Source organism: Melanaphis sacchari, unplaced genomic scaffold, assembly GCF_002803265.2.
Source record: "Melanaphis sacchari strain LSU unplaced genomic scaffold, SCAv2.0 Contig8_pilon_pilon, whole genome shotgun sequence".
NCBI lineage: Eukaryota > Metazoa > Arthropoda > Insecta > Hemiptera > Aphididae > Melanaphis > Melanaphis sacchari.
This window is the reverse complement of record NW_020271635.1, coordinates 1,560,117-1,665,850: the sequence shown is the minus strand read 5'-3', so window position 1 is coordinate 1,665,850 and position 105,734 is coordinate 1,560,117. Positions and strand designations below refer to the sequence as shown.

The 105,734-nt window shown below is 24.4% G+C and overlaps 8 protein-coding genes across 16 annotated transcripts; 4 read left to right on the top strand and 4 right to left on the bottom strand.

Moving 5' to 3' along the window:
• The first annotated feature begins 4,422 nt into the window (after positions 1-4,422).
• LOC112602663 lies at positions 4,423-10,611 on the top strand. The gene is made up of 8 exons (XM_025350861.1): positions 4,423-4,620; positions 5,606-5,795; positions 6,659-6,839; positions 7,740-7,861; positions 7,972-8,048; positions 8,567-8,805; positions 10,178-10,264; positions 10,353-10,611. The coding sequence occupies exons 1-8, from the start codon at positions 4,595-4,597 to the stop codon at positions 10,583-10,585; spliced, it is 1,155 nt and encodes a 384-aa protein (XP_025206646.1). The 5' UTR covers positions 4,423-4,594; the 3' UTR covers positions 10,586-10,611.
• A 28-nt stretch (positions 10,612-10,639) lies between these two features.
• On the bottom strand, positions 10,640-15,926 carry LOC112602662 (26S proteasome non-ATPase regulatory subunit 2). Its single transcript, XM_025350860.1, has 16 exons — positions 15,756-15,926; positions 15,586-15,642; positions 15,026-15,318; positions 14,696-14,902; positions 14,447-14,605; positions 13,821-13,965; positions 13,514-13,733; positions 13,325-13,431; positions 13,118-13,244; positions 12,799-13,053; positions 12,555-12,724; positions 12,263-12,484; positions 12,011-12,195; positions 11,317-11,522; positions 11,113-11,231; positions 10,640-10,876 (listed from the first exon to the last, which is right to left on the bottom strand). The coding sequence occupies exons 1-16, from the start codon at positions 15,786-15,788 to the stop codon at positions 10,697-10,699; spliced, it is 2,685 nt and encodes an 894-aa protein (XP_025206645.1). The 5' UTR covers positions 15,789-15,926; the 3' UTR covers positions 10,640-10,696.
• Positions 15,927-17,854: 1,928 nt separating this feature from the next.
• On the top strand, positions 17,855-29,777 carry LOC112602557. Of its 4 annotated transcripts, none has more exons than XM_025350694.1 (9): positions 17,855-17,949; positions 24,105-24,428; positions 25,804-26,381; positions 26,584-26,800; positions 26,868-26,980; positions 27,330-27,610; positions 28,065-29,061; positions 29,121-29,326; positions 29,390-29,768. In XM_025350694.1, the coding sequence occupies exons 2-9, from the start codon at positions 24,179-24,181 to the stop codon at positions 29,559-29,561; spliced, it is 2,814 nt and encodes a 937-aa protein (XP_025206479.1). In that variant the 5' UTR covers positions 17,855-17,949; positions 24,105-24,178; the 3' UTR covers positions 29,562-29,768. The 4 variants fall into 4 exon arrangements, with proteins under 4 accessions (XP_025206479.1, XP_025206478.1, XP_025206477.1 ...); XM_025350693.1 differs by lacking the exon at positions 17,855-17,949 and adding an exon at positions 22,311-22,598 and having other exon boundaries at positions 29,136-29,326; positions 29,390-29,777; XM_025350692.1 differs by lacking the exon at positions 17,855-17,949 and adding an exon at positions 22,586-22,598 and having other exon boundaries at positions 29,390-29,770.
• Positions 29,778-30,252: 475 nt separating this feature from the next.
• LOC112602556 (epsilon-sarcoglycan) lies at positions 30,253-33,728 on the bottom strand. 2 transcript variants are annotated; one of them, XM_025350691.1, is made up of 7 exons: positions 33,391-33,728; positions 33,127-33,284; positions 32,646-32,791; positions 31,996-32,074; positions 31,706-31,907; positions 31,433-31,607; positions 30,253-30,489 (listed from the first exon to the last, which is right to left on the bottom strand). In XM_025350691.1, the coding sequence occupies exons 2-7, from the start codon at positions 33,278-33,280 to the stop codon at positions 30,253-30,255; spliced, it is 993 nt and encodes a 330-aa protein (XP_025206476.1). In that variant the 5' UTR covers positions 33,281-33,284; positions 33,391-33,728. The 2 variants fall into 2 exon arrangements, with proteins under 2 accessions (XP_025206476.1, XP_025206473.1); XM_025350688.1 differs by having other exon boundaries at positions 33,127-33,728.
• A 239-nt stretch (positions 33,729-33,967) lies between these two features.
• Positions 33,968-60,320, top strand: LOC112602554 (type I inositol 1,4,5-trisphosphate 5-phosphatase). 4 transcript variants are annotated; one of them, XM_025350686.1, is made up of 16 exons: positions 33,978-34,345; positions 43,928-43,969; positions 44,112-44,212; positions 45,296-45,383; positions 46,029-46,092; positions 46,178-46,281; positions 46,354-46,470; positions 46,683-46,738; positions 47,600-47,684; positions 47,764-47,847; positions 47,972-48,049; positions 48,570-48,758; positions 50,325-50,399; positions 52,909-52,945; positions 56,138-56,244; positions 57,638-58,324. In XM_025350686.1, exons 1-15 carry the CDS (start codon positions 34,280-34,282, stop codon positions 56,230-56,232), a joined length of 1,281 nt encoding a protein of 426 aa, XP_025206471.1. In that variant the 5' UTR covers positions 33,978-34,279; the 3' UTR covers positions 56,233-56,244; positions 57,638-58,324. The 4 variants fall into 4 exon arrangements, with proteins under 4 accessions (XP_025206469.1, XP_025206471.1, XP_025206470.1 ...); XM_025350685.1 differs by lacking the exon at positions 57,638-58,324 and adding an exon at positions 60,192-60,320 and having other exon boundaries at positions 33,979-34,345; XM_025350684.1 differs by lacking the exons at positions 56,138-56,244; positions 57,638-58,324 and having other exon boundaries at positions 33,968-34,345; positions 52,909-53,845.
• A 5,917-nt stretch (positions 60,321-66,237) lies between these two features.
• LOC112602488 (N-acetyl-D-glucosamine kinase) lies at positions 66,238-71,311 on the bottom strand. Its single transcript, XM_025350580.1, has 8 exons — positions 70,366-71,311; positions 70,184-70,268; positions 68,508-68,606; positions 68,297-68,438; positions 68,076-68,186; positions 67,828-67,957; positions 67,201-67,378; positions 66,238-66,560 (listed from the first exon to the last, which is right to left on the bottom strand). The coding sequence occupies exons 1-8, from the start codon at positions 70,395-70,397 to the stop codon at positions 66,282-66,284; spliced, it is 1,056 nt and encodes a 351-aa protein (XP_025206365.1). The 5' UTR covers positions 70,398-71,311; the 3' UTR covers positions 66,238-66,281.
• Positions 71,312-80,396: 9,085 nt separating this feature from the next.
• LOC112602715 (ras-related protein Rab-28-like) lies at positions 80,397-81,903 on the bottom strand. Its single transcript, XM_025350949.1, has 5 exons — positions 81,807-81,903; positions 81,528-81,704; positions 81,214-81,337; positions 80,709-80,815; positions 80,397-80,625 (listed from the first exon to the last, which is right to left on the bottom strand). Exons 1-5 carry the CDS (start codon positions 81,885-81,887, stop codon positions 80,443-80,445), a joined length of 672 nt encoding a protein of 223 aa, XP_025206734.1. The 5' UTR covers positions 81,888-81,903; the 3' UTR covers positions 80,397-80,442.
• Positions 81,904-87,868: 5,965 nt separating this feature from the next.
• Positions 87,869-100,890, top strand: LOC112602499 (probable serine/threonine-protein kinase MARK-A). 2 transcript variants are annotated; one of them, XM_025350590.1, is made up of 17 exons: positions 87,869-88,191; positions 91,946-92,064; positions 92,150-92,228; positions 93,208-93,328; positions 93,660-93,811; positions 93,896-93,961; positions 94,131-94,261; positions 94,353-94,474; positions 94,553-94,888; positions 94,982-95,523; positions 95,715-95,809; positions 95,877-96,056; positions 96,315-96,602; positions 96,674-96,869; positions 96,932-97,038; positions 97,099-97,205; positions 99,859-100,890. In XM_025350590.1, exons 2-17 carry the CDS (start codon positions 91,958-91,960, stop codon positions 100,695-100,697), a joined length of 3,468 nt encoding a protein of 1,155 aa, XP_025206375.1. In that variant the 5' UTR covers positions 87,869-88,191; positions 91,946-91,957; the 3' UTR covers positions 100,698-100,890. The 2 variants fall into 2 exon arrangements, with proteins under 2 accessions (XP_025206375.1, XP_025206374.1); XM_025350589.1 differs by lacking the exon at positions 87,869-88,191 and adding an exon at positions 88,253-89,193.
• Positions 100,891-105,734: the final 4,844 nt, after the last annotated feature.

Here is a 105,734-nt window from a genome sequence, read left to right as displayed (position 1 = left end):
TTAGTATGACTTTTATGTAAAGCAAAAATCTTCACGGTCAGATATCTTCTTTAATTACATCTATTCATCATTGTATAAACTTTAATAAAGAAGAAAATAATTAGCCTTAATGCAACAATATATTATATCATATTGACGCTATTGTTGACCCTTTTTTTCTTACCGTCACGATACCAAACCATATTTCAGTTCTTATACCTATGTCACATTACTCACGTTAATATACTAATTACATTTAGGTTATTTGAAATTATTCTATATTCTTGTTTTTCTTTACTTTACATTATTATCTAATGATGAATTAATATTTTTATTAATATATGTGTTGTACCATAGGCACACCTTGAATCTATAATAAATATATTGTTTTTAGATGTTTTCTGTTCCTTAAATTAAGTGATTAACATAACGCGCAATTCATAATAATTACTAGTAAACATAAGAGATTAGCAATCAGTACTAATACATAGACAATAATTAATAAAATTATAGATCTTACCTGTCGATTTCAAAATTCTGTTATTAAATAATATATACTTAACGGTTATTTTAATGATTATGATACATTTCTTCAAACTAACAGGTTTTATATTCTTGAATTAACGTATGACATTCTCGTAAAAATATTATCAGATTTATGATGTAGCCGGATACTGGTTCAAAGCATACGTTGCTATATTATATTATGTGTTAATCTTGCCTTAAGGAGATAATTGATAATATTTGCACCGCGCGGATTTAGTTATTGAACATTATCAGTCCAAGGCCATGCAGAGGCACAGAATATTATAATATAGCTATATAGTTACTTTTATGTGATGGGAAAGCCAGAATTTTCATTAAAGACGATAGACCGACAAATACTTTTTTTTTAGAAAATCAACTTTAAAAAAAAAAATCAATATTTTTCCTCAAAACTTAACTGTCCTTTAATTCACTTAATTATTCATTACAACAACAAAATTATTTATGTAATATATTATAAAAATAATTGAATCCAAAATCTCAATAAATTTCTCGGTATCATATCGTGGGTGGCCACGATCGATCATTTATTGATCATCGATCTTCACGGCATCTTATGATATTGAAAGTAAAAATGAAATCGATGAATTAAAAAAGAAAAGCAACGAACAATATTTAAGTACTTACATACATCTTTTCTCGATTGCAAAATAAATAAAACGAAAATTATGTTTAAATAATATTGACTCAACTACCTATATTTTATATATAATTTAATAGTACCTATTATCTATTTTTTCAACATGTTTAATAGGTCTCTTGACTTGTCTATTATTGCCTTTCAAGTCATTATGTAAATGTGTATTCATATTTTTATGTGTTTTAGTATTTGGACACTTTTAACATACATAAACTTATCCAAAGAATGTACAATAGTCGTATCGGCTTCCAATAATTTTTGCTTTATGGAAACGGCAGTTACGCACGTAATGATTAATGTTCTTGTTAATTTTTCCCTAATGATTTTATTAAAACTTAAAAAGTTACAATTAAAACCAGATAGGAATATTGATGAATGGAAAAATTATAAGTGAAGACACTACTACAAATCTTATGGAAAAATTTAAAACCTCGAGTATAGAAGATTTATTCCTAGCAATAATATTCGAAAAGGATAATTTACAGGAAAATTCCATAGTACTTGCGATAGTTATTATTATAGTACCAATTTTGTTTATACTTAATAAACCATAATTAATCATATTTATGTTTATTTTAAGCCATTAAAAAGAATCAGGAGATCATCAATCATTAATAATTATATTCCGCATCAATATACGTCGTTACTGAATTCCATGTTCAATACAGTAAGTATTAAAATATATACATTAAGTATTAAAATCAGAAAAAAATTAATATATTACTATAGTATAATGGTATATAATATATATTGTATGTTTGTTATTTGTATGGTAATAAACAATAATGTATAGTGCCATATTATGTCAATGACTTGCTGTATTTATATTTTATAGATCTTTTCTGAATTTTCATTTTTTTTTTTTTTGTTTTTTGTTTATTGTCGTAATAAATTTAACAACATAAAAATAAAATAAAATATATTGTATCTATTTCGCACTTGTATCGAGATTTTTAGAAGAGATCATGATTATTATGTGTTTCATTAAAATAACTATAGGTTATAAATAATTTCACGTTGCAAATGAACATCGTATAACTTAGAAAAATAAATACGATCCATAGTTATTAATTTGAATATCTACAAAAATTATAAAAATTATTTTAACAAAAAGGTATTGAAGTATTAAATAATTAATACACTATTTTGTTTGTTGATTATAGCAACTTAGTGAATTCGAAAAACGAGAAAGCATATTAAAGGCACTAATACTTAAAAACATTTGGACTTTGACTGGAATTTATTCGTAAGCGTCATTTATCACATTTAAGATAAAATAATAAAATATTAGTATTAAATAAGTTAATACTTAATAATTATGTGTATAAAAATGCACTGTCACTGTCTTCACTGATGTCACAAAGATGTTACATCTTAGTATAAGTACCATATAAGTTTGTCTGCATAAGAAAAATAATCTTGAATTTGTTCTACACCCACAAGTATATATAAAATCATCTATTTAAAGTAAGACACACATTATTTTAAAAAATACTTACGGTTTTAAAAACATTTCTTTTACATTATTTGAAATTGTTACAAAACAGCATTTTTAGAAAAAAACTGTTTTTAAATGACAATATAAATTTTTGATTTCATATTCCTAGGCAAAATATTATTCAAAGTACTTAGATTTAACAAATTGCATTATAACAATAATATTTATAAGTATTTATTATTGAAATGAATAAAGTAATAGATAGCATTTTGTGGAATAAACCTGTACCAATTACCTACCTATTCAGTATTCTTATAAAAATATAAAATTATAATTATAACTACTCATCTAAAATCTGTTTCTTATAACTCAAACAGTTCAAACTTCTCAAAAAAAAATAAAAATATTTTCATTTTAAATAAGAAATTAAAAATAAATATGTAACATTTTAAAAACAATTTTTTTTTAACGACTTAAAATTATACAAAAAAATTATTTTCAAAAAAGTTAATGTAGTTTTGGAAATAATAAAGTGTCTTATGTTAAATTAATTATTATTATTATTTTTTTTTTTTATTATAAGACATTCCTAGCTATCTGTGGGCTATCTATATCTAAAATTAATTACCTGGTGCTTATATATGTTTATATAAATATATGTATGTATGTATTCACAGCAGCGAGCTTGACGTTATTGAGTCATTGAGTACCTGCAGTGGTTTTATGTTCATGTTATGTTGTAGTGTTGACTAAGTAACTCAGTTAAATTTAAATAGGTATACACAGTTCAAATTAAGTATTTTTAAAAGAATCCCATAAATGGCAAATCACATTAGTGTTAATATAGGTTGCATCTATTGCATTGCGGATTTTAGTAAATTGCTTTTGACTTTACTAAAGTATAAAATATTGAATATATATATATATATTAATATATTAATATATTAATTATTAGTCAATATTATTACCTACATCAAGATTTAAAACTATTGTATCCTGTAACCATTTTTCTTAGTTTACCTAATATCTTAATTTTATTTATGATGGCAATATGTTATATGTCACTATCTGTAGTTACTAGTTTGCCATTTTTCCAGTGAAAAGCGATCATTTTTAACTCAGAGTAGTTATGTCACTATTATAATGTGGCTTTTAAATGTTCGTTTAAAAATCTATAGAATTTTTATTTTCTTATATTATTATAATAATTATTCTTCAAAATATAATCTTTAATATTGCATAAAGTTTTTATCTATATAATGAGTGAATACACAGTTAAACTTTAAAACTATATAAATACAAATAAGCATTTCTAGAAAATCGCGTAAGATATAGGATTATATGCTGTTTTTTTTTTTTTACTCTCGGGTAAAATTTAGAAAAAGTGATATTAACCATTATGCCTTTTAAATTTTAATGCAACGTCTGCAATACAAAATAATAGTGTATAAAGTACGTATAGGTAATAATGTAATATTTATATTACACATCATATTACTATGTGATAGGTATATTACCTACTGTCGTATACTAAGGTGACCGTTAACATTATAATATATATATATATATATATATATATATATTGACTATTGAGACAAAGGAACTTAATATTAAAATATATACATAACATATGTTTTAGCGAGTAAGCTTAAATTACTAATATAGGTTGGACTCGATAAGCAAATTGTACTCAAGTAACAAAATATTTTATTATTTAACGCCGCGCGCCATCGCTGCCTGAGTGCGAGGTGATCCTGCTGCTGTCGTAAGATTCAGTAGTAGTGTGTATGTGTTACAGTCTTACTCGGAGAGGCGAATAGTTATTACATGGACCTTATTAAAACATTTACTGCGCTGTATAATAGTAATTTCTCTATAAGTTAACAGTATCGATAAAATTAATTGATGGATATGGGACATTAATTATTTGAAGTGTACGAGGGTAAGATGTTACAGGTTTTAGTGCGTGTTACTCATAACAGTCATAACGAATGATACGGCAATACGTTACCTACAGGTATTTGGCCAATAAAATTAAGTATAATATATATAATATTTATATAGCCTTCTTACATGCCACAGTAGTTGGAATACATCACGTTATTTATTAGCATTGAGTAATTTCGATCTTTCTACAATTTCAAATAACTTACACTTAGCTTTACACGAGTAATCTGATATATTATATATTATGTTTATATATAATATGTTGATATGTTGAATACGTAATCCGTTGTCTACGCACACAATTTGGGTGCGGCTATGTAGGTATATACATGCGCAACGATAGAATACGATGTATATAATAAATATTAGAGTTATAGGTAACGCGAGAGAATAATTTTGGTTCGTTTTAAAAATATTACTTCATATATTATAAATATTATGTAAGACATTCAAATTTTTAAACATAATTATTAACAATTTCTATTATATATGTTTGCAATAATCGTTATAATAACAATTAATGAAAATAATTCTTACTGATCATCTTCTCTTCACAATATTTTTAGACTTTTAGTTGTAATAAATGGTTCTATTGACTGCGGAACGTATATTAGAAAGCGTTTACATTTTTTTTAACCTATCAAAATTGACAAAATTGCATTGATTCGTAGAAGTATTGATCTGAACGATATAATAACTAAAAATAAATTATTATTTGAATAATTAATTAATCTTTTTTTTTTTTAATATTACTATTCCATTAAATATAATATATTCTATGTAAGCAATATAAGTGCGTCCACTTTTTCTTTTGTGTAAATAAACATATTAACGGCTTAAAATTTAAAAATTCTAAAAAACAACTACATTCGAAAGTTCTTATCGATAAAATAAGTTTTTTCATAGTGTATCAATTTGTATTTTTAGTTACCTATTAATAAGTATCTATTCTGCATTCTTTATTATATAAATTAACTATTATTGTTAATTGTTATTAATAAGATATAGGTTGAATAATAATAAATAAACGTCAGTGTTCTCGTGTATGTTTACAGCATATTATTCGCTGCATTTATATGTGTAATTCTGTTTCCTCTGCTCGCACACGGATCGTTTGCGGCGTATTCGAAACGCAAGGTACATATAATGATACAAAATGAAGATTCGGGTGACTACAATAATGAGACGATTGAATCTATGAGTGATATGTTCATCAATCATCACTTAGCAAATTATTTTCCTGTGGTCAGTAAAATATATTTTATAATTACCAATTACCAACACACACTCATTACACGTTCAATATTTTTTTATATTTTATAGGTAAGTACCACTACCAGTGTCCAATGTAGCAAGTAAAACGTGTAACTTGTATAACTTTTTGGCTCAAAACCCAGTTTATGTTCATTTTTTGTTTCTGTACTAACTTTAACAGTATGATGTACTATTTAACGATATTATTAATTACAATCCAACGTCACATAAACCCATTTAATAATATGTCATTCAAATTAACTTCAATTATCTAATAGAATTTTTCGAAAATTTAGAGGTATAACTTTATTTTTTAATATTCAAAACACAATAGAATTATTTTTATGTTTAATCATAGTTGTTAACTAGTAAATTATGGTATATGTAGTATTATTTTTGTATAAATTACACTTTTATGTGTAGATAAAATGTAGATAATATACGTTAAAGTGCAATTATTATTTGGCAATACAGCTGCAGTTACGTTAGTGTGGGTTAATTAATTGCATATACTATATACCTACTTATCATTAAACTTAATAATGATTCATTCATTATTTTAGTTTAAATTGTTTAAAAATAAAACAATTTTATAATTACTATTTTTTCTTTGCGTACAAATCTACAATATATACCCACATCGTAAATATAAATTCATCATTTTAAATATAAATTAAAAATGTAAATTTTAGCATTTGAAAACAACATTTAAAAGCCGTACTAAAATGATAGACTAAAATTTAATTGACATTTGACTTTGTCTAAATTTAAAATAATATTTCCTGTATAATAAATGTTGTTTCAATGACCACTAATTATTATTTATTAATTACATTATATTGATATGTATGTAGATATACTCATCAAAAAAAAATGATTACTCTACATACGAGGATGATGATTATGATGAATTCGAGTGTTTACTATACTTTGATAAAAATTATACAATGGCTCTGCGTCGACGAATCGGAAGGAAAATAAAAAACAACGTTGATTTTGAAAATAGTCAGATAATAATCACAATGAACATGACCGGTATAATACAATAAGTATATACTTATTAATTATTATGTACTAATGTACTTAATTAAAAAGTGCAGAAGTACTGACTTTAAATGTTTTGGGTCCCCAAGCATATATATCAAAGGTGGTGAACCTTTTTTGAGTCAAGTGTCAAATTTTTCAAATCAAGGTTTTGAAAATTTTTCACGTGCCCAAAATAAATTATATTTTCTAAGGATAAAAATGAAGTTACACAATAAATATAGTAATAAAAGACATTTTACAAAGGAATATTATAATTTTTAAACATAATTTGTTTCTTTGAATTTCTTATAACTAACATTTTATAAATACCATAATTTTTCATAATTTTAATTTTTCACGTGCCATTGAAATTTGACCAACGTGCCACCTCTAGCACGCGTACCGTAGGTTCGCCACCCCTGATATATATTGTCGTAAATTCACATATTTTTTTAATTTATACATTTTTATTTATTTTTTAAATTGTATTACCAATTTTAATGTACACTTAGTACCTAATAACATACTTACACTTTACATAGTATAAATGGTACAGCAACAGATTTGAGGGGGGTGATATGACGATCGCCCTCCCCCCCCTCTGGAGCTTTTTTTATATAGTTTATTAAAACACATTTGGTCTTTCCCTCACCCGGAAAATAAATTTCAATTACGTCATTATTAGTACCAATGAATCTATGAAACCAATTCGACCCCTCCTTAAATGAGCTTCAGATTCGCTACTGATATAGTATATATAACACACACACACACATATATATATAGTGTACCTTAATTTATAATTTACAATATACATATATACATACAATTTATATCTAATAATTTATTATACATAGTACATACAATTATACAAATTACAATAACAATAATCTTACGATTATTTTTCAGATGGACGAACAGCTGCTGTCGTAAAAGATAAACTAACAGAACTCTATAAACAATTTCTATCCGATTACTCGCACAACATGCTGATGGAATACGTTACAGACATTAATGATGATTCTATTAAAGTAACATTGCAGATTTGAGTTGTTCGTACACTTCAACACTTGTATACTTAATCATTACTGAGATACACATTTATGTAGATATTTCGTTTATATATCGATTATTTTTACAGTACAATACAGTGACGTACAACAATGATTACAAATATCCTATTTACGGACGATTTGTAAATTCGGGACTGATTGTTATGTAAGTACATTATTAAAAATTTGTACATAATACATTAACACCAATCTATACAACTAAACTTCTTTACATACAAGACGTTCACAGGGGGTGCCTGGTGTGATCGATAGCTTGACCATATTTTGCCATTTTGAAATTGGGGTCTAAAAGTTGAACTCTTGAGTTAAGAGACTGTATTTTATCTCTGAATAAAAGAAAATCAATTATTATTCCGTGTTATTGCATAATTTAATGAAAGTAAAGAATTTTACATTAGCGGGTAAAACTTATAATTTATAATAGAAGAACTATCAAAATCCCAAACTGTTTGCAACTATCAAGTTAATTATTTACAGAAAAATTTTGAAATGTAAGTTTATGTACAGTATAAATAGTATAATATGATGTACAACAATAAATTACCTACCTACCTACAGTGCTTGAAATTTTGTCGTACCCCCGTACACGGCGTACATCTAAAAACAAATCATGCTACCCTTTCATCTAATGATAATATCATATACTTGTACGCATTTTATTAGTTTGGCGTTCTTTTTCCACGGAGCAATCGCCGTTTGGTTACAGCAGGTCGCAGGCAAAGACTGTTATTACGATGGTTGGACATCATATCTAGCTCGTCTCATCGTCCAGATACCGATTGCCGTTGTCTGGAACGCATTTACAGTCATACATATGATCCTCCTATATGATATAATCTGCCCTAATTATTTCTACATCTTCTTGGGTTTGTTGTTCATCAGTATCAGTGGAATACACTTAGGTAATTAAATTAAAACTTAACGCTTAGAAGTTAAGAGGTTGTCACTCGTCATATAGAACAATTGTTATTTGTTTAGAAATTCGATTTAGGCAATCTCGTCAAAATACTTACCGTGAAAAAATTCACTGTTTAACAGGCCTTGTTTTTTTAAATAATTGTAATTCGCAAACAAATCCAATTCGTAAGATAAATTATAATTAAATATTATAATATTTTTATAACTAACTAAAACAAACTTTATTTATTTGGAAAAACAAAAAAAAAGTTAATGAAAAACAGGATTTTTTTCTATAAACGATGATAAAAATTATTCAATGTGTAAAATTCTTAAAAATTTTTTATAAGGTCACACAAAAGTTGTTCTTATATGTGTAAAATGATATAAAAAATTCATAGGCACAATTTTTTGTTTGCATTTTAAGTTAAAATTTTAACAAAATGTGCTAACTATTTACAGTTAAAAATTTAAAACTTTTCTTTTGTATTTAAGTTTTAATAATTTAATACAAAATCCTTCATAAGTAAATCATACTGTAACCATTAAATCTATAAAATATATAAAGACAATTATTTTTTAAAGACATTTAAAGTTTAAATTTGGACGAAATTACTTATTTGAATGATAAATAGCGATGTTAATTATTATGTAATAATTTGAAAAAAATATTCGTAAAAACTTAAAACTTTTACATGTATTATATTATTGAAATTTTACTATATGCAATAACAATTTAGATTTATTTTAAAATAACATCTATTTATATTATGAATCTATAAAGTTGTTTTACAGAATTTACAAAAATTTTTTTTTGTTTTACTATAAAAGACATTTACAATTTGTGTATATTTAATAATACAATGAGTAAACAGGATTAAATACGTACTATACCTATTACCTACTACCTATACGTAGCAAGTATGAGGGAAGGCAATGTAGTCATGTTTATCTACACTACTTCTAATTTATGAATGTGAAGGGGGACTTACAGATAGTTAAAATTAATTTTCGAGCTATATAAATTTTTATGATATGGTATAAAAGTAAATTATTTAATGATCAAATTCTATATTATCTAAGAACAAATTACATCAATCTACTGTAATACTAAAAATAAATCGTTATAATAGCAAAATAAAAAAATATATATATATATATATTTATTACAAAATATACATAATTAATGCTGAGAGATTGATCGTCATGCATAAAATTGTTCTTCATATTATTAGTTGTAATATGTTTTTAAACACATTTTATTACTAGTCACCTATTCTATTATCGCTTATTCACGTTATATACACATTTAACTTAATTCTCATGAATGTGTATTTTTAATTTTTATATTGTCCATAAAAATAATATTTTTTACAGGATACATATTATGTTCAGTTATGAAAAATCATTTCTGTGTCACAATAATATTATACTTAAAATTCACAATATGTGTCTACGTCTCAGGTAGAATCCATAAGTATATTATTATAATCAATAACAGATTTAAAATAATTTTATTAATTTTAATATTGTAATTTTTTTTTTTTTTTAGGTCTTTGGTGGCCCACATGTAAGTTATTTGATTGGAAATATGAGATAATTGGGTATTTCCCTATTTCAGCAAGTATTTGTTTTATCAGAAATTTAATTGAAAAACAGAATTTTGTCATAAAATCTTTAGTTATTATAATTTTTTGGTCTGTAATACTTGTGGTTATAACAATAGTTGATATAGCAACTACCAACAATGAAAAAAGGTACAATAAATTTAAAAACCTATTATAAATATTAATATTTATGATTTATTATTTACAAATAATATTAATTTTTATTGACACACATAAGTAATTTGTGTAAAAAAAAAAAAGACAAATATATAAAAATGTAAAAATAAAATTACTCATTTTCTTGTTTTTTACGTAATATAACAAATCCTTCCATAACAGGTGTAAGACATTTGTATTCATCAGTAGCGAGTTCTGCCCTTTCACCTACTGCTAATAGAACTGGTGTTGTGTGGGTATGTACTCCAGCTATTGTTTTAGGGGTACCAGCTTTTCCAATGACATCAACAGCCTACAAAGTACAATGATTTGTCAATTTCCATTATTCTGAGTTAACCATTATATTATATCTTTTCCACAAAGCATATATTGAAAGTCAAAAGATAAAAATATGCACAGTAGGATTTTAATCTATAACTATATATTTGAGAAAATATATTATCATTTTTACTACAATATATTTCTACCTGGGTGAAATGCAAGTGTTTAACAGTAGAGGATAAATCAAGACAGAAATCAAAAACTTACTTGACCAACTCGAACTGATACAGGGAGTGGTTCAAGGTCTTCATCCAAAGTCACCAGCCATCTTGGGTACATAGCGACTACCAGAGTGTACAGTAAGTAATGAGACTTACCTAAGATAACTAAAAGACAAAAGATATTAATATATATTATTATTAATTTTGTTAACTTTAAAATTATTAATAAATGAAAAATGTAAGTACTTACTGTTACGAGTGTCCAAGAAACTAAATAATGTGATGAGAAGACCTGATACAGCTACAGGATTCATTACCTGCCTGTCAGTATGGAACGGGGATAATGATAGTGTACCTTTACCCATGTGTGTTAAGCCTTGAGCAATACGCACCATAAATAAATGACCCGTGTTTTTAGCATGGTATTGAGCTAACTGACGCAACATAGTAGCTAACCTGAAAATTTTCAAACATATCAATAAAAAAAAAACTCAACAGTTTCACATTTTTTATGAAAAAATATTAAAAAAATGTAAAATCAACAAATAAAAATATTTATACTTTAAATCATTAACATAAAACTAGCTGTATAATGTGAGCAAATATAATTAATACTGTTTTTTTTCATTAATTATAAAATGCAAGCAAACAAAGAGTTAAAAAGTACAGAACTCAATGGCTAGGTATTATAAATTAAAAATTATGAATAACAATTTAACTCGTTTGTTCATCAATATGAATGAGTTGTTTATTACAAAATAAATAAAACAATAATCCTGACTAAATTATATTATTTGATATTTTGTAGATTTGCTACTTTCTTCATATAATTTATTGTTCTTAATAGCCAAAAAATATGAACACAGAGAGCAGTTAATAATAGACATTCAAAATCAAAGCTTTAAAAATAAAAATCAGACTATTAGACTTTTTTTTTTAATTACCTAGCATTATTAGTACCAGCTCCAACCAAACCCATTGAAAATATAGCATTATGTGCTACTTCTTCATCTAGGTCATGAGAGTATTTGTTTAACACATCAATAATATTCATTTGAGGGTTTGATATAGATAACAACGCAATTGCTAATGGAACGGCTCTTCTTACAGGTGGTTCACCATACCTACCCTAAAAACAACCAAGCAATATTAAAATATAGTTCTACAATCTCTATTTGTATATTTTTATGTCTTACTAGTTGTCCGAAAATTCGAGTACACATTTCTGATCCAGTATCTTCTCCCATAGCTACAACAGCTACAGCTAAAGCAGCAACAGCTTGCATAGTCGAAAGGTCCTTACTAGCAGTCTCTTTGTTTTTTTCTTTCTCCTTTTCTTTTTCTGCAGAAGTAGTAGTTTCTTTTTTATCACCATCCTTATCTTTTTTCTCATTTTGTTTTTTGGAAACTTCTTCTTTCTAAAAAAAAAAAATTACATCATTTAATTTTTCAGATTTATAAAAGTAAAAATTATTAAATAACAATTACCGGGGCAGGAGTATAATGTTCACTACATATATGCAATAACTCTTGAATAGTTAGTACATCACCAGAACCAGCACATGCACACATTTTAACTGTCATTTTAGCCATGGACTTAAATGGATCAGCTAATACATTTAAATCACCATCAAGTGCATCAGCTTTGTCTTTAAGGCCTTAAAGTAGTAAAAATATTCTTATTAGGTGAAGGTAATTTTTGTCTAAATGAAATTGATTTAATAAATCATACCAAGATAACATAATCCAAGGGCTAGGGGTAAAAATCTAGAATAATGGCCATCTTGTAGTTCAGTTGAAGGTAAATCCACCAGAGTTTGTAAGATAGTGGATATAACATCTTGGTTAGCAGCACCTACACTAATCATTCCACAAGAAAGAGCAGCCAAAGCAACAACTTCTGGTGTAGATTTATTGTTAGACATTACAGGCAACAATAAAGTTATGACGTCTTGTCGTCTTGTACCAGCATAGGCGAGTCCCAAACCTAAAAAATGTAAATGACTCACACTTTCATATATTTTATTATATTTATAAAATTAATAAGTTACCTAAAACAGCTCCAATTCTAAGTAAAACACTCTCATGTAAAACATAATCAGATAAAAGCGAATAAGCTGGATCGCATTCATTGCGTACTCCAACATTTACAATTCCCAAAGCAAGAAGAGCACCAGCCTAAACATCATAAATAAATGATTACATTAGAAACATTTATAACTTAAATTTACAACAAGATATAAAAATACAATATTTACTTTAATATATTCTTCAGATGTATAAAGATATTTATCAATTGGAGTTAACCCACCATGGACATCCCACAAATGAATAAGTCCAAGAGAAGCAGCAGCACTCAACATTCCTGAAAAAGTACACATATTGAATGAATAAAATAAATTCATATTAAATTTTTATAATTAAACTGTATATTTAGAAATATTTACCATGTTGTTTATTTTTATACATCCATTTGTTACCATCTTCCACAGACACCAATTTGTCTCGTGAAAATCCAGCATTGACAAAAGCATTAACAAAAGTTGATGCAAGATTATGTCGTGCTGAATCTACAGGCACATCTAAATTGTATGATGGGCGTAAAACCAAACCTTCCAACCAAGTTTTATATACATCATCTGGTGTCTTTGGTTCCAATATATCCAACTGAAATATTTGTATAAACAAAATAAATAAAAACATTGAAGACAATAATTATAAAATAAAAATGTTATCATAACTTGAAAGACTTACTTCTCTTGCCAAGCTATTAAAATGTTCATTGATGTGAGAATTAGACATAATATTAGTAAGATCTGCTTTATCTTTAGGTTCATCATTTAACTCCAAACCAACATACTGTCGTCCCAGCATATATGCCAATTGTTTCCTTACGACTCTATTCAGCATAAAAGTTAAAACATCATCAGTATATACTAAATTATAGAAAATAGATGTAAACGGTTATTATTAAAGCTAATAAAATTCCTAGTAGACTAGAAAAAAACAGTATTCATTTTCAACATGAATTGTACAGCAACATTTGATAATTTAGATATGCATAAAGATAAAACAAGTATAAATTTAATATTAAAATAATGCTAAATAGACCAATTTAAGTGGTTCATGATTACTAATTTCTAGATACCATCTTTCTGAATGCAGCAAAAACTCAGTGCCTACTAATTAAGTTAAATACATAAACTATTCATAACAATAACCAAAAGTGAAAATGAATATAATTGTTAAGTTATAATTATTATATTTAGACATTGTATCACAAAATACATTAAGTTTAATCTAATATTTTGTGGTTTATGATAACCCCCTTAGCACTAAATAATTATTTAAGAATGGATAAATTGATATAAAAAACTTACGGATCCTGGCAAGCAACAAATATTTTTGACATTGTATCTGTATCATTAACAGACATAGCTAAACATAATGCTCTTGGGTATTCTTCAAAATTCATGTAATGTTTCATTACTTCATTATAAATATTAGTTCGTTCAGGTTCCACAGCATAAATTGAACAACTGAAAAATTAACACAATATACAATTTTATTAGGTAAATATATTTATTTAGGTATCATATTTTATTTGATAATACAATTGAAAAACTTACTTAATTAAATAAAGGCAAACTTTTAGGTAATTTGATTTATCAACTTGTAAAAGATCCAATCTATCAATTTCCATCAATAAATCACAAGCTTGTATTTCAGCATTGTGTTTCATATCAAAAGCCACAATACTTTTAATCAATGAAAGCAATTTATTTCGATTTTCTTGATCGCTATTCCATTCTTCAGCTATCTCAGCCTCCAATTGTCTAATTAACATTTAAAAAAAATCACAATCTTAAGGCCTTAATAAATAAAATGAACTTGATAATTCAATATATAATACTAAAATATTCATATTACACTAATCATTATATTATTTAACCACTTACCTGACATATTCATGACCCCAGTCACCAACATCTACATCTCCAGCTCTCAAACAAAAACGTAAAGTATCTCTTAGGTTTCTATCTTGTCCCATAGCTAATATAGATACAACTGAACAGAGTAAAGCTTTTGTTTTCTCATCAGTTTCAATGGTATCACATCTTTCCTTCAAACGTGCATAATAGCTACGCAAGAATTTCAGTGGTAACGGTACACTGGTCATTGATGTCGTCGATGTACGAATTAATTTACGTAAAGTTTCTAATGCAAGCCCATAAAGAGATGCATCCTTTTCCTAAAAAATAAAAACAATTGAAAATTCAATGAAAAAATACTCTATGTATAAAATAAAAGTATAAAAATTAATAATTATTACACTTAATGAATTAAAGCTCATAACATAACTTTAAAATCCATTTTAAACCACAACTAATGTTTTAATACTTAATATATTAGTTATTACTATGATTATTATACATAACTACTTTTTACCTATTATATTGCCAGGATAAACTAAATAAAATCACTAATACTTATTAATAATAAAGTAAATTAAACTCACTAATATTCTGTCAACCAACATATGAAGTTCTTCTTCTAGTCTTTTGTCCTCTTCGGACTGAAAACAAATTAATAAAATATAATATTTGTCATCTTAATAATAAAACTTAAAATTAAAAATATATAGTTTTTATTGAAATAAAAAAGATATTTTCGATGAAAAAGTCTTACCATTTCTTCGGTTTTCTTTTCAGCCTTCTTCATGATTTGAAATAATTAAATCCAGGTGCAACGAAAAAATGAATCTAATAATGATTAACTTAAATAGTTAGATGACAAACAATAATATCGACGATTTTGCTAAAAAACCGTATTCAGAGGTGGATGACAAGCGAAAAGTAATAACATTAAAACACCTATCATCCCTACCAAGGATTGTTTGTTTGAAAATGTTAGGTTAACGTATACCGTGGTATTGTTGATGATACAATAATATTAAATCTTAGATATTAGTGTTTATATTTATCACTAGATAGCAGTATACAATTTAAAATTAATTTTTTTTATACAAAAGTTTAACATTGAATACAACATTATATTAATAAGTATATTATCAAACATTTTTTCAATTATAAATTAAATATACATAATGTTTACTGTTTAGTCTTTCATTCTAATGTTAAGTCAAAATTTTATTAAAAACAATTAACGGATAAAATATTTAAAAGTTTCGAGCCTAAAATCATATAATTTATAACGATTTTTGATACAATTTATGGGTAATAGTGTGACAATTAATAGCTGTGTTTTAATATGTATTTTATAAGTTTTCAGTTTTGTGACACATTACATGATACCAACACTCCTCAAAATTACAAAGCAAACGATAGTAATTGACTCCAGAACATTTTAGGTGGCTAAACAAAGGACAAAAATAATTTTCATTTTCTGAAAATCGTGTATGAATTTTACTTTATTGTAATCAGATTGAAAACTTGAAATCCGTGTGAAAAAATTATGTTTGATATCATGCATTTAATACGTAATTAATATAATCTACTCACGTCATATTATACACCCATAGGTACAATTTTAAGGAGGAACAAAATAAAAAAAACAATTTCTAATGTAAAATAATAAAGTTTTAATGTTATTTTCACATATAAATATAAATATGCTATCATGCGAAGTATAAGTATTAATAAAATAATAATTTTAATTTGTATTTTTATTTGTTATACATATATATAGTTAGTTTATGTTTATAGAACATTTTAAAAGTGATTTCCAAATACAATCCGTCTTTGTAGTTAGATAATATCATGGTACCTAATGTTTATTAAATTACTAGTTCATATAACATTTTTCCAGGAGTGCAAGCGTCCTGTTTTGCCTCCTTAAACAGCGCCCTTGACTCACGTATTTACTCTACCTAAATCTCTCACTTATAAGTTTTAAGTCATAGACTATAGTATATCCGTGAAACCCGGCCCTAGAGGGTTAAATTTTGTAAGAAATGGAAAACAAATCATATAAATATTTTATGCGTTATGTAACTGCATAAATTAATATTATATAATATTTAATATACATATTTAAAAACCATAGAAGTAAATCCATGAATTTGAGTAATAAATACTACATTCTTTTTTTGGGGGTTGGGGCGGCATATTTAAAAGAGCCTAGGGCGGCACCTGTTCTACATCCGACATTGCGTATAATAAGTAATAGATATGTTCCTACAATTACATCTTAAATAATATGTATTATGTAAAGCTTTTTCCATACTAGTTTTAAGATTTAAGTTGATATAATTATTAATGGATGGGTAATATATTAAAATTTGGTACGTATACAAAATAAATGAAATTTTATTTATTCTGTGGTTTGTATGATAAAAACACAGCGACACATTGTACATAATATTATATACTTACTGCAAAAATAAAATATTTAAGAAATTTATATTATACAATTCATGTTAAAATTATATAATATTAAAAATGTTAAGGTAATATGGATCATTACCTTTTGTACGATGTTATCAGCAGAAGGAGGCAAATACAATTCGCAAACACAATTCAAGCGTAATTTCTTAATTACGGTATCTAAATATTTGATAGGAAATTGAGAAATTATATTCAACTATAATATAATATTATTATGTACGTCATATATATGTATATAACATATGGAGAACATATATTGCACAGCATATTTTTAATTGGGAAGTTGTGCATCGTTTAAACACCAGGTACTGTTAAAATGTCATTATACAAAAGTTTCGATAACTTCTCTAAATATAAAATATACATAATGCCAGCTTATAATTTCACTATCGCGATTTAACCTTGTGTGTTTCATTTGTTGATAATATACGATGAAGTGAAGTGGTTAATAAAATCACCTGCTCGGATGATATAATGTAAGTACCTATCTAACAATTTTCAAATCAATTTTTTATTTAGTAATATATTATAGGTAAATTTAAAACCTTTTCCCGTATAAAATAAAATATATTAGGTATAATTCACAATTATATACAAAATCCTTTCAGTAACTTAATAAGTGACTTTGGATATTTACTAATTATTCGTATTCTCCTAATATTTTATCTGTACTCGGCATTGTAACTATAATGCTTATATAAATAAATAAAATAATTTTATTATCATATTAAAATTATAGATCCTTGAAGATAAATTAGATTCTAATGATTCTATAGCTTAGCAATAAATTACAAACATATTTAAATTATTTACTTTGAATAAAGTTAAATTTTATTTCGTATTTGAAAAAAAATTGATTTTCACAAAATATGTCTAATGAGTAACTCAATCAATAAGATAGTTAAAAAAAAAAAAACAGATTCTAAGTTTTATCTATACATTATATTTAATTTTTAATGAATTAAAAATTACTTATTAAGTCTTTATTTAGATAAAACTCTCGAGTATATGAATTGATTTTTATATTTACTATTATGAAACTATTTTATTGTTATAGTCATACATTAATCATATTTTGAAAAAAATGTAGGTAGTCATAACCACTATATAGTTTATTATTTTACAAATTACAATTAAATATTTAATATCGGGTTTTAAGCTTTACAATTATTTATTATTTTGATTATTAAATTATAAAATAACTACTTCAAGATTTTTAATAATCAAAGTTACTTAAATAGTTTTATAGTTTGTAATAAAAAACAAAATATCAAATAATCATAAGTATTTATTTATTTTATATTTAGGCTAAGTATTTATGTAATTTAAAATATTTTATACTTTATGGTACCATTAATATTTAATTGTATAATATTCTAACAAAATGTTTAGGTACAATCAATTATTATTCTTATAGTTATAAATGTTACGTATACAATTATATCTTTAATTGCATTACATAACAAATTATTGATTTCTTACATTACACTGAAAACACAAATTAAGAAGAAGAATTTTATATTTTAATTTAAAATTATTTTATTAGTATATGGAACAGTTTTTAAGAATCGTAATATTTACCAACTCCCAATATTTTGTTAAAAATAGTGTTAAATACCTAATATACATTCGGACATTCCCTGTTTATCAATCCTGTCATCGCGTTATCTTAAGTATCATATACCTAGTTAATATCATCAGACATGTTTAATAAAAATAAAACATCGGATTGTGTCAATTAAATATGTTGAGAAAATTAAATTAAAAGTTTCAGTATATAAAACGAAAATAAATAAATACCTTTACAGTTTAGATAAGTACTTATTACCTCTGACATAATAAATCATTAACCCGTATAGACACAATCATGATTTTATAAAAATATGAAGTCAATAAAATAATTAGTTAGATTTTTCCTTTATTGACCATAATATTAAATGTTAACTACTGAAATATTATTAATAAGAAAAATAATATGTTATTTTAGTGATCTCAAATAAATATCTTCACTCATAATTTATATTTTTCTCTGTGGAATATATCCTAGTAGGTCTCCAAATATTATAAAAAAGTTCCAACTAATATCATATAATTGAGACATTAGGACATTACTTTTTTTGTTTACTAACAAATTTCATACGTAATTAAATTATGATTTAAATTAGTTAAGAATAATATGGATATTTTCTTACCATTATTATTTTTAATAATTTTCTAATTCGATGATGATAAAATTGTGTGTAGGTTAGCTAATTTTTAAAATTTTCAAAATATTCTTTTAGATTTAAGCAAAGCAATTAATGTATTGGTTTTAGAACGAATTGTTTTTTTTTTTAAATTTAATTTTTATGTGATGTCTTTAAGAACAGTATATTTTTAATTTTAAGTGATTTCTGGTAGCAAATTAGTTGGGTAAAATTCCCTGTACTTTACTAAATGATTAAAAATAAATTAGAGAAAAACGGTAAAATTGATTTTTTTTGTTTTGTACTCAAAATAAATATGTTTAGAAACTTGAAATTTTCACTAAATTTTTTAATTGCCTTTTTCTAGACATGATATAGTTTTCAAAATATTTTGGTATTTTTGGAGTTGTTTATAGACACTTAAAATTTTTAACTGATTTTAGATTTTTTTTGATTTTTGCTTTCCTAATTAAAAAAAAAAAAAAAAAAAAATTAAATGTAATATAATGTTCATAATAAGCTATTCTTATAGTGATTATATTTATCAAAATAAAATCTTGAAGTTAAAATGTTGACGAATATTTTCAAAATCAATAATATCTTGAATATTTTATATTTGTGAATTATTTTGTATGATTTATAACAATTTTAATGTTAATATTGAAGGTACGATAATTTAACACGAGATTTCTTACAAGTTTTTCTAACTGGAATAAAAAAAAAAATATTTAAATTACCTTAATGTAATGTTTTAAGTTACTATTTTGACGAAATTTTATATTGAAACGTAAATTTTTAACTTCTTCGTACAAGATATCTATTTTTATAATTCTGTAAACGTTAATCGTTGAAACTTGAAATATTTAACATAATTTTTTTCATATCATGAATTCATGACATTTTCAAAAATCTAGTCCTATGTTAGTTTTTAAGTCATTTATATGCGTTTTAATGCATTTTTATTTTTATGACACATGGTAAAAATACCTGGTGTATTGACATAATTAAATTAATAAATAAAAACAAAATATTTTAATAATATTTTGAAATTTTCATTTATTTTTTTATGTGTATTGATATTATTTTTTATTCTTACGCTTGTAAATTTAATAAAAGGTTTGAAAGTTCTTTCTAAATTTTCTTTACAAGTTACAGTAATTAAAAAATATCGAAATGACAATTTTACAATTTTGTTTTTTAGAGATTTAAAGCTTAGATATTGGCTATATTAGTTAAAATTTCAAAAATAATTTTTTGTTATTAAAATTCACACAATTTTAATAGTACTTGACTGCTTGAAAATGTAATATTAAGTTTCTAATGAGTAATAATGAATTTTAATTATATTTAATTTTAAATGTATTAAATACATATTATGCACAATATTTTTCGCAGGCGTTTGATGAAATTAGATTTTAAAATATAAATTACAACTTTTTTGTCAATCATTTTAGGTATAATTAGTTTAATATTTTGTTTTATTTAAAATAAATATTTTTCGTAGCAGTAATTTGAAACTTTTTGCACATAATCCCATTTCATATATTATTTATTTTTTTTATACATTTTATCATTTTGTTGTAATGATTTAGTATAATGTTTAAATTTAACTATTAAAACCACGATCCCATTTACACCGCTCCATTGAATGTCGGTACTAATTTATATAATCTATTTTCTGTTAAATAACAATTTTGTAATCATGTAAAATATAATTTGATGATTATATATTCAAATTTTTCAATACACCGTAAAGTGTTTTTTAATAGTAATAAAAAAAATATTTTTTAGCAATAAAATATATGAAAAAAAGTGTATTTTAAAAGATATGGTATTCAATGTTATGAAGTTTTTCATGTACAATAACTTATCATTTAGTTAAATACATGCATTACAGTCAATTACTTAATGAAGATGTACACAGTACACTCAAAAACTATTATAAAGTAGAGTGAGTTTCCAGATTTTCTTAAAGATTTTTTTTGTGAAATTGTTGCCAAGTACAAAAAAAAAAATATATATATATAATACCAATAATTAATCCATAATATGTTCATTGATATATCGGGCCACAATATACACCTCTACATTTTACAGGTATTATATAATTCTCTATAAAACATTTGTAAAAACATAATAATATTGTTATTCAATAACCGTGTCTTATAAAGCCCAGTGGCTATTGTGTTTATTATTAAAGTATATTGGATGTATAAAAAATAAACGTGGATATTATTGATATTACATGAGGAATATAATAGAGATTTTTGACGAATAATAATAATTATTTGATTTGTATTTTACGTTACAAATGTGTAAGTACTAAGTAATAATAATGACGATAGGTAAAAATAATAATTATTTATTAGGAAAAACGCAACAATTAGCTCGTTAACCATGATTATGGACGTCGCGTGTACGCGATAACGCGATAAAATATTAAATTATTAAATAATAACGTACAAGATGGGTTAAAACTTAAAAGCCCTACATAACGCATCACTGTGATAAACTTATAACACGGTGCTAAAAATAGAAAATCGTAAGTCGGGAATCCCAGGACGAGTGCGGTGGGACCGCGTCGCGTGTTCTCATTGGCTCGGGACGGCCGCCGCCGCCGGCACGTCGGACCACCGTCGGTCGGGCGCGGGACACAGCTTTTAGTCCAAACACTCCGGAGTCCGAAGTTTGCTGAAAATCCGTCTCTCAGAGATTATCGACCTTGTGCCACGGAGGTACACCACACGCTATACAGTTCGCCAGTCGTCAACGACACGGCATTCAACGATACCCGTCGGAGAAGGGCGAGATTTCTTTTCGTTCGGTATCTTTCCTCTCCTAACCGCGTCTTTCCGCCGCATGTAACGCAGCCGGGGCACCGTCAAACGGAGCACACATTTATCTGGTTACCTTTGGCCGGCACACCATGGGCAATTCCCGTAAGTATCCGTTTTAACATCTAACCACCACCCGCCCCACCATTCTTGCCACTCACGAAAAAGAGCGTGACCTGCCGTTTTATTAATTGTCGTCGTCGTCTAGCGTTAATAATAATAATACTTATTATTATAAAACGAAATTTGGTCCTAACGGAGACGGCTTTGCAAGCTCCGACGTCCGTCGTGCATGCATTACCCCGTAAGTAGTGTTCGAATGATTTTTAACATAATTATTTAGGAAATAATTTTTATCGGGCAACGCTGCTTGCCGATTTTGTAAATTGCGTAAAATTCGCATGTGACGCGTCTGCTGCAAATACATTTTGCAAGTATTACACGCTCCACGGTGTTATTTAGTTTATTGTATAATACTATATAGTATATTGTTATGGTTTTTACAATTTAATATTATCTTTATTATAATATGCTCTGCGGTTTTTAACATCGTTCTCACTGCTATGTACATCTATATAAATTTTAAGCTATAATACTCATCTTTTTCCAATCATTGTTTTCGGCGATTCATACTCGTGTTTCGTGTCGTATACACTTTATTGTCTTATTGAATTTTTTCGATTCTCGATATCGCCGATAGGGTTTTTTTATTTTATGTAGGTACTTATTAAAGTAATAACTATTCTAAGATTTTTGTTTTTCTATCTTTGTATCTCAATTATCGTACATTTTTGACCATCGTGTATATTAGGTGTACCTACCTATTGTTAATTGTTTTTTTTTCAATAGTTGATTATCTTACAGTATTATCCATATCGTATCTAATATATCTATTGACTAAATATGGGTTGTGGTATTTTATAAACATTAAATTTAGGTTAATATTTGAGAGAGGTACAATAGTTATTAATCATTTCTGTATTTTTTCTCATTTCAATATGATATAATTTTTATTTATGTAAAAAAAGCTTGTACAGTAAATAATATTTCATATGTAGTCACAAGCATATTATTTATAAAATACTTATACTTTGTCAAGAGAACACGCTGATTCTGCGCATTCTTATTAAAATTGGTTTCACTATGGTGTAAGGTAGAGAGGTGGTTCACACATAAACTGATTTTTGTTGGCCCGTGACATGTCTCTTGCTTGACATGGTAAGATAATTAACCTAATTGCAATTTTTTAAATTGTAATGCTTTTCACAATTAATCTTAAAAATTAAAATTTTGTAAAAAAAATCCATTGAGAAAACATATACAATGTTACTACTTACAAATATTATAATAGCTAAATTCTCTGTGTTAAGGATTATTACACTATTTAAATTGCTAAACACATACATTTCAGGTATATGGTATCCTTTAACCTCTTAAATATATTTATTTTTTTTTTTGTTTAAAATGATAAATGATGGTAATACAGTGGTATTTTCAAAACTTTTTATAAGATCGTTATTAAGTATGTAAAGTATTTAGTTAAATTTTAATCTCTTGTTTAATGAAATTATAGGTACAATGTTTTGAAATAATTTTGTTTAATTTTATTAGATCTACAACAATTTCCTAACGAAAGTTTAAAGTTAAGAAATCCACCTAGTCCAAAACTTGTAGTTTCTGGAAATATGAGTCAACAAAAAACTACAACTGGTTCTCCAAAGAGCCCTAAGTCTCCTGATGACAGTTCAAAATCTGATAATGCTTCATCAAGTATATCAAAATCTGGACGTTCTCCATCTTCAACTAAATCAAGCCCAGGAAGTATTAAATCACCTAGTCTTGCTGAACGACTTGCCCAATCAAATAAGGTCAAACTTAATCAATCATCAAAGAGCCCCGTATCTAAATCATCACCTACAAGTCCCACTGCTCTGGGTAAGTAATTAATTATTTTTAGGGTAGGGCACATTATACTAATCATCTTTTAAATTTTAATTTTAATTTGAAATATATGCTACAAGTTGGAACCCGATTGAGTATGATTGACCTTGTTCACAACACAATTAAAAACTGTTGCTATTAAACAATAGGAACCCAATAATCAACTCAATTGAGCATAAAAATAAGTGTGACGTTTGCCTCTTAGTACAGTAGAATATTAAATATAATACATTTGGTCATTAGTCATTAATATTTATAAATAAAAATCTTTTATTGGTTTTTATGTTTTTAGTCGCATATTACATATTAAAACAGAGTTTGACAGGTCAGTTAAGTATACCACTCATACCAAAAAAAAAAAAAAATCTAAATTTCTTTCCCCTAATACTTATTTTTAATTTTAAATAAGTATTTGAGAAGGTTTTCAACATTTTAAATTCGGAGTACTCTTGATGAGCTTTTATAGTGAAGTTAATTTTTTGATTTTTGGCAACACTAATTTTTTATAACTATTATTTGTTATAGATTGAATTTTCATATTGTTTTAGCCTAAGTTTCTTGTAACACTAATAACCAAGTGTCTTGTAAAATTGGGTGTTACACTTGTATATCTTCAATAAAATAATTTATAGATTCTGTATAGATACCTTAGATTTTAAGTTAGTTCATTAGCTCATATATTTGGGATAAATTAAGATCTGTCATTAATGTAATTATTAAAAATATAATTTGAAAATTCTGTGTAAGCAATTGCATGCATTGATAAGTTTGACAAATGCATTAGATGTTTCATAATTGGTAGAAAAATTAATCCAAAAAACATTTTTATCCAATTTCCTAGAACCTTATCTTTTTTTTACATGTTAATATCTTAGCACAAGTTCACTGATTAAACTATTTTATTAGTTAAATAAATATAACTTTAAATATAACTATAGTCCAGCTCAAAAAAAGTGGCGGCTGACCGTCACGATCCAAACGGACTATTTGTTATAGTGGTTATCAAACAATAATATAGCGTCAATAGTTCGTCCTGTGCCACTGCTGTTCCGAATCGCAAGAATAAAATGAGAACCACTGTTTACACTGTGGGTGAGGTTCAGGGTTAGCGGCGGTCAGCCGCCACTTTTTGTTGTGAGCCGGACTATAAGTAAAACTAAACCATACCAAATCTATATACACACATTCTAACTTCTTAATTAAGTTTTCTCTATCCAATATAATTTTTCACATATACTTAATCTGCTACCTAGTAAATAAAAAAAAATTAATATAGTGCATTATTTTTTTCTTAAAATTTTATTTGTTGTAATATTTGCCATTTTCACTTCTTTGGATTTTAAATTATATATTTGTATGTTTTTTTTAGCTTCTCCTAAAACTGAAGTAACCAAAGAATCTTATGACAATAAATCTGATGGATCAGAAAAAAGCAAAGTTTATAATGGTTCTGTTGATATTAAAATGGAAAATACTAAACTTTCCAATGAAAATCATTCAGCTATAGTAGAAAATGGAACAAGTGATTCAAATGAAGAGATTAAACAAGATGTTAGTGTAGAGTCAAATGAGATAGAAATAAAAGATACTGAATTGAATGAAGTAAAAGAGAATGAAACGGAGAAATGTAATTCAAATGAAACAGAAAAATGTAATTCAAATGGTCATGCATTAGATTTAGGCTTAGAAAACAAACCAGTTCGCATTGACGATAGTATCATATTGGAACAGACATCCAAGAAAGATATTCGTCAAAAAGTTTGGGAATTTATGGAAGAAAACTTGTTAGTTATATTTCCAAAACCATGCTTTAATCGTATACCAAATTTCAAAGGATGTAATAATGTATCACTATTGTTAGAGAAGTTGGATGAATTTAAAAAAGCAAAGACTGTTCAAGTTACTCCTGATAAAGCTCAAGAAACAGCTCGTTTTCTGACATTAAATGTAAGTTATTACTGTCTTTTCAGATTAATTTTCATGCATGGTCAAACATAGTATTAAAGATTAATTGACTTTAGCTAAAAATATTTATTTCAAATTTGTATATAATAAAAAAAATTAAACAAATAGATGAAATTGTGTAGCTTTTATATTACTAGTTTTTACCTACAGGTAAATAATACATCTTGATATATTTATATTTTAGTGGGGTAAAAGATTATTAGTTCCATTGCTTCGATTAAAGGAAGGACTCTTGCAAAATGTGTCTTTGCCGTTTGCTGAACCATCTGCAAAAATGCTAAGATCAGCTAGTACTCAAAAAGGACTTCGTAAATGGGGAAACAAATTAATAACTTTGGATCAAAATAATGACATTCATATAGATATGATTATTCTGGGATCTGTTGCTGTTGATAAAAAAGGTAATATTATAATTTATATATTTTGTTTTTAATCATCATTATTGAAAACTAAATTTTATCATATTAGGTCGCAGAATTGGTATTGGAAATGGATTTTGTGATTTAGAATTTGTCATCTTGAGTTCTATGAATATGGTGACTGATAATACTGTGGTAGTTACTATTGTACATGATGTACAGGTATGTAATACATTATTATAGGAATAATAATTAACATTAGGGCAAACATTAAGCAACATATAGCAATAGACGTTTCAATGAATTTTAAGTTGACAGCTATCATAACTATTATTATTTTTAATAATAGTGGTAAGGCATTATGCCTTAGGCTGCTATAAATTGTATATTTTATTATTATTTAGTCTAACTAGAATAGTTTTGTTAATACTATTATGTAGTATAACTTGATAAAGAAAAACATTTTTATCATAGTAGTAGTCTTAAATTTCCATTATTAATCTTAAGTTCTTTTTAAAAAAAATTGAACAATTTTTGACCAAAGTAAATCAAATTTTATTCTTTGTTTAAGGTATTTGACACTCTTCCAAATGACATTTTCAAACCTTATGATGTACCTGTAGACATAATTATTACATCAAATGAAATTATTAGAGTGGAGAATCGTCTAGATCGTCCTAAAGATGTGTTTTGGAATTACATTTCTAAACGAAGGCTATTAGAAATGCCACCATTGCAATTATTACGTACTAAACAAGAAAAAGATGCTGACATTGATTGTACTCTCAAAGAAGTGGATAGTGAACCTGAAGAAATTCCTCCTTCACCAAGAACCTATAAAAAATCCAAAGGGTAAAATTTTATTTTTAAAAAGGACCCATTTGAATCTTGGTCACAGGCATACTTCTTTCCTTGAGCAAGTGACTGTTACACCCAATATTCTGAAAGGAGCCTTCTTTTTTTCATCCTAATGAATATAGGGTCAGCTCTCTGTCATTTTAAATTGAAAATTTTGTTAATGATAAAGTTTTTCCTAAATTCTTCATAGGACTTTAGAGTTCTGTGAAATATCTGTTAGGAAACACATAATCTAAAGAGTGAGGTACCAGTATACCACCATCCCTTATGCAGAAGATAATGGGAGATTTGTGCACAATAATAATCTTCTATAGTACATGGTAGTTAAGAAAAAATGAAAACTTTTGCTGCTCTAAAATCAATCTTTTTACAGTTTTTATTATGCTAAAAATAAACTATTTGTGATGTATGATTAATTTATTTTCAACACTGATTTTTTTGTTAACAGATATCGCCAAAAGCGTTACTCCACTAGATCTGAAACTAATGACTCAGTGTTTAATGAAGTGTCAAAACATCGGTCTTCTTCTAAGTCTTCAACAGCACCCGTTTCTAAAAATACAAATACAAAAATCAAACATAAACGTGCTAAATCTACTTCCAGCCAAAAACAACGCAGTAGTTCAATTGACAAACGCAGTAATCAAAATGATAAAAAAGAACCTCGTTTATCTTCAAAAAAACCTAATAAACGTCGTACTAAATCAGAGTCAGCTAAAACTGTAACATCACCAGTAACATTAACCGAGTCTAAAAGTTTTAATAATATACAAGCTGATTCGCCATCTAATGATACTCCTAAAAATAAACGACGACTTCGTCCAAAGCAGTCACGCAAACGTATTCATTCAGACGACATTGATAAACAATCCATTAATCAATCTAATAGCAATAGTAAATATAACTCTCGTAGTAATTCTCGTGCTACTAGACGTGATTATATTGATCGTCAAGATGTTGGTCGCGAGATGTCTGTTGGACGTAGGTCTCAAAGAGATTATTTACATAGTCCAAAAAAATACTATCCACAAAATTATCGTCAAAACAGCTATTCTCAAGAACGATCATTTTATCATGGTAGCATAAGATCAAATAGCAGAACGCAATATCGTGACTCCAGTAGGTCAGCTGTAATGCAACAAAACAGGTATTCAAATGGTCCAACTATCCGTCCGACTAGATATTTCAATGGTTCTATGGTACGCCATAACAGCTTTAACGGACCTGATTCACGCCATAATAATGGAATCAATCATCATGGTATTCGTCATAACAGTTACTCTAATGACCCATTGTCTCGTCAAAATAGTTTCTATGATGGAGTAATTTCTCGCCGTAATAGCTTTTCTAAGGGTTCTGCAATTCGTCAAGATAATAATTACACCAGCTCTAGAATTTTCCGTCCACCACAATATCGTAATAGGATGGCATCACAAACTGATGAGGTAAAGCATCCATATATTTTATAATTGATTTTAATTAATTTTTTTATAAATGTTATCAGAGAGACTATGTACAGGAATCAAGACCTCATTTCAACAATAACAACAACAATAATAACCGCATTGGATACTTCAACTCAAACGAGAAACCAAATTACTCAAGATCTTCTAGTGGTGATGAGTTTGTTCTTAAAGTTGGAAATATAGCAAACAATGTTAGAGTGCGTGATTTAAAAGCTGCTTTAATGGAACGTGGAGTTAAACCACTGCATGTATAACAATTTGATTATATTATTTTAAAGGTATAAAATAAAATTATACCATTTTTTAGGCATATAACTTGGAGAGGTCCTAGAGGTTTTGCATATTTACGTTACAGTAATTCGTCTGATTTGGATAAAGATAACGTCATGGGATCATTACAAAATGTGCGTATTAAGCCAAATGGCGTTGAAACTGCTCAAACTCAGACACTTATTGTTACTGAATGCCAATTTTCTTAGGTACAATTTTGACTTTCCATTAATTAATTTACTTTTTTTAAAAAAAAAAAAAAAAACAACAAAACTATTTCATTCTTATTTTAAATCTTTAAACAACTGAAAATCTATTTTGTAAATGGTATAACGATAACTTTTAACTTCCATTTTCTCTTTATTTTATTCTTTTTATTTTGTGCTTTAATATTTATATATTTACTAGTTAAAATTGTATAGAAAGTTTTATCAAAGCGTTTTTGATGTTTACCTTTCCTTGAAAAATTTAAGCACTATTGTTCAAATTTAATATTTAGTTTGATTAATTAGTTTTTGAAATTATATTGACCTTAACTTCCATAAGTATGTTCATATATTTAGAGCAACTTGTTTGTTTTTATCGTAAACTTATTAGGGTAACTAAAAAAAAACCTTATTTAGTATTATTAAATTACATTAATCATTATTATGTGGGTTAAGTTCAATTAATTTGTAAAAACATTGAAAATTCAACTTTTAGCAATGTTTTATTTAATCTAATAATTAATATTAGTCTTTGTAAATTGGGCCATGTTTAAAATCCATTTACAATTGACATACTGAGAAAGTGTCAAATTTATAACAATTAAATGTGTTACAAATATTTAAAAGTTGATGTTTATTTAAAAATAAAACAATTCAAATAATTTTGATTTTATTTATTTTGTATTATATACTTTCAAAAAAAAATTACTTTTTTTTTATACAACCTAAATATTCCAATACTTAAAATTAACCCAACCACGAAGATAATAAAAATAAGTAATGTAATGTTAAATGTTGTATTATCCGTGTGTGTGGACTGACTGTATTGTAGAGTCACTAATTCCCAAACATTTTCTTCTGTATATTCTGTGCTAGATATTTTCTCTTGAACATTCATAGTATGATTTTGATTAAAGGCAGTCAACTCTACCTATATTGATAGAAAATTACACATGGGTTACTAAATGTAATTTATCTTGATTATTGGATAATAAATTTATTGTAAATAATTATTTTATAGTGTATTGATTAATTCACAATTAATTACATTAAATATATGGAAATGGAATAAGTAATGTTTGAACACTAGAGATGCTAAGTACTAATAAATTAATTTAAAATATTCTCTTTGAATATTACTATAATATAAAGGTGTTTCATAAAATGTGTAATTTTTGAACATGGAATAAATCAGCCAAAATCATATATAGATTCAAACTTTTTATTTTATTACTCATAAATACATTTTGATTTAATGTTTAAAAATTATATCCATCTCAATTGTTTCTACAGACTATCGTTTTTAGAACTCATTCATACTTGTGCACTACCACAATGTTTGGCTGTATACAAATTTTATGATTTTGATATAGAATTTTTTGTGTTTCGGCAATTAGTTTGTTCAAATTTCTATACTAACCTCAGAATTTTTGATGCAGTAGGAGCTTCACATGTCCAAAAGTCGTGCAAAGTTTACCAACAGTCACAGCTAGCACTCATCGTTTTTGTAATGGTTTATTTTTCAGTATGAGTATACACTGATGGTTACTGAATTGCTCCATGACAATTATAAGTTCAATTAAAAAACGAATTATCTTTCAATTGGAGTGATAATGGATGACAAAAATAATTAAAATGTGGTTAATAACCTTCAAACAATAAAAACTTTTGTTTTTCAAAAATTGCGCACTTAATGAAACACCCTTTATATTAAACATTCAGAATAGATTTTTTTTTTATTCAGATTTTTGCATATTTATTTACATGTACCAGATCTTATTAAGAACTGAGTATTGAATAATACACAATAAAAGTGTTAATTTTCTGTCTAATATCCTTAATCTTATAATTTATAATCATTTTATTTTACATACAAGTTTGAAACTGCACCAATCCAAATTAAAACCATTAGCTCGAAAATATCGTTCAACACTTGTTCTTTTAAAATCCTTTGGACATTTATTCATTTTTTGTAACGGACTAATTTCTTTTTCAAGATCATATAATGTTGTTGAAAAATTTGATGAGCTTCCTAAATTGACAACAACACTGGTGGACATATACATTATTAAAGTATCTTATATATATAAAAATTTAGAACATAATGAAATTATTTAAAATTATAAATTAGTGGTATATTTACCTACCCCTCTGTATCATTTGGGTCTAATGGTAGTCGTTGCCCTAAATCACTGGCAGATGCTAGAAATGTAACATACAAATTTTGTTTACTATCCAACCATAAATTTTGTCTAAATATATCTAGTAAGTATGGTATGCGTTCTTCATGAAACATATCTTCCACATTCAAATTGTTAATCTTAAATCTAACTTCATTTGTTGCATATTCTGCAAAAAATATATATATTTATGTTACATTAAAAATTTAATTATTGTTATGTGATTACTGATTACTTGCACAATTATTAATATTTACCAGATTTTTTAAAAATGTTTAATTGGACAACTTGTGTCTCAACCTGGTATGTTTTTTTGTTTACTCCAACAATATCCAACTAAAAAAAAAAAAATACCAATATAATATGAAGTAGATACCTATTGTTATTATAAAATCATATGAAGAGTTAATTTGAGAATAAGAAAACTGAAAGAAATTAATAATTGATAGAATTTATGAGTGATTATAAATATATGATGGGTATAGTTAGGGTAATTCTGCTTATACTATATTTTTAATTTAATTAGAGTAACTTATTTTACTCATTTAATTAGTATTATTTTACTCATTTAAACTATAAAATATGCTTATTAGGAACTATTATTTAATTTTTCGTTGGGTAATTATATTTTAGGTATAAATCAACATGTTAAAAAAAATAATTTTACATGGTTACATCAAATTATAAAAATTTAGTATTTGGCATTTAAAAATCAAAAGCTAATAGTAGTTTTTGTAACATACAATGGTGAAAAAAAATAATTGTAAAATGTTAAAATTGCAAGAGTTACTATTTTAGTACATTTTTCGAAATTTTACACATTCCCGGTTTCTCTACTAAAATAATCACCCTATATGTGTTCTAATTTACAATATATATGAATTTAAATATTTATTTTTATTTTTACTAGGATTTGTCGTTTCAACAAGTTTGCGGGCGGTGTTCCATATAAGTATCCATGTCTATTTTTACTGTTAAATTTGTAATGTATCCAATGTAGCAAGTCTGGGTAATTTTGTAAAGATGGTGTGAACACAAACTTAGTATCTGCACCTAAATTGTTTGAAAATTAAGTGTAAAACCGTCTGAAAGAGAAGACTGATACCTATTTCAAATTATCTGAATTAAGAAGACGTGATACCCGCATGTGTTCTCCGTCTTACTAGTGGATTTTAAAATACTTATTACTCGCTTCAAAATTAAAATATAGTAAAAACCCCATGAGGTCGTCTAAATAATATTTTACCTTTAAATTTTATAAGAGGTCAATTTACTCCAATTTTTAAACCAATAGAGCAAAACGTGATCTGCTGAGCGTAAAATTTATCATGTTACGATTTGTAAGACGGAAACATGCGGATATCACGTCCTCTTAAATACCCAAATACCGTTTGTCCAGTTAAAATGTTCCGGGCGTATTTCGTAGTAAAACATTTCTGTTTCGTTCACATCTTTAGTGATTGCCTTCGATTCAACGTGACTCAATGCAGGGATAATGCACATGCATGCGGCTTTAAGGAAAACCGCAGTGGTGAAATGCATTGTGCTTTACCAAGGATCGGCAATTTAAAAAAAATTGAATTAGAATAATAATAACGACGCCTGAATTTTACTCGGACTTTTAACGCCGGTGTGTACAATTAGTCACCTACCTCCGACGGCGCTTAGCGATCAGACGATTCGCGGATAACACGCTGTAGGTTGTCACACTTTTCGAATTTTTACGTTCATAGATTTACGGTGAAATGTAATGGCAATTTATTATCGTTGAAAATTTTACTTGAAGCGAAAACGAAAAACGATCGTTTAACGAGAGTGGAGGTAGAGGAACATTAACGAGTTTAGTCTACGGTTGTTTGATCAGCAGGTCCGAGTGTGTAGTGGGGACCGGTGGCATTCGTGAGTTTCCGCCAAATATTTGTTTTGCTAGTGGCCGTATTCCAAATCGTCGTTTTTTTACATTCGTTTTCGAGTTCCACAAATACGCACATCGTCCTGATATTATTGTTATTATAGGTACGCACGCGCTGGTAGCCTGCTGGCAGGCGCATCGTTGTGCGTTATTATAAACGATAATAATAATACGCGTGTGTCATGAGACACATTGACGTCAATGTGTGTGGGCGTGTCGTTTAAAAAGCACCTTATCAATAATAGTATTAAATAATACTTTATTATAATAATAATAAAACGACGACTGTGAATAATATATTAATAATAATAATAATAATGATTTAATTATTATTTATTATGGTATAGGTAGCTGCGACATCGGACTCATTATTTTCAAGTGTTTAAACGGCGTGCGCGAGCGTGTGTATTACGACTAAATAATCGCTATTACAATGGGTGCATATTATTATGGTAGTGATATTGTACGGCCCCGCGCGAGTATGTGCACCGGACGCAGAGTCGTTTTTCCGGTCAAACGCAGTCGCTCCGTCGTCGGAAACGGTCTTCCGGTACGCGAATGATCATCTAGCTGACGTGCCGTAAAAATACAAATCGTGGTTCTCACTTTCTCATCTATTCCAGTCCAATATGGCTTGCGACTCTTCCACTCGCGTTCTGTTGGTCACGGCGAACATTGGGTCGATATTTGAAAATGTGAGTTATACATACTATATAATATTATTAATATTATTGGCTGCCCAAAAGTATTACAATTAATATCTAATAATTCGCACTGCGGCCTCTCTCACAACATTTTTTAAAATATATTAATTAAGTGATATTTTGATCAGTATCATGAAACAGACATACTAAACTAACTGAATTGAATAATTTACACATCTATTGCTGTTTAGTATATATTTGTAATTTGTTACTTTGTTAGTAAGTTATTTTTTTGTAGGAATAAAGAATTAATAGTGTTCATTATCATTCTTTATTAATATCAAATACTTACTCGTGTATACCACTAACGGTTAAGTTATATGGTCCATAATTATTTTCTTACATTGATTTCGTTAAATAGTATTATAATTGTTAACTATATTTGTTTACATTAACATAATATAATGTAAGTATCTTATGATTATTTAATTTATTAAGTACTCACATTATTTGAGGCATAATTTGATACAGCAAGTGTATCAATAAACACAATTATGTTTTAATAAATAATAATTAAATATTAACTATAAACTAAAATATTTAAAAAAATTATTACATTTAATATCTATGATTTTAATGTTCAAAAAGTTGAAAATTATAATTTTAAATTGTTATCAAATTGAATTGTTATCAATTTTGATAAGAACCTGAATTAGATTTCTCTTGCTAAAATAGTGCTTATATATATAATATATATATGCATTGTGTTTTATACAATACAGAAGTAATATTGTTTCAATATTGTATATTTATATGTATACATTTCTATTCTGAATTAATTGATCATATTTTTTTATGGTTAGATTATAATTAATGATTTTTTGAAATATTTTTACTACTAATGCAAATAATATGTTATGTTTCATAATTATTCATATCGTTTAGACCAGTCATTTCAGAAACCTAATTTCATTAAAAGTAATGAGTGACAAACTGTCATACAATGTTTTTATAAAAAAACAATTTTTATATAATTTATTTTAATTTAAATTTAAATTAGCAATAAGATAATGGAGTTATCTTAAGCCTATAGTATAGCTATATACCTGATTAAAATAGTTATAGCAATAGTTAGCAGTTATTTAAATTAATAATAAATATTTTTAGTTATTAAATATTAAAGTATATATCATATATTTAGACATTTAGTTAAAAATTGTACTCGAATATACTATTGCACAATTTAGTATAAATTCAAAGTCAACCTTTGACCGTATAAATAAAATAGGTAACAAATATAAATATATTTAATTAAAGTATTATATGATGTAGAGTATTTACAATATGTAATATGATATAGGTATATTAAATATTATATATATTTGTTAATTAATGCACCAATTTATGTACATATTTGTAGATATTTATAAATAAATAATTATATTTTTCATGTTATACATTACGCACAGTTATATAAAAGAAAATAATAAATTTGTATAGTATTGTTTAAAATATTTGAAAATTTTTGAAAATTTCAATTGCCAATACTTATAAATTTTCTATTTTTATTGGTATATATATATTTTATATCTGGTTTCAAGTCTGTTAATTTAATAACTATAGCTTTATATAACAGTACAACACAATAAAGCCCAGGCACCACCCTATTCTACCTTAAGATATCTATGCCACTAAAGCTTACACTAAATTATATCTTTTATGCCTAGTCATTATTTTTTAAATTCATTTTACAGTGAATAATAATTATTTTGTATCGCGGAGTTCTATTGAAATTTTAAAAATGATTTTAAGTAATTAATTTTAATATGTTTTAAGAATATTCATTTAAATAAATGTAGAGATAAATTTATTATATTTTATTTTATTTTATAATAAGTTGGAAACTTCATAGTTAAATAATACATTGAAATCAAGTGTTAAGAAAATTTTTTTTGAATTTTATAGAGAAATTTAATTAGAAATCTACTTCTAGAGTTTTGTGTAGTTGACAATTATTTTTAATTTTTAAATAAGCTGCATTTTCATTAGATAAATTATTCCCATTATTGAATTATTAATTTTATTATGTTTATAACTAAAGATTATTATTGTTTTATAATATTCTGAATTAACTGCTGTAATCATTAATCTATAATTAAAATAGATAATAGATATTGAAATACTTATTAAAGATACAAAGCTTAAATAATAGGTAGAATGATATTTATTTATTTTTTCAAATTTAATATTATGGGCTTAGGTTAAAATATACTTTAAATAAAATATGTTTTATAATTTTAATCTGCTCAAACTATTTTGGCATGTTATATATAAATTTATTAATAATATATGTTATACTTATTATAAAAAAAAAAAAAAAGGTAAAATATGATTGTGTGGTATAATTATCAATAAATTATATTTTTTTTTAAACATACAAAAAAAAATGTTAGTAATTTTACTTTTTACTGCACCTGTTTTGATTTGTTTTGCATACTTTGCTATATAAAATAACATTTTATTTTCATGAATATCTGTTTTTTACAATGTACATGTCATGGAATAAAAATTAAATATTAATCTAGTTGGGTACTTAAATTTAAATTCTTAACATAAATTTAATCGATTGTTGTTTTAATAAATATTATATAATATTAATTAATTTTGTATTTTAAGTTTCTTAAGAAGAATTTAATTATAAAATTATCTTTAGATTATTAATTATTATTAATGTATAGAAGTATTTTGTAATTAAAAAAAAAAAAAAACAAAAAAACAATATTATAAATTATAATAATAATTTATATGATAGTGCTGAAGAATATTTTATATTATGATTATTGGCTAATAAGAGTATATTATATTATTATGTGTTTATTTATGATCAAACAGTATATTTATGGTGACCAGATGTACTTATTTTATAAGGACAGTACTTGTTTTTGGATATTATGTTTTACTATCCTAATAAAATGGATAAAATGGCTCAAATACATAAAACTGTATTTATTTTAAATTATTTAATGATTACAAATAGAATAATGTTTAAAGATTTTGTAATTCATAATTATTTTATCAAGCAATTTTAAAGATTGAAGGTAAAAAATATGTGTTACTTAAGCTTGCAAAGTTAAGAGTAAATTTATTAAAGCATCAAATTTGAAGTACTAATGTAGATTACTATGATCAATTTTTATTGAAGCTAAGAAGTTTTGTTTTAGTTGAATTGATTATTTAAACAAATGGTCTATAAATATGAATGCTTTAAAGTTATTTTCATGGATTTGTTTACGCAATCAAACTACTTGGGATAAAATAACAACTTTTTTTGAATTGTTTAAGACTTCTTTAGGTAAAATTATAAATAAAGATCTGCCATTTGATGAAACTGACCTGTTTAAGTTGTATTTAACTAAAGCAAACATTTTTGATTAGAACAAACATAATTAATTGACGTAGGTTGTTGGCTTGAATTTCTTATTTTATGAAGGGAAAAAGCCTTCCAGTAAGAAGTGCACCAATTGAAAGACTTTTCATAAATCAACAAGTTTTCTGAAAAAATACAACTAGAAATGTCTTCATTGAAATCCTCGTTAAAACCATTAATTTATGTTTATAAAAATGTTAATGAAACACCTCACAATATATTTATTTAATATGTTAAAGAACAATCAAAATTTACTTAAAGAAATGCATAGGTCTCAAAAATATTTAAAATATTGATGGTTTTTGTTTTTTTAAGTAAATTTCTTAAATGTATTCTAGTTTGTTTCTAATTAAATGTTTAGCCTAAAAAATAGTAATATGTCAAAACTTATTGATTTTTTTTTATATTAAAAATTAATTATTGGTTGAATTTTGTTTGTCATGATAGTTGATTATTAATACAATTAAAAATCTGTGATATTCAAATGTTGTTTAATTTGTTATTAAATTGTATTTGTTTATAAATAACATGTACTTATTTTTTAAATCTGGTTACCTCTATAGTGTACCTATATATTATATAGTATTCTTTTTGCAATAAACACTCTTTATTATTTAAAAAAGTATACATATTCCAAAAAATGTTTTTTTTTTATTTATATAATTTGATGCCCTTACAAAACAATATGATTGAAAAATAATTATTTTTTCACTATTTTTAAATGTTTTATATTTTTTAAATGAAAACATGCATTTTTAATTCTATATTCCAAGCAGAATATTTATCTGAGAATTATAATATATAAAATCAAATAAAATTTTTTTTCAATTTATGTATAATCACGGTTTTTTTGAAAGTAAAAATCCTTAAAAACTTATAATTTTTTTAATAAACTGACTTTTCAAAAAATACAAAATAAAATTATGTAGTTACACAAAATATATTAATTTTGAAAATATCTGAATGAAAATTTGATATTGGAAATTCACACGTAAACTAACTAATTCTCATCTAACAGTTTTTCTTTTTTTCTTTCAACTAAAAAAAATAAATATTTATCATAAAAATTTGAAAAATTCCGCATTATTTGCTTAAATTGTTATTTTGAAAATTAAAATGAAAGTTAGTTTTAAGTTAAAATTTTGATAAAAGCGTTAAAATTTGGAAATAATTTTATAGTTCAAAATGTATCCAATTTTTAATTTAAAGATTACTCTAAAGAGTTTCGTAGTTTTTTTTTTTTTTAACTTGGTATATTTTGGATTGTAAAATCGATTATAGTTTAAAATACTTTTATTTCTACATCAAATTGAAAACATTTTAGAAAATAATATATAGGTATGATATTTTTAATAATATTAATATTTAAAGTTTTGAATTAAATATCGAAATAGAATACTAATTAAATTGAAAGTTATTCATATCTTGGTTTGCTTACAAAGTTCAATTTAGCAACTGAAAAAAATAATTCTATTACGTCTATTACGAATATTAAGTAAAATATAAATGTTTACTATTTAGTTGTTTATTTATATATTATAAGTTAGCATATATACTCGTATAATTATTATTCAGATTTTGTTATAAGTTATAATACTGTTACATAACATATTTGACACATGACACTCATCCTTTAAGTTATGCGTTTACTTAGGGTTTCGTTTGGTATGGTCAAAACTATGTCTGTATAACTTCTTAACTTTAAAATAATCATATAAAAACTTATAAGTTACGATTTTTTTAAAATAATTTTGAATTGTTTATTCGAGTTGTATCCCTAAAAATAATTTCAATTAATCAATTTCATTTCAAAAATAATTTTTTATTATTCATAAAGTTGTAATTTTTAATTATTACACATCATTATTTTATATTATTTATACTTATAGTAATATATAGTAGTGTGATGGCTAAAAATTATGGGACTTTGTCTATAGAAGTTATTGATAATATGTAATGCATTTCTGTTTATGTACAAAACGTGTTTAGTATGACGTTGATCACCTAGTTTTTAAAAGTTGTTTATGATCACCTTGATTAAAGTATGTTATGAAAATAATTTATTGATAATTATAACTTATTAATTAAGATGGTAGTATAATAGGTGTGATATGTGTTATGTGTGTGATGAAATTTCTTTTGTTGATATTAGTGTGGTATGTTATGTAAAAATGAGTAAAACTTGAATTAAAAATTTTATTAGTAATATTTGTTACCTAATATTCTGAATGTTTTTAATTATCTAGACTCTTAAAAAAAATTAAATTAATATAAGAATTTTAATTTAAATGTTTTAATTTTATATTTTAAAAACGGAAAAATAAATAACCACTCTGTTATACATTATGAAACAACTGTATCTCGTCATTAAGTAGGTTACTTTATTGGATGTGTTAAATTTGAATTTAATGATAAAAAACTTCTAACCAAAAATACAATAATCGATTCTGAGCAGTGAGCAGCAGAGACGGTCTGTTAGCCTATTATTATATAAATATACTGCTATTATTATTATACATTTATAGTAATACTTTATAAGCTACATATTACATTTTCAAGGTTATTAACAAAGTAAACATTTTTTGTCGATATATATAGGAAAAACTAAAATAATCGAGTGTAAAATGTCATTTAGCTTAAAAAACGTAGAAGTATTTTGAAAATTTTGTCATGCATAGAAAATGCTGATATAAACATCGGCTGAAAATTTCAAATAAATTAAGTTATTTGTTTTTGATTTGCAACAAAAAAACGAAATCGATAGTGTTGAACAGATTTCATGTAAAAATTCCAGTTTTTTATTATATTGAAAAATACTAAGAATTTTCATTTTTAATCCTTTCAAAGTGCCAACAAGATCTAATTTTATATTTGAAACTGATCCCAAAATTTAGGATTAAAGAATTTTTCCACCATATGAAGTGCTTTCAGACACAAAAATTTAATAAAATTGTAAAAATTAAAAATTCTTCATCTCTCCGTTTAGAATCTAAAATAAGTAACGTTTTAATGAAATGTCAGATTTAGAAAAGAATTTTAAACAAAAATTACACTTCATGTTTAAATTATTAAATTATTAAGAATTTAATATTTAATTAAAACAATTTATATTAAAATTTGGTATTTTTATGCTATGTAAAATATTCTTAAAACAAATTTTTGTTTTAATTATAAACTCTTATGTGCTTGAAAATAAATCATTAAATTCATAATATTAAGTCTAAACATAAGTTACAATTCTCTAAATTTTAATTTTGTCAGTGAAAAATTATCGTTTTCTGCTCGAGATATCATAATTTAATTTAACTCTTGACGTATTCTTTTCTAAAATTACCTGTATAATTGATTTTGGAAGTTTTAAAATCAAAATAATTTTAATTAGCTTTATGCTTTTCTCATGTTGTGTATAACTATATATGTATATATATATATATATAAATAAATATGTATCTTATGGTTATGTACCTTTAATATATAACTATATAATATTTATTAAGTAGTGTTTTTGTGAATAAAAATTCAAAATATTGCTGGTTGTTTCGACATTTTAACTGCTGCAGTGTTCCTCAATAACGTTACAGCACTAGATATACGTAAAACGTATATTGACGTGTGTATTTACTGTTTTCAACTATCGTATTAAACAAATTACAAAATCGATTGATAGGTACTGATTTTTTTTTTTGTTCATAATCATAAATATGTCGTTTTCATACATTGCGTTTTGAATATTTTGCTAAAAACTTGTATCTACATATATTTAAAGTTTAAATTGTGAATACTAATTGAACAGAAGGAATAAAAAGATGAATATTCAACTTAATAAAAAACGTTGAAAAAATGTATTATTATTATTATTATTTATATTTATAAATATTTTATTTTTATATTAATTATGATAGTTGAATAATAAATTTTTAAATTCTTTGTTGCAATGTATATAAGTATTTCAAAAAAATTAATATTTTATTATTGCTATTTAATTAAAAATATATGTTTTTAACATACTTTACAGAATATGCGATTTTATAATTGTAGGCATTCTCAGCAAAGCAAAAAATATTTAATTTTTTTTTTTTTTAGTTGTAGGAAATGTTTACACAGAAAGTTTTAGTAGTTTTGTACTTTCCTATATTTTAATGATAAATTATTTTTGTGTTTAATTAAAAATTGTACGTATTTTTATATAGTTTAGTTAAATAATAAATACTATTAGCTAAACACTAAAAATAATAAAAATATAATAATGAGTTTTTTAACGTATAGGTGCAGTATTACAATGAATTATTTTTAGATATGATATTTGAAGCAGATTATTTACTATAGTCTTCAAACATTAAGGTAGTTTCTGTTGTTAAAATTGGTTTAGTTGATACTTAAGGGAAAATTCTTTCGTAAAAGCTGTAAAATTATAACACGGATTAAATGTTCAATTTTTATAGCTAAAGTTAAAAAAATTAATGCTAGATTCATTTTAAATAGTTCTTATGCTAAAATCTAATATTTAATAAATTTACTAATACAATTTTTAATCTATCGTATTACTATAACAATAAAATAAATTACTCTAATAGCAATATAACCATAATTTATGTTATAAAATATACTTGTAGTATTATAGATTGACGAGACTGTCTTCGCTCAGAATTGTTTTTGGTGTGAATCATATGTAATGATTTATCATTAAATTCAAATTGAACACATCCATCATAGTGACCCACTCAACTCTTACTGTAAAGCGGTACCCACTTTCTCACTTAAAAAAAAAATATTTCATATTATACTGAATCATTGTGTGATAAATAATAATAATAATTAATATATATTAATCACCCGACATAATTTGTAGTGATTTATACTCAATGACTAGATATTCTCGACTCCCACAATACAACAGATCAGTTACCTACTTCCCCCCCCCCTTTTAGATTCTGAGTGGAGTTATGAATATAATAATTTTACATTGATAATATTTTTGTCAATATTTATTTTAAAAAATTGAAAATATTTAAAGCATCGAATGTTTACTATATACAGCTCAATAAACGCCAAAGTATTTTAATTTTACCATTTATAGAATATGCTATATCGTATAAATATTTGGGAAACATTTCAAGTATCTATCTTCTGTTATTTATTTATGTATTACACAAAAAACAAAAACAAAATTGATTTTATCAAATCGGTTTTGTATAAAAATTTCCTTTTTTTTATTATTTTTTTTCCTGTTTATTTTTAAAGTGCTGAGGGTTTTCAATTATAAACCCTTCTAAGTCTAATTGTCCATCATAAAAATTATTTGAAGATAAATACATTTTTTACAGTAAAAAGTGTTTTTAAAACTAAAAAAAAATCGATTTTTTTATTTTGTTGTAATTTAGTAACGAATAACTATTAACCTTAAAAACTAAGCGTTTTCAGCAAATGTTTATAATAATTATTAGCGTTCTTTAAACATGAGATATTTTGACTTTTTTTTAATCATTTATTGACGTTTGATATTTTCGATTTTTTATTTTATGATTTTTTCCCTAGTCAGATAGGTACCTGTTTTCAATAAAAACTTTTTCGCTTAATATAAAGCTTGAATATGTATTTTAAGTTTCTTCATAAGTTGTTATTATAGCTTAAAAATATATAGGCACGAATTTTATTTATAAGTATTTAAAGTTCAAAGTTTAAAAAAATTATCAAGATCATACAAAAAGTTTCAACTTATTTTTGTGTTAAGTAATTATTAATTTTTTATTTTTTATTATTAAGAAGTATATCACTATATTCAATTAGTTATTATTAAAACCAAAACATTAAAAAAAAAATGTTATTTCAAATTTGGTCGAAATTAAATATTTAAACAAAGACTAACGATTTTAGTTATTTTAATATTATAACAATATGATTTAAAAACATTTTTCGTGAAGATATCACGAGCATTATTATATTTTCTATTTACAATAACATTTAAAAAACAATTGAATTAATGTTATGATATTGCCTATAAATAACAAAAACTTATTCGCGTCATTTTATATTAAGTCAGCGCTGAATATCGACTCAAAAGTTTGATTAAGTTTCTAGACGTGTACTTTGTAGCATAATGAATACCTACGTTTCCCTCTATTAACTTAAAATTTTAAAATGGATCTATTGTTTATTTGTATTAAGTATGAATTAAACTTGAATTTATACTTATTTGTAATTTTCAGCCAAGTGTGATGCTAAAAATATGGACTGAAGAATTTTTAAACGTAAGTTAAAATATTTGTCTTACAATAAATGTTATTTTTAATTTTAAATATAATATATAATATTTGATCTTTATTATTTTTATTAGTAGTTGTTAACTATTGACTGGTTAAATCATAAATTCATTATTGATTTAAATTCTAGACTGTGAGCAGATTGGATCCATATTTTATAGCTTTGCATTGTCAAGAAGTTGGCGGAAAAAATTACGAAGAAAGCATGAAACACGTCAATTTTTTTGTTAGGTAATCAAAAATTTGATAAATTATTTATTTATTTGTTTAAATTAAGTAAATAATAATTTAAAACTAAATACTAGCTACATTTATTTGTTAAATAATGATTATTTATTTATGTATTAAATAAAAAAATTAGTTAATTAGACTATGTTTTAGTTTAATTTTTACTTATTGTATTATAATAAGAAGCTCATTACCTAGGTTTATATTTCTCCTGCCCCAATGTTTCACGATTTACAATATCCTGATTTTATAAAAAATCAAGTTTTATGTCTTATAATAAAAAATATTTTCATTGAATATGTTTATCCTATGTTTTAAACTATAGTATTATACTCTAACTAGCAAAATCATTTGATGACTCCTAATTATTAAACATAATTTATGTAAATTTATTTCTGTTGGAAATTAGTTAATTAACATAAATTTTTTATAGTTTATAATTTTGTATAATAAAACTTAATTATGTTTATGTATAAGTTTTGAATCATGATTTTAGCATGAAATAACAATTTAACGTCTATCCTCTTTCATTTAGACAATACTTAATTGTATGTTAGCATAATAAATAGTGAACAAATTATTTTCTATTAGACATAGTTTTATAATTAGCATCACTCTATGTTTTTATACATGGTTCATCAATTACAATAAATTAATAATTATAAAAGTTATAATTATTGCACCAAAATATGATTGTTTAATATTTAGTTTTGTAATTAAAGTAATAAAATGATAATATGGCAGAAATTATCAATACTATTTTAAATGATCAATTATTAAAATGTATTCAAGACTAAATATTTGTTTATTATGTTTTTTTTGAAAAATATCAATTTGCATATGCTTTTACTATTTGTTGTCATTTTTGAAATTCAATAGATATTTAATAAATTACAATTACAAAATAATTAACCAAATTGAGAGTTTGAAGTATGGTGATATATAAATGTAGCCATATTGATACAGGAAGCATATCAAATAAACCTGTACCGATCGTACAGGAAGTATATTAAAAGATTTTTTATATTTTATTTTTATAATTTTATGTTGTTATTAGTAGTAAAATTGTTATGAACTTGATTGCAGTTTATTGATGACAAGTAAAGAATTGAGGATCTTCAACAGAGCTCAAGTATTTCTTGATGAAGAATTCACATCAGCAGAAAATTTTACAGTAACTAGCCAAATATAATTGTTACGGTATATTTTTATTTTCGGTTTTCGAATGAAACTCATTATTCAATATTTTGAATGTGTATAATTCAATTTATACTAAACTACTTAACTGTTTATATTTCATAATATTATTTAAGATTTTTTGAGTCTGAAATACATTATTACTACAGTACCTATATAATAATATTTTAAATTAAAGATTTATTTACAATTTTATTATATCATTATTATTTGTTATTTGTATAGTTCATTGTATACACATCTTTTTCAAAACTAAACATTTTTTTTTTTTTTATTGGATTTCTATAAATTTAATGGATTAGGGAAGATCTAATAAATTTAAAAAATATATTATAATTTATTTATTTAGGTTAATAAGTTTTATCTATACAAGATCAATAAGTCTAGATTTACATCATGAACATAAATTTCATCGAATTATTATTATTTATTCATTTCTATTATTCTAATTTAATTTTATGATTTATTATTTAATTTATTGTTTCAAATATTATTTTTTAAACATATTTACAGTAGCAGTTTTATATTTATTATTTAATTTGGCGTATTAAATTTTATTTCTCTATCTTATTAAACTTATTTTATTGTTATTAATTTATATCCTATTTTTATTAATTTTCAGGCTTTGGGAAACTTTTATTTTATTCACGAAGCCATAAAAGAAGCATGTATATGGGATTTTAATAGTAAGTATATTTTATTTGTTAAAATATCATATTGCTAATTATTTACTAAACATTATTTTTATTATAAAATATTGAATAACTTTAGAACAAGAATTTTTATCTGTAACTGAAAAAACCATATATTCTGGAAATATTGAACATGTTTCCACTAAAGAAAAGTCTAAATTTCCTCAAGATTTTTTTCCAGAGGTTAGTATTATGTTTCAAAATATAGTTAAAAAACTTTATTTAAATTTATTCTTGTTTTTTGTTTATTTTTAGTGTAAATGGTCACGTAAAGGGTTTTTGAGAACTAGATGGAAGCTTAATGGTTCTGTATTTGATCTCATAAATATTCATTTGTTTCATGATGCTTCAAATTTTACTGCAATGCAATCTGTGAGTTTATTTTTCTTTAAATCTATTAATTATATATACCAATTAGTTAAAAAATGTTGATCTATAAATATTAAACTGTGTTTATCAGTAATATTTTCCAATCTCCATTGACTAGCACAATATATAGTTGGCTTTTTATTTTTATGATAATGATCTCGTATTGATAAATATTTTGTTATCTATACAATTTGTAACAATATTTTAATTTTCAGCACTCTTCTGTTTATTCTATCATGAGACAAAAAGCACTTGAATACACTTTAGATCGGTAAGAAAATGTATTGTAAAATAAAAGTTAATAGTTTCTTTTTTTTATTTACAATATACAATCTATACCTTAAGTACTCAATTATTATATAATTAAAAGTAAAATACATTTACATTTTAATACTCATTATCATATTAATGAACTAATAACAATTAATTCATGATATTTTCCTAATAATTTTTGATATGAACAGTAATACTTTCAAAAATGGATTTATTTAAAATGATTTGTTATTTATTCATTTAATTTAATTTTTTAATTTTGTGACTTTGAGGGTGGTAATTGGAAAAAAATTAAATCTAGTTAGTATTTTGTCAAAGGTAAAAATTTCCAGTATTTTTAAAAATAAATAAAAAATGGGACTTTTACGCAAAACTTATATTATACAAAATCAATTTTTTTTTTAGTAAATAACGTATAACTGTAGGTATTTAAATTTTTCATCAAATACCTTTATTAGCATTTTCTATAAATGATAAATCATTCAAAATATTTTAATTATTTTCATTTTAATTTTATAAATTTCAATACCATATTTTTTGGTTGGTCCTAAAAGCTTAACAATTTGATACAAGTTTTCTTATTAATTATTCATTTTTCAATTTAAAAAAAAATAAAAACCATAAAATAACCTTGGTTATTAAACAACTAAATAGCCTTTATTTAGAATTATTTTTTAACATACACAAAAATTTTTATCAATCCAAATTTAACACATAGATTACAATAATTATTCAACTATTAGGTAAAATCAACTCCTATTGTATAGTTTTTTTTAGCAACAGATTAGTTATTAATTATATCATTTATTAATTAATGTGTTTTTTTGTATTGATATTAATTAATAAATGTTATGACTAGGTTTCGTAACTATGAATTTGGATTTGCTCCGTTTTTTTTATTTGGAGATTTTAATTTTCGCACAGATACTAAAGCTGTTATAATGGTAAAATTCTTCATTGAAAATAAGATAATTTGTTTATATATTATAAGTTTAATGTAATTGTATTACATTTTATTTACAGAAAATAGTTGAAGGGCTGGATATGGTAAAAGATGACGTTGACAAAGATAATTTAGTTTTTCATTATACAGACAATTCAAAAGAAGTAAGTGTTGACTTGATTATTGTATTACAAATTAATATGTACCTATGTGGAAATACTGAAATATAAAATAATATTAATAAAATGCATAACATTTTGACAAAAGTTTTGTTCTACTTGATTTTAGGTTATTTTTACTTTAAAAAAAAAAGAATTTCGTCATCTGGATCATCAAAATATATTTGTGTCGAAAAGTGGATCGTGGGTAATTTATTTTTTTCACAATTATTCAATTTAACTGCATGCATATATTGCATTGATATTAATCTAAAGTTAAAAATGATAATAGTTTATGTAGTATATCAGTGCATGATAGGTTTGAGATTAAAGAGAAAGTAACGCCAATACGCTCCCCCATCATGTTTATTTTTATTTAATGTTTTAAAAAAAAAATAATCCACACGAGCTCTTACATCTAACATAATTGTAGTAGTATCTATGTATTAAATATAGTGTATTTATAAATTGAAAATGTTTGATTAAATAAATTCACACTGTTTTTGACAAAGCAAAATAAATATAAAATCAATTTATACTGCGGTTTAAAAAGAAAAAAAACAGGGTAGGCTTTCAGCTATTAATTTCAAGACTAATTATGTATATTTTTAAATATGTTTTCCTTATTAAGCTTAAGTTAAATAATATTAGGTTAGAGACATACTTAGATGAAACTAAATACATTTTTTTATTTTAAATACCAAATGTATATTATTGCATATTTTCAGTTAAAAGAATTTGATCACGAATTAAAATCATTTGAAGAACAATTGTTTGAATTTCCTATACATTTTCAACCAAGTTATCCATTTGAAGAAAATGAACATGAAGGAACGAACTATATGCAAACCAGATGTCCAGCTTGGTGTGATAGAGTAGTTTTAAGTGCTGGTGCTAAACTTTTAATTGATAAAAAGGTAACTGTTATATTTAAATTTTATAGTTTATGATAATTAATAGAAAAATTAAAATTAGTATCAATATCATATGACTTATCTATTAGCTTATAAGTTATAAGCCATATCGGTAGCATTAATGCACTGAATATTTTTCAGACCTAAGCAAACTCTATTTGACTACTCTTGCATCTATAGCTTTTAATCAACATTTTTTTTTTTTTTACTTAATATAAATATTATTATCAAAAACTTTTTATTGTACTAAATACATTATTCAGTAACCACTCACTCATTTTGGTTTCGAAACTTGCGGCCATTGCCTTAAAAAAGTTTATTAAGACATGCCACTGTTAAATTATATTCACAAACATATTGAATATAGTTTTTTTTTTTTTTTTTTTTATAGTGCTTTTATTTTAAACATTACAGCACAACAATTACAAAAAAATATAGTTTGTTCAAAATAATAACTGTAGTTAGTGGTCAACTTAGCGCAGGGGAGAGTGAATCATTATACATGGTAGGTTTACAAATAATTAACTTTGTGTTAAACAGATATTATATGACCTGCTTGACAAAAACCAGTTTGCCGTCAACTACCATTCTTATTTTGAATAGACTCTAAAACAAATTACTAATTTTATGTAATAATCTTGAAGTTTATTTATTTATATCAACAAGCAATTTTAAATATAATATAATATAAATTATAATTAATATTATTATTTAATAAATATAATGTAATTTTATGTTTGTAAATATTGAACTTGGAAATGTTCAAATGTGTATTTAGAAACGTATCACTCCATAAATTTTAATATTGTGAAATAATATGTTGCTAGGGAATCAACTGTTGCTTAGTTTCTTGTATAGATCCTCATAGCGCACTAAAAAAAAATGTTTTTCTTCTGCATAAAACATTTTAATGTCAATATAATATACAAATTTATAACAATTATTTTTGATAAAGTACATGTGCATAATGTATCTTTGTAATAGAATTACAATAAATAATAAAAATTCTTTTCACATTTTTTTTCTTAGTTTTCATTTGATTTTCCAATGATTCCAATGATCATAAAAAAAAGAAAAAAGTCTAAAGCCGCATATGATCTACGTGATTGATATGCCTGATTTTTATGTTATGTTATACCATTAGGAAAATAACACTTTCAACTTTAAATTTATAAATATGTGATATTATTACAATGTATTTTTTTATAGTTATTATCGACCATTTTTGTTTCATGCTAAAGAAGTGCATCTTAAAAAAAATTTAATATTTTAATCTATTTTTTATATAGCAATGCCTAAACTTTATTTATCATGTGTTTATTAGTTTTATAGATTACCTTATCAGGATGAATTTGATGAAACTATTACAGTATAATATTAATTTCCTAACAGTTTTAGTTCATAGACTTATGATAATATTAAGTGTTGAATTGTGTCAAAACTCTAATAACGTAACTGATTCTGAAAATGTATTCTTACGACTTAAGTTATTGCATACAATTATCACGTCATTAATTTAATTTATTAAGTATAATTGTGCATTATATCTTTCATTTCCTATTATTTCAGGCATTAGAAGTAGATAATAATGGTGAAGTGGAGTATGATCTTATTGGAAAGAAAACATGTATGGGAGATCATAAGGTATTTAAAAAATTTAACTATTTTTTTACTCAATAAGAATTTTATAATTTTTGAACTGTTAGAATAAACAATTCTTAAATTTTAAATTCTTAGGTTCTACATTTTTACAAGTTAAATTATTCTTTATTGGTATTTAAGTAATCTAACAAAAACTACACACTAATAAGTAATATTGTTTATTCAAATTTTAAAGTATATTTTATTAATTATTAATTTGAAAAAAAGCATGTTATATAAAATATTTATTAATATATATTATTTAAAAAAGTTGTTAACAAAAAATTATTACTATTAAAATAAGTCAATTATAAAGAAAAATATATTATCATTAAGAAAAAGCTGTTTAATAAAATATTTATTGTTATATTAATTACTCACAATAGGAGGTGGCTTTCATGTTGTTTAAAAACTCATCGAACATAATATTTTTTTGATTAATATGTAAATTTCTATCATTCCTCTTGCAACCTTCTTTCAAGCCATTTAGTACCATTAACTCAAACTGAATAGATTTGTTTTATAATGCGTCACAAGAACTGTTTTTTTGACTTATGTATCAATAGTCAACGTAGAACTATTAAAATTAAAGTTAATTTTGTCTTATACTTTAAATTGTATTTAATATCTAATCATATTTATCAATTTGTGGATTTAGATTAAGTAAATCACAGGCTATGGTAGACCTTTTACAATATTAGTGTACCTTATGGATAGATCACAGAAATTAAGGTAGATTGCTTATGACCCGATTACCTAAAATTCATAAAATATATCAATTATTCATATTTGATTAATGTTTATTCCTATTTCACTCTAATAATTGGTAAAATTTATGAATATATTATACTATTCATTTATTAAGAAAAATTTTTTAGGTCATATAACAGCATGTGAAATATTTCAATTAAAAAATAATAACTGACATATAAACACAGATAATGTTCTTTCTTTTAAGTTAAATTATATGTTAATTCACTAATATTAAAGCTAATAACACAAAATTGATTCTTCTCTTTGTAAATTTACTATGTTATGTGTTTATAAGATATAACACATTGTGTATGAAATTCTAACATTTTTATCATAAATATATTCAATTTTAATTGAGCAATCTATTTAATTCAATTGAAAACATTTAATTATAACTCAATTAATATTAATTTCACTTAATTATTATTAATAATATTGTAATTGTTTATATCTCAATTTACTGGTATTTTACATGTTATTTTTAGATTCTGAGCAGAGTATATATTGATCTAACAATTATGTGTTTTATTTTTTATTTTTGTGTGTATAAACACATGATAAGTAGTTAATACAACATTTCAACTTTTGACTTTGAGGATGGTTTTAGAAAAAATAATTGGATAAACTTTAAATTTTAGAGATGTCAAAATTAAAAATTCCATGAATTTTTTTCATAGCCAAAAAAAAATATAAAGTTGAATAAAAGGTTCTTTATAATTTTTCAACTTGTATGTGAAAAAAAATTTACTGGAAAGCCAAATTAATGTATTATGAAAATTTATAATTTAAATTTCTACAATATTTGATATTTAGTTGTAAAATATTCATTTTTCACAAACAATTTTTGATATGTTATTGTGTTTCAAATAAGAAATAAATGACAATAGATACCTACTTGAAATGTTCACCAAATGTTTTTATTATTATTTTTATAATGTTAAAAATTTTCAGTTTTTCAAATCTCTTTTTTTTATAAATGTCGATAAAAAATTATTTGCGAGTTAAATTTTTTGAAAATTGAATACGAGATCTTACTAAAGTTGTTCTTATATCTGTAAAAAATATTAAAAATACATAAATAAGATTTTTTTTTTTGTACATTTTAAAAGTTTTTACAAAATTTATCAAAATAATAATAAGTGTAACTATTTTGAAGTTGGAAATTCATAAAAACTGAATTTGAAAACATTTTTTGTAGCAACTTAAACCTTTTTTTATATGTTATATTATTATAAATTTTACTAATGCAATGATATTTTTGATTTACTTAAAGATAACATTTATTTATATTATGAATCTATTTTTTGCTGTTTTACTGTATTTACAGAAAATTAAAATTAAATTTTGAGCTATATTAATTTTTATAATATGGTATAAATGTATATTATTATAATAACTAAATACTACATTTATACATTATCTAAGAAAAAACTACATTTTTATTTTATTAATAATTACAACAATTAAACCTGCTATAATTCTAAAAGTTAAATAGATGGCTGTAAAAGCTAAGTCAATAAAAAACTAATTATGAAATACACTTAGTAATATAGGCTGAGAGATTGTATCTGTTCAAAATTATTTTATTGTATTAAATGATGTTTCATTAAATTCAAATTTAATTTACCCGTAAGCCGTAATAGTGACCTACTTGATACGGAGTGTAAAACAGAGTAGTATATTTTTTCCTACCCATTTTTTTATATGTTTCAATAATATAATATACTTTTAAAAATGACAAATTGTTGTGTTTTTCCAGCCTGTTTACTTGAAATGTGACATTATGAACAATGCAGGTATAGTGGACAGAGTGGATTGTGCTTGTAAGCTTAACCGTGTGCCTCCTGAAACCCAAAATCCACTGCATGCTTTATTGGGTGATCATTTATGTGTAGATTCAGACGAGTGTTGTATTCCAGTAGTAGATACAATTGTACCACATAATACTGTATTAGGTGAAGTTAAAATCCCTCCAGTGCCATCTACATCCACAGATGATTATGAATTTGACGCTGTATCTTTAAAACAAAATTATACAGAAAGTCATTGTAAAACAAATAAGCCATTTACTTGCAGATTTTTGCGTAAAAAAATATCTGACAAACATGGGACACATAAAAATATATTTCCTGTATCTGATTGCATTTGCAAAACACACAAATGGAAATTTCCGATGATCATGCAAAAAGCTTGGAAGCATAATAGACGTATCAGGCTCAAGTCAATCCCTAGTTTCAATAACATGCCCTTACAAAGGTATCAAAGTCACCATAGTTCATCGGATGAAGATTGGTTTGAGGAAATTGCCGATGATGAAACTAATAATTGTGATGACAAGAAAAATAAATGCATTTCTAATTCAAACATAACTCTTACTAATGACGATAATTGTTCTGTTTATTTTGATAATGAATCTGAACAAGTAGAAACAGACAAATTTAAATGGTGTTCTTCTTTTGCATTTAGAAAATTTTGTGACAAACGACCATTAGCAGAAAAAAAGATAACTCGTAGAGATCCTACAACTTCTTGTCAAATTATATAATCAAATTATCTGGCCATAATTAACCTAAATTATTTATAACATAATTGAAGATAACGGATAGAATTACAATACCTAATTATTATTTTAAATACATGTAAATAAAAAAAAATATTATATATTTTAATTTTAGTATGACTTGTGAAAAACATAGCAGGACTGTGTTGTTCATTAAAATTATATCTACAATAGAGATAAATAAAAAATAGTGAAAAAGTAGTCTTTTATAATTAATAAAATATAATTTAATTAGATACAAATTAAAAAACAATATGTTATTAAATAAAACAAATTAAAACAAAAAAAATCAATTTGAAGTCATAATGCTTATATGTGTCTAAATAGTAAAAATGAAAAAAAAGAATGTAGTATATCATCCTACTGAATTTGTGTCTAATAAAACCATTAATTACAAATTTAACTTTTACATCTACTAATATGTGACTATTTAACTTGTCACCACACGCGTGGGGTATATTCAGTCATTTTAAAATGTATAAAACTGATATCTGAAATTAAAAATATTAAAATTTAAACTAGCTGTCTTAAAATAGGTATACTATAATTGGTTTTCCAAAATCTTTAAAATAATTGTATTGTAGTCAAATATTTGGTTATATATTACATAAAAAGACATTATTTGATTATTAAATACGAAAAACATAAAAATATATGAGGTAAAAAAAAATATCTCATGTGCGTGGATTTTATAAAGAAACCTACTTACGCCTTGACAGATTAATTATCTTTAAATTTGATAATCTGACAATTAAATGAGCTTCAATATTAATTAATTAGCATTATTAATTTTGCTGAATATATATTTAGTGTATTTCCCACAATAGGTCGAATTCAAAATAATACTGTTTTATACACACTTTAAATTCTTCATTTTGCTATTAACTATACTGGGTTTATCTTAAGTATAAAAACTTTATATTATTTAGATGATATCTTAATCAAAAATGCATAAATAACATTTGTTATATCTTAACATAATGTGATACATAATTTCAATTCAACGTGTTCCTATTAAAAACAATTATAATTTAATTGAATATGTGTATGTGTGTATGCTTATATTTTGTATACTGAGCTTTTTAGCTTGTAGAAATTTAGTCACTAACTTAAAATATAATATGATCACTTTTTTGTATCGGCTAGTACAGTTTGTGTTTATAATTGAGTTGCACTGGTTAAAGACAAGTAGTTAAGATGTTATCAAAGTATAATATTTCAATTAATTGTAGTAAATATCAAAATAGTTTGCAAAATTAGTTAAGTATTATTACTATAACTATATATATATGTATTTATGTGATGTTCAAAAATGTCTTAGAAGTTTAGAACTAATTTAACCATTACAAATATTTATTTTTTTTAATCAATAATTTAAATTTGCATTATTTGTTTTTACAATTATTAACTGACGTGTATAAAAAGGAATAAAGAATTTTACTCTAAAAAATTTCATGGATTTTAAAAGTTACATGCTATATTTTATCTGAGTATTTGGAAAATCAATTACATTTTTTATAAATAGAAGCAATGGTGATTAAAATTGTTAACAAATATTATTTTAACTAATAAACTTTAAGTTTTTTAAAAGTTTGTTTAAAAAAATGAAATTTCATATAAATAGTTAATCATATTTTGATAAATATTAATTTTTTATAAATTGGCTATTACACAAATATTTTAGAAAAAACCTAACTGGATATTTAAAAAAATATTTTTTTATTTTTTTATTATTATAATTCAAAAAATAAGTACTAAGAACTAAGATTCTACATAATGTTAAAAGGTATTAAAGTCCAAGGAATAGTTTGATGTTGACTTCTATGTAATTGAATATATAATTATAAAAAGCATGTTCTTCAAAATTTGTAACTTAAATTTTTAACAATAAAACATTATAAAATTTCTTAGTTCATAATAATTCAAGGAAAAAATGAATTTAATTGAAAATTGAAAGCTAGTATTTATGCAGATAATTTAAAACTTGGATAGATATTTGATAAAACACATAAATATTTTAAGTATAATTAATTGTATTTCTCAGTTTTTATGACTGGTTTCAAACATAAGATATATGTGCAACTGGTAAAAATAAATAAAACATTGTTCTTCTCTTTTTAAATTGATACTTATTTTACCAGCTTCTTTATATTGGTTATAATTTGTGTTCTTTTTTATAATTTTGGTAAATTATTTGTTGGTACTTTATAAGCATTTTTCATTATTTCTTTTGTGCACACATTTTGTATTAAACTGTTATTTATTTGTTTGTATTGCACTTTGATTTTTTTATAATTGATTTTATGTTTTTAAATCTTAGAAAATATTGATTTATCAAAATCACTTATTAAATAGTGGCTGCACTGAGCACAAATTAACTCTTTCTTTTTCGGTTTGTTAAACATTTTGATTTTTATGATTTTAAAAGGTTTTACAGAAGTAAATGTTTGGGAAAGGACATTGTTTGACTCTAAACTTCCTGAAGACAAGAACTTCGTTCACTTAAAGGAGACTACTGTTTAATTCAAGAAATAGGTAAACATTAATTTATAGACGCTATCAGATTTATGATAATAATATTTATTATTTAAAATATTTTATCCTTCCAACTTCCAAATATGCCTGGTAAAATGTATCCATGAACAGTTTATTTATAATTTAAATTCATAAATTAATAATTTATCTAAAGCCTATCATTTTGTAAAATTCAGTTAAAATTGTATTAAATTAAATTTCTATAGTTGCAACATTTTTCAGGCTTATGTTCATACTATTCAATCCAATTATAATTATTTATAAAAATAATAAATAATACAATTTTATATACAAAAGTGTAATGAAAAGGTTTAATTAGTATTATCAATTATTTAAAAAACTTCTACTACCAATTAAAATTGAATTAGTTAATGTATTATTTTGCTGTTTATTTTATTTCTAAAACACTTAAATTTATTGCTTTTTTTATTAGTAGTAGTAATTACTTATCTGAAACATAATAGGTAAACATCATTTTGCACAAATTTTAAAAATTTTAGGTTCATTTAAGTTCAATTTGTCCTCAATTTTATTGTTTGATAAGCTATTATTTGATAATTCGGTGAATTAATTAATATAATGAAATTTAATAGGTAATTAATGAATTTAAATGACAACATTTGCTATGTATTTATGTTTATGATGAATATGATTGGTAATAATTGATATAGTTAATAATTTTTAAAGTATATAAGGTTCATAAAACATTTACACTTTACACATTCTGGTTTTTAAATTTAAACTTCTTCTATTTTTTTTAAATATTGAGTTATTGTTATTTGTCATAATTGTTAATAAGTGTTATTTATTTTCATTACATTTTGGTTTATTAGTGCCTTATTTTAAAACTGTATGATCTGATTTATTTAAATAGGGTTTTTTTAAATTTATTTTCTGTATTATTTTTGGATCTGATTGCTTCAAATGATTCAATAATTAATTTTGCTATACTGGTTATATTCTTATTAAAAAATCTTTTAATTGCAATCGAGATAATTGTGTTCAGCGTAATACATTTTTAATTATAATATTATTTAGTATTACTCATTATTTTCTTAGTTACCAATTAATATTTTTCATACTACTTGGTGTACTAAAAATGCTTTTAATTTAATTTGTGTCATATATGTCAAATCTTAAAATTAAAATTTACAATAAAGTTTATAAATTATTTAAAATTATTACTCATAAAATAAAAAGAAACTAGACTTAGAATAACCATAATATTATAATATATAACATATACATTTTAAAATTTTGTATTCTAAATTAAATTTTTAAAGATCTAATAATGTATAAGTCATTAACATCTATTATTATAGTTTGGTAAATAATTTTCTTTTATATTTTTGTTTTCTTATACAAGAAATTATATTTTTTTATATTTCTTTAGGTATAGCATGCGTACATACATCAGTCAGTTATAAAATAAATGAACCATAAAGTGCATATCATACTTTAAATTTTTTAAATAGTTATTTTTTTAACATATTGTTATCTATTAATTTGTACTTAGGTAACTGTATTAAATCAGTGGATAAAAAAAAAAAAAAATTAAAAATACATATAAAACACAATTATCTTAAAATTAAAATACATTTATTTGATTATTATTTCATGCAATATTTATGCTTGTCACTGCTAAATTCTACGAGAAGACAAAAAAATTATCATGTTTTTTCTTTTTTTTATGTACCTATTCTTTATATTTCATTATTTTATATTAATTTAAAACTCTCCACTTCCAAATAAACCCATAGCTGCACCATTAGGTATAATGCGGTCACACATACAGTATTATGTAATTGTAACAAATTAATTATTTTGGTTTTTATTACTTATGTAGAAGTTTAACACTTTCTAATAGTAATTTTGAAATTGAAATCACATATTATAAAAAAGAAGTGACTTTATAATCCAAAAAATTCGTATAATTTTTATCACTCTTTGTTTATAGTAGAGGCATTAAGATTTTGAAAGAAGTAGGGTAAAACTACGCAACAGCGTGCTTATTTTTTAAAGAACTTAAATATAATAATAGGTATTTGTTATCATTATTATTATTATTTTGATTTTTCATTTATTTATAACAAATAATTCGATAGTGCTTTTAAAAAATAAAACCCACTGTTTCACAAATAAAATTGTTTATTTGTTGTAAAAATTTTATAATTTTACTACAAACATTGTGCAAATAAAGTGTTGTTTTGCGCAAAATAGTTTTAATAACTAAATTTTGGGTGGTGCTGGCGTTAGTTTTAAATTCAATGTCCGAACTAAATCAGTTTTGAATAGGTGGGGTATAGTAAAATATTTTTTTTTTTCTTCTAAACAAAATGTGACGTGTTCACTGTATTTATTTGATTATCAGGTATAATTTCGTAAATGAAATACAAAACCTTAAACATGAAAATCTTAACTGTTTACAAATCAATGTATCTATTATAATGAATAGTGTATATGTCATAATAATATATCTATACTACAAATTACAATATATGATACCTATATAATATATATATAGCGTCATTACTCGTTATACTGATTAAAAAATTATATAGGTTATAGGTACCTAATATTTACTTATTTAACTTAATAAATGTAATATATATTTATTATTTCAACATCTTTATCACTGAATTATGTATATTTTATAATTTAATATTTACTAGATACTTATCTATGTCGCGTATAAATAAATTCAATTAATGATAATTAATTTCTTTATTTTATTTACGCCTATGAATAGTAATATAATTGTCTTACTCGTACAGTATAGGTTGTATATTAACTCATATTTTCTACATAATAATATACTTTTTCTATTCGAATTGAATTTTTACAATATTTATGTAACTATAATTCACAGCGTGTTACTGTATGTTATGTCAGATGCATGTATACATTTCTTGTTCAATTTATTTTAAACAAATTGTAGCGTAAACATTTAGGTAAATTTAAATAATAAAATTGTATGATTATTTTATGTAATAATTGTTACATTGTATTAATATTATAATATTTGATTAACTCTAATAACAGGGGTACCTACCTACCAATATGAAACTAATTGTTTTACTTTAAAACTTTATTTTTGGATTGTTTAATTCAAATTGATTTTAAACATAATTAGGTATGTTAGTGGACGGTTCGCTGGTAAAAAGAATAAGTCAGAACTACTATGGAAAAAATATAATTTCTGTATTGATTGTGCATTGAATAATAATTATGGATTTTTATTTTTCGCAGTTAATTAAGATAAAAAAAAAAAAAAAAAAACAATAGAAAACTCAAATAAGTTGGTATTCGTATTTTTATAAAAAAAATAATACGGAATTCATACTTTTCTTCAATATTACTTTTTATTCAAAAAATGGCCAGTTCGATATTTTTACCAGTGCGGCAGTTCATCATTCCACTACACGTAAACTAATAATTATTATAGTTGTTGTTAAAGCTCTACATACCTACTTATTGTTACTTACGGATATTGTGGGCAATTTCAAGTCTGAGAAGTTTACCGAATAATTATTATTACTTATTACCACGTTACCTATTCATAATTATTCACAACTGATATTTAATAGGCATGCATGAAATGATTTTTAAATTCGATTTTTTAGACTATTCAAACACTATAAATTATAGTTACATAAAATATAATATATTATATTTCTCCAGTATATATTGACGTCCTATTATATATTCAAGTAAATGTTAAACATAACATACATACATCATATATAGCATATTGTTGGTAGGTATCTACCTATACACGTGCCGTCCAGGATTTTTGAAGTTACGAAACGATAATAAATAATAATACATAAAGATGCCTTGATAATAATCGAGTTTATCAAATCAAAGCGATAAAAAAAAAAACCTTAATTATCTAGATATTATTAAATTACTTTTCTGTCTATAATATTATTATGTTACCTTTACAGCCATTGAGCCATACACCAATCCAATAGGCACTTACCACTAAGTCCGCTGCGCATTTTTGTACATTTTGCGAATTGATATTTATTTTGATATATAGGTAGTATAATATGTGTACCTATCGGACACATAAATATATTAACAATAATATTGTAAAATATAACATATTTTAAGTCGATACCCTATATTTATTATAATGTACATAAATAATATTACACTGTTATTGATGTTAAATAGTTTAAAGTATTACAAATTTACGATTACAACTCGGTATTGCATCACATTCCATTAGACTTTAAACCCTATCAGTTAGCAGAATTTCTACGTAAAAAATGGTAATATGTTATGACCAGTATAATCTACTTATTAAGTGTACGTATGTTATGGTTTTTAATGTTTTTATTTACATCACATGAGTGGCAAGTATACCTAATAGAAATAAATAAATACCTAAGTAAATAAATATAATATTGTATTGCGCTACCATTTTGATTTCGTAAGACCAGACGATTATCTCATTATATTAAGTACCTATTAATTATTAGATATATAGTATTGTACCTATTACCTATTTATGAAAATCCCTACATACAAACATAATATTACGTATCTACCTATATCTTATTATACGGTTATAAATTATAATTAATAGGTAACCATTGTTTTATTTATTGTTATAATTGTTATTGTTTAAAAGCCACGACTCAGTGTAAATAGATGTGTGAAAATATATTTTAAATATGCATGTGATCTTGAAAAAACGATGTACCTATTTCATCGTATAGGAATAATTTAATCAAAATAACGGTATAATAGATGACAATCAATCAAATATTAATTAAAATGTACAATTACGGTACACTACATTAAATATTGTTGTGAAAACTGTTTATTTCCACGCACTTATCTGATACTTAACTACCTTCCTACCTTACCTATCTTTAATATTATATTGTATAAGTGTTTGTGAATTATTTCGTTTCTAAAATCATATTTTAATGTATACGTTATTAGTATTATATTATATTTAATATAATGTATTAAAGTATTAAATTATACTGTATTGATAAAGGATAAAAAATATGCCTAGTTAATTGTTATTATAGATATCTAGTATACATAGTGTTAATTTTAAGTACATATTTATATACATCAATACATAGTTTGTTGTACACCTTTACTTGTACCTTATACCAAATTGTATTCGTATTAATAAAATTAATAAATGAAAAATTTTAATTGCGTTTTGTATCAGCTGTATACCTATCATTTTGTTATGGGTGATAAATGCATATCAAAATAATATTTTATATTTATATAATTCATTTATACATATCGGTCATCGCCATGACCATGTAGTTGCTACAATCGTGTTTACTGTTGCGATTTAGGTACCTATGAATCGGCACGGGCAACGGATGAGAAATGAGAATAGATACTTTATACAAACGTTGAAAACGTTCGATTAACAATAATTCTACGAGTATGTGTAATATAGATATACATTTAGATAGCTAATAACACTACTGTTTTATCAAGGCTGTAGTCAAGTCAAGAAGGGAGGCATTGCTCGATAAGGGTCAAGACTCGCTAACCATTGCTTCTACTGACCTAATAAGGGGAACCTTTTATATTAACATTCTTTGTAAGAATTTTCATTCCGTTTTAAAAAAGTTTAAGATAATAAAGTGAGATTCTTTTTATATTTATTTTGTAATTAGCTTTTTAAGGTTTTAGTTATTTAAATTAAGTGGATTTTCTATTTTTTCTCAGTTCTGTCCTACCCATGGGCAATTTTATAAGTTTCATTATGGATTTCTTGGTAATTTAAACTCACTATCAAAAGAAAAAATTGGTACTCTCATATACCTATAATCTTCAAAAATGTTATTTTTAAGTTTTAATAATTAATTTATCTAAAATACCAAATTCATAAAATAATGTATTATTTTTTCAGTTTTATAATGCCCTCCTTTCCATCAAAAATTCCGATTGTCTCGAATGTGCAAGTCGGCTATACTCTCACGGGGATGGCCGACCCGCGGCCTGCTTTGGATAATTTTACTATGGGTACCTGTGAGCTTTTAGTCCACGCTTTTACAAAAATATTATGTTTATTTAAATAATGTGATATTTATTTATTACTGCATATTGCACAGAGGTTTTAACTTTATTGCTATTAATAATCATATGCATATATATACATAATACATGAACCAAGAAGTCTAGATAAATCTATACATACATTTTATATAATTATCATTATTAATGTTTTTTATAATATATAATAATACTTTTGTTAGTTTATCAAACTTTAATTATAAAATAACTGTAAAATCATAAAAGTTATGTATAATATACATATATATATATATATATAATTCATAATATGATAAAAATAAAATTATATTTTACTTATTTTTTAAATATTTTGTGTAACTTTAAAAATTAGTAATATAGGCCACATTCGTAGTTTGTGGTCCGCGGGTTGAATACCACTATCCACTGCTACAGCCAATTAGAAGAATTCGTTGCGACATAAAACATGTCTAGGTACAGTGGCGGATTAACTTTCTTGGCGCCCTGAGACACGCTCAGTGTTGTTTACCACCCTCTTTTTTTAATACTACCCAAAGATCGTAATTTGAATGGGCTAACATCGAAGAGTGACAGGTAGGTAATTGGATATAGCAACCCTAGAAGTGAAAAATGTTTCAAAGGTATTATGGTTGAATAATTATTAATTTACAAATATTGTATTACATATAATCTTACAAGTTACCAAATTACAATCTATAAAATAATTACAAAAATAGTATGATTGATTTATTGCAGTTCTTTCGAGCTTTTAATAGAGAAAAATTATTTATCTTTTTTATTTTTTATTTTGAGATAAAAATAATATAACATAAAAAAAATTGCCACCCTAGGCTCGAACTTCAAAAGCCTAGTAGATAGGTAATCCGTCACTGCCTAGATAGTTTGTGTAATAGAACGCAGGTACCAAGATCTTGATAATATTATGTTTATGATTTTATGCACATGAATATTATAGCATTGAATGAAATTCAGAAGAAAAACGATAAAAATTAATATATAAAACCAACTGACAGCAATAAAGTTTATTTATACCAAGACCTTGAACTATTTAATAAACATTTATTTTTTATTTTTAATAAAAGGCGTAAGAATGACGTTCTACAAATGTGTGTTAATATCTAGGTATTTCAATTTTCAATCGTTCAAAAATAAATATTTACGTACGAATATACAATAGTCCGCGGTACCGTACAATTTCCCGCCAAACAAAAGTGTTATGTGTACCTAAATAAAAAAAAGTCAAAAATTTAAAATATTTATATACTATAAAAAGTGCCAAAATATTTTGAAAATTATATCCTGGTATCTAGAACATGCTTATATGAATTGTAGAAAATTTTAAGAGGACGTCGTGCCCGCATGTGTTGTTCCGTCTTTCACACGTACGATATAGTAAATTTCAATAGTGTACTTTTAGTTTTTATATTAAAGTGAATTGACCTATTATTAAACTTTTAGGTAAGAATATTATCTCATTGGTTTTCTACGATATTTTAATTTTTAAGTGAGTTACGACTTATGAGTATGAATATAAATATTTGAAAATGTTCATAACTCACTTAAAAATTATAACGTCCTCTTAATATAATCAAGTGATCGGGATATTTCGTCTTCTTTTCATCACCTTTATTATATAATACACCTTCAAATATTTCATAACTTATAAGTAGAGGTCGGAATAATATTCTTTTGAGTCTATATGCAATCAAACTTCGGGTTGAAATCTATAAAAATTATGGATCATGTAATTCAATGACAAAGGTTTCTTTTTTGCTTATTTGAGAATATATTAATTTTATAGAATTTGGATATTTTGTGTTGTAACTTATAAGGAAGAAAATTATCGATAATATTATTTAACAAGTTTTTAGTCCGTTAATATTGAGATGACTATAAATGGAATAACAATATGGAATGAGTTAATAAAATCTTAAGTTAACATTTTTTTAAAGCTAAATTATAAAGTGCCTACCTATAATTGCTTAATTAAATAAATAAAAAAATTAATATTTCAGTAAACATAGAATTGTATCATAATTAATGACCTTTGCGGCTTTGCATATCAATTAAATTGTATTTTTTTTAAATATGAAAGCATATTTTGAATTTAGAATATATTACTGTAAAAGCATAGTTTTTGCATATTTAACTACAATTTTTAAAGAATATTAGAAGAATATAATTAATTTTTTAGGGGAATATTAGCATCTTATTTTGGCTATTTTAAGAGAATATTATTCTGACCTCTACTTATAAGTTATAATGTAATAAAAATTCTAACCATAAGTATGCATGGGTGGTAGGTAGACTTGCAAGAAATTAAGTAATGTTATCATCAGGTTATCTGTTTAAAATTAAGGATATTTTGAATTTTCATTTATAGAAACAGATCACCGAAAATTAGGTATTTTTTCTGTTAAAATATTTACTTCTTTAACAAAGTCCATAAAATTCTCTTAGAATTTTTTTCAATTTAGATAGCATTAATTATTAAGAAAAATATATCATTGTAATTTTAGAAATTAAATGAATTCAGTTTACAATCCCATTTAGTCTTCTGATTGATAAGCAGGGTTTGGATTCAAAGGTAATATAATCAATAAAAAAGCATTTAAAATGTGAAAAGGCCAAAAGGCATTTAATTTATAAAAAAAAGCAATTCAAAAATAAACTAAAAAATTTAATAAAATAATTAGTTGGTATTAAAAAAAAAATGACTACCATGTATTTAAATAAGCTATCTTCAGTAAAACATTGATGGTTTGGGCTCAAAATATTTTTGTATATAGAAAATGATCTTTCTATGTCTACCCGAAGTTATTGGAGCGTATTTTAAACATAAATAATTATCTAAATTAAGATTACTACTTATTAAATCGTCATCACTTGTTGTTTCTCCATTCCAAATAATTTTTTAACATAATATCGACAGTACACAGTCTTCACAGTTCATCGATTTATAGCGTAGGCAAAAAGAAGCAAAAATGCATTTATAAGTAAAAAGGCAAAAAAGGCAAAAAATAAATAAATACATCCACCATTCTAGATATTAAACGAAATACATTTTTTTATTATAATTATTAAAAAAAGGCTTTTAATTTCAAATCCAAACCCTATTGATAAGATAATAAATTTATAAATTAAACTATATAAAAAAAAAAAGATAAAAATAATTATTGAAAACTTTAATCTAAGCATAAGGAAAACTAAATAATATGCTAATTGATCAAAATTACTAGTATATTAAATAGAGATTAATAATAGACAAACATTTTATACACACATGGACAATGCATAATTAAAAAATGAAATCATCAATAATAACAAATTAATTATATATTCAAAATAATATTGAGGTAACTACAATTTCCAAGTACCATTAACACTATAATTCTAAATAAATTACTTTAACATTAAAGTTTATTGATGTAAAAATATATTCTTAAAAATATGATGTATTTGTTTATGTAATTACTAGTCTTTTTTAGAATTTTAAGTAAAACGATTAATTTAAATGCACATTAACTGAAAAGCTTAAAGAACAGCAATATGACTTAAACAATTTGTAAATAATAATAATAATAATAATAATAAAACAAATAACAACAATGATTAAAATAAAATTAACAATAAAACTATTTGGCCCCAAACTTGTGCTTTTTGTTAATATTATATTAACTTATCATACTCTACTTTGAAATGCAATAATTAGAATACAAAGAATGGTTAATTGACACTGTATATTTTTCCTAATGCTAAGTTACTTGTTATTACTAAAAAAAATAGTTTGGCATTCAAATAAATATTTTAAACCTATTAACAAATTAAGTCAAGTATAATTATTATAACAACATTTATAGTGCTCAAATAACAAGTATAAAAAATGAGCAGAAGCCACCAATCTAAGACTTTATGGCATATAATGATTATGATCATTAATTACATTTTAAATTGGTATGGTGACATTTGTTTTTGATTTAATTTAAAATAATGTATTATTGATCTCGTCGGTCATGTATATAATGGAAAAGTATTCTATAGTTATGTTCATAATCAAATGGAAAATTGTAATTTAATTTTTTTGTAATGAGATATACCCCACCCAAAGCAACAGTCTTTTCAAGCACCAATAAGGTAAATTCATCTACTATGGTCTCTTGCGAGTTGTGATGATGATCAAGTTGATTGATAAATCCTTCTTTTAGTAATCCCCAACTTTTCCATACAGAGCCAACACACACCACATGCAGACCACCATTTTCTTTGTGTAACTTCTATATAAAAATAAGACATATATTAGCAAATAATGATTTGTTTTTAATTTAAGTAATTTAGCACTTTTACATTAATATTAAAAATATGGATTTTTTAAAACATACATAACCTTTTTTCACAATTAAACCTAAAAGCTTAAATAGTTTGCCTTACCTTCTAAAGATGTGGTTATTAAATTATATTAAACATATTTAAATGAATATTTCCAAATATTAAGACTTAACTATGAATTGGTAATTTATAAAAAAGGAATATGTTGAAATAATTAAAAAAAAAAAAAAACAAGAAGTATTCTTTTATTTTTGATTAAATCACTGTTATTAATAAAATAGAATCAAGTTGTAATAATTTAATATTAAAATAAATTTTCATGGATACATTTTGTTGATTTTGAATAGTTCAATTATTAAATTAATATTATTTTTATTAATTTTTAAAGTTATATTAAAATATTATCATGTTAGAGATTTAAAATGAATACACAGTATAATTATATTTATGCTTAGGTATACCAAAAGGAATAGTAAAAAATGAATGATAAACATTATTAAAAAGTAAATTTTAGCAACATTTTTATTTAAAACAATGAGTTATTATTTTTTTTCACTATATAGTAATAATTTTTAAATTAAATCTCACTTTATCAGCACCAGGGTAGAGTGATTGTATAAATTTTGCTAACTCTTTTCCAGCTTCACTAAAGATCCACCGACTTAGTTCATCTCCATCTTCAGCTAGTTCTGATATGGTTTTACACAATTTAGCTATTTCTGATTTTTCTTTTTTTTCACCATAAAATACATTCAACAAATCTAGACTGATTGTAAATTAATTATTAGTTATTTTAGTTAATAGTTCTTATTCTATGATTTCGTTAATTTAAACTTAATTAGTTTTATTTATTTTATTAATCAATTACACATAAATATAAATGTATATATAATATTTTAAGTTTAAAATAACTTGTTAAAACTAAAATATTGAAATGTGTATTCACGATAGATTAAAAACCATTTTAATATATATTAAGTCTATATAATCTATTAAAATTGTATTCATTATAACATTTAAAAAAATATAATCCACTTTTAAGTGATTATTTAATATTTTTACCAAAAATAAAAACCGAGTTTATTTTAAATTCATCCAGATTAAGAAATATAATCAAATATTATTCTACATTAAACAAAAAATATATTATTTGTGATAAAATGTTAGATACTTAATATTATATTTTAGCAAATAAAATAATGGCATATACTTTACATTTTATCAATATTAAAATGTTCTTTAATTGCTTCCCATACTCTATCAATTGAGTAACCATTTGGAACATAATTAAAATCTTCTAAATGATCCATGCATAATTTAATACTTTTGAATGCTATCCAATAAGCTAAATAATAAATACACAATATTATTAATAAAAATATTTTCCACTTAAAACAAATTAAATTATAATATTTTTTAATAAAATTATAAAGATAACTATTTAGAAATTGAAATTATCTTACCACTGCCTTCATCACCAAGTAGATGACCATAGCCTCCACATCTTTTTATTGAAGAATCTGGATTTATTAGAAGACTATTTGAACCAGTACCAGAAATAATAACAGCTCCACCTTTAAAATAAAAATATTAAATACATTTGAATCATAATAAATATACATGCAATTCATACTATTAATCAACAACATAAAAATTAATTTCTATCAAACAATATTTTAAATACCTGATTCACAAGCTAATGCAATTGGTGCTAATGTATCACTAACAACAATTACTTCATTAGTAAGATTTGGATAACATTCTATTAATTTACTTTCAAATGTTTTACAAAATGTTTGATCTTCGCATCCACTTAAACTTAAACCCTATAAAAAGTAACATTTTATTATTAAATAAAACTTGTATAGTAAAATCACTTTTTAATGTATACAAACCAATCCATTTAATTTTATATTGATATTAAGATTAGCTTTCCTAAGAGCTTCTTTAATTAAGTCATTAACTCTGGACAGGCAAGGTTCAATTCCAAGAATCTGAATAATATACATATTTTTTTAATATTACATAAATAATTAAAAATAAAATAATATAAATATGCTTTTAACAGTTTTAACTGCAATGATAATTTTTTTTTTATTGATATTAACATTAATAATTATAATATAGATGTCAATATTTTTTACTCTGATATAAATGATCTCTTTGGTTATTGATTTGACAACTTGGCGTTAATAATCTTGTAATAGATTTAAAAAAGGGAAATTTAAATACTAGAACTATTAATAATCTTAAGTCTAAATATTCTTCAAAAAAATTAGACTATTTATAATATTAGTTTCTTAATTTTTTAACAAAATTTTGAGCTTTGAAAGTATAATCTAATCTATGAGATTAATTTACATTTTGATATCATTACACAAAAACCTTGATTTATTTATGAAATATCTATACTACGTAAAATCAATATTTATCTTCAATAAAAATGTAATCATTAAAGATAGGTAACTTTTAATTTATTCAGTGATAAAATAAAAAATTATTAATTAGTTGCAAATTTAAAAAAATAATTTTTATCGACTGAAGTTTATATTTTAAAACTGTAAAATGTAATTTTAAAGCATTATTTTAACTTAAAATAAAATAAACTAAAACATATACCTAATATATTATGTTAAATAAGCATAATGAAATTTATATTTACATATCTTGGTGATTAGGTCTTTTACTGTTTTTGTTGTGGTATTTAAAATTAACAAATTTTAAATAAAAGGTATATTATTATACCCATTATATATATATATATATATGTTTTCTTATCACTTATCTAACAATTGTTTGTAAAAAACTGAGCCTTTTAAGATTTTTCAATTAGTTTATTATATTTTGTTTATTTTATTATCAAAACTAAAATTCATAATTTTTTTAAATAGGTGATTGACATTGTGATGATAACTTGTACCTAAGTAAAAATGAAATATCATAACTAGGAATACATTAATTGATAATGGTCTAAATCATATTTACTTTTTTAATTAATTGAAATTAGCAGCTGTATTCCCCATACAGTATTGTTCAATATCTTATTAACTCTAATGAATTTTTTTTTCATAAAAAAAATAATTGAAATGAAGGAAATAATAACTAAATGTATGCATACATTAAGAGAAAAGTGAAATTTTAAAAAGTATAGTTCTTATTTAAAAATAAATAATAATAATATAGATTTTACATTATTTTTATTATAATATAATAAAAACTAGTAAAGAAAAGTTTTAATTTAAACTATGAATTAAATGTCTTAAACACGGTTTATTATTTGGTAAATTATTATAAAGTTATAATTAAAGTAGTTTGTAGGTCTAGGCTAATTATATCTATGTGATATGATATGAAAAAATAAAATAAAAATAATAATGTAATATGTTGATATATAATAAAGACATGTACCTTTTAAAATATAAAGTATATTACCTATAACAATAAAGTATAATTATGTAAACCAAACTGTATTTTAAATTTTATAATTTAAAAAATAAGAATAAGTATCTCCTTTTGTTTAAAAAAATATCAGATTTCTGTTATTTTATAAGTATAAGTAATAAATACTTACCCACGGGTTTGTGCCTTCTCCTTTAAGTTCAGCTAAAATATCTCCTTTGCCATTGGTTAAGACGACCGTGGAAACCGATGCTCCCCTATAATGCGCAAAAAATACGTGTATTAGTATTACAGTGATGCGGCAGTTGGGAAGACGAATTTTAAATTAATATATATATTTTAACGTAGACTTACCCTTCGATACCACCAAAAAACGCGTCAGTCATAATGCAGTCAGCAAGAGGAGGAATAACAAAAATGCAAAAAGACCGTTCTGGCCGAGGAAATAATGATAAAAGCAAAAACAGGTAAAACGAGTTGTGCGTAAATCAAATTAACGCGGAGAGATACGCGATTGCGTGTACAATCGCTTCAAGAATATATTAAATAATATAATATATATACGTCTTTGTTGCGTAAAACTACCGAAGGCAAACACGCGCGTGAGTTTAGGTAAGTAGGTACTTCTTTTACAACTATTCCGTCGTACGATATAATGTCATCACAATAACAATATAACGTGTGTTTAATATTATTTTTTGTATGTCGGATACGTACGATACGAATAACTGTAATAAGAGTAACGATTAAAATACGCGTAAAAGTTTTGGCGACTTCGAGGACCGCGAGCAACAACGTGGAGACGGCGACGGTGCGATACTACGAGTGCGGCTACAAGTCTACTACGTACTACGCGATAAGTACTACGCTGTACTGCCTGTACTACAACATTAGTCACTACACGCAGACACGTCAACGAACTTACTGAGTAAAAATAATAATGATGAAAATAATAAATCCATCAATTATTTATTTAAATATATACAAGTTTGTTATTAAAGCGTCGACGGCGATAAGTCTTGATAACGTTGCGGCGAAAACACGTTATTCGGCCGATATCACGTTAATCGGCATTCGGCGGCGAATATAACGCTTTCGTAATGGCAATACAATATTATAATGTGATAGAGTAGCGCCGTCGTAACGGTAGTGGTAGCAGTATAGTGTAACCGTAGTATATGGTAGCGGTATAGGCTCTCTCGTGCCGTTCGGTGGGGTGGTTGGCAGTAGCTACTATATAGCTAGAGTTTGGCCGGCAGATCGAGAACAAACTACAAGTGGTCCGATGCCCACGAATTTCGGTTCGGTCGTCCCGCAGTCACAAGACTAATAATATACTGTCCGGCCGGCGCCGTCGTCTCGTGTTTTATATCGACGGCACTGTATAGTACGCGGCTGCCATAACATTATAGTTATGCCGATCCCACTCGAACGACCTCTCAAATCCTATTATTATTATAATTATTTCGACTATTGTGGTCGATCGAATCGAATATGTCTTTCACAATACGCCAATCGTCCGATTAACGATCTCGCTTTCAGGAGTCTTTTTCCGTTCCCCACCTGGCGATCGCGTGGCTTAGGCCGTTAAAACAATATAAAGTGCTCTTTTGTCACGCACACGAGTCCATCAATGGTAGCGTTGATTAAAAAATATTGCACCTCGCACAAAGTGTGTAGGTACCTATCTATAAAAGTACAAAACAGGTAATACTTACTCGTGTAAGTACACACGATTGTTGCGCCGCAGAACAAATATAATTACTTAAAATGAATTAATAAATTCTGTGTTAATTGTGCCACCTATACGGCTATACGTCATAGCCATCACTCGCGTTATGGTTTTTTTTTCACGGTTTTTATTTAATGGTCAATTACTATTGGAGCCACCGCCCCGTTATCGGTTAGTTTAATGAACAAATATTGTGTTATATTTTTTTTATTTTTACCTCCGCGCCAATGTCCCGCCGCGGTTCATTCGCATTTCAAACAAATATGCTAAATCACCACAACAACGACCGCGTAATAATGATCGCTTTGCTTTTGCACGTGTGATGTAGGTATACAATCGCTTATAATGCTAATTTTTCCGCTATAACCTTTGTGTAGTAAGTAGTAACTATAAGCGCACCTAAATCATATTATAATATAGTCGTCAGCAAGTTCGACGTGACGTTTACAAGAAGTCAAGAAGTTTATATAGGTATATGCAATTTGTCTTATTTTTTTTTGCGGCAAAATTTTCTGTAACGTTCGTATGTGTTCCAATTACCGCGGTATACGACCGTACTTGTACTCGTACATAATTGACCACTTATGGAATAACGTAAATATAGACCTTCTTGCATCAAATTTTGGGCCTTTATACTATATTTACCCTTTAACTATAAATTAAAATCGGTTTCCAATTATAATACTTTAATTTGATAAAATTATATTAAACTACTAAATATAATTTTAAATATGTGTTCTATAAAGTATATAAATATCTATTAAATTACAATATTTTAATTAAATACGTTTTTTTTTAATTTTTGACAATAGTTTCTATTTTTTTTTGTTTTCGTAAAAAAAAATGTTTTTCTTATATTGATTTGCTTTAAATATTTCTAAAAAAACGTATTATTTTTATTTATTTCGAGCACTATTTGTTGCGATTCAAGATTAATTTATGTTCAACTATACTTCGTAAATTTTGCAGGGCTTTTATTAAATTCGGTATGAGAATGATTACTTCTTTTAAAGAAATTCCACTTTATTATTTAATAAAATCTCTTAATTGATTGCACGTTAATGTTTTATAAAGTATATGTTAACAAGCTTGAAATTATCATAATTATTATTTAAATTTAATTTTAATTTTAAATTAAGAGAACTCTCAAATTGGTTGGGCCTCTGGTCTCTATATGACGAGTCCAAAGATATTTGGGGCCCTGTGTATAAATATTTATAATATTATATATACTTTATCGTGTGATCCATTTAATGTAACACTCATTATTATAGGCGGGAGTGGTAAACTGAGTCCTAAATAATTGGATGGATATTGGGACTAGGTAAATTGAGTCCCGAGTAATAATATTTTTCGAAAATTTTTTTATAAATAACGAAAATTTACCTGCTTAAAAATATAAAAATAAAAAGTCTCTACATTCAATGAGTACTGTATAGTGACTAGTCACCAATTAGTGATAATCGATTACCGATTTGCAAAAAATTTCAAGATTTGAATTCATTAAGAGTATATCAAATACATTTTTACCATGTACATAATATGATAAATAGTATCTAATAATAATAATAATAATAAACAAAATTTGACTTAAATTTGTTTATTATATACATATATATATAATTAATTGTGATTTTTATGTACAACGTAGTGAGTTATATTATAGATATTAAAAACAAAAAAAGCACATTTTTAACCACGTCAATTATTTTAACATAACAGATAGTCTTAAGCCTGTAAAAGTGAGAAGGAAAATGTGATTTTTGGAAACTAATTCATGAACTCTATTTAAGAGTGATACAAAGATTTCCCGCAAAACAATGATCTACTGATTACTACTCAGCTCATCTAAACTTTAAACACTAATAACGAATAAACTAAGTAAGTGATACTTGTCTTATTGAAATTTGATTTATATACATCGAAATACTCAAAAAAATAATCTGTTTAATATTAAATTAAGAAATTATTTTGTCGTTCAAAAGTAAAAACTTTAAAAAAATATTATGGTAAAAAATAGTAATACAAATTGTTTTGTGACCATTTAAAATTGTGTAAAAAAATATTTTCGAATTAGTATTTTATGAGATAATGAATTTCTTTCATAAAATTAATCACTCCGTTTACTTGATATTCTATATTGTAATATATATTTTATGTCTGTACACTGTACAGGCATCTAACTATCTGAGTACATATAGATAGCCAGGGAGAAAGAAGTATCTATCACTGACTATAATTTAATACCTATGTTTAATATTTATATTATTTACTCGGAAAAGTAATATTTTAAGCGAGTAATTATGAACGCAATTTTCAAGTTACTAATTGCTCCGTTGAAAACAACAAGCTATAAATTATGGTTGTACTCTCGAAAGTGCATTTACGTAAAATGGAAAGAATGTCAAACCTAATTCAGAATTTTCAAATTAGAATATAATCTTAGATATCTGTGTTAATTGTTTTCGTTCCAAATAATTTAAAATAATTGACTTAGTAATTAATGTATGTAGGTATTAAAGGTACACACTATTGACTATTGAAATTTAACTGTTATTTTTAATACCTAATTCTATTTAGAGTGGTTCTTTTATCGAACTACATTCATTATTTCAAAATTTATTAATGTTTTTAAAAATATTTATTTACATCGAATTCAGTTGAAATAAAACAACATTTTTTAAGTATTATTTATCGTTATAATTTTCAAGGTTTTTATTTTTACATAAAAATTGAAATTTGAACAAGTAGCTTATGAATTTTAAGTATTTAATAATTTATAATTTACTCGTCCGAATTTCAATTTTTATGTATTGAAAAACACTGAAAAATATTTTGTTTTAGAATAGAAAATAAAAAATGTATGTTGTTATTTAAAAAAAAATAAAAAAAGTATTACAAAAAGAAATATTAAAAAAAATGTTGTTTTATTTCGACTGGATATTATGTAAAAATATATTTTCAAAAATATTAATAGATTTTGAAATAATGAGTATTGTTCGATAAAAAAATCATTCAGTATAATATCTTGAATAAGTATTATTATTGTTTACTTATACTTACTAAATCCTTAAAATAGTGTACTTACCTATACAATTGTTTTAAGTTTTATATTACTACAAGAGATATCGATTTTAAATCAATGATGTACAATGCAATGTCGTTTATTTTATTGTCTATACAAGTATTAAGACATATACGGCATTTACGGTGTTTCATTGTCTGATGTTTAGACAACGTCATACCTAAGGCTTGTTATCTTTGTCTCTCACACGTGTAAAACATATCAAAAACAAGTTCACACTGAGTAATCATAAATTATTGGTAAATGAATTTCGAGCTTATAGGCTTATTATTATAAAAATTTAAGAAAATAATACTTCGAAGGCATATTTTGTTGTTGTTGTATACCTACTTGTATTAAATCAAGGTTTAATAAATATTTGCATTTTTAGGTTTTTTGTTTTTTGGAATAGATTTAACTACAAATCTGTTGCGTTCACACATGCCGAATGGCCTACACATAACTTGTCGAAACCTTATCTGAAATAATTTTTACAATGGATAACGTTGGTAACCCAAGTCAAATTTTATTAAGCACAAAACGGTACTACCGATCATAATTATAAATAATAGTGTCATTAATATATCTATGTGTAATGATGATTCCAATGGCCTACTTTATTTTTCAATAAATTTAAATACTACCTCTAATGAAGCAGTATTTCAGCAACTAAAAAATCTAATTAATCGCGTAAATGATAATACCCAAACAGATAACACTAAACAAAACAAACAAATTCATTCAAATAATGAGAATTCCACTGAAGTGACAGTAAATCACCCAATGAGCATTAAAAACTTTCATTTAATATTTGTTCATGATATTGGAAATATAAACTAACTAACAACTAAATTGTTTAAATTAATCAATTCAAAATCTTCTTTTTTTTAAGCCCTTTATCAACAGCCTAAAAACACAAATAAAAAAAATTATCGATTATTTAAAATATAATAATACTTTTTCCACACACTCCCCATCTATAAGAAAAAAAATCAATTATTCAAAATTGTTATGAAAAAACTTACATAATATTAGTATACTACATCTTACCATTTTTATTGATGAAATAAAAAAATAATTGGAGGAAATTGGTTTTAAAACTCGTCAAATAATGAACATAAAACATAAACTTTTTAAAGTACCCCTACCGATGTTGTTTGTTCAATAATAATACTTCGATAGCTCAAGCCTTCGATAAAATTTGTTATCCTAGTCTCTTCCTAAAACTATGTAATATTCTCGTAACTTTTTACTTTTTATTTTTTAAAACTTACTTGAAAACAGTTTTTTTAAACTAGAGTAGGTAACGAATAATTCTCTATATCATATTGACGTAGTGGTACCTTAGTGTACTCTTTCTTCTCCATTTATTTTCAGTATATATATACACTTCCGAACAATCTACCTCACCAAATGCTCAACTTATGGATGACAAACAAATTATTGCTATAAATGAAGATTGCAACACCGCCTCTCCCCACCTTCAATCTCATATCAATGACATTTACAACTGGTTCCTCAAATGGCGCGTAAAGATAAGCGAAAGTAAGTCATGTACTCATGTCATACAACCTTTACACTTCGTTAAAAAACTTATTCTCAAATTTTTTTATCAATATTAATATTTCAACCAACACACAATCTAAATATTAAGACTTAATTCTAGATAAATGACTGACGTAGTTTCCACACATTCATTAAAAAAAATATGACTAGCTGTAAATCATCGAATTAGAATGCTTCAAACTCTTCTAAACAATCAAATAAAAACTAGTCTACAATCAAACTAACAATATATAAATCCTTTATAAAACTTGCTTGGATATATTATGGTATCGAACTATGGGATGCCGCTACAATCTCCAATACCAATAAAATTCAAACTGTCCAATCTAAAATCCTTCGTAGCATATTAAAAATACTAAAAGTTACACCATCTTCTTAATCACCTAAACGTTCTAATTAATTAACGAACTATCCTCTTTCACATTACCCGGAAATCCTCCTTGCCGCCTCAAAGATCATGGTGCAAACATGCCAGAGATCTACTCTAACATGACAAAAAAAAAAAAAATAATAATAATAATAAAGTTTTATTCTTAAGCAATAAGCAATAACAAATTTGTAACATTTCTATAAATCAATATAAAGAAAAAAAGGCTATGGATGTATGGATGTCCTTGGAAATATTTTTTATGTAATATCGTGAGTTTTAAATTATAACTTAGTAAAATAATAACCAATTAATCCATATTAACTTGTTTTTGATATGTCACACACGTGAAAGACAAAGATTAAAAACCATAATACGAAAATCGTTGTATATTTAAGTTATGTAACATCTCTTTTAAAAGCTTTTTACAACCAGTTACTTAAGTGGACAATTTCAGCTATGATTGGAAATACAAACGTACCTATTTAAATAGCTATCAATTAATTAAACTACCTAATAAAAATTGATTAGGTATACTATTTGATGCGTTATACTTATAAAAAATGACCTTCGTAATAAATTAATTTATAATATGGTAGTGCTTTATTTACTTATTATTAGCATAAATACTGGGCGTGTCTTACAAAATAATTTCCAACAATATTGAATATTCAAAATTCTAATTTAAATAAAAGTGGATAAAAGGGGACCTGGGAAATAAGTTATTTTATAGGTATGTAAGTTTGAAGTTTTAATAGATTTGTTCGAATATATATAGGAACCACATAGGAAAAAAGTATTTTTATATATTTTTTTTGTAACGCGGTAAAAGTAACTAGAAACTTATCAATACTACTCACATATATTTTTAACAATAGATTTAAAAAATTAAATAACATTCTAAAAAGTTCTTATTAACGAATTTACATCAACGTTTTTTTTTCACATTTCAAGAACGTGCTACATAATAAAATATCTATATAAATAAAAATAAAAATATTTCATTTTTCAAGTTATTTTTTTAAGTAACAAAATTCAATGAACTTTGTAATGTCTCTTTAAATAAAAAATAAATCTAGATTATACTTATATATAAATACGTAATATTTTGATATAGGTATGTAGAACTTCTTATATAATGAATAATGATAACAGTATTTAAAACGTTATTAATTAATATTAGTAATAGATATTATATTGTATCATATAATTATAAAAAGTAATAAATACGGAAGCATTGTCAAGGTATGCTAAGTTTGCTTAGTAAATACTTTATATTTACAAAATAAAAATTAATTCGTTTAAAATACATATGGCTTATGGTCTTATGACTAAATGATTTTATTGCTATATACCAAAATAATCATAAATATATTACAAAAGGTAATCGTAGAAATACTGTAGTGGTTTTAATTTGATAATTGACTAATAAAATCGTTTGTTTATTGTACTTTTCTATATAACCATTTACCTATTATACATTGATACTGTAGTCTAATTTTTAGTTTTGATAGTTTTAGTTCAATGTAAAAATAAAATAACTATTAACTATTATACATAGGTACATCGTACATATGTATAATAAGTATTTAGTAATAATGTAAAAGTACTTCTATAGACTTCAATGTATAATCTAGTTCGACTTTTGGACGTATTATATTGGTTTTACAGCATGCAATGAGATGTATGTTATTTTTATTTTTTATGTGTCTTAATTTTGATAGCAGGTTTTGGATAGTATAGACTCATTTTATTTTCCTCGTTGGTACTTTGATCTTTGAGTAGTTTTTGTAAAGCTTAATATTTTTCTTATTAATTAACCTATGTATAAAAAAAAACATGGAAAAATGATAATATTTACACAACAGTGCAACACCAATATATGAAAAAAATCGATTTTGTTTTATTGTTATAGTTACATTTTAAAATGTAATATACAATAAGATTTTTCATTAGCAGTTCTCATAGCAATTTAAAAATATCAAAATAATTATGTTGGTACAATTTTTCATAAGCTTTTGAATTTTTAAGTTCAAATTTAAACAAAATTAGTCAAAACACAAAACTTATGAAAATTATAAAAACATTTTTAATAAAATAACATAACTTGTTAAAAAAAAATGTACGTGAATTTAGGTTTGTACATATATTCAAAAAGAATTAAAAACACAAAATGTAACTCTTTTAAATAAAGGAGTAAAGAAATTGTACATATATTACAGGAATGTGATGTTTTTGGCAAAAGTTAGTTAACCTATATCAGGCACTGACTACAAGATTAAGGAAATATTAATAATTGTATTATATTATTTTATATACTTTGAGTATTATAGATATAGATACCTATATCTTTAACTCAGAATCATTTTTCGTATAATTATACAGTGGTTTATCATTAAATCTAAATTTAATACCTTTTTTGTTATTATTAGAGTGTGATATATTTACAAAATATCTTATATTTCAATTGAATAAATTAATTTAAAAATTATGAATACATTACCTATTTAAATTACTAAATAATAAAATACACGATGATTTATTTGTTGGTTGTTAAAAAGTTATTAATTAGTTCCTGATTCGACTTTTTATTTTAGTATAAAGAAAAAGACATAATATTATAAAACGTTAAAATGAAGTACTTCCAGATTGTAATATTTGATAAGTGTAAAATGATAACCTTTACCTACTTATAATTTATAAGTTATAAGTTATAATACATACACTGAATTACTAAGTACCTATATATTATTAAAGTTTATCTTTAATGTGCATTGTTTACAATGTATCATATACAATTGACTACAGCCTACAATAGTACAAAGATCATTTCAAGTAATTATAATTTATAAATAATATTAAGTTGTACCTAGTGTACTTGAAAATTAGTATATCTAGTTACATTCGTACTAATATGACGTATATATTTAAATTCAATATATTATATAAATAAAATAATTGATTTAAACGCCAATGACCCGGTGGCCAAGACGTAGTAAAACTAATAATACTAATAAGTAATAATTTATCAAAGGTTACTATAATATAATTTAGTTTTATCTTTTTTTTTCATTTAAACCGATTAGATATTATAGTTATTCTAATTATTAAATACAAATAATTCATTGCTTCAATGTGTATCCATAATCTATATAATAAATATGTAAAAACATTTCAAAATATTTTGTTATTTTAATTAATATGTTTACATAAGAATAATATTTGTATGCATCACGCAGGCTTTAATATAAGTATGCTTACCTTGACAGAGTAAATTTAAAGTGATATTTAATCATTAATCAAATTATAAAAAAAACTATATCTATGCTTATATAAATGATTTTATACCTAAATAAAAAAAAATTAAATTAAAATATTGTTTATTAAGTGGGATATGTTAGGCAATTAAAATTAATTAAAATGTTATGATATTTATTATAATTTATCTACTAGAGCTTCGAAAGAACTAAATTTAAATGAAGTTTGGACCATTGATAATATAAAAGTACACAGCACGAGTAATAATACCAAAAATTATAATTTTCAAATTATTTTGGTAAGTTTTCTCTAGTTAAATAAAACACCTTTTATTTATTATATTTTTAATTATTCATATTTTATTTTGTTTTAATTAAATTTAAATTAACAAAACCTACTACGAAAAAATGTGCATTACACTTGTTTTATTATTAATTTTATACTTTATTGAATAATGCAAATTGTAGAAGACGTATTTTGCTGTTGATTCAACATCATAGATTTATACTGATTGACCGTAGTTTCGATTTCTGCTTTCACGGGTTTTACTAAATGTTGTTCTAAATCAAACTTCGAAAGTTTTAATCCCAAACATTCTGCCACCAACTGTTGCCAAGCAAACATTATCTAAATATATTTATTTGATTAGATAAATAATATTATGTAAGGTAATACATTTTTTTTAAATAACTGTTTATTTTTTAACTTACATTTTCACCAGTGCGTGCAGATACTGATTGAGAAATTGGTATTTTAAATTCTTTTGAAAACAATATTTGTTTTTCTTCAGCAACCGATCTTTTATGTTCTAAATCACCTAAACATGTAGTATAATTTCATTTATTATAAATCAGTATTGTTTCAAAAATTAGGTACATCGTATGTATACACAATTTACAAGTTAGTTGATCATTATATATTTAAATATGTTAGGTACTTATATAGTTTGCAATTTGTAGGCAAACAGTATATTATAATTTATAAGAAAAAAATACAATACAATTACGATTTTTTTTTTTTTTTATTATTCTAATAGTATGAATTCTTTTATGCTAATGTTGTTATAATGTTACATTATTATTCATTAACTAGTTTTTAACTAGTATTCAGAGATAACTTAGATAAGTAAAATATGTTACTCATTCAGACATTTTTAAAGTTTCAAAGGGTTTACGTGTTTTATTTTCTAACTATTAAAGTTTAAACGATACTTACATTTATTTGAAAATAAAGCAAACGTTGGTATAATATCATAATGAACACTTATTGCTTTGTTGTACCATGTTGACACGGCCGAAAACGAAACACAGTCTGTTATATCATACACAAGTATAATTGCCTATATTTTTATAAAGATATAATTATTTATACGATATAATAGAAAAAATACATTTAAAGGATAATTTTTCTATTAAAATAATGCATAATCCTCGTTTTTTTTTTTTTTTTTTTTTTTATAATTAAAGCTGTCATTGAAATTGTGTAATTAATATGTAACAAAAAATATAAAATAATATAACATATATTACATCAGCATTATAAATGTATTTTTTTAATAGTCCTTTAGTTGATCCACTAGTATCCCAAATATTGATTCTGACATTATGGCCTTGAATTTGTGTTCTTTTTAAATAAAATTCTACGCCACATGTTGGTATATACTGTCTTGTATAATCATCATAGCAATATCTAGACACGATACAACTCTAAATAAAAATCTTGGTTTTAAAGTACGTTTAAATAAGTTTTTTTTATAAAACTTTTCAATGCATTATTTCTAGACTACGTATTGATTTAATAATTTTTACCTTTCCTGTAGATGGTTCTCCTAATACTACAATTTTCAATTCTTTTTCAATTAATAAATTATCACTTGTATTTACAGACATTTTAAGGTTTTTATGATTTTTGTATACTTTGATAAGGGTTATTGAGTTTTATAATAGTTAGTGCTACGTTTTACTGACTTAATGAAATTCCGGTTTCTATGGATACACATACTTCACAACAATTTAAAAAACTTACATAGGGTACAGTACGTAGATAGTCTTTTAGTATAACAAATAACAATGTTTTAGTATTAGTTTTACTATAGAGTTATAAATTATTTTACATCAAACTTCTGCAATAAAATCATATCTTGTCTACAAATATTCTTTTCTTCAAATTATATGATTGGATTGTATTTTTTATTATAGTATACTTTAATCTAATTGTATTAAAAATTAAAGTATTTTCTCTTAAAAGAATATTTAGTATAAAATATGAGTCATTTAGTAGTTAATACGCATCTAAATAATTAGAAAATAAGTTAGAACCAATTGAATTCAAAAGGATCCTGATCTTTTTTTTTTTTTATTTATATTTCTTGATAATATTTTTGAGTATAATAATTACTAATTAATACGTAAGTAATATAATAGTCATGACATAATAATGATATAATATAGTAGGTATGAGGGATAAAATATTCATAAAAATATGAAATGTTAATATTACAAATATAAAATATATAATTAACTAATAAAATAATTTGTGTGTATTATTTTTAAGTAATTCTTTTACAAATTAAGATAATATTTTTGGCTCGTGTAAATATAAAGGTTATCGACCCTTGGCGTAGACTAATTTATACATAGATAATTTTGTACGCTTATATTGTGTGAAATATATAAATGTTATCCATAACAAATATTTTTACATGTCTTAAATTGATCATATGATTATACATTAAAACTTTAATTATTGGGTAATCAAAAATAACGAAAATACTTTGCAATACACTAAAAATTAAGATATTAAATTCAGAGGTAAAACTTATTGTACGTTTAAGGAATAGTTAATTAAAATCATCAACATTTGTCACGTGCTAAAAAAAAGAAATCTGTTCAGAATTCCACTGATTTCAAGTTGTATTAGCGAACAGTTGTTTTAAATATTAATATTTTTACAAGGTATGAATATGTATTAGCCTATAGTCAGGCATTTTAAATGACAGATATGTGTAGATTTTGCCCACACGTTTGAATGTACATTACAATATATAATAATATTATATATATTATTTAGTTATATAGAGCACAAAACACATACAAATAAGAACTTTTTATCTTATCTAAAATATGTCACGCTAGAAGGCTTTGGTATTTATAGTAGCCAATATATATTTTACATTAATTATACTTATACAAAGTTTTAAATATGAATGCTATTAAGACAAGAACTAAAAATTAAGCTATTAACCGTGTATACTGTATATAATATACTTGCGTATATTTATTTTTGGCATTACTTTATGACTATTAGTAATTAGTAGTGTCTTGTGTAAAATAGCTCTTTGATTTTAATAACTGATTTCTGGGCTTATAAGTTATAAGTTATTTTTTACCTACAAATTGAATTCTGTAGACTGAAATAAAATGTAGTTTAGATGTATTAATGATAAGTACAGCGTTAAAGTTAATAATTTTAATAATTTTAATAATTTTAATAATCTGAATAAATATTGTTAATCGAAAATAAATGTAAACAATAATTTTGTTTGTATGTTTACCAATCAAAACCGAAAATAACAATAGCATTTAAGTAATTTTAAATACATATTTTTAGTTTTTGAAAAGGGTTTATAGTGTTTAAACACATATTTCGATAATTCATCGTTAACGATTCACCGTCCATAATAAACTCCTTACAATACTATACATTATTTTTATTCAGTTGTATTGAGAATATATCATAGATTATATTTTTATACTTCTAAAGTTTTTGGTTAAATTTTATAGTATGGAAAATAGCTTTCGTTGTTATTTAAAACAAATTTTAAGAAATAAAAACTTTTAAAATATTTTATTAGAAATCGGAATAGCACGTTAATAGATCGCTCCGTATATACTTTTATTATCTTTTAAAGACGCATTAAAAACTTTATTGAATATACGTCATGAGTGTATTTGGCATAATAATATAATATAAATACAATAATAATAAAAAAAAAAAATGGATTCAATTTATAAAGATTTATTTCTTATATTTATATTTATTAAATATATTCACTACTTAGTATTCGCTGAGTCTGTATATTAAATGAACTATTTAATATCTAGTGTATTTTTTTTTATCTATTATATAATAAAATAATATAGGCATCTAAATATTATATATGTATATTATTTTAATTATAATTTAGTTTTCTTTTGTTATTTAATGAAGATACAAATATAAATGTTAGGTATTTATATTATATTCATACGTATTCACTATTTGTGTATTGCAAATATATTAAGATTATAATAGATAAATTGCTCACACATGTTTAACTAATATCATAATAACTTTAATATTAAACATTTTTGCGCTAAAAAAGACTTATTATTATTATTTGTATATACTGTATTGTGTTTAGTATTGAATATGCAAATATTATTAGGTATATATTATATATATACTCGTATGTTTACAAATTAATAATATTGGTGAATGATTAAGGCCAATAAACTATATAAATGTATACTCTACTGCCTTATTCTTTATTATTAGAATTCATTTTATGATTTATGTGTAATTAGTTGCAGTTTGTTATTAATATACATCGTGGAATATAATGTAAATCGGCTAAAATCTATACCATTATATTATAATAATATGATTTTTAAAGTAGATCTACCTATTAACAACATAGCCTATATTCACGCGACATCGTTCTGTATAGATTATATTATGTTAATATGTCATCACTAAACCATAATGACGTACCTATATAAGAAGTAATGCCGCAACAGCCTTCATCAGTATACGTCATGAACGCATACGCATTTCATATTTTTAGTTCAATGATGCACGGATAAAGTATCTTCGTCCTACAACAATAACACTGCACACAATTTCCTTGTCACATTGCTTAAATTTTAATTATTCGAATAATTGGAGCAATGCCGGCTTGTGAAACTGTAGAACATAATATAATATAGTAAATATCACATTGGGAGTGTTTTTGAATAATCACGCGGTCGTAAAATAAATAAGATCCAACAGTATGTTTGGGTAATAAATTAAATTAAATATGTAAGATTGAAATTATATTCCGAATATAAAATTCAGGTAGACGTATATTAAGGTGTTCTGTAGTGTTGAGATTGTTATTTGTGCCGTGTGGGAACATCCTCTTCTTGCGATTAAATGTAAAATATCCAGACAACCTTATCTTTGAGTTCATATTTTATCAATTTGCTTTATTTTTGTTGAACTTCTACAATTTCTTATTTTTTAGGTTGCTAAGTAAGTAGTAAGTAGTGCATTTGACATCAAAGTTCTTTCAGTATTTCAGTATTAGTCACCGACCAATATTAAATACATATAAGTACACTTATACTATATAACTATATAAGTTGTACGTGTATAATGAGCCAGCGGGTATATTAAATTGTCGAAATATAGTAAAATATTATAATTTTAAGAAGTGATATACTAGTATGGCGATATCCATAATAATATATACTATATATAGTATATAATATGTGTGTGTGTGTGTGTATAGGTAGTAAGTACCGTTAAATTAAAAATAGCCAATTTTGCTATTTTTATGGTAATTGATATGTTAAAAATAAGAATAACTTTTTACAACTTTTTATATAAATTAATTCTAAATGTTCTTTTTTTGTTTGATTTTTGTTGTTGTTATAACTGTATATTGAACGGCTGTATCTATCTATTTATGAAAAATGAAAATAAATGAAACTCGATAGTATACGTCTTGGTGATGCACACATGAGGAGAGGGAGTTGTGTGTTCAAACCCTTGATATATTATTTTTACTATAGATAAAAAAAAGTGAAAATGTTTTTATAAAACATAATATTATGTATATAAAGTATGTATATTAAGTAATATAACTCCATATTCCCCACCATTATTGGAAGTTTCAAGTTTCCGTGTATTATTCGTTAGTTCGTTAGGTACTGATACGTTTTTTTATTGCCCAATTTCAATAAATTATATTACATGTAGTAATATATATATAGGTAGCCGGTAGGTACCAACGACCAACCTACATAACATTTATGATATTGTAACCCAAGTAATAAGCAGTATATAAGCTAGGTTGAATGGTTTTTTATTATAAAGTTAACATTGTCAAACTTTGTGTTAAAAAGGTGCATTATACATTTATACATGGACCCATAAAGAGTGTATCAACTCACCACGCTTTTCTTTGTTACAGTAAATAAATTATTTTAAGAAACAGTTAAAAATGTAATAATTATAATTATTTTTAATTTTTTAACTTAAAATCACATTATTCTAATTAAATCGTTAGAACTATTTAAATTTGCATATATTTGCTGTTATAAATAACAGAAAACATTTTTTGTTGAATTTTAAAAATAAATGATAATCTAACTTTTTAATAATTTTGTACTTTTATTTAATAGACTAGCTGCAATTTAAACGTTTTAAATAAAATGAAAATGAATTGTGTTTATTATTGTAAAAAATTATAAAAATCAAATATCAAGTACATAAGAATTGGGTAGTTAGTAAAACTTGTAAAACATTACCCACAGAAGACACCAAAATTAAATTTAGGTGTTGTATATATTATTTTATAATAATGTTAATATTTATCTTAAATATCTATAATTTAGACTTAACTTGCTATTCCATAATCTATAACATGATGTAATAAAAAAAATTGTGAGTGTTTAATTTTTACATTTGCATTTACAAATCATTAAATCGGTACTTTAGTATCTAAGTATACAAATGTATTACATGCAGGGGCTTGAATTTGAAAAAAATATTTTGTTATTCGTTATTTATAATTAAAACGTTATACAAATTTTTAGTTTATCGTTATTCAGAGTTAAAATGTTTAGTATATTTTATGATTTATAAGTTATAACTATTAAATAATTGGAAATTAATTATTTCTTTTTATGATATACTATATATAATGTTTTTCGTTACCTATGTTTTGTTTGATGATATATATTTTGTTAATCGTTATATTTTATTTTGTTTTATTTAATTATTTATGTTTATCGTTTTCCGTTATAATTACGTTTAAAAATTTCAATCGGTTTTTGTAAAGTATAACGTTATAATCATAACGTTATTATAACGTTTGCAAGCCCTGATTACATATGTATTCATACTGATGTACCTAAGATATTTTTTTTTTAAATAGTGTTAAAAATTAAAGTATTAAATACTAGATTTTGATTTAACAGTTTATTCAAACAATAACGAATATTGGGAGAATTTTGTGTTCGGTGTAAATTGTAAGTACATTGTAATTTAAATTTTTTGTTACTTTCCATTTATGTATAATGTAATATGTAGGTAGATAGAAGATACTCTGAAAATTGTTTCAGGTTGAGTTATTAAGAACATTGGTTATAGCCTTATATAGACATACCTATTGGTAAGCGTTGCTTCAGTTCGATTATAGACAATTTTAAATTACAAAATAAACATCTATATAGATGATGATGAATTTAAAAACTGCATTTAACGCAATATTAAAAGTAAAAATTAACAATAATACAGCCTTTTGTTCACTAACCGCTACGTAATATCGTGCACCCGTCATTATAACAATATTATTTTATACTTTCATATTGTTGAGTTATATTCACGACGCCCATATATATGTGAGACTTGGTTGTGTGGGCTGTTAGTGTTTCAGTGGCGAGGGCGACAATATTTTTTTCTTTTATTATAATTATCATAAAAATAAAAAATAAAACCACATAACGATGATGTTTACTACGCTCGAAAAGCTGCATCTCTTCGCGTCTCATCGTTTAGCTGCCGCCGAGCGAGGAGCCGACCAGTGTATTGCGACAAATATATTATTATAACACGCATTCGTCGTCATTCATTCGTTTTCGTGAGTTTAATACGCGGCGTTTCGATCGTGTTACGATCAAAAACACGAGAATAACCAAAAATGAATACCTACATAATATTAAAAAACTGACTATTACTGTAGCCCTCCATTCAACAGATTTACTTATATTACTCATAAGTCGCAATAGACGCAATATTGCTCAGCGTGGCACAAAAATTAGGGGTTTTCGTGGATGGATCAGCTGGTGACCCGCCGCAAGCAATGTATTATCACCCATGACGACGACGCAAATACGCGATACGGTCGTCAACCGGTGGAACGTGATACGGTCGTGAAGATAGTAGGTATGTACTGTGTCGTAGTGATAAGAAAATAAAATATAATATTCTTGCGAACTCAAAAAACGATCAACTATAATATAGACATTAATGATCAATAACAATAAGTAATAACTAATAAGTAATAACATTAAAAGAATATTGTGAAGCGACCGCTAATCGCTGTATAGTGCGCCGAACATTATGCTGACTTGTTTATGAGCTCGTAAAATAGGAAATCGTAAAAAATAAAAAAACGAAGAACGTCGGTGTCTCTCTCTCTCTCTTTCCGTTCCGTTTTAGTATTTATTTCACATTTGCAAATTTCCCGAGACGTGTCGCATTTCGATCGTCGCGCCGACACTGCTAGGCACCGTACTACACGAACATGATTCGTGATGGCAGATCGCGTGCGATCGTTGCCTTCACCTCCGATGGGACGTAATTCGCCGGCATCGTTGCAGAATTCCAGGCCGACGTTGCGAACGGGAAGAGGAAAATAAAATAATATCACAAATATATATAGTCCGACGTTGTGGTCGCTGCCAATCGCCATGGTCTCCGACGGAGTGGGATTACGCGTGTGTGAGAATGTATCTTGAAATGCTAAAAATAGCCACCATCCGCCCGCTGCAAACGCTTCTATCCTAATTCTTTTTCTACACGCAGACTTTTATTTCGTTTTCCTGCGTATAATTTCGATTAAATCATAACCACAGTATTATCGTCAGTCGGAGTTTTCGTACTTTTGATTCTTTTTCTCACAGATTTAGTTTAAATTTTTTTTCCAAAAATGTTTAAATTTTTTCATTTACATAATCCATGTTCAATTGCCGTGTGACCACAATCACACGTCTGTTGTTGAACTAAAGTGGTTGACAAAAACGAAAACAAATTATTAAATATTGTACGCTGGGTATAAATGTTATTGAACACAAATGTGCAAATGGTTTCATGAAAATTTGCAGTTGAAACACTCAAACAGAATACCAACAACGAAACACGATACTTGTGAACATATCTCAACAAGTAAGATGAATTTATATAATATAAATATTATTTTATTTTTTTTTGTCTAATATTAGATTTTTTGAATACAATATTTATTACAGTCAGATATCAATATTGTGTATACTAGCTATATTAATTTGCTATTTCAGTATTATTAATTATTATTTTTGCCAAAATTCAATAGATTATGGCACACTCGTCTGTGTCAGGCTAACAGTTAAAATAGTCATTAGCAAGTCATTTAACCAGTCATATTATAAAAAAGTTATGAAATTGCCAACGCTTAGGCTAGCCAAGAAGTTAATAATTTTTCAATATCAATAAAATTTAAATATTTTATGCTATCTATATAATATCTATGCTAATATATCTATTTGATAAATTAAGTTGACGAGTAAACAAATTAGGTAGATTGATTTGTAATATTTTTGATAACTTTTCATATTAACCTATTTTAAAATATTTAAATTATTGATGACTATTATTATTGATTATACTCAGAGCCAGATAGGCAAGGTATAGGCCTACTGAGTTTTAAATTTTCTTACGTTTGATTATAGCTACAGTATTGTACAATTTAATGTTTCAAATCAATTAATATTTTACTAATTTATCATTATCATAACAAAATAAAATGACAACTAAACACTGATAATTGTCGACTAAACACTCATAATTATCCCATATTTTGAGCATCCATTAAGATTTTCTCGATAGCTTGTTGGTCCAATCCCGACTTGTTTATACTAATACATAAATAACTTACTGGAATTAAAATCTATTATTTATTTGGTGATTTGATTTTATATAAATAATAATTTAAACTATAATAGTTACAAGAATAGTTATGAAATCTGTATAACCTAAATATTTTAAAACATTCTGAATATCATAATTTAGGTAATAGCTTAACCCTTCATATATTAATTAATTAAGTATAAAAATAAATAGTGTTAGGTAATTTAAGTTAATTTAACTGATTTATGCTTTAACAATATAATTAATGAAGATATTGGATTAAAATAGATATCCATATTAATATTTATACTTCAGACAATATTTTGGATAATTTTGTTCTTTTTAAAATTAACAGTTTGTATTTTAAAAATATTATAAACTAATAATCTACTTGTTATTCATATAGAATTTACTATTTATTCTGTTTAGTATTGTTTTTTTTACAATCAGTTATATTATCTTATTAAACATTAAAGTAGGTACATTTATTTTCTTTGTTTAAATACTTTAATAATTTATTGGATTCAAGTGGTTTAATACATAAAAATGTTTTATTAACTTTACATATAGCTTCTAGCAAATAGAAGTTATAATAAATTTGTTGATAAAAGTATTAATAATTTTTATATGATTTTTTTATTTTTATTTTTAAGCTAAAAAATAGTATAATCTGTAAAACAATTAATTACAATAAGCACAAGTGATTAAAGAACACAATATGAATATTTAAAAATAAATTGTTTCTTTAATTTTTATATAGTAATTAAATACAGTAGACTTAATTTCATTCATTGTGATTAAAAAAAAAAAAAAAAAAAATATTGAGTGTTTAAAATTTACATAAATACATTATATCAGTTTGATAGGTAATTATTTTGTTTTAAATATTGAAAATGTTAAAAAGCTATCAAAGTTCAAGGTATCAAGAGTTATCTTTATTTGTTTTTGTATAAATTACCTTCTTATTTAATATCTATAATTAATAATTACATTTAAAAAAACTGTTTTTGATAATCATCTTTCTAGTTTTTAATTTAATAATTTGGTAGTTGATTTCATGGATTTTGAAGAAGAGTTTGATTTTTATTATATTGCTTCAAGAAATGCTAGAAATAAAGTTTAAACGCATAAAAACAACATATCTAAAACTTTTTAAGATTGCTATTTCCCTGTTTATAAAATAATCACTGTGGCAACCATTGGCATAAATTAATATTACTGTATGTGTTTATGTTTATGATATCTTGAATACAATTAAAACTGTTAAATGATAGTTAGAATTTACATAGTTGTATTAGACATATTATTAATTATTATATCTAGTTAAGTTTATTTTTATAAAAAATCTGGGAAAAAGTCATAATTTTGTATAACTTTAACATAGACATATTGTGTTTAATCTTATTAAATATATTGTCAGTTGTTACTTATTGTCAATTATGTGTGTGTATATATATATTGGTTTTTTTTATTTAAAAAAAAATGTCAAATTTAAATTCAATACTTGTAAAAATTTTACAAATTAATATATATTTATTATTAATATATTGATTACATGCATTAGTTGCATAGTAATTAGGGTGTTGTAAAATAATAATTTGATTTGATTGTACAAATAATTTACATAATTTAAATTAGTTATTGATAGTTATAAGATGCTTGGCTGAGAGCCAATTCAGCTTTTGTACACTACCTGTTTTTATGGTTTGTGCACGACTGATTCATACATTTTAAATTTATAATTGTGTATCTACAGTATTTGTATTTTAGTTTAAATAAATGATCAGTAATGTCATTTTTTAGTTTTCTCAAGAATTTTTTGTATAAAATTAGTTACTAAGATAATAACATTTATTGTTTTATACATTGATATGATTGATAAAAATCAATGATCAAATCAAAAAAAATTTTTATTCAAAATTATAAATTGTATGTTATTGTTTTTAAAGTTTTATTTAGGTACTTTTATAATTTGTGCTTACATTTATTGGATATTTAATTATTTATATTTTAATTGGTTTACATTTTTTAGGTGCTGAACAATATGGTTGTACCAGAAAACGGGACAATGTGTGATAATATTATGCGTGGTATTGAAAAAAATGGTGGTGGTATACATTTGCACAATAGAAAACAAAAATTAAAACAAAAGTAAAAAAAATAAAAATATTATCTATGTTTATTAACATATTTTTAGAGTAGTACATTTTATTGATTAACTTATTTCTATTTATAGATTTGATATACTGAAAAAACTAGGAGAAGGATCTTGTGGAAAAGTTCAATTAGGTATTTGTAAAGAAACTGAACAGCTGGTAAGCTATAAATTAGTTAATAAATTATTTAACTACCTATTTTTATTGTGTTAGAACAAGAGTATCATTAACAATTTAACTGCCAAGTATTTTATTATGTATATTATATAATATATACCCTTTATAACTTCTATTTCTGATATGCACTAATAATGAAATACCCATGGTTCACTTACATTTTCATTTTAGTATGTTTATAGTTATTATAAAAGTATTGTTATTTTAGCTGTGAATGTATTTTAAAATACATTTATTGTTTTGATATTTTTATTTACTGAAATAGTTGATTCTATATCTTAATTATTTTAGAAAATTTACATCATGTAGTAAGTGTTCCGTAAGTTCAGATTAATTTTTATTTTTATTTAAAAAAAAAAAAAAAGTGAGTCACTATTTATGATTATAAGATCTATCATCCATTATTGTAATATAAAGTTATGATAATGTGTTAAATTATTATAAGTTATTCGTCTTATATATACTATATTAGCTTGTATAGCAAACTAAAAGTCTTTATAGTGTATATTAATTAAATTTAAATTGTTTAAATTGATTAAATGCAAGAATTTGATACTAATTGTTTTAGAATAGTTTAATATTTTTTACAATTTTAATAATGATTATAGTTTATTTATAATTCATTGATTTAAGTAATGATATCATATTGTAAATTACTTAACTTTGCCATTTAGATTAGTAATTGTTTTTACACTATCCTTTAAATAATAAGATAATTTTATGAAAACAAATTGAAATTAGAATAATTCTTAAATCTTAACTAAAAGCATATAGCATTTATATATTAATTTTATGTAGGTATATAGTGCTTTAAAACCAAGTTAGTACATTTTGGTAATTTTGTTAAATATTATCATTTAGTTTTTAATTATATTGTATTGGAAGTAAATAATAAATATTTATTATATAATACTATTCTATATATTATTTTAGTTTTAATTAGTAATTTATTTGTATATAGGTTGCTATCAAAACAATTCGGAAGCGAAAAATAGAGACTGAAGCAGATTTAATACGAATAAGGCGAGAAATACAAATTATGTCTTCTGTAAAACATCCTAATATTATTCATATTTATGAAGGTAGTTAATTTATAATAATATATGAAATTTAAGTTCTAAATTAGTGATAGTCAAACAATCATATTATATGGTTTGAAAGTCAGTCATAAATAATTTATTAGTATTTGAAAATATCATTTATAGATAATTTTTTTATCAAATAGTCATCCATGTAATTATATTTAAAATAATAATTGTATAAATCATCAAAGGAAAAACATTTTTTGGTAAATTTTCACTGAAATAATTTGGATATCCTCTTAGATAACTAATTTAACTGATTTTTAAACATGTCTTTGTTCCTTTATTTTTATCTATTGCTTATTTTAATTTTTATTAAATTTTTTTTTAGTATTTGAAAATCGAGAAAAAATTGTCTTGGTAATGGAATATGCGGCTGGAGGTGAACTTTATGATTATCTCAGTGAGAAAAAAGTTCTTACTGAAGAAGAAGCTAGAAGAATATTTCGACAAGTGGCTATTGCTATTTTTTATTGTCATAAGGTTAATATTTTAATTTAAAGTTAAATTATACTTGTTTTTAATTATAATTTTTGATAATAATAATAATATATTTTAATATATTAGCATAATATTTGTCATCGTGATCTCAAATTGGAAAACATATTATTGGATGAACAAGGAAATGCAAAGGTGTGTTGCTTGAAAGATAAATATTTATTTGGTTATAACTTATAAATATGCTGTTAATAGCATGAAATCAGTTAATATGAAAGCTCTATAACTTTTCTAATTTATATAGTTATCTTGTGCTGTTTTAAAATGTTATTTTAAAAATTGTTTTTTTCTTTTTAACTGTTAGATTGCTGATTTTGGTTTGTCAAATGTTTTTAATCAAAAAGCACTATTGTCAACATATTGTGGTAGTCCATTGTATGCATCTCCAGAAATTGTTACTGGTACTCCTTACCGTGGGCCTGAAGTAGATTGCTGGTATGCTGCTAAAGAAAAATTCAACTAAAATATAAAAATACTAACCATAACAATTGTATACATCAAAATTTATGAAACAATTTCATTTAAGGTCTCTTGGTGTTTTATTATACACTTTAGTGTATGGCACAATGCCATTTGATGGATCAAATTTCAAACGCCTGGTTAGACAAATTTCTCAGGGTGAATATTATGAACCAAAAAAACCATCAAGTAAGTAAATATTTTTGAGTAATTTAAATGTATTTATGCTTTTAATTGTAATTGTGATAATACTATACTCTTTTTCAGGAGCTTCTCCTTTAATTGGTAGTATGATGACAGTAAATCCTAATGCACGTGCTGATATCCATAAAATATGTTCACATCAGTGGTTAAATGAAGGTTTTTCTGATGGAAATCAATGTTTACGCATAGCAGAAGAAATGGCTTCTTCGACTCCAGTTAGATTAGACTTGTTACTATCTTTAGCACCTACCCCCAAGGAAGCTAACAATAATTTAGGTATACCACCTTCTCAAAGTAATGTTGAAAATGATGTACGATCTGAGACTGGACCTGTAAGGTCACAAAGTTTAGGAAGTATATCTCCATCCCGCGCTACTGTAGTAATACCCGAGTTACCTGGTAAGTATTATCAATTAGTCATTTATAATATATAATATATAAAATTCTTTTTAAAAATTTCGATGTATTTAAAACAATCAATTTTATGTTTAGTGGAGAAAAAACCTAAAAAGCTTAAAAAAAGAGATCGTTCAATGAGTCGCTCTAAAAAATCTAGTCAGTCTGATACGGGTGAAAATGATCTCGAAACTCCAACTTCTAAAGAATCATCTAAATCTATTAAAAATAATTCAAAAAGTGATCTACCACAGTCTCCATTACAGTCTTCTACTAACAGTGAATCTGATGTAGTAAAACCTGTCGAACGGGCCCGACGACGATCTAGTAGAGTTTTAGAAGCTGTAGAAAAATTAGATCAAATTGAATCTATGGCAAAAAATAATTTTGATCAAAAGAGGAGAAGTTCTCTTGGTAGTGGTTCATCAAATAGTTCCAAAAAGAGTATAGAATCTGTTGGGTCTACTACTCGAGAATCAACAAAAGAACCACAATTCAGTTTAGAGTCTACAGTTTGTTTAAATAAATTAGCTGAGTCAGCATTAAATAATGAACCAATTTGTGGAGAAGCACAGTCAAATAAGAGTGATTTTAAAAACCTTCCTGATGATTTAAGAAAAAGCTTAAATGCTATCAGGGTAAATATATTAATTAAATTAAAAAAATTCTTTGAAGTATTGTATAAACACATTTATTGTTTATATTTAATTGATAAATTAAAACTTTTGGCTTATATTTAAAAAAATTTAATTTTGAAAAATGTTAGGTCAGTGTTTACTGATTATTAATTGAAAATGTAGCTTTTAATAGTTTTAATGATTTTTTTTAGATAATTGGAGATTCTATTTCTGACAGCAATACAAGTAAAGTTATTGAACCTAAGAGAAAAACTTCAAGAGCTGAGATAAAATTAGCCAAGCCCGAGTAAAAATAACTAAATCATACTTCATACTTTACTGTATTTAAAGTACAAATATTTATTTAATTTTAGGTTACCAATTAGTGGCGTCATAAATAATTCTAAACTTCAAGATAATGATCCAATAGATGCAAATTACAAAACTGAAGTGAAGCATTTTGTTCAAGTGCCTAAACCAACTAGACGTATCACTGAAGTATCTTTTCCAGTTGCTGGAACTACTCCAACTGCAGCTGCACCATTACCACCAAGGTAGAATTTATATGTATAGTTAATTTTTAAGATTAGAAATTTTTAATATTTAATTAAAACTGGAATGTGTATTTTTTATTATTTTTATATTTATAAAAAAATTATATCTATATATTATTAATATATTTATCAAAAAAAATTTTTTTTTTTTAAGCTATTCAATTTATATTTTAATTTTAAATTATTTATTTTTTTGATGGACTCACAATATTAATTTAATAATAAGTTTAAAGCTCTATTTTTTAAAATTCATTTTAGACCTGTTTTGAGACAAAACAGTCAACTTCGTGAACACATCATACCTATACGATTTGAAGTAGAAGATAAACCAAAATCAAAACCAGTTCAAAGAGTTTCATCTGTTACAAGTCCCAAGACCAGTTGCAGTAACTTGTCAAGACAAAGCACAGTAGATACAGATAGTAATAGCAGTATTGTAAGCTTAGGAGAGCCAATAAGAAAATCTCCTCGTGAAGTTATCATACCTATTGCGGTTGAAGGTGGAGGTTTTGTTACACCTAGTAATAGTGCACTTTCTAGAACAAAGTAAGCAATAAATCTTTTAATAAACATATATTTCATATTACATGTTTAATATAATTCATTATTTGTTTTAGTTCAAATAGCGATAAGGGTGATGATGATAATAGTACTGTTGGTGGTCAGCCTAGATGTTTCACACTCCGTAGTACACGCAGGCAAAGACCATCTATAAGAAATTTACAATCGACTGAAAGTATAAGTTCTGATGAAGAAGATGACAGTTTTGAAATTTTAACTGCTGAGAATTTATTCTCTACATTATTATCCAGAGTAAACTTTTTTTAAATTTATAAAATTCATATTAATATAATATATGAACATTATTTACTTAGGTACGTGATTTAACAAATAGATTGAGTAGTGATGAAGGAAGAACATCTGACTTCCCAAGATCATTTTTCAATCACCATCGTTCTATATTTGACCACCAAACACCAATGTATGATCTTTTTAAACTTATTTTTTAATTTAATTTCATATCTTTTGATCTTATTTATAGTCGTCGTTTAACTGAAACTCGTTCATTTAATCGATCTGACAGTGCTCCATGGAGAAGAAGTTTTGTTTCTACCACTCAAGATCGTCCATCTAATGCTTCTAATACAGGTAAAATTCTATCTTTTAAACTATGGGCTTCAAAAATTTGGTTTTAATATTTATTTTTAATAAAGAAAAGTATAATCTGTTGGCAATACTATTAGCTAAAATATTAATTTGTGTTTTTGTGACAGTAGCATAGAACATTAGTGGTGTGTAGGCCTTCTTACATAACATTTGTATCTGATCAAAAAACATGATAATCAATGCTTTATTCAATACACACTACACAAATAAAACACTTTCACATTTTACTACTTCTATAGTATAGTTTTTATTTAAAGAAGTAAACATTAATTTAATGTTAGTAAACTTGGTTTAAGTAATTTTCAAAATAGGTGAGGATATTAAGTATTAAGTATAAGAATAAATCAGTAACATTTATATTATCTTCTTTTATGTTAATATTCACTACAATGACTCCGTTATTTAAATATAAATAATGTTTAAATCAATTTAATAGGTAAAATAATTATATATATATTCCAAATTATACTTCTTAAATAAAATTAATAATAATTAAAGTTAATTAAGATGTGTTCAAGATTTATTTTTTTTTAAATTTGTTATGACTACTGTCACACTCAAATTTGTACTCTTTAAGTATACATTGATTTATTACAAAATATTTGTATACTTAATTCAGAACAAAAATATCTAGACTGACAAATAATAAATAAAAACTTGTCTATACTGCACATTTATCCAAATTACCAATACTTGATTACGGTTGACAGCAGTGAATGTGTATAATCAAAAATTATTAGTATACAATTATTGACATTTTTGAAATAAGGGAGGAGGAGAAGTAGGAGGGGAAAATAACATATTATTTATTTAATCATTTGTAGAATTAGAAATTTTTTTACAGAATAGACTATAGAAGTATAGAGTATAGATTAGATAAATTAACTTTCTAAAATCATAAATTATTTTCTTTCTATAGCCATTTTAATAAAATGATTACATTTACAAATAACAAATTTATGATTTCATCTTAACTAGTTATTTCACTAAAAGTTATGAAAACAAATATTTTTAATAAAGTATATTTATAGTAATTTGTTTTGCCAATGGACATATCATGATAAATATTTTTTTAACACATAATTTATATTTTTACAATTATTATTAAAAATTTAATTTTTAAGTTTTAATCTATTTTTTTTTTTTCATAAATATTTAATATACTTTTATTTCAAACATTTTACCTCTAGTCTTCACTATTCTTATATTATTAGGGCTTTTGTATTACTATTTCTAAGGAATTCTACTCAGGCAATTATCTACATTAAGTTAGGTACATGTGTAATAAACCAACTAATAAATAATTTATTTTTTTAAATTAAAGTAATGTATGTTAAACATTATGTTGGTTTTAATGTTATATACACTTTTAACTGTTAATATTTAAAATAATTAAATCTATATATGATGTTATTATTAGAGCAGCTTACGCACTATAAAAGTACATTTTTAGCCCTTTAAAATATACTTAAGAAAAAAAAATAACAATAAAAATTGGTAAATAATATGTAAAATAAAATTGTTTATACATTTTTTTTTTTTTTAATTTTACAAATTTTATAAATTTTTGTAAAATATGGCAGTAGATATTTAGGAATTATAAGGGTATTTGATCCAGCTCTAGAACATAAATATAATGAGTCTAATAATTAAAATATAATGCGTTTGACATGATTTTAAAAATAACCAAATTATTAGAAATGAATATAATAAATTGACTGATGTGATCAGTGATAACAACTGATAACATACCTATTATTTGAAAATAAAAATAAATTTTTTCGTTTACATATTTGTATTTTTTATTAGTTTTGTTATTTATTTCCTTTTGTAAGAAATATCTACAAATAAAACTTAAAACTCTAAATTAATAAAATAGCACTAAAAACCGTAAATATGTATAAATTTGAAATATAAAATTTCTTATACGGTATCAGGAATGTATGAAACAAAAATGGTATATCATACTTTTAATTTTCTATAACTTACCAAAACAGTATATACATTTGCTAGAATTTCTGAGTCCTGGTTATTATTGTATTAGTTGATTTATTTAATTTATTTTGACTTTATATCACTGTAAAAATAATAATGAATAATTGAGTTATAAACAAAATAATTAATTATAATTTATAAATCATAACTTTAAGTTATAATGCAAACAAAATCTTTTATAAAAGTATTCATTTATAACATGTACCTACTTATAATTTATTCTAATTCTAATTAATATTTTAAAAATTATCATTTGTTATGATAAATTTTATTCGGTAGAATTTTTCCATTAATAGGAAGTCATGTTATTTACACAACATAACATACAAGTATAACTATACGATTGTGCTAGAGTATTGCATGTGTGTGTTTTATTTTGTTGCAGCCAATGTGACGGTGCATGTGCCACGTGTACAAGACGAGTAATAATGATACTTCCTTCTGCCTGTCCATAATTTAAACCAAAACAAATCTATACATATTACCTATGCCACAAATCTATAGGTACGCAACTGTCTCTCTCTTTTTTTTTCTTAGTGACACTAACATGATTTTCTTATAAATAAAACTATTTTATTGTATGTTTATGTGATTTAGTCATTGTTTCTAAACTAAAGTTTATAAATTGTTTGTTTTTTAGAACTACTTAAAAATGCTGATCAAACAACTAATATTCAAAAACCACCGGTATACAAGTACATTCTGCCACGTGTTCAGGAAACCACAACTAATAATGAACACTTAAATTATCGTGACAACATCATTGCAACAAAACTACCAATGTCATCACCTCCAAAACAGATAACCCAGCCATCTGTATACAACATGCACTCCAACCCTATTAAGGAACGTCAGTCTCGTGTGGATCAAATTTTGGAAAAATATCGTCGCCAACCATCTAACTCTTGTTCCAGAAAATTTTCAAGATCGTTTAGCTGCAACACTTCTACTGAGACTGCACCGTCGACTGAAAATAAACTTTTGGTTCAAACAACAATGATAGCAGATTCTGGTAAAAAAGAAGAGAATACAAAAAATTCAGGGCCTCGTAGTGTTAGTCCATATGCACTTTTTGATCATTCAGATGTTACCTCTGCCACAGCTACTGCTACCCACAAAGACTGCACCAAAGCCAATGCTGATAATAGCTTTTTGTCTAAATCGTATTCAATGAGAAGTTTGAATGAACATAGAACTCGGACTTTGGGTAGGACATCATCATCTGTTGATCAGAGATCGGTGCCAAAACTTAACAATTCAAGTATCAATAACGATGAAGACCCACCTTCGTCGTCATCGTCATCTTCTACCACCACTACTGCTACCACTTCTTCCAAGAGTTTGGTCTCAAAAGAAGACTATAACCATTATTATCATAATGGTTCTCTGGCTTTACTGGACTGGACAGTTGGAAATTGTAGTGAAGAAACAGTCAGTGATCGAATCAAGCGTCGCAGTTACTATGTTAAACTTAAATAATTTTATTTTAAATTCAAGCTTTCATAATGAAATGTTATTGACTATTGTATTGGTTACCAGTATATGTTTAGAGTTTTTCTGATTTATATTCACCTAATATATAAACATACATAAAATATATCTAGTCAAATCAAACTCCAAGGAAATCCAGAATAACAATTATTATATACAAGTTGATTAGTTATTTATTTATTATTATCATATATAGTTTTATTACATGATATTTAAATGTTGAAAATTTAACATAATAAATATATTATATTGTATTTAAATTGTTTTGTAATGTAATAACTGTATTACTAACATTAGAGAATGCAGATAACAAACATAATTCATGTTTCATTGGACATTTAAATTGGATATAAATATATTGACATATTATAACAAAATAATCAGGAAACTATTGACTTAAGTTAAGATTTACAATGTTTTTTGTGTAATTTATTCAGTTTGTTATAAATTATTTTGGGAAAGTTTTATTCACACACTTGGAAACTCTACAAACAGTTTCTCTAAGTCTTAATTTTCATTTGTTGATTCAGATTTATATTGCTTTCTGTTGTGTGATTAATGTTTATTTGTTGTAGTATACTAGTATTTATAAAGCCAAATTTACTTCTAACTAGTTGGATTGTTCATGGATTCTGAGGAGTAAGAGAATGTTGGAATAAAGAAGTTTTGAAAATGACCTACGTAAATAGTTAGATACTATTAATACCTAGGGAATATTATTTAAAAATTGATAATTAAAATATGATGGTTGAATAATAAATACTATTCAGAAAAAAATTAATATTTTATTAGTGATTACTTTTTTTTTTATACAGGTCAAAAGTGTTATATTACATTTATAATCAAACTGAACAAATCATAAGTCTGTATTAAATCCAATGTTGACGCAAACAATACCATTTTTATTTATGGCATGATAAAAGTTTTTTAATTCGCCTATCTCTCGAAATAATTATATTGAAATTTAGTTACATTCAAAAATAATTTAGTGATAACTGACAATTTTCCATTATCCAGTAAGGAAGTACCCACCCATCTTACTACCCCTATCAATTTTTTGTCTGAGACATACTAAAAATATACTAACCTATTTTACCTACCTAACCTATTTAACTTAATCTCTCAGAAGTGCCATCACTGATTAAGTTTATTGATGTGCTAGACATTTTTTATGAAAGTTTAAAAAAGTTGAAGACAAAAGAAAATGATGATCAATCAATGTAATAATTATAATGTACAGGTGATAATACCTAACTATATAAAATTATTCAGTATAATAAATAGTTAGAACATTAAATATTATATACATAATACTGATAAATAATTTATAAAATCATAATTCTAATTACAATTGTTTTATTAAAAATTAGTTACAATTTTTTTCATTCTCAGTTGAACTTAAAAATGCATGATGATAGGAAATTTTTTTTATTTAAATGTGTTTCAATTTCTAGGTAATGGGTAAATATTTTTGCTTTTTTCAAATTTTTTTGTGCTGAATTATGAATTTATCATTGTTTTTTCATACATATTTATGGTACAAATCAAGAAAAGTTTACGATGACAATGTTATGTTACTATGTTAGAAATTACCTTTAATTGGTATCTACGCTTTATCGCTGTTTTATGTAAGTACTTGCTTATCTATAAAATATTCAAAAAAGTTAATTTAGTGTTAATTTAAGTACACCTATACTACCTATAAAGTACTGATTAAGTTTGTTCTCGATGAGTAAATTTAAGAATGCTCGTCAGTAAATGCTTTTGTATTGCTTATATTATCTTAAAATCTGAATCTTAATGATAAAAAAAATAATCTCATCTTAAACATCCGCTTATTTATAACTATAAGTACTTGTTTAATTAAAATTAATCGTTTAAAAAAGTATATCATACTTTGATGGTTTTTAAATTATTTACCTAGGTACAATGCTGCGTTAAAGTTTTTTTTAAATACGTAATAAAAAAAAAAAAAACACTTGAGCTTAAATTAGTAAATAAACAAAATAATTTTATTAAGTACCTATAGACCTTTGTTTGAACAAATTATTATAACTCGTGATAACTTTTATCATTTTAATAGTAGATTGTTTTTGGACGCAGAAGAAAAATATATCAACGATCGTTAAATTATAACTATAAAATATTATAAAATTTACTTTTATGTAGGCTGTATAATATATTATACCTATTGTTTTTTATTATATGTAGAAGCGTATGGTGCATGGAAAACATTCAGTTGGGTAAGAAAATTGAAAAGTAGGTACTTACCTAGCCACTGCAGCAGTAATAAGCAGTTAATAAGTTAATATGATTTTTGAACTAAGTTTTCTTTTTTACGTCCAAATTAATCTTTCCGAGGTCATGGTCAGGCTTTTTTAGTTATTAAATTAAAAGAAAAATAAGATTTCATGTAAAGCGATATCATTCAACACGATTAGTTCAAGGTAGTTTGGTTGGATTTGCGTTTTATAGTTTTATACACTTGTTGTTAATAAACTCACACTTTTTTTATAGGTAAAAATCTTGCTAAAAAATTTTATTACTGGATTTCAGTCATACAAGAGCTAGTATCAATCATTTAATATTCAAAATATTCCAATTAATTAAAAAAATAAAAATAAATAGTGAATCCCAATGCTCATAAGTAGTTTTGCGTTGTGGCAGAGATTTATGATGAAATTCATGACTTAATTTTGTCTTATTTAAATGAAATAATAAATATATAATTTTATTTTAATAAATAAAAACTAAAAAGTATTACTTATGTGGCTATGTATTAATATTGTTATACAGTATTCTAAAACTTAACACTGTACATACTTTGTATTGAAGTTATTTCATTTTAAATAACATTGATTGAATATGCGAATTTATATTATTTTAATTTTATGATTTATAGAACTTGACGACCAGTCACCGTAATTGGTCATAATATGTAACAGGTTGTAAGTATCTACTTAATCTTAATAGAATATATAGTATTTATTTTATTAGACACTATGAGAAATTCAGGAGAAATGTAATAAGGTAAAGTATATAGATATACGCTGTACATCGTTTGTATATTATGTTTAAGTGTTAAGTTGAGCTTGAGGTATATTATTTAATATGAAAACAAATAGCTTTAAAGTAAAATTCTATCTAGATCTAAGATTTCTGACCATTTAATATTTATACTATGGAAAATTACTAATTAGACACAACATAATGTCAAGTTGTACAGAAAAAATATTAATTTGAATTTCCACACTGTCCCAAACTTCTCGGAGTTGCATTTATTATATGTCTTTAAGCGGTGTGTGACCTTTTCCCTTTGTAGTATTACAATTTACAATTGAAGTGAGATCCATTTAGATATATATTATGTATAGTGCGACCTGTAAAAGGCCATTTTCGCGATGAGAAGAATAAGTATGGAATAATATGAATATATCCGTGTAATATGTTCTACATAATGTCACAAGAACAATTTTAAAATTTTTAATAATTTATAAATAAAGAGATGCCTTATAGGTGTATCAGATTGTATTATTATTGCATTAACACATTACAGTCACGTTTTCAAAAACAAACGATCATACATGATACACGTAGACATGATATGAAACTGTTGAGATAATATTTATTTTGTTAAAGTATGCGTAAATCGGCTTTCACGTCATACCTTGCTATGTTGCTGTTGTACAAAAAAATCTCATTTATAATAGATAGCTACTATAGCTACCTATATAATATAGCCTATATGTAAGAAAAATTCAAAAATGTCGTCACACGAATATAATATAGGTACGTATAGTTACAATTTATGAAATATCTTTGAACGAAATTCTTTCTGCACAGAACGAAAATTCATTGGTAAATTCTATAATGCTTTATATTAATTTATGAACAAATAGTATTATGTTAAAATAACAATTATTATTTTGATTTGAAAAATGTATTGTTTAATTAAGAATGTCTATATGTAAAATCAACAAATACTATCGGTAGAAATGTAGAATTAATTATACATACAAACAGAAAGAAATACATTGAATTAATAGACAGTTTATTAAATTGAAGTATTAAACATCATATTATTGAATATAAATCCTATAATAAATATTAATATTTAATATTATTATGAATATTAATAATAAAAAAATGAGTTTGAGTATGATTTTAGCGTGCGATGTACAATAATTAATCGTGTTCGAGAATTGCATAGCTATAGTGACCTAGACGAAAATTATACAGACGAACGGAATCCAATCGTACGGTTCGATGCGTTTTTATGTATCTAGGTATTAAAGTAGATACGAAATATCAAATTGGAAATTTATGCTGAGAATGTACTATATTTTCAAATACAAACAATATTCGTAAGTCACATAAAATAGACCGTAACATAATATAATTGATATAATTATGTGTACATAATTATTATGTAACATAACATAATAACTATATAAACATTACGTTTATAGGTTCGCCGGTTCACGTTTAGTTTTGTTAGCTTTAAAATGATACTATATTCGTATATATACGTGTTTTAACCGTTTTAAAAATGTATAACATAATAAATTTGCTTCAAACTTACATAAATATTCATAATAATTTTGTTTATAATCGGGGAAAACAGACAAAAAAATTAAGAAAAAACGAAAATTTTTATGTTCAACCGTTTTTTAAATAAATTGATTTTTTATTTTATTATAATTTAAAAATCAATAACCACAGAAACTTAAAATTTTCATCAAGTGTTTAAACACATGGTATAATTTTCATAATTTCAGAGCTATTTATAGGGAATTGAAATGTTTGGGTTTTTTAGTTTTTTTTTTTTTATAAATATCGATAAACAATTTACGAATGAGTAAAAATTCTTAAAAATTTAAAACGAAATCCACTTAAAACTAATTTATGTATATTAAACTGTTTTGAATTTTTTTCGTACGCAAAGATATTTTTGATTTGTTTATGTGTTATCTTTTTATACTTTTTTTCCCAGTTTTTAATCGACGACGTCGCGGGAACTGTTTT

Bases quoted from the DNA above. Each gene is read 5' to 3' on its own strand.
- LOC112602715 (XM_025350949.1), bottom strand. From the start codon at position 81,887: ATGTCTGTAAATACAAGTGATAATTTATTAATTGAAAAAGAATTGAAA. The intron at 80,816-81,213 runs GTAAGTATCGTT...CTACATGTTTAG, and splicing joins TGCTTTATTTTCAAATAAAT to GTGATTTAGAACATAAAAGA. The intron at 80,626-80,708 runs GTAAGTTAAAAA...AAATATATTTAG, and splicing joins CTGCACGCACTGGTGAAAAT to ATAATGTTTGCTTGGCAACA.
- LOC112602556 (XM_025350688.1), bottom strand. From the start codon at position 33,280: ATGCATTTCACCACTGCGGTTTTCCTTAAAGCCGCATGCATGTGCATT. The intron at 32,075-32,645 runs GTAAAAATAAAA...TTTTTTTTTTAG, and splicing joins TGTTGAAACGACAAATCCTA to TTGGATATTGTTGGAGTAAA. The intron at 30,490-31,432 runs GTATGTAAAATA...CTATCAATATAG, and splicing joins ATTGGTGCAGTTTCAAACTT to GTAGAGTTGACTGCCTTTAA.
- LOC112602557 (XM_025350692.1), top strand. The intron at 24,429-25,803 runs GTAAGTAATTAA...TGTTTTTTTTAG, and splicing joins TACAAGTCCCACTGCTCTGG to CTTCTCCTAAAACTGAAGTA. The intron at 29,062-29,120 runs GTAAAGCATCCA...AAATGTTATCAG, and splicing joins TGGCATCACAAACTGATGAG to AGAGACTATGTACAGGAATC.
- LOC112602663 (XM_025350861.1), top strand. From the start codon at position 4,595: ATGATACGGCAATACGTTACCTACAG. The intron at 5,796-6,658 runs GTCAGTAAAATA...ATATGTATGTAG, and splicing joins TAGCAAATTATTTTCCTGTG to ATATACTCATCAAAAAAAAA. The intron at 8,806-10,177 runs GTAATTAAATTA...TATTTTTTACAG, and splicing joins TATCAGTGGAATACACTTAG to GATACATATTATGTTCAGTT.
- LOC112602554 (XM_025350684.1), top strand. From the start codon at position 34,280: ATGGCTTGCGACTCTTCCACTCGCGTTCTGTTGGTCACGGCGAACATT. The intron at 34,346-43,927 runs GTGAGTTATACA...TGTAATTTTCAG, and splicing joins TTGGGTCGATATTTGAAAAT to CCAAGTGTGATGCTAAAAAT. The intron at 47,685-47,763 runs GTAAAATTCTTC...TTTTATTTACAG, and splicing joins ATACTAAAGCTGTTATAATG to AAAATAGTTGAAGGGCTGGA.
- LOC112602499 (XM_025350590.1), top strand. From the start codon at position 91,958: ATGGTTGTACCAGAAAACGGGACAATGTGTGATAATATTATGCGTGGT. The intron at 92,229-93,207 runs GTAAGCTATAAA...ATTTGTATATAG, and splicing joins GTAAAGAAACTGAACAGCTG to GTTGCTATCAAAACAATTCG. The intron at 96,603-96,673 runs GTAAGCAATAAA...TATTTGTTTTAG, and splicing joins AGTGCACTTTCTAGAACAAA to TTCAAATAGCGATAAGGGTG.
- LOC112602488 (XM_025350580.1), bottom strand. From the start codon at position 70,397: ATGACTGACGCGTTTTTTGGTGGTATCGAAGG. The intron at 70,269-70,365 runs GTAAGTCTACGT...TGCGCATTATAG, and splicing joins TTTTTTGGTGGTATCGAAGG to GGGAGCATCGGTTTCCACGG. The intron at 67,379-67,827 runs GTAAAGTATATG...ATTTACAATCAG, and splicing joins CATTTTAATATTGATAAAAT to TCTAGATTTGTTGAATGTAT.
- LOC112602662 (XM_025350860.1), bottom strand. From the start codon at position 15,788: ATGAAGAAGGCTGAAAAGAAAACCGAAGAAATG. The intron at 13,245-13,324 runs GTAAATATTGTA...TATGATGTTTAG, and splicing joins CATCTGAAGAATATATTAAA to GCTGGTGCTCTTCTTGCTTT. The intron at 11,232-11,316 runs GTAAGTACTTAC...TTTGTCTTTTAG, and splicing joins TTTCTTGGACACTCGTAACA to TTATCTTAGGTAAGTCTCAT.